Here is a 144,179-nt window from a genome sequence, read left to right on the forward strand (position 1 = left end):
AGTGCTGCCCAGATGGTTTTGATAACATTACTTAATCGATAAACATATTGGTTGCACAAAACAATCCCGAGTTGGTACATATTAAGTAAACATAACCTAAAAAATAATATAAATCAAATAATTATATATTCACATTGTCGAAAATTATAATCTAATAGTTTGTAGTGGAACTTTAGATTTAAAAATAATTATTTCAAAAAATATTATTAATATTATTTATATCATCTAATTATATTTTTTATATTAAAAAAATGCATGTATTCTTAATATTGAAATTGAATTTCACCGATGTTAATATCATATTTTAACATTAAAGTATTGAAAAAATTTTTAATTTCGGTATACTTCTAATGTTTGTTTTTCTTTTTTTAACATTATAAAATAAGTTAACGAAATAAAAAAATTATGAATGAATCCACTTTAATTTCATACAAATTATAAAAAAAACAAGTATTTTAATTAATTATTTATAAATAACCTTAAAAAATCAATTATTAAGTGAATAATTTAACTCATATTAATTTCCTAAGATAATTTTGTAATTTGAATAAGCTTTAAAATTTGTTTTTTTTTCACATTTTTAATATTATATTTGAAATAGTGTAATAATCTAAGCTAATAAAACATTAAAAATAATATAAAAATTGTATGATTATACTAATGCTTAGTTAACTGCATAAATATATAATAATCACTCAAGGAGTCAATTCAACTGTATAAAAACTATAAAAGACATACCCTTAAAGTAAATCATTTATTTTAGTTATAACTATTTAGTCATTGCTCTTCAAATCCTTTATTACACATAATCTCCAAATTTTACATTAAAACTCAAAGCTAAGTCACCAGTAGAAGTATATATGGCATTTTAGTTACGAAAAAAGTATTGACATTTATAAAAAAGGGCATTTATCAAACTTACTAGTTGTTGTTGTGTTTTAACCCATACAAACAGATCTTTTATTTCAGTCGTGTTTCCATTTCACTGTAACACTTATCAGCTCATTAAGGCTTAGAATCACTAACAGATTTAAGCATAGGTTACAAATAAAAATATAACGATCTTAATATCTAAACTTAGCACTTAGGTTAGAAGCACAAATCATTTATATCTTAAATTTGAGTTTAAAACAATACACTTGACTAATTATATATTGTTGTTGTTGTAGCATAAACATTTTTCATATAACTGTTATGGTGAATGTTGTTTATAGTCCTTTTTTATAATAGTAAATATTGCTTTGTACCGCTTATAGCCGACTGTCGAAGTACCGATCAATAATTGCACTAACTTCTTTTTTTTAGATCTGAATAAATCAACTTGTCTGCTTAATAACACTCATTATTCAAATATATAGTATGTACATTTAAACATTTACAATTAAATAGTTATTATTGGTGCTACAACATTTGTTCCGCAAAATTGTGTCATCTGACAAACCTTGGCCGGATATAAATCTCATTCCCTTCCGTTTACATCCGGCAAATAATTGCTGTCATATCCACACTATTTAGTGAAAAATTTTTGAATAAATATTTACAACGGAGGTAGATTGTTATATGAGACATAAAACATAATCACATACACATATGTTTGTAAATTTAATAATCGGCTACCTATCCTACGTAAATTCCAGCTCTTACTACAAATCCTTTTTAAATTCTTTCACAATTTATTTGCAGAATAAAAACATGAATGAAAATGTTTAATACAATTTACCTGTAATGAAAGAGAAAATACTTTTGTTAGAAAACATGAAAACAATAAAATGCAATTGCCGCAATTACCTCAAAAATTTACTGCTTTCAAACTATGTATTCACACTAACTGGCAGCAGAACAGATGTACATATCGCAGAGCAGCTGAATTACAAAAGCATTGCACTTTTGCTGGCGGAGGGGGTGCACAAGCAATGCATGGGCGAAATTAGTGCAGCAGCCTGCATTTTTGTTATTGTTTGACGCGTTTTTCGCCGCACACATAAGCAAATGCACACACACTCACATACACAAAGCTACACATATGTTTGCATGGACATACGAACGCGAATGCCAATTTGAAAAATTTTTCATTGTACACAGCGTATACATTACCCCCCTCTACAACGAACTAGCACCGGGCAGGCCTATCGACCGGAGCAATAGCAGATTGCAAAGTCGATGCCGCTACATTAAGTACATACAAACAACAGCTAAATAAAACAATAAATGCTTGAAAACCCAACGAAAAATTTCACTTGATAATCACTTCGAACGCAATTTTCCACAAAATACACTTTATTGGATTTTTCTAGCGCAAATTTCACAATTTGTCAAACAGTGCGAGTGGAGAAAATCGTCTGCAACGATCGGCCGAGCAGAGTAGCAAGCTAGCAAATACTATATGTATGTATATTACCACCGACACCGTCACCGACAACGTCGCTTTGGCTATGAATCTTTCTTTGCGTTACTTTTCTGTAGCTAGCGCTTTTGCTATAGATTTTACAAAAGTGTATTTTTCTTTTACTTTGTTTGTCCAGTGGTATGTGAGGAATTTGAATGGAATGTAGGCAACAGCGCCATTACTATTGAGCGGCCATCGGATGCAACCAACCTGCTGTCAACGTTGGGTTTGCTTTGTGCAAGTCAGATTTGACAGTTGTCATTGTCGCTTTTGCTTTATTTCCATTCGTAATGAACATTTAAATTGGCTTATGTCTTTGCTAAAGTTTCATTCGGAAACGAGATCATTAGATGGCGCTAAGCATAAGGTTTTACAAAAGTTGGTTTACTGCAGTAAAGTTTTATAATTAAAGTTACAAATTTAAGCCCTTTAATGTGTATATTCGCCTAGAAACGAAATAATAATCTAAATAGTTGCAACATTTGAACTTTATTATTTACTAAAGTGATCCTTTGCCGACTGCCTTGCAACTCTGCGTACCAATCAGAAATTCTTGTGCACAGAGTCGCTCTGGAAATTCTCCCAATCGGAATTTTAAAAGCAGCAGCAGAGTCGACGGAGGCAGTGACAGTAAATTGTCGCTCAGTAAATAACAAAAATCACAATATACAAGTGTTAAATTCGAGAAAAGAATTTGCAAACAATTTGTAAAAGCTTAATTATATTTAAAAACACATTAAACAGTATTATTAACACATTACTTTTAAAGTTTATGCGAAAATGGTGTAAACATTGCGTTGAATAAACACAAAATTCCAGTGCACTGAGCAGAAAAATCAATTCTAAAAGCACTAAAACACCGAAGCGCTAGTTAGCAGCAGTGGCAGCGGCATCGGCAGCAAAACATCAGCACCAACGGCAGCTTACCGTGTTAATATGTGAATTTTTGTTAGTGGATTTAGCAGCGCAGTGGCTGAAGCAGCGATAGCAAAGCAAAAGAAGACATTGACACCCACGCAGTAACAGAAAATCACTTGCATGGAATTAATGATTGTCTAGTGTGTGGCGGCGTCAAATATATAATCTGGTGAAAACGTTAAAAAAAAGGGTTTGGGTGCGTCGTGTGCGTAAATCAGTTGCAAAGTCAAATTAGTTGAGGGGAAAAATTGCAAAGTGAAGCAAGAGCAAGCAGGTGTGCCGCGCGTGTAAACACATTTATAAATACGTGCTGTTGTATATGCCTTGGCCATATGCAGGTGTAAATGCAAGTGTTGGTGCAGAAGGAAAGTGTGTGAAATTCGGAAAACTCAGGCAGGTTGTCATTCATTCATACAGCCGCACACGCAGCACAAGTCGTTTAGCAGGCGGCGCAATCAACGTAGTCACAAAAAAACGCGAGTCCAGTTGAGTTGGTGCATACTTTGGCGCTGTGCCAAAACCGTAGTCTTTCAAGGTCGTCGGCATTGAAGTGGGCAATAACTAAAGCAAACGTTAGCCGTAAACTTGTAGTAAGCGTAAATCTGCAAAAGTTATTTGTGCGGCAAGTCAACGACGTCGTAAGGTTTATTGGTTTGTGGTGACAGACGTTTATATTATAACACTGTAGTATGGCTATTAGTTTTGAGAAGCACCGCGCACAAATTGTAGCTGCTTGGAACGATGTGCTAGACGATAAAAGCAGCACTAACTGGTGAGTTTGAGCTTGTTGTTTTTGATTTTTGCTTTTGCTACCGTCAAAAAAGTTTCAACTTCCAGGAAAGTACTTGAAAATTGTGAGCCAAGAAATTTGGATCAGTATGCATTTCCAGATTTACCTTTTCTTAAATGCTGTAACAGTTAAACAAACCGTTAGACATTCACTTAATTTGTAATTAAATTACGGTCCAATTTAGAGTTTCAAAGCGCTTCAACGCCTTTCACTTGTCTTTTGTTAAATCTTGCATAAATATTTACTTTGTGACGAACGCTTTTAATTGTTTAAATACTGTAAATATGTTTGTGCTGTATATGTGCTATACTTGTACGTGCATATTTGCTATACAAGTATATGGGTGTATGCATGGATATGCTACTCATTTAAAAAATATGCAAGAAAACCGGAAAGGTGTAAAAAGCAATAAACAGTCATTCATTTCAACTTGATTTTTATATTCCAGCTGGTGGTTGTAATAAAATCAACTTAAGTTTGAAATTTTTTTCATGAACATAAGCTTGCTTTAATAAAAAATAAGTACATTTGTGTTTCTGAGTATAACTTTGTCGCAAAATCCGGCACAATTCCGATTTCTTTGGCGCCGCGATTTGAAGGTACCGTTGGAAAGAGGAAGTCCTCCTGATTAAAAAATATATAGGGTTATAGGTACCGCAAACGCTTAGTTTACGAGATATTCGACCTTAAAGTTCAAAAATTCCCAAAATTCGAACATTTCAACAAGAGTAATCGGAATCGTGCCCAAAATTTTGTATACGACTTTATAGTTTTTGTGTTATTTTAAAAAAATGTAAAAACTCCTTTACTGTTTTTGAAACAATATTTTAGCTTTAGGTAGGACTGTTGTGCTCAGGAGAAGCCATAAAACCAAATTTGTTGTTAATTAAAATGATTGTATGTGCATCTGTGCTATTAGAAACAACCCTTACTTTTGGCTAGAATGTTTTCATACCCATTACAACAACAAAAAAAAACAAATTAAATTTTTTAAATTTAAATTATTTATAATAAATTTTAGTAACTTAATTAAATAATTTATTATTAAAAGGATTTCTTCCTATAGAAACTCAATACTACTCTTTGTAATTATTTCACCTAGTTTCAAACAATTTTTACATATTCATGTTGCAGCAAGTTTCCACTCCCAAACACAATATGAATCTCTTTTGGAATGTGTGAAAAAATCACTGACTAGCACTTTCTGGCAAACAGTAAAAAAACTGTTACTTATGACAATGACTACTAAATGACCCCCATGTTGCAAGTTGCAACAGCAGTAAATTCACTAACGAATAGAGTTTCGTAAAAGCGTTCGTATATATATGTATGTATGTCTCATATGTTTAGGAATACACTGTGCACTTGTTAAGACATATGTATGTACGTATATAACACCGTATGTTTTATGTAACCATTCACACAAATTCATGTACGTGTACATACATGTACATACCTATGTATGTACATATGTATTTTATGTGCATTTCTGCCATAATATGCCATGTGAAAGTCAGCCGAGTTTTAATTAACTCTCCTAACTGTTGAGTTGTGAATTTGAAATTTCCTATGCACATTTTTTCAGCGACTTCAATGCATTCTGTGCCCTCAATTTTTCATTAGTAGTTACTAACATTCACTACTACGTTGAGTTTCCTGTACTAAATGCCTAATGCCTCGTGTGTTAACTGCATTCGAGTTGCTGCACAAAAATTTAATTATGACACAATTAATGTCAACTCGGTGTATGCGATTGTATGCCTTTATGCCCTTTGAGTGGTGGTTGCTTGCCAGTGGGCACTTGGCTTAGTCGTTTAAGATAATTTTATATTTTTATTTCACTGCTTTTCCATACTTACAAATACACATTTTTATATAAAATATATACAAACATGCATACATACATATGTACATATATGTGGGTGCTCAATAATATGTGCAATTTGCTCTTCCGCAGGTCACTTTATGGCTACGAAGGTCAAACGAATGAACTGAAAGTTGTGGGCAGTGGCGAAGGTGGCGTGGAGGAGCTGTGCGAGGATCTGAATAGCGGCAAAATTATGTACGCTTTTGTGCGTATTGAAGATCCGAAGACGGGTTTAAAAAAGTTTTTACTAATCAATTGGCAGGTGAGTAATAAAACCGTTAAGAACACAGTGAAGGCATTATCTGAGCGTTATTTGTTAATACAAAAGAAAAAAATCCAAATTTTGATTGCACCGAATCTTCTCAAATAAAAAAGTTTCAAACAAGAAGTTGATTTTGATTGGTCAGTTTGAACAATTGGTTCTATCATTCTCTCAACCACATTTACGAACAGCACGAATCAGTACAGACTGGATCTTATCATCGCAGTCGATGTGCGCTGTTTTTTTCTAAAGTATAGAGCCGCTCCCCAAATCTGAATTCGCTAACCGGTAGTGCTTGGCTTGGGTACAAGATACATAGACAAAAAAGACACGACAGTAAGGTCTAAGTAACTGGAACGGACTCGGATTTTTAACCGACCAAAGGTTATTCCTTAATTACACCGATCTGAGTACGGAAGCAAATAACTTCAGACCCTTACTGTACTGTACTGTATTAATAAGCATGAAAATACTTTGTAAACAACGATGACGCCCGACATCGTGGCGATAAGCTTATCTTTTACAATAAATGTTTTATTTATTCCCTTTGCCATATCTTATCGAAACTTGAGGTTGGATTTATTGAGAATAAACACTTTAATCACTCCGTTACTTTTTTGATTAACGTATTCTTTGTTTTTTTTTGCATTGCTTGCAGGGCGAGGGCGCGCCAGTGCTGCGGAAGGGCACTTGTGCCAATCACATACACGATGTTGCTAAGTTGCTGTCCGGCGCACATTTAACGATAAATGCACGCAATGAAGACGATATCGATGTGGAGCGTTTGCTTAAGAAATTGAGCGCCGTTAGCTCTACGTATAGTTTCAAAGAGCCGCGCGGTGTGCAGGATGAGCAGAAGACTCCGGTGGGCACAAATTACACACGCGTCATACCGACAAAGGAGCTAAATCCCAGTGTGATGCAGGACTTCTGGAAGAAGGAGGAGGAAGAGGAGAAACGTCGCTTAGCGGCCGAAAAGGAAGCGAAGCGGCAGCAGCTGCTCAAGCTTGAGCAGGAACAACGCGCACGCGAAGAGAAAGAGCATTTGGAACGAGAGAAGAAAGTGATTAGCACGTCTAAGCTGCAACCGGCGCATGTGCCGATCAAAACGTAGGTCACAGCGAAACAATATTCCTTTTTGAGTTTATAATTTTCTTTTTATATACATTCCAGTTCACCACAACCACTTAGTCCCGAGAAGACTGTTGCCAGTAACTTCAATGTCGGCATAACTGAAGCAGAACGCATGCGCCAACAGCGCAATCAAGAGGCGCGAGAACTCATCGGTTCGCGCGTCATTGCCGCCAAAGCGATTTTCACACAAAACACCAGTCAAGGCCAGTTGCAAACCAAGTAATCTTTCTCTCTCAAAGACTTGAAGAAAGCTTTTATTTATTTACTGTATATCTTTGTTTTCACAGATTAAATACCGCACCACCTGCCAAACCTGCGCGCACATCCATCGCGCAACGCATTAACGCCTTCAATCAGCCACAGGCCGCTGAACCGGAGCCGCGCAAACCCTCGCCTACACCCGGTAAAGTTGCGCTGTCGAAATTCGAGGATGTCGGCGCCGTTAACAACACACAACAACCACAGCAACATGAGCAACAACAAATGCAGCAGCACCAACCTGCTGTGCACACCAGCACACAACGTGCGCTCTCACCGGCCACAGTCACCGTGCACACATCCACACTAACGCCAACACAGGTGGCAATCGCACCTGTTACCGTTGGCGCTGTGGCAGCCGCAGTGGCACCTGCATTGGCCACAAACGCACTGGAAGAGGAGCAACCTGTCAAACCAGAAATTACCGCCATTGCCAATAATGATGATGTGCCCTCGGCAGCTGACGATTATGCTGCCGAAAATGAGGAGCAATATTCCACCATAAAGCGTTCGCCGCACAGCAAATCGAATTCACTGCAATCGCCAGAGACTTCGTCGTCTAATGCGACCGATACGGCCGTCTATCAGGATCAAGATGATGAGGGTGAAGAGCTCGAGGAGGAGGAGGTTGTGCGCACAAAGGTGTCGGTGACGGTGCAACAGCCACAGTCGGTAAAGAATGGTCTGAGCAGCGCTCTGGACAGAAACGATTGTAAGCGCTTGACGTTTTAGTTAATTGCTTATGTTTAAATTTGATTACATTTACTCCCTTGCTTGCAGTGACTGATTTGGTTAACGAAGATGACTTTATTTGTCAGGAGTCACTGGGCGATGTTGGGCTGAAAGCAAGAGCTTTATACGATTATCAAGCAGGTGTGTAAATAATCTCTTTATTTAAGCTTAGAAGAGGTACAAGTTGTCGACACTAAGACAGAGGCAAACGTAAGGTAATCTCTTCCCAGTGCATGAAGGACTGAGGTTGGCAAATACCACTGGCTCTTCTGCCAAGCGAGTTTTACCAAAAGTGTAAGCTTCACTAAGAAGTGCAAGGTAACCCTTAATAATAAGGCTGAATGGAACGATTCCGCTTTCGAGCTACTGCTTAGGTATATTACAATCGAATGGTACACCGACGGCTCGAAAGCGTCGGAGGGAATTGGTGCAGGAGTCGCAGGATCACGCATACCTATGGTATTCCAAGTCTTTGCTATAAGTCGGTGCGTAGAGATAAACCTTCAACGTAACTATCGCAATGAACCTATAGTTATACTTAGCGACAGTCAAGCGGCACTAAAAGCAATCTCCGCATACGAGATCAAATCGCTATTGGTGAATGAGTGTACCTTATGGGTGGCCGGTCACAAAGGTATAGGAAATGAACTGGGCGATGAGCTCGCCCGTTCCACAGCATCTACCAACATGATAGGACCCGAATCGTTCATTGTGGTTGGTACCAATATCATAAAGGAGCTGCTGTGCAAGGTTGAAGAAGTGGGTAGGGAGGGGTAATGACAAAATCTTCATGGCATGCGCCATGCCAAGTTGCTAATGAATAGTTAAAACATCAAAAGGTTTAAATATGCAATCAACCACCCAAGGCACAAACTCAGGCTACTTGTTGCCTTCTAAACTGGCCTTTGCAAGCTCAAGAAGCACTTACAAAACATGGTTTTAGTTTCTTGTGCGAATTGCCGGTTCTGCGACATGGAACAAAGAACTCCAGAGAACCTGCTAATTGACTGCACAGCATTCTGTAGGCGCAATAGACTTGGTCGCGGTGCTATCATCGTTTATTTATCTAATCTAAAATAATCTAAGCTTAACTAAATTAAGCCTTATTAAGAACCGTTTTTAGTTTAAGCCCATTTAAATGTTTTGCTTGACCAATCCAAGTCTTGTTGAACGCGATCTCTGCAGAGAGGAAGGTCTCTTGTTAGGGTTTGAAAGCTTTCCCTTTCTATGGGACCTTTTCCTTAGGATTTTGAAGACATTGTGTATTCTGAAGTGGTCCTTTCAGACAGACAGTAAGATCTACCTTTCTGGTTTTCTTCGCTTTTTTTAGCATCAATTGCTTCCAGTATTTGGTATTAACTTTGCTTAATTTTTTTAACCCAACAGCCGACGAATCCGAAATTACTTTCGATCCGGGCGATATCATCACGCACATCGATCAGATCGATGAAGGTTGGTGGCAAGGGCTCGGACCCGATGGAACTTATGGACTGTTTCCGGCAAATTATGTCGAAATTATTAACTAAAGAAAAAGGGAATTAATTATATACATACAAACAAACAATAATTGCGTAGAAAAAACAAAAAAAAAATTGATGAACAAAAATTTACAGTTTTTCTTATACTTTTACAAATGCGAATAACAACAAATGCAACAAGAGAATTAAAAAAACAATTAAAATAAATTAAAAAACAATAAAATCTCACCAAAAATTAAAACATTTAATAACAATTAAGCAACTATAATCACCATTGCCGCGCCCTAAATACAACAACAGCAACAACATTAAGCACAGCACAATTAATGAAATTTCAACTGAAGCGGTTTAGAAACTCCTAATACTACTGAAGCAATTGAATTCTTATGCATTTTTATAGCAACATACATACAATTATATATACATCTAGTATATAGTATATATTGATGAGCGCCAACTATTGACTGCAAACAAAAATAAAAACAACAAAAAATTACAATTATCGAATTGAAGTGGAGACCAACGGCTGCGCTGCACTGCAAACACGCAAGTTTTTCCGAATCAAATTAAATAAATACTTGCATTAGTACGAAATTTTTCAAACATAAGCAAATTTTACGCACTCACACATACATACACACACCCATATATGGTATATAAAATTTTTGATGCATTTTTAAACAATTTTTCTATACTACATTAAAAAAGAATAAAAGTAATGAAAATAAAAAATATAAGCCTAGAAAAAATTCCAAAAACAAAAACTATTAAAACCAAGTATTAAAATGTTAAATATAATTTGTTCGAACTGTAAGCGAAAATTATTAAAAAAAATTTTAAAAAAATAAAAAAAAATATTATTTAAAAACAATATAAAACTATTAGTGCCAAGCTGTATAAAAACGACACACACACATACATACAGATATTGTAGACGACTGCGTTCAGTAAACGAGATTATAATATTTAAATTTTACGTGAAATACACTATGTTACGGCGCGTATTTACAGATTTCGTAAATTTGTTGCCTAAATGTTAAAAAGCGAGTAACGCATAAATTTATAAAAACATTTGTGTTTGTTGTGTTAAGCTAGAAAGACAGTTACATTTTGTTGGTGTTGTAGATTTTCTGCTTTCTTAGTAATTTTCTAATTTATTAATCAATTCAAAATCAATGTTGTATGTATTAGCATGTGTTTGTTAACAAAAAAGTTTTCAATATTTTTAATATTTGTTCATGTTACTTTAAAAACGTCTTAAAATTTTAATTTGAGCTAAGAAAATAAATTGTTTTAATATCAAACGAAATTTATAAACATGTGAATATAAGATATAAATTAAAAAATTTAATTAAAATTGAAGAAACAAAGAATTCTTAAATACAAAATTAATTAAAATAGTTTTCATATTTAAATTTAATAAAATTCTTAATTAAAATTCTAGAAACCAAAAAAATCTAAATCACGTATATTTTTTTTTGTTTACTTATTTTATGAAATTAAAAAAAATTTAAATACAAAAAGTGTAATTACTAAATGTTTTTAATTAAATTAATTTTACCAAAAAAATTCAATTAAAGTTTAGTTATTTTCTTTATAGGTATATTTTCTTAATTAAAAATGTATAACCAATTTATTAATTAATTTTTTTATTAATTTCACTTTTTTATAATTAAAATTTTGTTGATTTAAAATTCAAGAAACCAAAAAAGTTCTTTAATAATGATTATATCTTTTAGGTACATTTTTTTTTAAATTATTGAAACACAAAAATTATAATTATTAAAAATTTCTAATTAAATTAATTTATAACAAAAAAAACTGCAATAAAAGTTTAATTATTTTCTTCATATACATATTTGCTTAATTAAAAATGTATAACCAATTTATTAATTAATTTTTTTATAATTAAATGTTAATTAAAATTTTTTTGATTTCTTAAAAAAAATTAAATTAATTGAGAAAATAGAAAAATTACTTTATTACATTTTTTATTAATTAAACTCTTCTTAATTCTTATGGTTTCTTAAAAAAGTTAATTTTTTTTAAATGTGTATTAGTTTATTCGTTTATTTAAAATTGTTTTGGTTAATTCATTTTCTTTTTATTTTTTATATTACCTTTTTTTAATTTTGAAAATTAAAATTTTTTTTTAAATTAAATTTTGTAAAGAAACTAAACACCACTTATGCGCTCACACACATATATACACACTTACATACATATCCTAGTTTAAAAACTTTCCTTAAGTTTTATTATTTTTCTGTTGTAAAACAACAATGCGTCCTTATTGCGTCCTGACATGCGAAATATCAAGAAAGTCAAACCAGTTTTTTTAACTCAAAAATGTTATATTTACAATTAGCGCAACCGCATTATGTAATTATATTCATGAAACACTAAAAAACAAATTATTTGCATTAAGAATACTGCGCAACACTAAACTTTATGCTTGGAACCTTTAAAAGGTGCGGCGTCCTTCATAATTTGTCCATTTTATATACAAACATATACAGCCAACGTTTATTAGTATTACTTACGCTACTTATTTCAATACTTAATTTTTGATGTAATGAAATTTTAGAGTGTTTTTATATTGAAAATAATTATGGTAGAAGGAAAGGAGACGAAATTTATTTGAAAAACTTTGTACTTTTATTCAAAACCCTTTTGTATTCAGCAAATGTTTCCATAATTTTTAGATCTAAGTCGAGTATAAGGGAATGAAAAAATTATGTACTACGATTACTAACAATATTTATTGTAAAACAATAATAAGAATTCAATAAAAATAAAAAAGTATACATGCATGTTTCGAAAATATGAATTTCGGGTGTTTCATTTAAAAAAATCCTCATATTGGCTTGTGACTTGTAGAATTTGGTCTTTGTTCGTCGAGAGAGGACTTTACTTCTCAATTGCCTACTCAGTAAGAAGTAAGTAGCACCTGTTGGCAAGAGTTATTCTGAGTTGGTTTTTGAGGCCGACATTGTTCTTGCTGTTAATATTAGACGAAATTATCTTCGACTTCGAAGTTATGACTTTCATTAGAGACGTGGGAGCCAAGTGGCGGGTGCGACGACTGTGTGTTTGATACCGGGAGATATTTCGCCTTGCCCTCGTTCACTACCAGACCCGTTTGCTTCGTTTCTTTGTCTAGCCATGGCCAATAAAATCGATGACATCGGCGTACGTCAGCAGTTGTACACTCTTGTAGCAGATTGTACCTTCTCTATTCAGATCTGCAGCTCTTATTTTTTTCCAGGAGTAGGTTGAAGATGTCGCAGGATAGGGATCGAAAGGCTCGGAGAGGTCCTTCCCATTCTGACGGAGCTTTTGGTATTGCTAAACGTTAGCTTACACAGCCATATTAGTTTCGCGGGGATAACAAATTCAGACATAGAGACATAAAGGCAGCTCCTTTTCGTGCTGTCAAAAGCAGCTTTGAAATCGACGAAGAGGTGGTGTCTGTCGATCCTCATTTCACGGGTCTTTTCTAAGACTTGGCGAATGTTGATTGACTTTCCTGGCCTGAAGCCACACTGATAAGGTCCAATCAGTTTGTTGACGGTGGGACTAATCTTTCACACGATAGCACCTTTAATGCGATGTTGTGGAGGCTAAACTCTTCCTTTTTGTGGATTTGGCAGGGCACACTTAAATTCAAATCGTCGGGCATGCTTTCGTCCGACCATACTCTACAAAGAAAATGATGCATGCTCCTTATCAGTTCATCGATGCTGTATTTGAATAGCTCGGCCGGCAATCCATCGGCCTCCGCCGCTTTATTGTTTTTCAGACGGGTAATTGTTATTCAAACTTCTTGATGGTCCGGCAATGGAACGTATGCTCCATCGTAATCGATTGAGGATGCGGTCATCAGGCACTGGATCATCTCTGGGGGCTCTGTAAGAGTACGCTCCGGTCCTGAAACCTTCTGTTAGTATCCCCCCTGTCGGTCAGCTTGGTTTTTTTATAGTATCATGAGTCAAATCGGGATAATTGGGACTCCCATTGAATAGAATAAAAGCTAGTAGAAAGATGTTCAGTTTCGGCGAGGAAAGAATGGCCTATTTTCAATATTTTTTTCCTTCACAAAACTAGATATTTTATAAAAACTTTTTATAATTCCAAAAATACATTAAAAACTCTACGATTACGACGTGACTTTCGGTAGAAAACAGTGCCTCCGTGTTGACAACAGAACTTCTTACAGGGTCATCAAAAGTAAAAAGGAAAAATAAGCTTTAATTAAGTAATAAACTAGTTATTGGACGAAGGAAAAACAAAAATATTAAAATTGTATTATTGGTAATGACCTTGAAAAATATATTGAAATATTTTATTAAGATCGGTTAAGTAGTTCACGAGAAACCTTGAAGCCCGCTTTGAAAAACCAGTTTCGAGAAAAGAGCTTTTACATTTGACCATACATATAGCTTACCTCGAGCGCGTAACTTTTCAAAGCTGCATCTCTAAAACTTTTACATTATATTATAGACATAGAATTAAAAAATGCAATAAAAAAATAATTTTTTTGCAGCCGTGGAAGCCATTTAAGGTGTAGTCGTTCTGTGTAACGTTCTCTAAATATCCATTAATAGATTGTTTCTTCATACCTGCAAGCATCCAAAAACTTGTTACATCTCAATCATAGAACCCACCACTCATTGAACTCACTACAGTCGAGATTGTATTTATTTCATCATGGAAAGTCTTGTGCCTGAACAACGTTTACGAATCGATCAACTTTATTACGAAAATTCACGTTCTGAAAATAATGTGTTTCAGGCGCTTCGCTCAACGTAACACCATCACCCATCTTGAGACCCAGTATTCGTTATTGGACAATATTCGACCGAATAGACTAGGTCCAGCACGCAATAAAGAAAATATAGCAGCCGTACCTGAGAGTGTACAAGGCCGTTTAGAAGTCGTTCGTAACAACTCGGACTGACGTATGGAACGTGTTGGCGCATTTTACATCGAGATCTTAAATAAAAAGCGTACAAAATACAGCATGCGCAAGAGCTAAAGCCGCTCGTCCCTCCCAAGCGACATCGCTTCGCTCTATGTGCTCTTGAAAAGTTCCAAGCAGATCCCACGGTTTCGAGCCAATTTTTTTTTCAGGGGGCCATTTCTGGGTCAATGGCTATGTAAAAAAGCAAATTTGCCGCATTTGGGCTGAAGAGCAATCTGAAGAGATTCAATAGCTGCCATTTCATAAAAAAAAAACAACGGTTTTAACGTAACCGTTAATGGCGACCGTTATCGCGCCATGATAACCAACTATTTGATGCCTGAAATTGAAGCTCATGATCTCGGCGACATTTGTTTCAACAAGACGACGCCACTTCTCACACTTCGCATCAATCAATGGATTTATTGAGAGAACCCTTCGGTGAGAAGATAATTTCACGTTACCAAGATTGTGATGCCACACCGTTAAGATTTTTTCCTGTAGGGATATGTAAAGTCTAAAGTCTATGCGGACAATTCTGCTTCGATTCAGGCCTTAGAGCAAAACATCACGCGTGTCATTCGCCAGTTACCAGTCGAAAAGCTCGAACGAGTTATCGAAAATTGGACTCAACGAATTGACCATCTCAGTCGTAGCCGCGGCCAATTTGAAAGAGATAATCCACAAAAAATATATGAAAGAATATTCTTTCAAATAATAATAAACTTTCCGCATTAAATTTGAAGTTTATGTTTTTTTTTAAAGTAGGTAACCTCAAAATGGATCACCCTTTATACCTGTGATCAAATCAAATTGAAAGGTGAGGAGATGAAATTCTCCTTCAAAGTATTCCCCTCCCGATGCAATACACTTATGCCAACGCATTTTCCAGTCTTCATAGCACTTGGAAAAATCCTCCGTCGTGATGGCCATCAGAGCCTTTTTCTATTCAGCTTTTATATCCTCAATTGAGTCAAAATGGTGTCCTCGATTGTTTAAAAATGTCGAGCTCTTTGTAATATATAAGTCTTGAAGTTTATACATTAATACATCTCTGATCTTATTGTGGGATGTATGTTGTATGTCACCAGTGCAAAACCCGGATCAGAATGTCTTTCCACAAAACGGGGTGTCTTTAAAAGATTTGGACGAGATTACGACGTTCTAGTCCCATTTTATTGACGCTTAGTCAGAGTAAAATTTACACATAACCGTTAACAAACAATAATTTTAAGCCAAGTGGGAATAACGCTGTCTACTGTGTGTCTTATGCCCGGTTCATTGAACTTTAATTGGATCAAAGCATTTTGTTTACATTCGTAGAAGGTCTTGCGTGCAAATCGGCTTTAAATCGCGTTTATTGGCATGTCACAGAAGTAGTATCAAGGACAAGAATTTGCATAACTCATTCATTGATGGACACGCGGCTCGTAGAAGTGTATTCACCTGTAAATATTTTCCGGTGACACGCGCATGACATCGGCCGACTTGTTTATAAACAACATATTTGCAAAAACTAGAGAAAAGCGGAAAATAACATATTTAAAGTGCACACCCTTACATACTGAGGCAACCCTTTCGATGTAATAAATAGCCTCAGGTGGCTGAAGGAAGGTCAGCCATGGCGTTTTTGATGGGGGAGCGTCGCTCGTCCTTTTTGTTTACCTTTCGCTGTTTGAATTGTCAAGGTTCTAATTTTTCGCGCCACTTTTGCGCGGTTGAAGTAGGAGACTGTCAAAGACTGAAAGTGAAATTTAACAAGTCCTTCGAGTCTTTGTCAAAATACGCGCGGTTTGCTTAGCAACCAACCAATGGTCGACTTGCTGTTAAATCAATGGAATTTTTCAGTGAGTTTAAGTAAAGAGCAAGTTTCAGCAGAATTATAGTTCTTTAGAAAGTTTTGCTCATTAAAAACAGTTAAAATTATAAAACTAATCTCTTAAAAATATCTGTGAACTCAACCGGAGCTGCAGCTTAAAAGTTCTGCCACGATTTTTAACTACCCTCTGCTTCGAACTACAGAAAGTTTTGAAACTTAGTAGAAGACCACGTAACTTTTTTCGAGCTCACAGAAAGTTAAAGTCAATGCGCTTAAGTAAAACCTGAAATTTTCTTATAAAAGCTACCTCGGACGATGTCGTAACGTGAATGGACATACGAGTACACCTCATAAATGGTAATGTTCCCATAACTCCTGTGAATAAGGTCAGTCGCGGTACCTAACCGTGCCCGTTTCTCAACTTGGACGTTTGACTTGAGCTTGGTCCGACACCATGGGGAATACGGAGAGCAATGTAACGAGTGGCGTCAAGAAGCAAGCTGGCGTCTCCACACAAGCGCTTTACAAGTTTGTTAATCTCAAGGGCGGCGGTCTCTTGGTTGATATGATGAAACGCGCTTGTCAGACGAAACAATTCGCGGAAATCGATCACGCAATTAAAACGAAGGTTGAACCGTTTCTCTATAATAAAGGCGCAGGCCGCTACTTTCCAATCTCAAAACTGGTGCTCTTGCGTAATAAGGAACGCGCGCGTACCAAACAACTGCCTGAGATCAGAGCGCTGGAGAATCCAGATGATGACTTTAATATACACGATTACTGTACAGAGGTTTCGGAAGCCGAGTATATATCGAATCCGAGTGCCTACCGTTTTGTGTGCTGGAATTTGAATGTGAGTAGTAGTACTCTCTGTAGCCTCGCTTGCGCAAGTAAAGTGTTTTTTTTCAGGAACGCGGCGCTGTCGGCGAAACCATTTTACATCTCTGTCTGCTGAACGCCTCATCATTGCATGCGGATCTCGCTAAACGTCTGCTCAAATGGTATCCCAAACTCATACTCGATGTCTATATGTGCGATGAATATTATGGTGAGAGCGTGTTACATATCGCGATCGTTAACGAGGATCCGGCGATGGTCAAATATCTGTTAGACGCTGGCGCGGATGTACAAGAACGGTAATAGGTAATGCGAACCGTATAACTACAGCTAATATGTATCTGTGGTCTTCTTAGTTGCTGTGGCGCCTTCATGTCCGCCGAGGATCAGAAACCTTCGCGTTACGACTCGCCCGATCATGAGTATGTCGGCGTACAACCGATGACCAATTACGATGGCTATGTCTATTGGGGCGAGTACCCAATGAGCTTTGCTGCCTGTCTCTCACAAGAAGATTGTTTTCGCTTGGTGTTGGCGCGTGGCGCTGACCCCAATCTGCAGGACACCAACGGCAATACTTCGCTGCATATGTTGGTTATCTACGAAAAGATCGAAATGTTCGATGTAGCCTACGAGGTAGGCACCAATATACACTTACGCAATATGCAAAACCTAACGGCGCTTACGTTGGCCGCCAAGCTGGGACGTGTCGAGATGTTCTTCCATATATTAAGTATAGAACGTGAGATATATTGGCAGCTGGGTAGCATAACATGTGCGGCGTACCCATTGTCGATGATCGACACGATCGATGTCGAGACAGGGAATATCAATAAAGATTCGGTATTGAATTTCGTAGTTTTCGGTGTAAGTAGTTTTTGAAAACCGAGTAGATACTTGATTAAATTTACCTTTTTAAAATGTGCAGGACAAACTGGAGCACTTGGAGTTGTTAGACGGTGTAGTTATCGATTTATTGAAGACCAAATGGGAGTCGTTTGTCAAGTCGCGTTTCTACAAACAGTTTTATATGTTCTCCTTCTATTTCCTCTTCTCGTTAATAAGTTTCATCTTACGTCCCGGACCGTCTGACAAAAATGAAGACGATGATGGCGAAGAAGTTGAGAGCGACGATGTAGTAACTTTTAACCCACAAGCCATAAATACAAGTAGTACTGCTGCATTTCATGGAGGCGATAAGTGGTTACGGCGTTTGATCAAGCGCGCAATCGACAAGATGGAATATAGTGAGCTGAGTCTGAACTATTCACTAGGGGCAGAGCTAATCTTAAAAATTTTTAATTCTTCACAGAAACCTTTTGGTTGAACTTTACCGACTATTTCGACGATAATGATGTGGAACCAGTGCCATCTTGGTGGGCGAGTTATGCCGAATGTCCGCTAATGAACATGGAATCGGACTTGGCGAAGGTTGCTTATGAAGATCATATCAATGTCGCGTGTCATTAACGAAAACTTTCGTCTCTTTTAGGTACGAATTGTGGCCGAAATCATCATATTCTTTGGCTCGATTTTGTACTTATTGGCGGCCCTGAGAGAAGCACGTTTTTTGGGTTATAAAATGTTTGTCGAGAATATGGTAAGGTTCCATTATTTCATACGATGATAGCAACCTTTCTTTATTTCTTATCCATCTACAGATGACTGCACCCTCTAGGGTCATGTTTCTGTTCTCCTGTGCGCTCATGATGAGTATACCTTGGCTGAGGTTGTCCTGCATGACCGAGATCGATGATCATGTGGCTGTCTTTATTATGCTCACTACAGCGCCTTACTTTCTATTCTTTTGTCGGTAAATTCTAAACAAAATCTATGGTAATATTACTATTCCAGCAACCAAACCAACCTGATTTTTCAGTGGCTTCAAAACTGTCGGTCCTTTCGTTGTGATGATCTATCGCATGGTCATGGGTGACCTTATACGTTTCGTTTCCATCTATCTGGTCTTCGTGATGGGTTTTTCACAAGCTTACTATATTATATTTCTGACATTCGACAACCCCGCAACACCAGAGGAAATCGACGATTCCGAATCGAATCCAATGCCTTCCCCGATGGAGTCCATAGTGGCTATGTTTTTGATGTCGCTTACCAATTTTGGTGACTACTTCGGCGGCATGGGTTCCACACAGCACGAATATGAAGCGAAGACCCTTTTCTTTCTCTTCATGGTGATTGTCAGCGTGTTGTTGGTGAACATGTTGATCGCTATGATGGGTAACACCTATCAAAAGATCGCCGAGATACGCAACGAGTGGCAACGTCAGTGGGCGCGTATTGTACTGGTAGTGGAGCGTAGTGTACCGCCGGCGGAACGTCTAAAGAATTTCATGCATTACAGTCAACCGATGTCAGATGGACGACGCGCTTTGGTACTTCGGCTGAATATGAGCGTAAGTGTGACGGAAATAATTTCGGGTTCAGTGTCTTTCAAATGTTTGTTTCTAGGATGAGGACAAAGAAGAGATGAAGGAGGTGCAGGAGATGAAACGCCTACACCAGCGGTTTTCCAAGAAGCGCCAGGTTGAGCGTGAGGCCCGTGCTCGCAAGAGACAAGAGGAGTACGAAAAATTCTTCGGTTCAAAACCGCCGGGTGATAATAATAATACTTGAAGAGAGATTATTGGAAGGAAGGACCTGAATTTAATAGATGATATGTTTGTAGTATAAGTAGGTATCAAGAGTTATTGGTCGTAGCTAGGTAAAGTCTGAAAATTTCTGAACATGATATACATATCTAGTACATATTATAGATTTGTTTGGATAAATTAAAATTGAAAACAAAAATCGAAATCAAAAACCATAAGTTTGTTTTATTTTATTCTCCTTTTATTTTCGGATATCGATTTGACTATAACTTTAAAGCAGTAAATTTCCTTTTTTAGGTCGTAATTAGACGAAAAAAAATATATGCCATGAAAAAGTTTGCTTTTTTATTTAGGAAACCGCCTTAACCATATTTTTTAAAATATGTGGTTTTAATTTTTAATTGAAAATGAAATCACTTAAGAAAGTTTAACTTAAGTTTTACTATCAAAATAACTTACAAAAATAAAAAATAATTTAAAAGTGCACACTTTTAGTTTTTCTTTTATGCTCATAGGTACTATCTCTTAATAAATCCCAAATATAGTCTCCCATCATCTTTTCATTGTATTGGCCTTGATAATTCTGAATACGCTCCCATGTTGTTTTTGAATTTATCTAAATGAGCATGCATCATATGTACTTTTAATGGCATTCTGCAGCCCATGGCCTCAAAATTTTTTAGCATATTTTCAACTAGGTTTTTGTAGTTTTCGATTTTGTTATTTCCTAAGAATCCGGAAACGACAGCTTTGAAACTGTTCCAACTTGCTTTTTGAATACGATCCATCAACAAGGGAAATTTTTTTTTCGGCGAAAATCTGTCTGATTTGCGGACCAACAAAACCCCCAGCTTTAATCTTTGCTTCGGATAACTTCGGGAAAATTTTTTTTAAGTATTCAAAAGCTTCTGAGGTTTGATCCAGGTTTTTAACAAATTGTTTCATCAACCCTAATTTAATGTGCAGAGGCGGCATTAACACTTTTTCTGCTTCAACAATTGGCGAATTTTACGTTTTCTTTTCCGATACAAAGTTCTGCTATTTCAGGCTACGACCGTTGAGTATAATGCTTAGCATCCGCTCTACTATCCCATAAGCACAAATAACACGGATACTTTGTATATCCGCTTTGAAGTCCCATAAAAAATCCCACCATTTTGAAATCTCCAATTAGCTGCCAGTTATAATCGCTATACTTTACAGATTCGAGCAAAATTTTAACACTTTCATAATTTTCTTTAAGATATACTGAGTGAGCGATGGGAAGAGATGGAAATTTATTTCCATTATGTAATAAAACGGCTTTTCAGCTTTTGGTAGAACTATCGATGAATAAACGCCATACGCTAGGAACACAAAGTATGCCAATTTCTTCGAACAAACTTTTTATATCATTGCAAAAACAAAGTCCATATTCTTTTGTGAAAAATGTTGAGAATGTTTCATGCCTGGTCCGCTGATCCGTTATATTAACATCATCAAGCAAATTCGACTGTTTTAAGCGAGAGCCTAAAAGCTCTGCTTTACTTTTTGGCAAATTTAAATCTCTAATCAAATCATTAAAATCTTCTGTAGTGACGAAATGATGTTTTGGTTGTTCTGGTGTCGGTAAAAACTCCTTATCGGAATTACTTTTTTGCGATAATTTTATCGGTGCTCAGGTACAGGTCGTGTCAAATCGTCTGAAACTGGAGCAGAAAAAGATTCAAGGTCAGGATATTCGATAGGTTTTGCATTTTTACCTCTACGCATTTTACTCGGATTCACAATGCAAAAGTAGCAGTCGTTAACTTGATCTTTTGGTTCTCGCCAGATTCTTGGTATTGCAAATTTCATATACATTTTCTCACCTCGACACCAACCTAACATATAGAAATAGAAATTTATATGTCTATTATATTTAATTCACCGTTTAATGAAAATTTCTTTACCTTCTAAATATCTTTTACAATAACTACAAGCAACATGTGGAGCCCATGTCTTGTCTTGATTCCGAACAGGGCAGTCAAAATATGCTTCGTAGGCTTCACAGAGAACGTGAGATGCATTTAGTTCATATTTTACATCTCGAACTTTAATAAATTGCCCACATATAGTATATAACAAAAAAATAAACTTTAGGACAAAGAACGAAACATTTTTTTGTGTGTTCTATTTATCTTGTTTCCAATATATCTACATATGTGAATTTCGCTGTTCATTTTAGTTGGAGCATAACATTTTTTGGATCTTCCATTAAGAGAAAAATACACTTCCACCGCCAAAGTTTCTACTTTACCTTAGTTCCTATTTTTGGTCTGTCTGGACCGATGAGACTAAACTTTTTCCGTCGGAAGAAAAAAATTACATTTATCCATTCTCATGCCCGTTACCATGTGCAATCAATTTTACATCTGTGTTTTCATTAACATTCAATAAAGTTAACCCTAAAGTGTTTAGTACCTCATAAAAACTAATGTGTTTTCCTTTACCCAATTAGTGGGTGCTTATTGAACTAAAAATAAAGTGGGCATCCAAATATTCAATAGGAAGATCAAGTTGTGCTAAAATTTATAATAATAATAATAATAATACCCAACGATTACCCTCCTCCCGCCCAACCGACGCGAGGGGCGCAATCCGCGAACGAGCGGAATTAGCCGAGTCATAAAAGGCAAGAGAGTTTTAAGCGTTGCGATCTTAAGCTGCTCAGCTACAGAAACAAAAATTTCAACAGCCGAAATTAAGAATTAGATTAAAGTTTATAATTATTAAATGTTACTTGTTAAGAGTAGATAAAATAATTTTTTTAATGGTAAAGAGTGAGTCTGTTAGATCAAATGTGCTGGAATGAAAATTGAAATCATGACATATACGGCGGAATGGTTCGTTTAACTCAAAATTTGTTCTAGAAAATTTTAAAAGTAAGGGTCTAAACTGCCTGGTAGGGCGAGCGGGAACGTTAAAATTAATATCAGATAAGAGAGATGGGCTACAGACTGACCCATTCATGAGTTTTACAAGAAATATTATACCAAGCATCTCCCTACGACTAGCGAGTGTCGGGAGATTTATAAGTTTTAAACGGTTAATGTAAGGGGGAAGATTTAAACTGGAATCCCAATGCAAATGATTTAAGGCAAAAAGTAAAAAATGTTTTTGAACGGACTCTAACTTATCCGAATGGACTTGGTAACTAGGGTTCCAAACCACAGAAGCATACTCCAATATAGGCCTCACCAGAGATGTAAAAAGAATTTTTGTGGTAAGCGGATCTCTAAATTCTTTAGACCAACGTTTAACAAAACTAAGAGCACCTTTAGCTTTAAAAACCGTGGAAGATACGTGAAGATTAAAATTGAGTTTGGGGTCCATAGTTACTCCCAGATCAACAAAACTGCATACTTGCTCCAACCTAAAGTTTTGAATTACGTATGAGGTAGGGTCTACAGCTCTACGTGAAAAGCACATCGTTTTACATTTTTTAAGGTTCAATGGCATGTCATTTCTATCACACCAAGAAACTAGGTTGTTTAAGTCTGTTTGCAACTGACATCTTTCGCTGTTTGAAGTATATGTTTTAAAAAGTTTTACATCGTCAGCATATAATAAAACTTTTGAAAACTTAACAACAGATGATATGTCGTTAATAAATAACAAGAACAGAATTGGACCAAGATGGCTACCTTGAGGAACGCCTGAAGGAACATTGATTATGTCAGAAAAAGTATCTTTAAATATGACTTGTTGAATTCTATTACTAAGATAAGAAGCAACCCATTTTAGAAATATTGGTTGAAAACCAAGAAGATCAAGTTTATTCAAAAGAATTGAATGGTTTACTTTATCAAAAGCTTTACTAAAATCTGTATATATAACATCAGTATTCTTATTCTCCCTAAAGCCCGTTGTTACATGTGATACAAATTCAAGCAAATTAGTTGTGGTAGATTTTCCTTTACGAAAACCATGCTGAGAACAAGAAATTAGTGGAGAGATCCGGAAGGTTATGTCGTCTGTTATAATTGCATCAAAAAGTTTAGGTATTGCAGACAACTTTGCTATTCCCCTATAGTTTTCAATAGATGACCTAAATCCACTCTTATGCAAAGGAATTATAAATGACTTTTTCCATATGGATGGAAATAAGCCTTGCTTAAGAGATGAGTTAAATAGTTTTGTTAGGGGTTGGTATATATATTTGGCACATTTCTTAAGAAAGCATGAGGGAATCATATCTGGGCCGTAATTGTATGATTGTTCTAACATATTTAACTGATTTAAGACGTCTGCTTCGGAAATGGTAGGTGCATTAATGACAGAAATCGAACATAACTTGTGCTGATGCGGAACATTATGAAACAGTTAACTTTTGTTTTGTTCTCAGGTCCTTAGTTTGACCCCTCTGTCGATGTGTGATCTTTTGGCTTCTTTTAGTTTTCTGTTCCAAGCTAGATTATCGAGAAGGAGGTGTTGCCTATTATTTTTTTTTTTGTTTTAATGCCTTGTATACCACTAAAATCAGGAGTAATGTGAGCGCTTGATACCAATGAGTGAATGCCAAAAATCCTTCAAACAGTTTACGTAAAAATACTGGGGCTTTACAGGACTTAAGTCATATAAACTACCCAAAATTGTACACATTTTCATGCAACATTCCGGTTACTGATACTTCAACATATAAGCACCTGTTTAATCGAGGTTTAACGATGTTGAATACTAATCCAGTACAGATATCCGGAATAATGAAACTCTCAGAGCAGTGAATTATTGACATATAGTACATATATGTATGTATGTATGATATATTACCAGTATATGCGGATTCTGTTTTGCAAAGGACTGATTTGACATATGAGACGGGATGTATTCCCTGCCTTACCTGTAACTTACCGAAATGCTGTTTCATCAAGACAACACACCGTGTCATAAATCAATGAATACGATGTCAAAATTTCATGAATTTAACTTCGAATTACTTCCCCATTCACTGTATTCTACAGATCTGACCCGCAGTGGCTATACCATTTTCTTAGACTTCAAGAGAATGCTAGCTGGAAAGAAATTTAGCAACAATGAAGAGGTATTCGTAGAAACGGAGGCTTATTTTGAGGGTTAAGAAAAATGTATTTTAAAAATTGTATTGAAAAATTTTTTTACCGCTGTAATCATTGTATCGCCCTCAAATATAACTATATTGAATAAGAAAATCAAATTTCATCAAATAAAAAATGTCTATGTTAGCTTAGGAACTTTTCAACCCACCTGTACCATAGTACATAGTTATAGTTTATAACGGGGCAGGAGGAGAGCGGAAGAGGGAGCATTGCATGCCGTATGTCTAATTATGTGGTGATTCTGAAAAAAGGTCTCCGTTAGGACCTTCTAGAGGAATAAATAATATTTTCGTGTTGCGGTTCGAACGTTCTGCGAGTGCATAACGAAATATCATTTAATTTTTGTGTATAAGAAGCAGAAGATAGCAGGAAGGTAACATGATTAGACTGGAATATAAAGGGGAGACTAATTTATTTATTTCGGAAAAGGTAAAATAACTAGAAATTCTACGAAAAGATGCGGCGACTAACAGAAGGTTTCAAGACCGGAGCATACTCTTGTAGAACCCCCAAGAGGTGATCGCAGCATACTTACATTATGGAGGGAGAGAAAATAAATTGGAGAGCCTACCTCAAAATTCTACGTCTGAAGAAAAATGCGGCGACTAACAGAACGATTTCAAATACGGCGGCGAAGGACTGATAAGGAGCATGCATCAGCTTCTTTGTAGAACATGGTCGGACGAAAGCATTCCTGAAGATGGGAATACATGTATGGTCTGCCCAATCTACAAAAAGGGAGACTCCATAATCTGCGCCAACTACCGTGGGATAAGCCTCCTCTACAAACTACAAACAAACAAATTTGACCTTATCAGTGTGGCTTTGCGCCAAATCTTGGAAAAGACCAGTAAAAGCTGTTTTGACGGCATGAAAAAGAAGCTGCCTTTATACCGCTTTGTATCCCCGCAAAACTAATACGTCTGTGTAAACTGAACAAACCAGGTTTCAGACAAGGGGACTCCCTATCGTGCGACTTCTTCAATCTACTTCTGGAGAAAATAATTCTGAGCTGAATAGAGAAGGCACCATCTTCTATAAGATTGTACAGCTGCTGGCGTCCACGAAGATATTGACATCGTTGGCCCCAACAACCGCGCCATTAGTTCTGCTTTCTGCAGACTGGATAAGGAAGCTAAGGGTATGGGTTTGGTCGAGGACAAGACGAAATATCACCTGCGACTTCGCTCAAAATACCCGCCGGGGGAAGCAGAGGAAGACGAAGACCTCCACTCCGTTGGAAGGACCAGGTGGAGAAGGACCTGGTTTCGCTTGGAATATCCAATTGGCGCGAAACAGCGAAAAAGACGAACGACTGGCGCGTGTTTGTAAACTCGCGTAAGCGGTATTTACGCCAATAAAGAATAAGAAGAAGTGGATATCGTATTCAGCATTGAGGAATTCATATTTGTATTTCTGGAATGCAGACAATTTTGGAAATTGCAATGATTATTACTTGTAGAAGGTAATATTAGGAGTACTTTGAATAAACTTGCCCTTTGGAGCCAATAAAAAATAATAATGGAAAAGTGGCAAAAGAAGTGTAGTGGGCTTAAACAAGTTTTTTAACCAAAAAATCAAAGGCACACTAAATGTTAAATTTTGTGATAAATTATATTATTTATTTACAAACAATCTAGATTTCGTTTTTTTACGAAGTCAGTGTTTCGCTTATTTCAAACTTTATTGCGAGTTTTTCGCAAAAGTGTACTTTGATGAAGCTAAAACATGATTATATAAAATTTTTTGTATCTTTTAAAACTTCTTGCACAAATTTTGTGATTTTTTAGTATTTTATGTAACCTTTTCGCCAAATCTTTTAATAAAAATTGGTTTTTGTTTTTTTTTATGATAATTTCCTTTATATTAAATTGAGGTAAGCTTTATTACACCTTTCTTATGTAATTGTTTAGGCACCGTGTGTTAAGGTTTGCTGTCTAATAAAGTAATTTTCGATTTAATTTTTGATTTCATTATTTTCATTTCACTGTTTTTAATTTTTAGTATTAAGATTAGTATTTTTAGTGCAAGAATACTCGTTAGATATTTCTTTTCGTTATATTAGCAACAAAGATAGTATTTTCTAATGATTACATGCTAGAATAACGGTACTTAGTATTAAATTTTCTACCAAAAAATAATTCAGATATTTATTTTTATGTTGCTTATGCGGAACAACCAGTTGACAAGAAGTGTCTTTCGAAGTTTATAACTGAAAAAGGAGATATCATTTCTACTTCCCACACAGGCAATGTATGTATGTATATCATCATGATGATATATGTGTATATAAATCTTTTAATTCGCTATTCAAAATTACGATTAAAGGTAAATACAAAAGATGCTGACGATCTTTCGGACATGCAACTTAGGCATTAAATTTAATGGTGGACTGGCCGTTGTATAAGATATCATACCTGTATATCATGAAAGAAACCTAAAGAACTGTTAAGACAATCCAGTAATTATTAGTGAAATCGAAAAAATTGAAGCTATTGAAAATCTTGCTATGCTATTTGAAAGCTCTAACTCCACAGAGGGTTTCATAAAAACAAATTACTACATCTGAGCATAGAAATGGCTGGGGAATAATTTCTACCATCAAAATTCAACGAATATCCAATTTGATATATGTATATGTGTATATTAGCTTTTTCAGAATTTGTAAACAATTTTTGATAATATATCAAATTTCAATATACTCGTAAATTGAAAGGAAAATAAACTTTGTGTAATATCTGTTGTATGCAAAGTTTACTTTGAACTTTGGTCTTAAAATCCAATGGTCAGTTAGGATTACTACTTGTATATGCTATTGGATTAATTGATCATAATATATATAACCATATATATTCGTGATCTGGAGAGTCTCCTCTATCCGACCAAACCCATTTTATTCCCGAAATCCTGGGACGGTATACTAAAGCCGACCCTAATTGATCTCTGTTGTCAACGTTTTATGCTATATGGTAAGTAAGCACTAGGTTTAACTAAAATGGACATTAGATTAGATTTATTGATGAGGAATGCACCGCGACCTTAGGTGTATTGTGCCCTCTCCTAAATCACAAGGACTCACTTAGCCCCAGCACATTGATGAAGTCCAATAAAAATGGACATATGTCGGATGATTCCACTGAACTTATGTACTAAGGCTGTCGGGCCACGAAAATACCTTTCAACAAACTAATTGTTGAATATGTTAGCTACGACCACAGAAACGGAAACCGAAGAGCCCGCAATATAGAAATCAAGACCCGGATTCCAAAGCTTCTATCCAACCAGCTGGTACCTGAACTAGCACGGAACGAAAAAGGTGTATAAAGGTGTACTCTTAACAGATCTCAATGGAAGAGGCGAACTAAGCGACTTACAATGAAGTAAAGCCCTCTCCACTGCTGATTTTCTGCGGAGTAAAAATTGCAATAATCCTAGGTAAAATAGGGCCTGGCTCGATCGTCGCTTTACAATTTCGACTCCGATTGCAAGAATATGATGATCTGAGATATTGTTTAAGCATATATTTTTTCGATTTCTTTCTATAAATTTATTTTGGATTTTATAATACAGTGGTCTAAGCTTTAAAACTTTTTAAAATAATCGATAATTGTCTATGTATTGATTTCATCGGTTTTTGCTCATAAATTAATTTCTGAGCATAACTGTTATATCGCTCATTTGCTGCAAGACCGGCATAAATCAAAAAACGTGATTTTTGAGTTAATGATGCAGAATTGTTCGTTATATCATACTTCATGTTGAGTGAAAAATTCATATGAATACCTCTTATATGCTCCGCTTGAGAAGAGAATATGATTCCTCTTTTCCGTGGAAGGTTGGAGTCAGTTGAAAACTTTTAACGCGTTTTCTGGCAAATCGATTTTTTTGACTTATGCCGGTCTTGCAGCAAATGAGCGATATATTTTTTTTCGCCACAAAAATCTCTTCAATGAAAAAATCTATATATTTCTAAAAATATTCCTTTTATATTGAAAGTGGCGTTATAAAACTTTCATTTATTAGGATTTGTGGGATTTACAAAATATCGATTGTAATTAATTGTCTCAAAACCGTTTTGTAATATATTTGATCGATATATTTCTTACATTTCGATTAGAAAAAAATAATAAATATCAAACTAGAATTATTATGTTTTGATCGTCATCACCAGAAAAAATCGAATAATTTGTATAGCCAAAAATTAAATACGAACAGCAACTTTCGATAACAAAAAATCGTATGACCGAAATCAAATCACAAAAAATATGTTTTTTACTTTAGGACCTTAATTTAACTCTTAGATTATATCATAACCTGAATAATGTGAGAAACAAAAAGAACATATATTTGAAATTTAAATATTTTTATTCTTATTTATTATTATTATTTTTCGTCCAATAAACGCAGTGCTTGTCGAGTCCCTCGCCTCGGCTCCGAAACAGGACTCGTGTGGTATACTAGCGCTCGCTAAACATCTCACTTAAATTTACGAAACATATTGTTTTTTTGCCTAAAGCACTGCGCAGCATTCCTTTCAACATTTTCTAAAATAATTTGTGGCATAAAATAAAAACGTATATAAGTAAGTATATATTTTTTTCTTAATTTTCGTTAAATTTCTAACACAACGAATTTTACATTTATTTAGATGTATGAAACTAAGTTTTTTTAGGACTTTCGTTTGGTGATGCTATGTAAACGCTTTGAAAATGTGGCTGAGTAGGAAGAGGAGCTCACGGCGCCTGATGAGCTGCGCTGTTGCAATCATCATTTGCTCGACTCCGCCTCAGCTTTCGACGACACTTCGGTTGCGGCGGCTTCCGCAGCCGGGACATCGCTACTGGCCACTGCTTCCTTGCTGCTCGCCTCGGCGGCATCTGCGCTCTTCACATCACTAGCGCTTGCTGACTGTTCGACTTGCATGCCCTCTGGCGGTGGCAATGGTATGGGCGCTTGAATTTGCTTCGCATCAGCTGGTTCGGGCTCGGCCGCAGGCGTCTCTGCAGCTTCAGTTGCGACCTCTGCAACTTTCTCTTTTGAAGCGCTCTTGCGCGTCGCAGCCTCTTCGGTCTGCATTGGTTCGGCGGCGCCGCTTGACACGGACTGCTCAGCGGCTGCGCCACCTTCTGTAGCCTGTTGTGCAGCTTTAGTGTTCTCGTTTGCTTTCGCTTCGAGCACATTGATGGATGCCTGTATGCATTTGATGGCCTCCTTACGCGCTAGACGTATGCTGTCCTTGCCATTTGTATCGATTGTGTCCAACTTAAGTAGGTTACGTGTCAACATCTCGTCTAGATAGACGTACTCTTTGTCTTGACGTGTGCCCGTGAAATTCTCCACTTTCGCCATGAGATCGAGGACATCGCGTTGAATGTCTTGGATTTTGCTGATTGAGTCTAGCGTATGTGGAGTTTGTGGCGGCATGCCACCTGCGGCTGCACCCTGTTGAGGCGGCTGCTGCTGAGTATTTAGTGGAGTTGGACGGTGTTGTTGATGTTGCGGCTGTTGTTGTTGCTGTGGTTGGTACTGTTGCTGCTGTTGTTGTGGCGGCACAAATGCTCTAGCTGATGCACTAGCTGTAGCCTGTGTCTGACCGGGCGCGCTATTTTGATTTGGTATTTCCTTGTGTGCGTTAATGACCGGCTCAGAACGACCCTCCACAAAGATCGGTATAGTGCGCACATAGCTGCCACCCGGGGTTTGTGGCGGTGGTGGTGTCTGTTGTCGTTGCTGTGGATGCGGTTGTTGTTGTGGCGGATAATAGGCCTTATGGTACTGCGGTTGCTGACTAGCATTAGCGCCAGTCTGCACATGTGGACTAGTCTGTGTGCCGAATTGTGAGTGTCCGGCCTGTGGTGGCGGTGTCTGGCGCTTGCCATTCACTGGCACCTGTTGTTGTTGTTGCTCTTGTGGTGGCGCCGAATGCGCACGTATACCTTGTTCCGACTCCAGAGCTGACTTCACACCCATATCGACTGTGTTACGTAGCCCATGTTGTTGTAGATTATCAGCATAAGCTTGTGGTGCAGCACTGTCCACCTGATCGCCATCCATGCGGACAGCGGGATCTTCAGTTTGTATGGCTGCGTCGCAGAGTTTCTTCGATGGCGATTGTGGTACGCCAACGCCATTGGGTGGTGAAGCGGGCACGTATGATTGATAGTAGGCGGGTCCGCCACCCTGTACTGGCACTTGTTGTGAATGCTGAGAACTGTGTCGTCGTGGCAATGTGGCGCTTTCGTCACGTCTGTGACCAAAACCGTCCGGTATATATTGACGGAATTCCGAAGGCAGGCGATTGAAGAAGTCATCATCACGGCCCATGTGATCGGCAGCACGTCGACGACCGAGCGAGTTGAATTGGGGAAAACCAAAATCTATAGTGCCAAAAAAGAGGAAAAAGAAACTTTAATCAGGACAAATTTGACAAAAGTCGTTATTTTGTTGTGCTTACGTGAGTTGTTGAAGCCACTGAACGGGTCGTGCATGCGGCCCAAGCGACTGCGTGGAAACATGTCCATATCCATATCCATGTCCATGTCCGGTTCGAAACCAAAGCCCTGCTGAAAAAGACAAAAAAGCAGACGTAAACTTCAGTAAAATGCTGAGAGAATAAAAAAGCGCACATAAGAACAATTGAAATTAATAATTAAAATTATACGACATTACTACTGCGTCGTCGTAAAGCATGGATTTATCAGTTTACTGTATAAGTTTGCAAATTTCGGTAGTTTTGGTTAAAAAATTTAGATATTTAAGTTTTAAAATTTAAATTTTTTTTACAAAAAGGCAAAATGTATGACAAATGAAGAATAGAACTTCGAATAAAGAGATGGTGAGGTTTTCGTTTCGCCTCGGTTTCCATACAGGGTGCTGTAAGTGTTAATGTGTCAAATGAAAGGTGATGAATGAACGGATCTGGCTATGCCACTCTTTCATAATAGCAAGGAAGGTATAAGTCAGTTAAAAATCTAGAGGAAGGTAGAGAAAGCTGTTTAAGGAAGGAAAAAGGGTTTAAGTTCTTAGCAAGTCTTGACTTTTTCAAAAGAACGGGAGTAACTCAATGATTATAACTAAAAAGCAAACCTTGAATGGCATATCAGACATAAGTAGTTTCATCGAAACCTCAAAATGGTTTGAGAGAGAAGGTGAAACGTAATAGCAGATACAAGAGGTTCTACGAATAGTGGATCAAAATGGCTCATCAAGTGCTAATTGAGCCCGATAGGGCTGCACTCCTACCTACCTACATACCTACTATAATTAAAAAGTGTGAATTTTTGGGTAGCGGTTATTTCGGCCATTTATAGTAGAGATCAATTATACAGCGATTTCTGAACATATTTTTATAGAGTTCAAAAAGTTTAGCAAGGTTCGGCAGGAGACTTTTACTAATAGTAATGTTCCCGAAAAATTCGAAATTTATAAAATCAAAACTTTTCAATATAACATTTAGCAAATATGTATATTAAAATCGGGGTTTCCAATATTCCAACAATAGTAGAAATCTGAGCTTCCAATACTCTACAGAAAAAGTTCCAAAAATCAGTTATTCCATTATTCCACAGAGAAAATTAAAAAAAAATACACTTTTTATTGAAAATGCACACAAAAATAAATATAATAAATATTCGCGGTCCAAGGGGTTCAACAAATTGTCTACGACAATTAAGTCACGCATATCACGGTGACTAAAAATAAAAACAAATGTACATTTATACCCATAAAACCACATGTTCATACAGAGGCTTGTGCACTGATGAGTGCAATTTCAGAATTATTTCATTTTGGCAACAAAACAAAATATTTATTAAATCTCCTTTTATTTTTCATGTGTCAGAAGTCCACCTTCAATTTGCTTTATTGGATACACAAATAGACTAAACAACAAACAAAGAAAACGAATTTACACGAACAAAACAAATCAAAACAAGCAAATACACGACAGTGTCAATCATAATAATAACGACACCGTCGCAGAAATACAAAATGAGTCATCCCAGCCAACGCCAATGAAAAAGAAAAAGTAATTCGAGTTAATGAAAAAATCGCCAACAATACGCTAAAGAGGTGTACAAGCAGAAATATCGTGTGTACATAGGCAAAAACAGCAACAACACGACGTATATTGAAGTGTTTACCAGCACGTCAAACACTTACGACTCAAATTACATGGCAAAAACAACAAGTACATATGTATCAGTCATCATAATTTAGCGCAAAAAACAATATTTTCTTCATTCAAACACACTAAATATTGAAAACAGTAAGGCGTGACGTCATTTGGCAGTGAAATAAATCAGAAGAGAGTAATTTAAGACTTGCGAAGGCAGCTCTGAGGCTGATGCGAGCAAAGACGAAAGCAAACAACAAGCTAGCGAACTGGATTAATGAGTTTTGTATGCAAAACTAATATGCACATATGTATGTATATTATATTTATATATGTACACAGTATATCTATGTATATTTGTATGTAAATATGATATTTTGCAATGCGATTTTTGTACTTGTGCGTCGAAGCCGAAATCGACACACTGTGGAGTGAATAAAGCGTTGAGACCTGTGTTGGCCAGCGCGCGACCGGCATGCATAACCGCACAACACGCCACTACCGGCATGACGTCATTGCCAGCTGAAACCCCGCATACGCAGATACAAATGTATACAAGTTTATGTATGTATGTATATTTCGCGGCTTAAGTGCCGGAATTTCAGGGGAACATCCGAAAAAAATAAAAATTAAACAATCGAACACAATTTTTTTGACAATTTTTCTGTTTATGTGTGGGTGTGTTTTACGCAATTATTTGCAAAAAATTCGCGAATTTTAAAGCGCCATTGTTGCGGTTTTAATTTATTTAGAGTGGGCTTTATGCCCAGTAACCATTTGGGAAGTAAATAAGTTTTTTTTTACATGTTTTTCGCAATTTCTATAGCAAATTTCAATTTCGGGCGCATAATAACACATTTAATAAAAAATATTCAAAAAACTTTCATTTGTATCATATCTTGTGCACGCCTCATTGATATTGCTGTAAAGCTATACAATGAGGCGTTTTGTGGTGAATGAATCTGAGCACAATTGCTTTAATGGGTTCATAAAGACGAGCTGCATATAAGTTAGATTGTGGTTTCAAAACCAATCAAAAAAAGTATACATAAAAAAATTAACAAATAATAAAACAAAATATAAAAAATAAAATAAAAAATAGAAAATATTTCTTAAAAAAAGAAATCATTAAATATTTTAGTTATTTTTTCAAAAAAAAAAATTAATTTATTTTAACCGCATACTTTTTAAAAATAAATAAATAAGTCTTTAAAAATTCCAAAATTAAAAAAAATAAAGACAAAAAAACATACATTTTCTAAAGAGTTATATTCTAACTCCAAAACTATATTTGTATGTATGTATGTATGTAAATATATGTATAAAACATAAAAAAATATTTGAATATAATAACAAAAACTACAATAAAATTATAAATTAATAGTTTGCCGTAAAATAAAGCATAAAAAATTACAAAAGATGCTAAAAATTTTATAAATTGAATTATAAATATATATATTATATTATTTGAAAGATTATCTGAAATTAAAATTTCTTTTTGAAAAGACAAAAAATAAAATTATAGTAATTCCAAGTAAGTAAAAAAAGATAAATAAAAAGTACCAAATATTAAATAAAAATGTGATTAAAAAACTGGAAAATATTACTTGAATAAGAAATCATTGAATATTTTAGTTATTTTTCGAAAAAAAAAAATATATATTATTTTCACCACATATTTTTTAGATTAAAAATAAATATTTTTTTTTAAATTATGACATCAACATTTTTTTTAGCAATTTCCATAACAATAATTTATTATGTAAAATGATTTTTATACAAAAAATTGTTGAAAAGATTAAAATAAAGTAAGTAATTAAAATTAAAAATTTATGTTTGTGATAAATAAAATTTATTGTCGCATAAGAAGCACTGAGAGGATTCGAAATTGTTATCCTGAAGTCCAAAAAATTGTTTAGGAAAATGCATTGCTTTTTTTGGAAATAGATCGATTAGACTGACAAAAACAAGTGAAAAGAAAAGTAAGAACAGCGATTGTGAAGCCCGAGTGATGATGGTATAACAAACTTCGATTTAAAAATTATTTCAGCTTAAAAATTGTTAACTTGCCCCCACCACTAAACTTTGCGACAATTTTGAGAACCGCAGTCACAAAGAAAAAAATTATAGATAGATTAAATCTGTTTAATGTCTGTAATCAAAGCAAATTCATAAAAAAAATGTATAAAATCACTCAGTGTAATGTTAAGCCATTAGTTTATTTATAACATTATTTTTATTATCTCTTCGAGCATTCCTGCCTTGGCATCTAGCTGCCACAAAAAATATTATTATTTTTTATTTACTCAGTTAAATTTAGTAAATTGCTAATTTTAAATTCTCGACGCGCCAATTATTTTGTAATCAAGCTGAAAATAAGTTTTCAAAAAATAAAAGAATCGCAGACGAAATTTCTTATCGAAAGCTTTTTTCACGGGATGATTCATGGAACACAATTTACTAAATTAAAAATCGAAAATAAAAAATTTAACATTAAGTAATTATAAATTTAAATTAAAATGAAATAAGAATAAAATAAAATTAAAAAGCATAGTAAAATGAAAAATGTACAAAAATATATAACCAGGCTGAAAAAAACTTAAATTTGTTGACGAAATCTACAAGTATTAACGAAAACTTTTTTTCAGAGGTTGTTTCCTTGAGCACAACGTAGTAAATTAAAAATCGATAATAAAAATGAAAAAAAAAATGTAAAGAATGGAATTAAAAACAAAAATGTTGTATTTAGATTATTCAGATTTTAAATTTACACAAATGAGCAGAACTAAACATAGATATTTAAAAAATTGAAAACAAATCAGTTCTAGTTCCACGCCACTTTTTGATAAGTAGAACAATTTATTTATTTTTGTGATTTTTATTGATTTTTATTCACTATGCAATTTACTAACATTTTCAAACCATTTATATTATTATTAAAAATGTAGCTGCTATATAAAATTAAATTCAAATAATTTTTCATTATGTAATATTTCTGGAAAGCTCCAGGTGCTTCCAAAATACCATTTTATGTATGAAATTATATATGTACATATGTATGTATTTGTAACTGTAACCAAATTTGGTTAGCACAAAAAGCCGTTTTAACTTGGCTTATTTTGGCAGCTTTAAGTTTTCCTTTTTAGCCGTTTCGCCGCTTGCTTTGTTCAGCAATTTTAGTTAATGCCAAAAAAGTCCACAAAATGCGCAGCTCTCAACATATTTGTTGTTATTGTTGTTAATTTTTTCTCATGCTCAAATAAAGTCACTAAAATTGCACTATTTATTTCGCTATGTTTGCTGGTTTAGTATAAAATTTATATAAATACATATATTTACTTGCACACTTGTTGTTCTACTGCACTGCTTTGTTGTTGCCTTTTCTATATATTTCGAAAGTCTTTACTTTGTTGCAATTGAATTCACTTAAAATAAGATTTATAGTATAATACTGATCGCTTCACAAATTTTTGCTTTGCTTTACACTTTTCACACTTTTTAATAAATAATTTCTTTTTCTTCTCGTTTTTCTCTTCGCAAATTGATGTGTTCCGCACACGTTCGCGTCTCAATTTCAACTGTTTGCGCTGTCACTAATTGGCATTGCTTTTATAGAGACGCCCTCGCTTAGTTGCACTGCTTGGCAAGTACTACATACCCATAAGCACACAAACCTACACATACATACATACAATGACTTAGAGTAGCAGTAGCTTTGAGTGCGGACACTCTCAATCGTATTTGGTTTGATTGGTTGTGCGCGTTGGCGTATATAAGCATGTATGTATATACATATGTATGTGTGTATGTGTCGTACGACTTTTCCCGATGTTCTGCGTAGCTTCTACGCTCTTCTCGAAGGCGCAGGCAACAATTGGCGCACTCACTCATTGCTGGGGGGCGCTATTGATTTTCTGATTTTCCTTAGCGATTTTCCACAAGCAAGCACTTACACATTTACATATATGTATATAATATATATGTATACACATACAGACTCACATAATATTTTATGCAAGAATTTACACTCTTTTTTGCAAAAAGAATTTTTTGGCTTTTCTTTATCCATTAGCACATGACTTTTCCGAGTTGTTTGTTTTTGCCTTTTGTTTTTCTTAAGACAATTTTATTTTTTTGTTGGTGAGTAAAGCGGTTTTCCATAACAATTACGCAAAAATTTTTTTTAATAAAAAGATTGGCACACACTTACGTAAGTACGTAATAATTGTATCTAATTGTTGTTGTATAAGTGCAAAAAATATAATTTTGCTGTTATTTTACTTCTCCCTTATGCTCTTTTCTTCTATTGTAGTCATGTATTGGTTATCATTTCGTTCAATATTTTTTGCTTGAATAAATAAACTTTTAAATTGTTGAAACCTTTTCTCTCACGTAGTATGTATGTATGTATGTGTAGCCATAGATTGATTATGCACACACACATTCATAAAAATAATCTTATCAATGAATTTCTTGTACATCTTTCTATTGCATTCGTCCTTGCTTACTCAAGTTTCACATTTTCAGCCCATTATGGAATCATCTAGATTCTAAGCACTTCTTACACGCTTATAAAAATACCATAAAGTTGCATACATATGTACATATGTACATACTTGTATATTGCTAAATTGGGAGGAGAGGAAAAAGCAAGATTATGTCTATATATGTAACTATATAAAACTTCATAATCACTGAAACACTACGTGCGACTTAAGCACACACACATTTAGTTACAAAATATACAATCTTAGCGTGAATAGGAAAAAAGATTATGTAGAGAGAACTTTTTGGAAACAATTGTTCTTCTTTTTCACTGCATTGTTATTATTGCAACCCTTTTTGGAAACAATTGTTCTTCTTTATGGCGTAGACACCGCTTACGCGGCTATAGCCGACAATTACATTTCTTATAAAGCGAGAACATCCCCTCCCAGGGTTTTTCTTTTCATTACTCGCAGAATAAATTGTCAGAGTGAGACCTGTTTTTGGTGTTCTAGGCCCGCAGTGAAATTAACTGTCTAACAGGAATTGCAAGCCCAAATAATAAACCAATTACATATGTTTTTTCTATACCCATGGAACTTGTTTCCATATAAATATCCCGATAAAAGATTCCAACACACAGCGTTTCTTCAAAAACATGTGGAATATTTTTTTCTAATTTAAACAGAAACTCTTGAACTTATTCGTTTTTAGTGTCGAGGTATTTTCGTACACCCGTTTTGGGTTTTAGACCATTTTTGGTATCTCCTTATTAACTTTTTTGGATCATATTCAGTTCTTAAAGCAAGAAGCATGTATCAAACATTTAGATTATGATTTCTTTCTTTTCCAGCACAATACCCTGGCTTTGCGCGAGGTTTGTTCAAAAAGTATCGCGACTTTTGTATTTCTTTAGAAAGTGTTAATTTTGTTAAGAATATCTATTGTGACTCCTTCAAAGTAATTCCCAGATATATTGCGCTTATGCCAGCGTTTTTTGAATAATCAAAACACTTTAAAAAGTAATTTTTTGTTATCTTAACTCCTACTTCGATGCAGTTTTCATGTATAAAATCGTAGCGTGGCATCGCCTTTCCATAATCCTCATTAATTTTGGGAACGAAAAAAGTCAAAAAATAGAGAGAGAGGAGAAATAGTCAAGCATGAGCAGAGTTGTTATTATGGTTCAAAAGTCAAATTTTTGTTCTTCCACAAATATTCTTTACTAACCGTACGACCCGTTGGCACTTTTTCTTTTGGTGATTCGACGATTGGCCAATACTATTTTCTTCACTTAATTAATGTTTTCGTCTTTTCATGTTGTGCTCGACCGTCCGTTCCATCAATAAACGTTTACTACTCGTATACCCTGTACAGGGAATATTAAGTTTGCCACGAAGTTTGTAACACCCAGAACTAAGCGTCGGAAACCCTATAAAGCGTATATATTAATGATCAGTATGTTGAGCTGAGTCGATTTAGCTATGTCCGTCTGTCTGTCTGTCTGTCTGTCTGTCTGTATATATACGAACTACCCTCAGTTTTAAGATATCGTTTTAAATTTTGCAAACGTCATTTTCTCTTCAAGAAGCTGCTCATTTGTCGGAACTGCCGTTATCGGACCACTATAACATATAGCTGCCATACAAACTGAACGATCGGAATCAAGTTCTTGTATGGAAAACTTTCACATTTGACAATGTATCTTCACATAAGTTGGCACGGGTTATTTTCTAAGATAATAATGAAATATACGAAGAAAATGTTCAGATCGGTTGACTATAGCATATAGCTGCCATACAAACTGAACACATAGTTACTGAAAGAAATGCACCTGTGAAGGGTATATTAGCTTCGGTGCAGCCGAAGTTAACGTTTTTTTATTTTATGTAAGGTAACCAATGAGTATGAGTTCGAGTACCAACTTAACGCAACAAAACACGAAATCGAAATTCGCGTAGCCCGCGTAAATTCAAATTCGCGATACTTTTTGTGCAAACTTCGTATGTGAGAGAGCAGTGAGCTTATAGGTAGCTACAGTCCCTATCCAAAAAAATATCTTCCAGAAATGGACTTGACTCTATTTATTAACAAAAGTGTATCGTGGCTTATTTGGAGCTTTTTAAACTTAAGACTAACCCATTTTGTGGAGCTTTCAGAACATTACTGGGATTGTCCAATACATTTTCGATGAATAAATATATTTTATTGAATACTAGATTCTCGCGGGGAAATAGCAAGCTAAGATTTTCAGTCATAGGGTGGTTTCGGAAACGAGTTTTTTAACTAAGGCCGTTAGCGCGCTTCCAACGATGAATTTGCCAGTTTTTGATCGATATGTCCGATAATTCCAAAGTTCTCTTAAAGTAGATGTTGCAATAAATCATAAAAGAAATGTGTATGCCTACATTGCCGGAATTGTCTGTTTATTTTTTCCAAAACTTTTGCTCCAATTTATGCCATTTTATGACTAACGCAAAATATGCATAAATAAAAAAATGTTCTACTTATAAAGACGGTTCTTTCAAAGCTTTAAGTGGCAGTCTTTCATATTCATGTTTGTTTGTGCTTGATTTTGCACAAATACTCGTATATCTAATAATCAATGGATTCAGTCCAAAGAGTGTCTGTAAAGCCTCACTATAAATTCGCGTTGCTACAACTCGTTGCACTTATGGTAATATCCATAGCAAATGATATACACACACATAAACCTATAGGCGGACAGTTGTACTGCCTCTCCGCCAGTTGGCAGTAATAATGCAAATGTTTTGGAAAATAGTAGGCCACAGCCGACAGACGCCTTCGTCTAGCGCGCTATAGAAATATGCGGTTTTCCGACATCTACATACACACACACACAAATTATTGAGGCATGTAAATATTTATGGCTACTGTATATAGGCTTTATACTACAATATATAAAGTGCAGTGCAGTGCACAATTTTCCTGGAAGCAGCGTAATTTCAAACAAATGAGCTACTCAGAACACGAGAGTAATTGAAATAACACGAAGTAATCAGATAATTGTGTAACTGGACAACATATTCATTTTTCCAATACTTAGACGTTAATATAGATCGTGCATATACCCGGTTGGATCGTAAATCATTCACATTTTTATCGCACTGATGAAAATGCACGTATTCATTAGGGTGGTCCTAAAAACTTGTGAATAAATTTTTTTTTTCTGCATATACACTTTAATTGATAGTAACGGCAGCCAAAAAACGCCTATTTAAATTTATTTCTGTTCTGAATCTACTATTAAGGTGTGTCACTTGTGACTTATCTTCTATGATAATCTATTAATGATATGTATATTAGATTTATATTTATATATAATAAAAAAATATACTTCTGTACCCATTTAAATTGTATTGTAATTGTAATAGTATAAAATTTATATAAATACATATATTTACTTGCACACTTGTTGTTCTACTGCACTGCTTTGTTGTTGCCTTTTCTATATATTTCGAAAGTCTTTACTTTGTTGCAATTGAATTCACTTAAAATAAGATTTATAGTATAATACTGTTCGCTTCACAAATTTTTGCTTTGCTTTACACTTTACACTTTTTAATAAATAATTTCTTTTTCTTCTCGTTTTTCTCTTCGCAAATTGATGTGTTCCGCACACGTTCGCGTCTCAATTTCAACTGTTTGCGCTGTCACTAATTGGCATTGCTTTTATAGAGACGCCCTCGCTTAGTTGCACTGCTTGGCAAGTACTACATACCCATAAGCACACAAACCTACACATACATACATACAATGACTTAGAGTAGCAGTAGCTTTGAGTGCGGACACTCTCAATCGTATTTGGTTTGATTGGTTGTGCGCGTTGGCGTATATAAGCAAGTATGTATATACATATGTATGTGTGTATGTGTCGTATGACTTTTCCCGATGTTCTGCGTAGCTTCTACGCTCTTCTCGAAGGCGCAGGCAACAATTGGCGCACTCACTCATTGCTGGGGGGCGCTATTGATTTTCTGATTTTCCTTAGCGATTTTCCACAAGCAAGCACTTACACATTTACATATATGTATATATACATATGTATGTACACATACAGACTCGCATAATATTTTATGCAAGAATTTACACTCTTTTTTGCAAAAAGAATTTTTTGGCTTTTCTTTATCCATTAGCACATGACTTTTCCGAGTTGTTTGTTTTTGCCTTTTGTTTTTCTTAAGACAATTTTATTTTTTTGTTGGTGAGTAAAGCGGTTTTCCATAACAATTACGCAAAATTTTTTTAATAATAAGATTGGCACACACTTACGTAAGTACGTAGTAATTGTATCTCATTGTTGTTGTATAAGTGCAAAAAATATAATTTTGCTGTTGTTTTACTTCTCCCTTATGCTCTTTTCTTCTATTGTAGTCATGTATTGGTTATCATTTCATTCAATATTTTTTTGCTTGAATAAATAAACTTTTAAATTGTTGAAACCTTTTCTCTCACATAGTATGTACATATGTACATATGTATGTATGTGTAGCCATAGATTGATTATGCACACACACATTTATAAAAATAATCTTATCAATGAATTTCTTGTACATCTTTCTATTGCATTCGTCCTTGCTTACGCAAATTTCACATTTTCAGTCCATTATGGAATAATCTAGATTCTAAGCACTTCTAACACGCTTATAAAAAAAACATAAAGTTACATACATACTTGTATATTGCTAAATTGGGAGGAGAGGGAAAAGCAAGATTATGTCTATATAACTATATAAAACCTCATAATCAGTGAAACACTATGAGCGACTTTTTTGTTATTATTGCAACCTTTTTGGAAACAATTGTTCTTCTTTATTGGCGTAGACACCGCCATTCACTTGGGAGTGGCCAGAAACGATTTTTTTACATATGACTCAAGCAGCTCACGACTCTTTGACCAAGCAGCTCATACGCGGCTATAGCCGACAATTACATTTCTTATAAAGCGAGAACTTCCCTTTTTCTTTTCATTACTCGCAGAATAAATTGTCAGAGTGAGACCTGTTTTTGGTGTTCTAGGCCCGCAGTGAAATTAACTGTCTAACAGGAATTGCAAGCCCAAATAATAAACCAATTACATATGTTTTTTCTATACCCATGGAACTTGTTTCGATATAAATATCCCGATAAAAGATTCCAACACACAGCGTTTCTTTAAAAACATGTGGAATATTTTTTTCTAATTTAAACAGAAACTCTTGAACCTATTCGTTTTTAGTGTCGAGGTATTTTCGTACATCCGTTTTGGGTTTTAGACCATTTTTGGTTTCTCTTTATTAACTTTTTTGGATCATATTCAGTTCATAAAGCAAGAAGCATGTATCAAACATTTAGATTATGATTTCTTTCTTTTCCAGCACAATACCCTGGCTTTGCGCGAGGTTTGTTCAAAAAGTATCGCGACTTTTGTATTTCTTTAGAAAGTGTTAATTTTTTAAGAATATCTATTGTGTCTCCTTCAAAGTAATTCCCAGATATATTGCGCTTATGCCAGCGTTTTTTGAATAATCAAAACACTTTAAAAAGTAATTTTTTGTTATCTTAACTCCTACTTCGATGCAGTTTTCATGTATAAAATCGTAGCGTGGCATCGCCTTTCCATAATCCTCATTAATTTTGGGAACGAAAAAAGTCAAAAAATAGAGAGAGAGGAGAAATAGTCAAGCATGAGCAGAGTTGTTATTATGGTTCAAAAGTCAAATTTTTGTTCTTCCACAAATATTCTTTACTAACCGTACGACCCGTTGGCACTTTTTCTTTTGGTGATTCGACGATTGGCCAATACTATTTTCTTCACTTAATTAATGTTTTCGTCTTTTCATGTTGTGCTCGACCGTCCGTTCCATCAATAAACGTTTACTACTCGTATACCCTGTACAGGGAATATTAAGTTTGCCACGAAGTTTGTAACACCCACAATTAAGCGTAGGAGACCCTATAAAGTGTATATATAAATGATCAGTATGTTGAGCTGAGTCGATTTAGCTATGTCCGTCTGTCTGTCTGTTTGTCTGTCTGTCTGTATATATACGAACTACCCTCAGTTTTAAGATATCGTTTTAAATTTTGCAAACGTCATTTTCTCTTCAAGAAGCTGCTCATTTGTCGGAACTGCCGTTATCGGACCACTACGGCTGCCATACAAACTGAACGATCGGAATCAAGTTCTTGTATGGAAAACTTTCACATTTGACAATGTATCTTCACATAAGTTGGCACGGGTTATTTTCTAAGATAATAATGAAATATACGAAGAAAATGTTCAGATCGGTTCACTATAGCATATAGCTGCCATACAAACTGAACACATAGTTACTGAAAGAAATGCACCTGTGAAGGGAATATTAGCTTCTGTGCAGCCGAAGTTAACGTTTTTTCTTGTTTTATCTAAGGTAACCAATGAGTATGAGTTCGAGTACCAACTTAACGCAACAAAACACGAAATCGAAATTCGCGTAGCCCGCGTAAATTCAAATTCGCGATACTTTTTGTGCAAACTTCGTATGTGAGAGAGCAGTGAGCTTATAGGTAGCTACAGACCCTATCCAAAAAAATATCTTCCAGAAATGAATTTGACTCAATTTATTGACAAAAGTGTATCGTGGCTTATTTGGAGCTTTTTAAACTTAAGACTAACCCATTTTGTGTAGCTTTCAGAACATTACTGGGACTGTCCAATAAATTTTCGATGAATAAATATATTTTATTGAACACTAGATTCTCTCGAAGAAATAGCAAGCTAAGATTTTCAGTCATAGGGTGGTTTCGGAAACGAGTTTTTTAATTAAGGACGTTAGCGCGCTTCCAACGATGAATTTGTCAGTTTTTGATCGATATGTCCGATAATTCCAAAGTTCTCTTAAAGTAGATGTTGCAATAAATCATAAAAGAAATGTGTATGCCTACATTGCCGGAATTGTCTGTTTATTTTTTCCAAAACTTTTGCTCCAATTTATGCCATTTTATGACTAACGCAAAATATGCATAAATAAAAAAATGTTCTACTTATAAAGACGGTTCTTTCAAAGCTTTAAGTGGCAGTCTTTCATATTCATGTTTGTTTGTGCTTGATTTTGCACAAATACTCGTATATCTAATAATCAATGGATTCAGTCCAAAGAGTGTCTGTAAAGCCTCACTATAAATTCGCGTTGCTACAACTCGTTGCACTTATGGTAATATCCATAGCAAATGATATACACACACATAAACCTATAGGCGGACAGTTGTACTGCCTCTCCGCCAGTTGGCAGTAATAATGCAAATGTTTTGGAAAATAGTAGGCCACAGCCGACAGACGCCTTCGTCTAGCGCGCTATAGAAATATGCGGTTTTCCGACATCTACATACACACACACACAAATTATTGAGGCATGTAAATATTTATGGCATAGGCTTTATACTACAATATATAAAGTGCAGTGCAGTGCACAATTTTCCTGGAAGCAGCGTAATTTCAAACAAATGAGCTACTCAGAACACGAGAGTAATTGAAATAACACGAAGTAATCAGATAATTGTGTAACTGGACAACATATTCATTTTTCCAATACTTAGACGTTAATATAGATCGTGCATATACCCGGTTGGATCGTAAATCATTCACATTTTTATCGCACTGATGAAAATGCACGTATTCATTAGGGTGGTCCTAAAAACTTGTGAATAAATTTTTTTTTTCTGCATATACACTTTAATTGATAGTAACGGCAGCCAAAAAACGCCTATTTAAATTTATTTCTGTTCTGAATCTACTATTAAGGTGTGTCACTTGTGACTTATCTTCTATGATAATCTATTAATGATATATTAGATTTATATTTTCATATAATAAAAAAATATACTTCTGTACCCATTTAAATTGTAGATATGGAATGGAAAAGTTAGGGAGTGTCACTTGACATTTTCTTAAATTTAATCGCTAAGAAACTTCATATATGACAAATTCGAAAAAGTTTATATTGGATTAAGTAAATATACAACTATATTTTGTGTTTTTTGGGCTGATCTGCGTCTCAAACACTGTGAACTACGCCCTAAATATCACAAATCGCGACCGCAATTTATTAAAACAAATATGGCAGATAAGCATTTCCGTTCCGGAAAATTTTTCTGGTGTTTAAGCGCACCACTACTACATGTATGTATGTGTTTTAATGTTTAAGAAGTGAGATAAACATTTTTCTTTCGGTATTTAATTACCACCCTAATACTTATGTATATGTACATACATATGTGTTATATAAATAATGTATGCCTATAATAGCATCATCATAAGCTGGAAATTTTATTTGAAAATTTTCTTCCGATATTTAAACCCCACCCTAATGTTTACCACAGCACATCGCTCTTCAAGTGCCATAAGTGCGCTCCCCCCAAACAGCGAATTGGTATCACCATTCAAAGTCTATTCAACCCATTAGTGCCTGAGGGCAGCTGCTTTCCATTTTATTCACTCTCCTCGCATAAATTTCGGTATTTTTTCTCCATTTGCCGAAATTTCTTTGTTTATTTTCAACATTCATTTCAATATTTTGCGTTCTTCAAGTGGTCAACGCGTTGCTCGCGGTCTCATTCAATTTGACATGATTTGAAAAGCAAAAGTCGTCTGTGCTGCTCTGGCCAATTTTACACACACAAAATACACTCATACACAAGCATTTTTGTATTTAAAAATTTTTGTTATGAAGTGTGGGGTATAAAGAAAATTAATTTTGTTTTTTCCACGAACGCTTCACATTTGCAATTGTGCAATTTCTCTCGAGGCAATCACTACGCACCAATCTTAAATACTTGGAAAGCTACCCAGTGTTGTATTTGGTGTGTGTATAAATATTTCACTTAAGCATTTCACTCATTTTCTAACCTCAAATTTCATAATGTTGGCAGATACACTAATTGTTTGTGCTTTTGCTTCAATTTTATATTTTTTTGAAAAGACGCCTTGGAATCACTTTTATTTTTAAATGATGCTCGCTTTCTGTTCAATGAGCAGCTCCACACTGACATACACAGATATACATATTTGTATATTTATTTTTCTCTTGGCATGCGACTTTTTGACGATTTCAATTGCTTTACAGTTATTAAATAGCATTTTCTTATTTTATTCCGACATGCTTGCCTCTCTATCCGTCTGTCCGTCTGTCTGTCCACTCGCTGCGCCATTTTTTGTTACTTTTATTGCTCACATCGCTGGCCCAATGCTTTTTGTTTTCATTTCCTTGGCTTGGTGACAGTTGCAGCTGCCAAATTGTTATTATACGGTCAAGGTGAGTCGAAAATTGTTCGTGTCGTCCACCATAAAATTCCATAGAGCCCACCCATGAGTGTATGTGAGATGTTGGGTTGTGAGCGTTTACGCAAGTGCATTCGTGTAATTTTAACAATTCTCCTTGATTCGTAAATTTTCGTAATTTTTGTTTTTGAAGGTGAGAATATTTTCGGATTTTTTTATTCGGGTGAATTTTTTTTGATTTATGTCTTAGTAATTATTTTTTAATTCTTTTAAAATTTTCATCAAGTATTTTATTTTGTTGTTACTTTCTAAAAAGCATTTTTAAATAATCAATTTTATTTCAGTAAATAGTCATTTACTTAATAAAAATTTGAAATAAAACTTTAAAAAAGTGTTTTTTATTTTTTTTTATTTTTTGTATTTTAACATAAGTACAGGTTTAAAAAGTAAACTAGTTGCCATATATGAGCATTTTTTTGTAATTTTCTTTGTTACTAACTTTTTCAGATTTTGAGTAGCATATTATCACTCATGTACTCATCACTTAATAAAATCGGAACTGCAGCGATATAGTGGCTATTCAGCATCAGGCATGATCACTTAGAGGCACTTTTCACATAAAAACCCTAAAATGTAAACTATAATCGAGAATATAACCTTCAGAGGAAAGTGAGAGAACAAGACGCTCTGGACAAAGGGACAGCTGGAGACGTTTACGTAAAGAAAGTCTGGAAAAATTATTATTTTTTTTTATAATTTTGGCTAAGAATGTATGGGAATGTAAAAAGACGTATTTGGCATATTTTGCCAAATTTAAGAATTACCAGATGATAGTATTAGATTCCTTTTGCAATGTAATGTAAGTTAAATTTAAAAAAGTAATAAAAAAGACAATCGAGAAATGAATAATACCATCGGGTAAATAATACTATCATAATTTATTTTGTTTTTCATTTCACTTTTCTAAAATATTTGTTCGATTTCAGTTCCAAACTTGTTCTGGAGCATAGGTCGAACAAATTATTAAAGCATTATCTCTTTAGATTAATTACAATTTTCTGTTTTATTACATATTTAATGTTTTCTAACATATTAATAATTTCAAAGCTTCAACATTTTTTCAATTTGCCTTCAGATATTTTTATTTCCCGAACGGGGTTAAAATTGCCACGAAGTTTGTGACGCTCAGAAGGAAAATATATAAATGATATGGGTCGATTTGGACATGTTTGTCTATCTGCTTATATGCGAACTAATCCCTCAGTTCGATCTGAAATGTTTCACATGTTTGGTCAAGAAATATTGCCCAAGACACCGGTACAAATTGTACAGATCGTTTCACTATGGCATAAATTATGATAAAAAAGTACTCCGAAATTGTTACTTAAATTCGCCGGGTAAATGATATTAAAAATAAAATGTATTTTGCTGTTATAAATATTAAAAAGGTGAGAGATATGGTGCTTGAAAATCGTCAGGCAAGTGTTAGAGATATGGCAAGAGAGCTAAGCATCTCTCGCGAGTCCGTTCGAATGATTTTGGTTGATATTTTGGTTATGAAACGAATTATTCTTCGAATCGTCCCGATAAAGCTGAATTTTTTTCAAAAATAGTACCGTAAACAGTTCTTTTTGAACAAGCTTGATCGTGCGAATTCCGATACCACATTCACTGAGAGCATTATAACAGCCGATAAGACAAGAGTTTATGAGTTTGACATGCAGGCAAGTCAAAAATCACAGTTTTCAGTCGATCGAAGCGATAAAACAAATTTCGCTAAAAGAGCTGAAGGCCATCCCATAAAGTGCTTATGAAAAGTGTTTGGAAGACTGAAAGATTGGTGGGGATTACTTTGAAGGCGACAAAAAAATATTGATAAATAATTAGATATTTATTTACAATTTCAGGGATTTTTGTCCCAATGTATACATATGTATGTATGTATACATATATGATCAAAATTAAGTTCTTATATGAGAAGTTTTTTTTTTATTTTTGAAGCATATTCGAATTTAACGTTTGTTATTGTTTATTTAATTCAATTTTATTTTGCTTCATATCTTTCATTACATTTGACGTTATTTTTTTTAATATAATATTTTTAATTTTGTTTTAATTTATTATTTTTGTTTTTGCTTTAATTTAATTTCATTTAATTATAATTTATAATAATTTAAGTCAATTAATTTGCTCATTTAAATTTATTTTCATTTTTTTAATTCACTTTATCACATTTAACATTTATTATATTTACTTTTGAAATATTTAAATTGTGATCACCATTTCGAATCTTAATATTTTATTTTAATTATGCCTCACAAATTTAATTGATTTATGTCTGTCTCGTTGATTCAAATAATGACAACAGCAAGGAAAATTAACAAAATAAAATAAGAGTAAGTAATTAGCGCTGCCTATAAATTATGCACACACACACCTATGTACATATGTATGCACATATTATACTACCGAAGTATGCATGAGATCGTCGCGTCGAACAAAGTAAACTAGTGAAATTCGCGCTTACACTCGATGCTATTTTTAAGCTATTACCGGTTGACGAGTTGCCCAGTTGCCCAGTTGCCGGCAGCAAACAAGAGGCGAACGGATCACGTAGCTTCGTAAACATATCTACCGATATTTGTTTGCATTAATTTACAATACATCTGTGTAGGTGTGCTTAGTGTGTGTGTGTATGTAGGGATGTGTGTTCCATATTCAAAATAGCCCATTGCGAATTCATAGCTTTTTTGCGGCTTGAACGCGTTGTTTGAACTTTTGTTTACATTTCAAATTCACGCATGAAATGTGCGAAACGAGAGGAAATGAATGACATGCAAATAAAGGAAGAATGTAAACAGTGGGAAATGCGAATAAACAAAATTAAAGTCATTTTTAGCATTTCGCAAAATAATTATTGCCAATAATGATTAATTTTCTGTATTTACAGGGAAATATGTATGTATATGTATATACAAATGTATGTAAATATATACCTTTGCAAATAATTTATTACATATTCAAATCAATTGCAAATTTTAAGATACTTGCTTTTGCAAAAAATGAAAATATATATAAAACCACCGTGTATAATCCAAATGACGTCATTACTTGCCTTTTTTGCGTAATTATTTATTATTTTTATTTGGAAAAAAATACACTTTTAAGTTCCATTAAAATTATTCGTGATACTTAGCACATTTCGTGACAGTTGAGGCGTTAAAATTAATAGAGAAAATGTGGTAACGACAAACCAATTAAATAAGAACAGCGCCATGCATTGAATAAATTTCACAAAAGTTATAAAAATCAACTTAATTTAAAATCACTTTATAAGCTAAAGTTTACAGCGTGCAATTTGACACATCAACTAACTGCATATCTATTGCGCCTTAAATTAATAAACCGTTGCTTTAAGGGGGTATTCTGGTCTAGGATTTTGAAAAAAATCGGTTTTTTTTTGCATATTTTGAAAGTTTAGACTTTGACCTTGGAAGGATTTTTCAAAATTTGACTTATTTTCGGAGATACAGCCGATTTTTTGACATGGCGTCCGTGTTTACTAGAATTGTCTCCTAAACTTTAAACGCGTTTTTCTCGAAACTACTTTTTTTTGAGGTGATAGACATGATATCTCAAGTTCAACCGATTCCTTAAAAAATTTTGTGTATTTTTTCTTTATACAATGCTCTATCGTGTCTGCCTTGGATTTCCAAATATTTTGATTTGAAGTATTTTTAAAAAATTCGAAAAGGTGGAAAAAATCGGATCAAAAAAAAATTTTTTTTTCAAGTCGACGCCATTTTGTTATTTTTGTTTTTGAAAATGGTCAAACCGATAACGACATCCTTACTAATGAAGAATATTCTTGTTTTTTGAGTTTTAGATCTCTACAAGGGTTGAAATCACGTCAACCAAGACGCACCGTTTGTTTTGAAGCCCCCACTCCACCGGCCCGTATCTCGACGAGTTTTGGTTTTTTTTTCTTGCAATTTTTTTTATATTATTAAAATGTCAATAAAAAACATATAAAGAATGGATAGTAAAAATGTTTTTAATTTTTTTATCTTAGTTTAAAAAATGCCTAAAATTCATGCGTCTAGACCAGAATACCCTCTTAAATCTTATATTCCCTACTTCCCGTATAGCATAATTATGAATTCCAATTGATTCTTTCACTTTCTGGTGTACAAATCAAGATCAAATTAATATAACGGTAAAAAGCTTCGCATGAATAATGCCTTTAAAGTATACCAACTTATGACTAAAAATTGTCAAAATTCAACAAAAAGTGTTGAAGCCCCTAGGTACCGAATATGTGAATCCCACTACCTATAGTTGACTTTTGATCGAAATTATCAAAATATGGAAAATACAATTCAAATTCAAAGAGAATTTTTTCCTAATAATATCAATAACTATATGTATATCAAAACTGGGTTGAATCAGGTCTATACTTCTCTGAGCCCCCATTACCTAATATAAAGATTTTCGAACTTCCGGGTGACATTCTACCGATATATCGTTCAATATGTGAGTTATCCCAATGAAAATAAGAGGGCGTGTTTTACTCATAACAGTGTATCTTTGTGGCTAAAATGGGTAAAATTGGGTGAAAACCTGACCTAGCCCCCATATAATTAATGTCACGATTTTCGAACATCCCTCTGATTTTACTCCATATGATTGGTAATTGTATGTGAGGTAGTTTATGAAACCCCGGGAACATGTTTTTAGTATGTAGCATGTTAATAAGTAGTATGTGGTATTGGCAAAAATAGATAAAATCGGGTTAATGCTACCCCCATCTTCCATATACTACATTGTTTTCTAACAAACCTTTTGTCGAATATGTTGGCCAGTGTATGAGTTATATACTATAAAACGCAAAATGTCAAACTCCGAACCTCTGTCATTTTGCACCTTCACCTGTGGACTTATTTTTAGTGCTTCTAGAGATATGTACATATGTACAGATATTCCTAGCATTCACGAAGTATTTGAAATAACTAAATTTATAGGAAAGGTTCCATGCTTAAGTCCAAATAAGAACAAATTTCTATAAATTTGATGAAAAATGTACAGCTAAAAACTTTAATCCTTTAAATTGCCATTGATTGCTCCTTAATATAATTCAATTCTCGACTCAACAAATACTGTTAGTCCTCCGAAGCCTTCCTATATACTGCTAAGCATTGTATTAGAAACTTTCTTGTAGTTATAGTAATAGAAGTTTCGCCAAATAGTTCAGGCCTAAAAGTGGCGGAGTATCAAGTATGATGATACCGACTCGTCAAGTATGTGTTGCTTAAAATCTTAATGAAGAGGAAATGGGATTATACTCAAAACCAATAATTGCTGAGAGTAGGCAATACTTCGGAATATAAGAATCGATGGCTGAGAAAGAGATTTGATTCGAATTTAAGTGGAATCACTGCAGAAATTTATATTTTTGGTTTTCGAGAAAATATACTTGTCTGTTTTAAGATAAAAAATGACTAGAGTATTTTGTAAAATGACTAGAGTTATTTTTGTATTTCCATTTTTACAAAGAGGTCACTAATTTTTTAAAGTTCTCCGGTACCTGAGTATTTTTATCCAAGCAGAAAATATGTGATTTTATATGTTAGAGAGTATTGCACAAAAAAAGTTGAAGGTAGAGTCTGAAGTTAAGATAAAAACTTGGAAAAAAAAATTTTCGAAAAATAAAAAAAAATCGAAAAATAAAAAAAATGTTGGAAAAATAAATATCAGAAGACAGTCCAAGTATTTTGTAGAAATAGTAAAATTTAGACAATTAATAGATAATTAAAAATGAAATAAATAAATATGTGGGTAGTGAAAGAACTTAGAAAACTAAACAGACAATAAAAATTGCGAGCAAACAGATACCATGAAAATTGTTAGATAAAATCAAAACGAGGCCAGGAAATATACTGATGTATACTCGTAGTATAGTATGTACACTATAGAAAAAATAAAAAGAGAACTAAATATGTAAATATGTATAACTCTATAAATTATAAATACACAATATATGCCCACACAAGTGTTATGCCTTCGTTCGACCAGCCCACAACAAAATCAGCAAGATCATAGCGAAATAGTCAGACGTAAACTCCCACACGAAAACAGTTAAGAAATGAAAAAAATACATATATTATTTATGCTCGTAGCAACGTCATTAAATGCCAGAAGTGAGCAGCGCAGTGGGAGCGGAGCTGACACAAACGCTGACGTTGTACGTTTGTGAACCGCTGACGTCTCAAGTGAGAACGGAAGTGCGAGAGCATAACGAAGTGAGTGGGTTGACGGAGAGAGAGAGAGAGAGAGAGAGCAAAATAGATTTTTAATTTGAGCGCATAAATCTTTAGCGATCGACAAGTGATCATGACGCACCACAAAACTACAATTTATTTGCACGCGAGTGTGTATGAGCGGTAGAAGGCAGCGCTTGCTATAAAATTATGAAGTCGATTGAGTTATGCATAGAATTGATTTCTCGTATATTTTTTATGTTGCAGTGCACTTGTGGCGGCGCCTACTCATAACAATTACAATTCAAAATTCAATTTTTTTGCTCTCTTTATTTTTGCAGCAAACTACAAGCAGTCATTACTTCCAAGAAAATACAAAATATTTTTCTTCTTCATACTGTTTAGACGCCACAAATATCAGACACTTGACGTTGTATAAATCATAGAAATGAGCGTTTGGCATAAAAATAAAAATAACAAAAACAACTTTGCAAACAATGAAAAATGCTTAAGATGAAAAGCGCTCTTTGCTGGCGCTGTGGGTTTCGCAAGCATTGCAAAAATAGTGTAGATGACTCACAGCCTTAGAGCTGCGAAATGCCACTGTGTCAATTAGTCAACACACACACGGATTCTCACACTCGCTCTCATACTAATACCCACTAATTCACCCGAGCGAGCGTGTGTGGAGGCAACAAAAACTTGTCCAATAGTAAATGCCGCTTCTGCATTAGCGCTAGCAACTAGATTCTAGTAATAATAAAAATACTGGTTCGTAGCATTTGTGTGGTGGCATCCACATGCGCTGATATCTTAATTGAGAATCGCATAAAATCGTGGCGAATTAAATTACTTCAAAGTAAGTGACTTGAAATGTTTTGCTTGTGCTCGTTTTGAGTACTTCCGTCGCCGCTTGATAATCTATTTGGCGATTTTTAATAGACACCCATAACTTACTGCAGCACTTGAAGATGTGTGGATATTATATACAGATACTAGGGTGGACTCAACTCTGGAAGGCATATTTCAAGAATCTGTAAATCTGATAACTTTACTTCAAGTTAAGACCGTCCTCATTTCGAACAATGAGAACCCAGTAAGCTAATGAAGAAAGATAACTACATTTGGAACCACTAAGAACCGAGAGGTCTGATAGATCAATTTAATTCGATGTAACCGGGATGGGATTGAAACTAAGCCAACTAAACTAAAGTAATCTGACTTAATGTAGAAAGAAATATGACTCTTGTAAGGCTCCAACCCTACCCTGTGAGTAGATGATGAAGCATTCTGTAAACAAATCTAATAGTCTAGTCCAGAGGTCTAAAACGAGCGTCATATAAGAGATACCACTCTTACTCACTCAGTAGCTTGATGACAAGAATACCGATCGCGATTTAGTTACTGGACTCGTTGGACTTGTCTTGATCTTACGGATATTAAGATGAATAGAGAGATGAGACCATTCGGACATTACGAATTTTCGAGAGAAATATTCTGCGGAAGATTTATAATCCTCTGCGCATTGGCAAACGTGAATACCACAGTCGATGCAACTATGAGCTTTACGAGATATTCGACGACATTGACATAGTTCAGCGAATTAAGAGACAGCGGCTGTGCTGGCTAGGTCATGTCTTTTGAATGGATGAAAACACTCCAGATCTGAGAGTATTCGACGCAGTACCCGCCGGGAGAAACAGCGGAAAAGAAAACCTCCCTCCTTTGGAAAGACCAGGATGAGGAGCACCTGGCTACACTTCGAATCTCCAATTGGTGGCAAACAACGAAATGGAAGAACGGCTGGCGCGTTGTTGTAAACTCGGCTATAACCGCGTAAGCGTTATTCATACCAAAAAAAAGAAGAAGATAGGCAGACATTGTACGTTTTCGTTTCCACACAAAATTATTCAGAGTCTCCTTAGTAAGTAAGTAAAGTCTGATATTTTATCGTTTCTAAGGCAATTCAGGTATCTAAATTTTATTTCAGGATCAGTTCAACCGAATTAAATAAAATGAAATGAGAGACGTCATGTGCTCCTCGTTAATATCTAAAATCCCACTAACCGAAGTGTAACCAGAAGCGATCCAACCAAATCCTCGACTTTGATCAGTGCAGATAATGTTGGAGAGAGCATCGAGGCGTACCGCAGCGAAGAAAATTGAATGAAGGCGTTTTTTCATGCGACGCTGTTTAATGATCCGTCGGCACCATTCTAATGTGCACTCACACACCCTCCAACGTATATACATTAGCAGTTCTCTACCGTATTCGCACGCTTCGGTAGCTTCAATGCGCTAAATCTTCAATATATTGTTCATATTTGGATTTAATGGCGCACTTGAGTTCACTATGTCATCGTTGTTGTGTTTGCTGTTGTTTTTGTAAGTGTTGTTGTTTGTGTAGTTGCTGTTGCCCATAGTTAAGTAACTTCAGTGTTATATCTGTTGCAAATGCAATTAACGTTATGCAATACGAGCACCTCACACACACACACACACACACATACATCAAACAAATTAACGGCACTCCCATTTATCCATTCACCCATTTTCTATGCATTCCACTCGACAAAGTTGTGCTTTGTGCGACCGCCGCATTACCACCCCCACGCTCGCCCCACCCCAATTCTTTTGTTCCACCTTCGGCTGCCGTTAGACTTTGGACTCACTTCTGTTATACATGCACAAAGACCTTTATGGTATACGTTCATACATATGTGTGCTTGCTCACGTTTTGCACTATTTCTCCAGCTAATTTATTGATTCTATTGAGTAAGTGGCGCATTTATCGCATTCGCTTTGTTGGTTCGGTTCGACTGCAAACTCGGTTAATTTCACTTAAACAGCAATTAACTAAATTGACTTGAGCTGAGTTCAGTCCGCTAAAGTTTTCGCAATTACCTTGCAAGGTAATCGACTAACGGTTAATTAGGTTAGTTTTCATTAACCGTGAATCGGGGTTACGAAGGTCAGCTAACTACTTATCACGGCTAAGTTGCAAAGAAAGAAGAATTCCGTATCGATCAAATAGATTACCAAAAGATAGCTCAGAACAAAGAGCGTGTGAGTGTGGTGGGTAACAATAATATAATTTTCTGGTATTACGATATCATTGTTTTCTAAACAGTAATATTGATTTGAATATTTGGCGGTATTAAGAATGCTCATGATCTGTCTAACGTGGTTCTGTATACGACCCGCGTCAATGTCGGACTTAACCTACTGCTCCAAGAGGTATTGTGTTTATCACAGTCGAGGCATAATTTACACGCTTATTTGACAGACAATGTCACACCTCTAAGCGTGTTTTTTACATAAATTTTTTTGGACAACTTATGTACAAATTAGCTTAGGAAAGATATCCATATAAAATCAAAATAGTGCGTTGTTATCATCTTTCAGCAAAAGTCTGGTTCAAGCTTTTTGGACTTCAACTTTACTTTTAAAGAAATGATCGGACTTACAAGGACTGTCGCAAAAGAAACAGGAATGTTAAAAAAACATCAAAAAATTAATATTTTTCAAAAGTTATATTTTTTATTCAAAGTAGTTTACTTGTGCTTCGATACTGCGTTTAGCCCGGTCAATTAGCATTTCAAATGAGTGTTTAAGGTCATTTTTCGGAATGCTCTTGAGAATATCGGTCGTCGCCTTTTGGATAGCTTAAATGTCCTGAAACCAGTGTCCTTTCATGGGCAAATGAAGTTTTCCAAATAGGTAAAAATCACAGGGTGCCAGATCAGGTTAGTAGGGTGAGTGATTAATGGTTAATATGGAGTTTTTGTCAAAAAATCAGTGACAAGCGTCGACCGATGACACGGCGCATTATCGTGCAACAAGCGCCAGGACCCTGCCTCACGGTATTGTAGTCGAGCACGACGAATGCGTGACAAAAGACGCTTCATAACACCAAGGTAAAACACAGCATTAATCGTTTGGCCAGGTGGGACGAACTCTCGGTGTACAATACCCTCGGAATCATAAAAACAAATCAACATTGCCTTTATTTTTGACTTCTGAAGACGACCGACTTCTGATCGTCACAGAGGTCCTCACGACCTTCCTGGAATCGCTTAAACCACTCATGCACATTACTACGGGATAGGAACTGATCACCATAAACTTTTTTCATCATTTGAAATGTATCAGTAAACGTTTTCCCAAGTTTAAAACAAAATTTAATATTTGCTCTTTGTTCATAATGCATTTTACGACCGATGACCAAAAGCTGCTGTCACTTTTTGATCGATAACATCGATTGTAGTTATCCAATTGTCTTAATTTTTTTAAAATGTCAAGAGATCAAACTTTTATTTCATATACCCACCAATAGGTGGCGCCACCAGAAACAGTTATATTTAAAAAGTTCTGTTTCTTTTGCGACAGACCTTGTATATCGAGACGTCCGATGAGATCCACCAAAATTCTTGATGAAGTTGCACCAACGTAAGAGGGTATGGTGTCTCTAATATCACGATCACGAAGATTTCTGTAATACAGAAAAGTTTTATCTGGGGGCCTATTCTGTAACTCGATTCGAAAAAAGTCTACTCGAATTCGGATTTTCAAGCCAATTTTCGAATAAAATATTCGTTAGCTTTTGAGTTGCAGAAAGCAAAAACGAATATTGTACGTATTTATTCTGGCACAGGGTGGTCCAACTTTCGCATAATTATAAAGTAGATCCGAATTTCGAATAGAATACATTTACAAATCGAGATACAGAATACAGAAATACAGAATCGCGGTTGAGAATGAAACTCGGAAACGTCTTGCTGTGTTTAATATGAAAGGGACAGTAAGTACGCAGTACAAAGAGGTTGAAGATGTATTGAAACAAGCCAATAAAACATCCATTCTGTGAGCATTGACAACTACTGCATTGAACTTTTAGTTAAAAGTTAGTGGTAAAACAGGTTTTCGACTAAACTTGCAATAAAGCTCCATGAATACGCCGACTTTTCAATTCTTTCTCGTACATAAAAAAAGAAGATTGATATGAACTAATCTATGTTCCATACAAGGTAAATAACCACATACACAAGTGTCTGAACTTCATTGTCAACAATAAAGTTAATATCTTAAACTAACATTCAAGTCATGCCCATTTATCTTATCTAGCTGGTTGATATCAAAACCCGAGCAAATGGGGTTGAATATTTCACTTTTAATGTTAATGTTTTATTACCAATTAAATATTTGTAGAATCTTCTCGTATATGTACTACATTGTTTTATCTGGTTATCACAATAAAGAGTCAACAAAGAAGACAACTAAGAAGTAACTTATCAACACTATAACAAGTCGAGATATGCATCAAAGATTACTTCAGACTAAGTTATGGTTTTCAACAAAGTTGCTAAGGAGAGTATTATAGTTTTGTTCGCATAACGGTTGTTTGTAAGTCCTAAAACTAAAAGAGTCAGATATAGGGTTATATATACCAAAGTGATCAGGGTGATGAGTAGAGTTGAAATCCGGATGTCTGTCTGTCCGTCCGTCCGTCTGTCCGTCTATCCGTGCAAGCTGTCACTTGAGTAAAAATTGAGATATCATGATGAAACTTGGTACACGTATTCCTTGGCTCCATAAGGAGGTTGAGTTCGAAGATAGGCAAAATCGGCCCATTGCCACGCCCACAAAAAGGCGAAAATCCGAAAACCTATAAAGTGTCATAACTAAGCCATAAATAAAGGTATTGAAGTGAAATTTGGCACAAAGGATCGCATTAGGGAGGGGCATATTTGGACGTAATTTTTTTTTTTGGAAAAGTGGGCGTGGCCCCGCCCCCTACTAAGTTTTTTGTACGTATCTCGGAAACTACTATAGCTATGTCAACCAAATTCTATAGAGTCGTTTCCTTCAGGCATTTCCATATACAGTTCAAAAATGGAAGAAATCGGATAATAACCTCGCCCACCTCCCATACAAAGGTTATGTTGAAAATCACTAAAAGTGCGTTAACCGACTAACAACAACGTCAGAAACACTAAATTTTACGGGAGAAATGGCAGAAGGAAGCTGCATCCAGGCTTTTTTTAAAAATTAAAAATGGGCGTGGCGTCGCCCACTTATGGACCAAACACCATATCTCAGGAACTACTAATCTAATTAATTTTACAACAAAATAAAAAAATATGTAAATGACGGATAATGAAATCTCGATTATCACTTTATCATGCGAGAGTATAAATTGTTCCGTGACACCCGAACTTAGCCCTGCCTTACTTGTTTTTCTTTCTCTTTATCTCTTTAAATAAATAGTTTATCAAAATTGCTTTGACGGCTGGCATAACTCACTTTCTTTATGATTGGCAAGTGAAAATAATACTCCTAGCGTCTGATGAGTCGACGCTACGAGTTTTCGAAAGAAGAGTTCTGCTGAAGATTATGGTCCTTTGCGCATTGGCAACGTCGAATATTGGATTCGATGGAACGATGAGCTGTACGAGATATGGAACGGCATTGACATAGTTCAACGTATTAAGAGAAAGCGGCTACGCTGGCTAGGTCATATCGTCCGAATGGATGAAAACATTGTAATAGGGTATCCAAAATTTTTAATACACTGTTCAAGGCATAAACATTGTTTTGAGGGAAGTACACAAGGCCATACCGAAAGAGTTAGAGAATTGGAACAAAATGTTTGGCATAAGCAGTGTTAGAGTTAGAAAAAGGAAGCGAACACAACTTATGAAGACGACACCAAAAGGGTTACCACTGCAGAGACCGAACAAAATAGAAAAATCAGCAAAGAGAAGGGTGAAAAGTTCTTCTGTCTTTGGCCATCATATCTTATTTGGAAAAATAGTTGTTGAATACACCTAGTATATAGGTTATATATGTACATATGTATATACGTATTTATTTTTATGTATTTCTTGCATGCTGTTAAATAAATTAAATTAATTAACAATAAATAAATAAATTTTCAATATGGACTTCCCAAATGTATTACAGTATTCTATATAACACCAGAACTAAATTGTTGTTCGATTGCATTTGCCGAAAGAAGTCATAAAAAATTTACATGTACGTTGGGATTACATAAATAAAAGTGCACACATACGTAGACACATTCATACTACATAAACTATATACCCCATATTTCCATGTTTCACCTCCAACTGCGTGCGATTGCACAATTCTCTCACATTAACCATGAATATAACGAGCCCATCGATTATGTGCGGCAGAAAACAATTTCAACTACAAAAACAAATACGAAAAAATAAATATACAAAAGTGAAATGAAAAAGGGAAGCGGCCATAAAAAGTACCGAAATGACCTTGCCGCGCTGACGCCCAATTTTTGAAGCTTGTCGCTTTCCGAAAGGCGGCAGCGGCACAAAAACCAACGAGACGTAACGAGAGAGTGACAGCAATTAAATTATATGCGTGACCTTGGGCGCACACAGAACACGCAATGGCAGCGGTGCACACACCAATGCACGCAAATGCTCCACCAAAAACAAGAAAAAATCAAAAGAGAACAACAAAAAAGCAATGGAATTTTGGGCCACTTCCAGGTATGCACACACATATGAACATATGATACATTTGGGTTTGTAATTGTTGTTGTGATTATTGTTTGCGTTATACACTTGTGTACCAACCTGAAAGTGTTGCGGCATTTGCTGGTGTGGATGCTGTTGTTGTTGCGCCGCTTGTGGCTGATGATGGTACGACTGTTGTTGCGGCGATTGTTGCTGCTGCTGGCGCGGTGAACCGTACGCACCGGCATTGGCGTCCGCGTAGTAGCCGGCGGCTTGCGGGTGTGCGCCACCGCTGCCGGCGACGTTGCCGTAGTCGTGGTGTATGGGTATGTTGACGCCGTTGCTGTTGGTGTTGCCGGCAACACCGCCGCCGCCACCGCCAACACCCGCCGCCGCGTTGGCATTCGCAGTCGACAATACGGTTGGGCGCATTGTTGTTACTTTTGTTGCACTTGCCGCGCGCTGCAGTTAAAGCGTTCTTGTTCTTTTTTGTTTTTTGTTTTAGTTATTTTCTGACACTTAATTGACTGGCCTGTAGTCGCTGCGTTTATTTCGTTGTTGTTGTTTACGTTTTTTTTGATTTTTTTTACTTTCGATTTTTTGCGTAAATTTTGGTGTTAAACGAGTGTTGTTGCTCTTGTTGTTCCAAAGCTTTGTGTTGTTGTTGTTTGTTCACTTTTTTGTTTGGTTTTTTGTGTTGCTTCTTTTTCTTGTTTTCTTAGAATAAATTATATTTTTGCACTTTACTGTAATTTAATGTTATTTAATATATTAAATGATTTTTAGAATTAGAGCTGAGAGTATAAAACAAAAAACTATATCTAACATTAGTATGTTAAAAATTTTTGAGTAGAAGTTGTTGTTTTCAAAAATTTAATAAAAATAAGTTCGTAAAGTTGAAAGATTTTTTTAATTTCAAATTTTTGTTTTTCTTTGTGTTTGTTTTTTTTTTTTTGAAGAACCGTGTTGTCGTGTGCGTGGTTGCCAGTTTATTAAAGTTTTTGAAACTAAGTGAGGTGAGTTTCTGTGCTTTTGTCCTGTGTTCATACTTAATATTTGTGAATTGATAAAAATGGTTAAATTTTAGAAAAAAGTTAGGGAAACTTTTAGAATGACAAATCGCATTGAAATGAATACGTGTGGAGTGGAGTGGCCCCGCCCTCTAACAAAATGAATATATCTATGTATATCTCTAAAACCACTCAAGCTACAATAACCAAATTCGGTGAGTGCAAATCTTATAAGAACTTCTACCGAAAGTGTTTAAATGGATGAATTCGAAGGATGATCCCGCTCACTCTCCATATAGCGGTACTGTTAAAAACTACTAAAAGCGCGATAAATCAATAACTAAATACGCCAGAGACATTCAATTTTACCATCCAGATGATATAAGACAGCTTTATGGGAGACGGTGTAAAAATTGGACGATGGGCGTGGCACCGCCCATTTTTTGGTGAAATCCCATATCTCGGAACCCGACCAAAATTGAATACGTGGCATTCGCTTTACATTCTTATGTCACAGTGCGAAAATTGACGAAATCAGACAACAACCACGCCTTCTTCTCATATATACTCGTATAACACAATTTTAAATTCCACTTCATTGATTCAGTTTACAGTACACAAATCAAGAAGCGATTAATCAGAGATAAAGAGATCCCCAACTCGCCTGTCACTGAAAATGTGAGAACCGCTCACCTACCGAACTTTGACAGTTGACTGGATTGGATAGGTTTTGACGTTTTGCAATTGGAATGACTGGAACGGCCAGATTGAAATTATACCAAAAATATATGTGAACGGAGGAAATTGTTGCCGCTGTTCAAGATCGCAAATAAAAAGTAAAAAAAAAAAATGAAAATCAAAGAAAATGCGAAATTTAAATATGTTTCATGAAACGTTTTGCTATTTGATGTATAGAATAATTAATTTTTCAATTACAAATGATTAAAAACGTTTATTAATTGAGAACTAACAGGCTTAATTCACCTTATTAAGTATTGAAAGATCAAAAGTCAGTTGTTTTAATATATCATAAAATCATAAAAAAGGATTTAAGTAGTTTCGCCATATATTAAAAGTCCAATATATAATAAATTGCAATCGTAATAAATGTTGGGTGTTTTAATTTAAATGCCCAAAAATTCTTATTTTGTTCGATGTGGCCACAATGGAAAATGTTATAAAAAACGCTTATTTTGAGGCGCTCTCACGCTGGAACAAGTTGGGCATCCCATTATCCCTGCAATTAATATAACGGGATAAAACTTTGCACGAATAATGTTTTTAGCGTGTGGCACTTTATGACAAAAAATTGTTTAAATCAAATAAAACTATTCAAGTCCCTAGGTATCGAATATTTAGACCCCGGTACCTAGAGTTGACTTTTGATCGAAAATGTCAGTCAACGTGTGATATATATAACTAAATTGAAGGGAAAATGAAATGAATGAAATGAGGAATCCTTCTCTTACAATGGTATATCTGTATGTCAAAAAAGGATTGAATCGGAACAATACTCCCCTTAGCCCCCATTTACTTAAAATAAAGATTTTCGAACTTCCAAGTGAGTGTGAGTTATCCCAATGAGAATAAGAAAGTGTCTTTTATTCATAGAAGTTTATCTTTGTGCCTAAAATAACTAAAATTAGGCGAAAACTTGATGATAACTAATCTGACAATTTTCGAACATCCGGCTGACTTTACTCTATATGATTGGTTTTACACCTTAAAGTATTTCTCTGGCTTTGATTCTTGCAAGTTGCAAAAGAATAAAATGTTTGGTTGCACCCGAACTTAGCTCTTCCTTACTGGCTTGTTATAATATTAATTATTATTATTTTAATTTTAGAAATGTATAGTGTGACTGCTTTTTTCATTTTTTAACTAATTATTTGTAAATGTTAATTGCTATAAAAATTTGGTGAATTTAATTTGTTTATAATATAAAAAGGCAAATTTTGAATTTAATGGCAACGTTGTTTGTTTATATCATTTGATGATTTTAGAAAAATATTTGAATACTAATTTTGCAAGGGTTTGTAATATATGTACATATATTTTCATATACATATGTACATATATGTAAGTAATAATTATTGTTTTATTTGTAATTTAAATGGATAATATTTATAAATTAAATATCGTTTTTTAGTGCTTTTAATTAAACTACACATACAAACATATGTATGTACGCATCTGTGTGTACTTCCCTCGCAGACTACAAAATTTTCCACAAATTTTCCGCCGCTCACCGTGTGGCTTCTACCCTCACCTCTACTTACTTCGGTGTAAGGAATTTCGCAATTTCATTTCAACAATTTGTTTAAAGTTCGTGACAATACCGTTAATTGTTGTTGCATGCTGCCTTCACCCAGCTGTTGCGTCGCTTATGCCTTTCGCGTTGCGTTGCTGTGGGTGGCGTATGAGCAACCAAGAATGCGAGCGTTAATCTGCTTGGTCGCTGCTTTCAATCACTACCACTAAACAAACAACAACAACTACATATACATATGTATACATATATTTTGCGCGGCGGCGACTACTCAGGTCGTTCGTATGTAGCTTTTGCTCGCCTGAAATGCGACTAGCTTTGCTTAACACACAATGCACAACTGCCTGACTACCCGCTGAAGAGCTACAAACTACATACTTGTATGTATGTACATATAGTACTCGTATATCATTCCACCAGCCGCGCTGCAGCCTCGTCCACAAGCTGTTTTGCTTTGTTGGGGTGGCGAGTGGCGCTCGTTTTTCTCGCGAAGGTAGGGCTGTTGCTGACCACACGCTCGTTCTAGCGTTTTGGCTATTGCTATTGCTGTTTGTTGTTGTTGTCACTAAAATGTGCCAGCTGCTGGCTTTCGGTGGTGGAAAATGCTTTTTCGATGTTTCTAGTAGCTTTTGGACTTTAGCGGAAAATTTGTGAAAATTTTCACAGCAGCGCGAGTATTCACACACACGTACACACTAATTTGATTTGAAGTTAGTATTTAATTTTTTTGTTATATTATTTTATGTTTTTTTTTTTTAATTTAGGTTCAAATTTAATGTAGTATAATGAGGGCAAAACCGGCATTTATGGTGCACAATTATCGATTTTTAGAAACAAGCAGCTTTTTTGTGTGGCTTTTTATTGTTGTTGTTTTATTTTCTGCCCTGCAAAGCGTACGCATTTCACCTTGTGGCGCAACAAGACGCAGTAAATTAACCTAAAAGCACTTGCAACGCTGGCAAATGGCGCTGTGACACGCGAATGCGGCGCAAATTCAGCAAAACACGGTATTTTTGGGAGTTTTTGCCAAAAAAATTTAATTCCGCAATGCAGCGTTTTGGAAAATAGCACACTTATGACGCCACCATGCGCAGATTTGCGCTGCTGCTGGCCGTTAAACTGTTTTTATTGTTGTTGTTTTAAGAAAATTCCTTTTCCCACTGTTGTTGCAATTGTTGTTTCAATTTTTTAAGTAAATTAGTTTCACAGTGTTGTTGCAATTGTCGTGCTGCGTGTAACTCATGCGGCCGCACAGCTGAAAGCCGCGTGTTCTTCACGCACACTCGCACACATACATACATACACATATGCACCAGCTTATCGCGCACACATTCCACAACACGAAAAAAGTAGAATTAGGAAAAAAGAAGATTAAAATAATTAAACTTCGCCTCCGTAGCGATCACATACGAAATTTAAAAAAGAGTAATTTAAAAAAAAAGAGCGCACACACATACATTGGCAACAAAGGTGCATTTAGTAACTTTGCATTTTTTCTAGCTTTCTTTATTGCTTTTGTTGTTATTTTTTTAATTTTTTATTGTTGCTTTTTGCACGTATTTCTTTTTTATTCACGTTTTCCTTACGATTTTTTGCCTTGTTGCTTTGGCGCCGTCTGCTATAAGCTTCTTTACAAAATGACAACAACAATATAAATATGTATTTAAACTTTTGTTTTTGCTTCCGCCGTACTTAATCGCTTCGTTGTTACTTTTAGACTGTTCGCATCGCAGATGCTCAACTGCTACCTTATGGCCAGCTAGTCGCTAACAATGTCAAAACTCACGCTTCTGCCAACAGCACTCACGCTCCGCTCGCACTCATCCCCAATGTGCTCCCCCTAGGCTTTGAACGTGCGCGTGTGTATATGTGTTACTCCGCTCTCTCTCTTTCTCACTGTTACCGTAATGTACACTTTCTCCCCATTAAATATTTTATTTGCGTGTTTGCGCCAAGTTGATAGGGAGCTTGGTATAGAGCGCGTTGAGGTTGTGTTGTGAGAGCGACAGTATTGGGTAGAGAGTAGAATTGAGCACAGTTTGCGTGCCGTTACAGTTGCACTGTGGAATGTTAACTGGAAATGTGAAAGAATTTCGACTGATAGTTGTAGAACACTGGTGAATAGCACATCGGGAATAGGAATAAGTTTCGACATAACCTCCCGGCCCCGATTTCATTTAGAATTTGAGTTCAGACATGACTTTGTTGTGGCTTAAAAGTCAAGTTCCGCTTTTTGATATTAATTTAGTCAACTGACCGATTTCTGGCCGGTTTGTAAATTCTCAGCTGATGGCCCAGTCGAGGTTAAGTTTACTAAATTCTCGAGTTTAGTCAGAGACAAGCTTAGAATGCAAATGTACTAAAGAGATGTAAACGGTAATACTATTTCAGACACCCATACACTCAATCTCAAGAATCACATTTCCACATCCAGCGAATCCCTTCGTGTTCGTAAGGTAAACCTTCAATTTTGCAATGTTATACGATACCCAGAGGTGGCCTACAGAGAGCGAAATAAAAATGAAAGCACTTGGCGATAGAGCTCTAATCCTTAAGGCTTAACTTGGAGTCACATGCGATTATTTCGACAGTTTATCGGAGATATGTATAGTGCGGCAGGAAGTCTAGTGTGTCTTTATTGAATCTATATCGAAATTTCATAATATTTTTCGACGCTACCGTAGTCTTGTAAATTTTGGAGCTCTTTCTGCCGACCATATACGTAATGAACGAAGCTAAAAGTAGGAAAATGGAGATCTTACTGAAATTGTAAAGGCCTTTGAAGTTCATTCATTGGCTTGTGCTTATGAATAAACAACAACTGATGGCAGAATGGGTTTAGTAAACACCTAACCTTCACGTGGACGGTAATTCAACATTTGTAAAAAGTGAAGAGAATTACAACAAAAACTAAGTACATCGCTAGTTTCCCGACAGCCGACAGCCGACATATTCTGCTAACGGATCGCGCAACTGTTGTTTGCAGTACATGAGGCTGCACCGCCGTCAGCCGTTCAGAGATTGAAACGGACGGAACAACTGAATTGACGTTTTCGCATTAAAATTATTTGTTTGTTTGTATGTAGTGAATTGTTTTTGTGCAAGCATTTGAAATGTTGACCACATTACTCGTAGCGAAGCTACACACATCAGATTTATAAATAGATTCGAACGTGGGTTCCGATGGGTGGCGATGAGAGCACAACACGAAAAAGCCGAACAGACTAAATATTTAAACGTCAAATGGCAAATTGGCGAAAACGGCTAACGACGAAAGTTCACACACAGAAATACACATACAAACACATTTACAACAAAAAAGTGTAAAAATAAACAACAACAAAAGGCACTTATTGTTGTTTTGCGCTCATCATGCTGACGATCATATGAGCACATAACACTAACAACAATAGGCGATTTGTTTGCGATTTTAGCCATTACGTGGTGTCGGAGGCACCACAAATATACACACCGAGAGATACATGTATATATATGTATGTGCAATATATTTATATAGTTATGGGAAAATACTGACAACTAAGTTAGCTCAAGTTGGACAACAAGACGTTTTAGTGAGCGCGCGAGGTGTTCGTTCCGTATTTTACACAATTTTCAATCGTGCTGCGAGAGCAAGAGAGCGCGATTTAATGAAGCTTAGTAAATCAGCTGGCAGCTCGATTTTTCGTGCAAATGGGGGATATTTAATTAAAAGTTGCGGCGCTTCAAAATAACTAAAGCCTTCTTGCTTTTAAGATTGAGTTAGAGCAGTTAATTGCATGCCATTACAAAAGCACTGATCAGTATATCTACTCAGTATATGCTTCGAGAATTCACTCTCACCGCTCTTTGACCAAAATTTAGTTTAGACACTACAAAGCTACATAAACTGTATTGAAAACATACAACAACAACAGACATTTTCACAGATTATTCTCGAATAAAAGCTAATAGCATTTGGACCGTATAAATAAAGACATCAATTTTAGTAGGCGGCAAAGAGCAACAATCATCTTTCATTGCTTGTAAAATATTCAAATTTGTTGTTTGGGCGAGCGCATATGGAATGTTTAGTAGTACATACATACATACATATGTATGTAGGTATGTTCGTATGTGCGTATGCCTGAAAGTACTAAAATATTTAATGGAATTTTGTTTATCGTTGATCGCTGGTATTTAAGAAATTTATTCTTTGTTTTAAATTACATCCGTATCCATTAATATGTAACGACGTAGATTATTTAGTGATTGTTCTATGCATTTTTCTTCTAATTTCGTTTCAAAAAGTAAGGTTAGGTTGGAATATATGATGTAACAAGAGGTACGCTGTCATCTATGTTCTATTCTATTGTGTTCTCTCGCCTTATAATACTTTGTTCAGCCCCAGGGCACTTATACATACATACATATGAATATTAAAAAAGTTCTGCTTGGAACAGTTACAGGTTAGTGATTGAATCCAAATCGGGAAATCAATGCGTGAATACGAAGTGCTTGACAAGCCGGATGAAGCGGGTGATGCTCGAAAATTCTACAAAACGATGCGGCGACTAACAAAAGGTTTCAAGATCAGAGCATTCTCTTGTAGAACCGTCACAGGTGGGAACACTTCTCCAGCCTGCTGAATGGCTGAAAAGCTTAACACCAGGAGATGGTGAATCCGATTTCCTAATCGATGACGATGTAGCAAACGTTCAATTGCCCGACCCGTCTAAAGAACAACAAAGCGGCAGGGACCGGTGGATTGCTGGCCGGCGAAGAACAGATTAGTTCAGCTTTATTGTAGAATATGGTCGGACGAAAGCATGTCCGACGGTTGGAATAAGTGTGCACGGCCCAATTCACAAAAAGGATGACTCCACAATCTGCGCCAATTACCGTGGGATAAGCCTCCTCAACATTGCATATGAGTTTATATCGAGCACATTGTGTGAAAGATTAAAGCCCACCCTCAAAAAACCTTTATCGGTGTGGCTTCAAGACTGGAAAATCAACAATTGAAGACCCGTGAAAAGAGGATCGACACACACTACCTCTTCGTCGATTTTAAATCTGCTTTCGACAACACGAAAAGGAGCTGCCTTTATACGGCTATGTCTGAATTTGGTATCCATATCACTGGTCAAGCAAAGCAAATGGATCTGGTTGTGAACGAGGGCAAGACGAAATATCTTCAGTCAGCAAACAAACAGTCTTCGTATTCGCGACTTGGTTCTTATGTCACTGCTGACAGTCATAACTTCGAAGTCGTAGATAATTTCGTCTATCTTCGAAACAGTATTAACACCAACAACAATGTCAGCCTTGAAATCAAACACAGAGTAACTATTGCCAACAGGTGATACTTCGCACTAAGGAGGCAATTGAGAAGTAAAGTCCTCACTCGACGAACAAAGACCAAACTCTACAAGCACTCATCATCGTCGTCTTGCTATATGATGCAGAAGCATGAACGATGACATCATCTGATGAGTCGGCGTTACTAGTTTTCGAACGAAAGGTTCATTTGCGCATTGGTAATGGTGAATACCGCAGTCGATGGAACGATGAGCTATGCGAGATATACGACGACGTTGACATAGTTCAGCGAATTAAGAGACAGGGGCGCTAGTCGCTGGCTAGGTCATGTCATTCGAATAGATGAAAACACTCCAGATCTGAGAGTATTCGACGCAATACCCACCGGAGAAAGCAGCGGAAGAGGAAGACCTCTACTCCGTTAGAAAGACTAGATGGAGAAAGACTAATCATCAGTTGATGTTGATGGATGTTGGATGTCTTGGACGTGGTTCGTCGTCAACGCGTTCTCGATCCTATTTGAACAATTTGTACTAATCAAAAGCATTTCACTTCGAATTTCCAATTGAAGCGAAAAGTAAGAGCGACGAGCGCGCTGTTGTGAACTCAGCTATAACCGGTGTCTACGCCAATAAAGAAGAAGTAGAAGATAAATATTGTAATATACATACATATGTATCATGGTATGTACGAAACCTAAGCATGAATCTGCGATCGTCGCCTTTTAGTTCCCTCGATACTGTTTACAAAATACAGTGAAGTTCTTGAATTTTCGAAAAAGTATTTCTCTAAGGATAGTGTCTCTACTTCTATATGCTTGGAAGACTGATCTACACATTTAGGACCATCTCAGAATCAACATCCATTAACCAGTGGTATTGGAGATCTTAATTAAATAAAGAAAGAGAATCAGTGGACTTTTCGGGGTAGTCATACGCCAAAGACCATCAAGGTGAGTATCCTAGCTGCGAAGGTCATTGCAGTGTTGTCGATAAAAAATTAAATAGACAGACGAAAACTTTCTAAAATTCAATGATTAATAAGAAATCGCAGCAATAACGGTCTTGATGGCAAAGCTATCACTAGCACACGTTTTTATTGTATCGATAAGAATTGTACTTATCGCATAATGACTAAAAGATAAGATTTCACTTCGATTAGCCATAAAACACAGAAGACAAGAAATATGAATTTGTTGTCTATGCGGACTCTTTAAAGAAATTGAGCCTTTAACCGCACAAATTAAGCAATTAGGCGAGCGTAAAAATCAATACGAAAACAAAATGGGGCCAACACCCAACAACAAACAATAAATCGATAAAGTATGGCACAAATAAAACAAAACACTTTACATTTCTTTCCACACTTCCACTTTCCGCGTTTTGGCAAGTGACTCACATAAATTCCACAAAGGTCATTGTCTAATTGTGCGACGGGAATGTGCCGTTGTCTTAATGGGAATGGGCGTTGCAGAGTGTGAATCGAACGTGGTAATATTAGAATAGCCGCACGAGCGCACTTCCGTATTGCATGTTGAACCACAGCGTGCGCCCTTCGAACATAATTATTTCGAAAAAAAATCGACACTCAACACGCTCACGTGCTCTTCGCGTCAGGGAGCTCTCTCATTTCCCACATGCGCTCTCTTTGTGCTCAACTCAACGCCGGTTGCCCTTTATGCTCAATCTTCGAGATTCCCCCACCGGCTGTCTGCTGCCCATCAAGTACCGAAAGGAAAATACTGAAAACCGCAAAAAGAAAATCTCACACAAATCAGTATATGCTTAGCTACAGCATCTATTCTCATTGGATTGTTGTTGTACGTGTTACTGTTGTCGCTGTTGTGGCTTTCCTATTTCCGTATCGGCCACCAAATGCGTTCAATGGCGTAATTGAAGACAAGAGCCACAACAAATGTGGTCGTACATACATATATACAAGCATATATGTACATATGTATATAAAATCTAAAGAAAGAAAAACAACCACATTCATGTAAATATCGTGTGTGAAATGGATCTTTGAATGTCACCTGAGCAACAACGACGACGACATCGTGATGATGATATTTAAAATTATCTTAGGAAAGTGCGTTAGTAACAGAAACAATAATGCGTCACGTAGATATGTATACACATACGAAGTACTGTTACATTATACATTACATACATATGTATATTTATATATATGTAAATATACAAATGTCTATTCGTGGAGCCCAATATCCTCTTTTATAGCTTCTTCCGCCTTCTGTAATTCGATTATAGGTTTTAGAAGCGAAGTCGCGTATAAAATTCAAATAGCGCTTGAATATCTTTTACGATGTCGAGTGTCGAAAATTGGTTTATCCAGTTTCAAACTGGTTGGACAACGGTTTTAGTGAACCACGCCTTGGTGCTTTTGGCAGAAGTTCATGATTTTGTATTGGCAGACCGCCAATGAACCATGCAAATTATTTTTGTTCCCAAACTAAAAGAAGTTACTTGCCGATCTTTTCACCTAATATTTTCATCAGAGTGGTGGCCTTCCCCTTCCTTCCCACGGTGGGTATTGCGTCAAATACTCTCTGAGTTGGAGTGTTTTCATCCATTCGGACAACATGACTTAGCCGACTTAGCCGCTGTCTCTTAATTCGCAGAACTACATACATATGTCAACGTTCATGTCGCCGTTGCCAATACCAAAGAACCATAAATTTTCCACAGAAGCTATATCCCGAAAATTTGTAATGCCCGCTCATCAGATGTTGTCATCGCTCATGCCTCTGCACCGTGTAGCAGGATGGGGATGATGAGTGACTTATAGAATTGGATGTTTGTTCGTCGATAGAGGACTTTACTTCTCAATTGCCTACTCATTCCGAAGTAGCACCTGTTGGCAAGAGTTATTCTGCGTTGGATTTCGAGGCTGACATTGTTGGTGATGTTAATGCTGGTTCCAAGATAAACAAAATTATCTACGACTTCGAAGTTATGACTGCCAACAATTACGTGGGAGCCAAGTCGCGAGTGCGACGACTGTTTGTTTGATGACAGGAAATACTTCATCTTGCCCTCGTTTACTACCAGACCCATTTGCTTCGCTTCCTTATCCAATGATATCAATATCATCAGCTATAAACTCTTATAGATGATTGAAGAGTAGAAAATAACCTCGGATGAGAGACCCCCTTTTGAGGGCGAACTTTGATGAAGTGAAAATAATATTATACCAACCCACCAATTCGGGTTTTGTGCAAAAGATAACATTGGTAACGAAATAAGATAAGCATTTGAACCCAGATAGTACTGTTCAGCTATATTTCTAGACGTATGTAGCTCAGGCGATTGATAAAGAGTGGTATGAAGGCCTTTTATATAAGAATAAAAAAAATCTACCTTTGGAATTGTATAAAACATGGGAGTCTTATTTAAGAAAATAGAAAATTTATGGTAAAAGTGGGAGATTTCATATCTGATGAGTGACAGATATGGGCTGGTGTACCACATGGCAGTGTTTTAGGCCCAACTTTATACGTTATATATACAGCAGATGTTCCAACAGCTAATAATGTATTGGCATAAACTTTTGCAGAAGTTTTAATGAATCGTAACAAATGCCACATTATAGCATGAAGAATATTAGCGGAGAATTTAAGTTCTGGCGAAGAATGGCTAGCCAATTGGCGTATAAATGTGAGTGAACAAAAGTGTAAGAATGTGACCAAAAATATGCCCGGCAGTAGAAATGAACAATATTTTAGTACCATAAGCGAACGCAGTAACTGGGTACATAATTAGGTGTAGCTACTGTGGCTTGGTGAGGAAAATAGGTGCCCTTGCAAATTACCCCATCCGCAACTTATTATAATTGCATATAATGGGGCCGTTATTGTTAAAAGTCATTGGATTGGTTTAGTTAGTATTTTCGGTTTCACATTTTGCTTACGACTTCAAAGGAAATGATCGTGAGGTGAGAGGAGTCTTAGATCAAATGCAGATTTTTCGCCAACTCTTTTAAAACCTCAAACCACGCTTCATAAAACACCTATTTAATTGAGGAAATCCCAACTTAAAGCTGTATGAATTTCGAGTTTCGTTTTTAAATTACCAAATTACATTTGTTAATTATGCCGCACACCGCTGGCAAATGACTTTTATAATTATTTTTACAATCGCCATTTCGATCGTTTTGATTTTGGCGAACGATAAACACTTCATTACATATTTCATCTTGTTACAACAACAGCAATAAATACTACAACAAAACAAAGCTACAACTGAGTACGTGGGCACCGCCGAGGCGTCCAAGTGAACGAACTCCAGCCCAAGCAGCGCAGCCGGACCAAAGCTAAGCGCGGGTTAATGCAGCCCACGTGACGTTTTACGTTTTCTTTTGCCGATGGTTTGTTTGTTGTTTTTTGCGTGATTTCGCATTTGCATTTGCATGCTTCTGGGCAATACAGTGGCGGCAGTGCGATTGGTGTTGCTCGATGGTGAGTTCAACGCGCAGGAAGTGAGTCCAAAGAGGTGACAGCGTGTTTGACCTGAGCAACTGCTTACTCTTGGGTGTAAATATGTGCAAGTGTGTGTATATGTACATACATACATTTGTATGTATGCATGTGTGCATGAGTAATTGAGCGAGTGTGTAATTGAATTCAATTGATTATTTGCTTTGCAGACTGTGACGACACAAAAATGTGGACACTTCAAGACGCTAGTTGTTGTTCTCTTTGCTGTTCAGGTTAAAAATGTGTATGTGGTTTTGCTTTTACCGGCGCACCTTGTACGGCTGGAACTCACCAACACACACACGCACATACATATGTACATTCGCTAAGCCAAAACAAGACGTGCCATGCCAAATCGGTGACTCCAATCACTTTGCAACTTTTTCAGATTTTTTCTTTTTTTTTGATTTTCAACACTTTAATAAGCCACTTGATTGGCATAGCAATTTGCGTTATGCGAGTGTGACGAATTTTCCTTAATAAAATTACATTCCATTCATATATTGCTCAATGCAATTTCAATTGACAAGACGCGAATACCCGCACACACACACACAGACACATACAGCGAAATATATAAATTTGTTTGAATTGCAAACCGAAGCGTGATGATAATTAATTAACAAGCCGTAAACGGTAAAACTTAGGCGCACTTATGTATGTATATACAAACATATACTTATATAATATATACTTACATATATGTACATATGTTCAGACGTAAGTACCCATTGAACTCGTCGCATAACTCTGGGTGAAATTATTGTGCACACATAGTACATACATACATACATACATACATATCTGCATAATTATGTGGGTGAAGCGTTGCGAAATGATTACGAAAAATACTGCATTTATTGTTTAAAAGGAAAGTGAAATATTTTCATAAAAAGTGTGATATGTTGGGCAGAAGTAATTAATTCATTCAAAACGTGCTTTCACCAGTATGAAAGCTCCTTTACATAGACCATTATGTAACTTCTCCGCTTTAAAAACATGCTAGGCAGAGAGCTTGACAGCTTTTTAATGAAATAACGGTTGTTTATAATTCTTAAAAATGAACTGTGTCGGCTTATCTGGCCTAGAAACAACGTTAAATCTGCACCGAAGCTATAATACCCTTCACATATGCCGCTAATTAAGGCTACTTAATACGGAAAAGATCTTTCGTAAATCTTTATTTTCAACATGATCTCTATTGGGTGCAGGCCACAAAGTATTGGGTCTCCGACGTGTATTTGTGGGTGTTACAAACTTCAGGCGAACTTTATTTGTATGCTCTCTTCAGGGTAGAAATTTAAGCGATAACGTGAACAAAGGTTTGACCGGTCTAAACCTCGGTGAAGGTGACACTACTTTCATAAGTGCACAAGTAAACGGTGACCATTCGATTCGCCAATGGATCCCAGTTTCGTCGACAGCCACAAAGCGGATAGCACTTACGTTAAACAGCTTTAAATACTGCTACAAAGTGGTGTTACCATTGTTTTCCGTAGAGAATCCCATCACACGGACAGCTTTCTCAGGTTCACGATAACATGCTGGATACCACGATATCGTAAGCTTTTGTCACGTGCTACCACGTTGAAATCCTTTAAGCGTTTATATTAGGCTAAGATTTTCAATTTTTTTCCGAACTGCATATTTTTCATTTAGAGAACTATCACTTGTCTCCAATTTTTTATAAACCAATTACTGACCAATTTTTCGGTAAAAAACTAACTCTCTTCTCTACACTTCCACCAATTTTGTGATAAATCTGGAGGTAACCAGTAAGGAAGAGCTAAGGTCGGGTATATTTGAACATTTCATTTTCTTGCAACTATTCGCGGTCTAAAGTCACGCGGAAGTTTGCAAATCTTCATATTTGGTATATGAAGGCTAAGGGAATCTGATTCAACCCATGTTTAACCCACAGGCACACAGTTATTTGAGAAGTAGGCGTGGCTGTAGGCCGATATGGCCTACTTTGGCACTGTAACATAAAGATGTCAGAGGATGTCACATACCAAATTTTCCCGTAATTATGATCGTTTATACATATACATATATATTTGCATATTATATATGTACATTATATATTCATATCTATCTCAATTATTTTTGGGTGATACGTACAACCGTCAGGTGAACAAAGCTGTTATCGTTTGTAGAAACATGTAAAATAAAATCCTTATTTTTTTCCAGATATTACGAATCACCTAGAATCACCATCTCTTTTGGAGGTCTTCTTGGGCAAGGTGAGATTGACAGTTTATTTATACACTCAAATATATGCAAAAAAAACTTTTGTAGGTGGATCTATTTCGGCTTAACAAAATTTTGGCATGGTGCAATTAACAAACCTTTCTAAACCAAGTGGGTGATATGCAAGTACAGAAATTAGCGATATGCTGAAGAACTTCGCTTTGGTGCGGATTGTGGCTGGACGTTCATCCACCGTGGTGAATGCCAGGACTCGTCGACGAATCCCACACCAAATTTGTCCTTCTTCACAATTCCCACCGTGGCGCTTCTTCGACTGACATCACTGTCAGCCTTAATTCTTACGAGTACAGCAACCAGCTGGACAGCGGCGACTTCACAATTAAGAATCGGGCATTTTAGATGCACGCCCTTAAATCGTAATCCTAAACACGTTTTTAGTGGTCTTCATCAAGAGGGTATCCCTCATCCGAAGCTATTGTTCCCTTTTCATTGATAGGGTTTTTAAGTGGCGGTCCCAAAACCAGCGCACAACCCTAGGGAGGGAATGATTTGCCTTCTCACAAATCTTCCGATGTAGGATCTATCAGATGTTACACTCTGATATCAGCCATAAGGCCGAGAAGCGATATATAAATATCGGCAAAGTTAAACTATTTCTATGAAATTAAATCTAAAGTGTATGAGAATTGAAGAAACAACCAAAGAAATACAAAATGATCGTTTAGCTATGCAGCCATCTCCAAAACGATACAGTGCGGAAGGTCGCAAATCTCTACGCAGGTAACGCACCCTTACAAATTCTTGTTGTTCTATTCTATTACGTACATACATATGTATAAACATATTGAGTATTCATATTCACAATTATATGTGTACAATTTGATTATGAGTGGGTCGTAATACTTACACAGGTAACGCACCCTTACAAATTGTTTTTGTTTTCATGGGAATTAAATATTCTTTTCAGTACTTTCTGAATTTTGTTCATATATGTACATATGTACATATGTATGTACATTAGGGTGATTCAAATTTTTTTTCTTTTTTTTCAATTGGTACTCGCAAAAATAGGTTCCTAGACACCTCTAAGAAAGCCTCTCCAAATATGAGTTTTTAATTGTAACGGGAAGGTCCTCCGCCTAACGGTTTTCTATTTTTTCTTATTATCAGATAGAAAAATTTATATCTCGCTTCCAACTACTTGAAAAAATATCTTGTTAATTAGGTTTTGTAGGAAATTGAATGCCCTAAAATATGGTCTCTTATGATTTTTTCGTAAACCCAACCGTTTAAAAGATATTAACGGTTGAAATTTGACTATTTTTGGGAAAATTTTTTATTTCTTAAGTTAATTTTATAACTCAATGAAAAAAAAATTATTATGAATGATGAAACACATAGTTTTGTAGGAAATTTACTGCTCTATAAAAATGGTCTACTATGATATTTCGATTAAGTTAAGCGTTTACGAGATATTCATCGTCAAACATCAATGCATATTAGGGTGAATCAAAAAAAAAAAATTTTTTTTTTCGTTTGGTACTCTGAAAAATAGGTTTCTAGACACCTCTAAGAAAGCCCTTCCAAAAATCTATTCATAATAATTTTTTTTCATTGAGTTATAAAATTCTTAAGAAATAAAAAAATTTCCCAAAAATAGTCGAATTTCAACCGTTAATATCTTTTAAACGGTTGGGTTTACGAAAAAATCATAAGAGACCATATTTTAGAGCATTCAATTTCCTACAAAACCTAATTAACAAGATATTTTTTCAAGTAGTTGGAAGCGAGATATAAATTTTTCTATCTGATAATAAGAAAAAATAGAAAACCGTTAGGCGGAGGACCTTCCCGTTACAATTAAAAACTCATATTTGGAGAGGCTTTCTTAGAGGTGTCTAGGAACCTATTTTTGCGAGTACCAATTGAAAAAAAATTAAATTTTTTTGAATCACCCTAATGTACACAGATTCATACATGTAAGTTATAAGTAATTTAATGTTACCATTTACACACATTTTTATTAAAGAATAGTTTAATACTACTATTTTGAATTTTATCTGGAAAAAACAGCAACTCTCCAACCTCATTGGCGAGGTGCATTCCTGACAACAATACAAAAAGCTTTCCATGTTTTAAGGTTGGTATAATATTTTGCCTTTGAGAGGCATTATTGGTATGATGAGATTCATATGAAGTGAGGAAATAATTTAAATGATGACTGAATTTTGAAAATGTTGACTTCAGGGACATGTTCTGTAGCACACTACCAGTGAGTTGCAATGGAGAGATCCTGTCCCCAGAAAAAATCCTCTCTGGTGGATTATAGAACTCTCGGAAATCAACAAGGCGCGTAGGAATCGGTCAACTTACGACTAGGCGTTGTATAAAACGGGACTTGCCATATACAAGTCCGAGTTTAGAAAGGCAAATAGGACTTCATGGATGGGGATTAATACTTACCACCTTTAATAAGGTGTATTAGTGATCACCTATGGGCACATACATATGTATGTACAGATATTTAAGTTATAGATACTGATATGCCAAATATGACTATTGATTTACAAATATTTGTTTAGCAATGCTTATTTACTGCCGCATTGTTTATCGCCCAGATTCAACGTCATTCTATCGTAGAATTCTTCAAGCTTTGTAGAAATAAGCACAATGAGTAACGCCGTCCAATGAGGCGAATGATCGGCGTTGCTGTGAGTGTATGAGTAAAAGTAAATATTCATATTTTCCATATTGGTACATACTTACGTTTACATATATACAAAGTATATGCGTGTATTAGATATGCATGAGGGCGATAGATGGATATATTTTTTCTATATAATATACGAGTGCATATATTATACATACCGATCATCTGACACACATATTCATTCGTATATACTATTTATGCATACCCAACAGCCTACAACGGCTGACAGCTAATGTGTGGGCGCTTTCCGTTCCGTTCCGTGGAATTGGAAGCAGCTGCGAGCGGCAGCCGGCAGTAGAAACCAGACGTTGCCCATTTCGTACATTGCCAATTATCGCTTGCGATCGCGCTTTATTGGTTAGAGATCGCTCATCATTTGCGAATATTATATTGCCGTCTTTATAGCTATGAATGGAACGAAAATGGGATAAGCAAGATCTAGTGAATTCATCTATGGAAAATTAGAAAACCTGCTGACAGCTGAATTTCAAAGACTCTTATATTATAAGTTGGAATATAATACATATGTAGATATGTATGTATGTACATTAGGGTGGGTAAAAATCCGAATTAATATCTTTTGAATGATTGGGTTTAAGAAAAAATCGTTGTAGATCTTTTCTGAAGATCATACAATTTCCTACAAAATCCATAAAAGAAAATTTGTTTTTAAGTTGTTGGAAGCGAGCTATGAATTCTTTTATCTGATAATAAGAAACAAATAGAAAACCGTTTTGGCGGAAGACCTTCCCATGGTTATCGAAATAGTTGTATAAATTAAAAAAAAAAACAGAAAAACTCAAGATTTTAAACATTTTAAAAGAACAGTTTCACTTGTCGACTATTCTAAATATTCTGCACTGCGACGACAGCATTCGGACTTAAACAAAAGATGTTTTAAAATTTACTTAAATAATTTAAAAAATTATCTTGTACGTAATCCAAAATTGTTTTATGATTTCTTTAACTCAATACGCACAATTTCCAAATTTCTGTCCGCGATGATATACAAATCTATCATGTTATGTGACAATCGCATTATTTCCAATACGTTTGCAGAATTTTTAAGTCAAACTACCCTTCTAATTACCTTAAATTGTTTTCTTATCAGCACGTAATTGGTCCAATACTTCAATTAACGCTCCAATTATTTCTGAATAAGACATCTTACTGAATTTAAACAAGTTAAAACATATTTTAATTATGGTCCAGATATGATAGCCTCATGCTTCCTGAAAAATAGTGCCAAATAAATTTTCTTGCCTTTGACAAGAATTTTTAGTTGCTCTCTTAAACAAGGTATATTTCCTTCAATACAGTCATTGATAATCCCTTTGCATAAAAATGAATTTAGGTCATACTTTGAAAATTGTATGGATACTGCAAATCTATCAGTTATACTAAAACTTGTTGAAGCTTTCATTGGAGACCACATAACATTTTCGATGGCTCCTTTAATTTCTTCTTCTCAGCATGGATTTCGTAAAGGGAAATCTTCTCTAACAAAATGGAATTTGTAAACAATGTATTATTGGGTTTTAGGAAACACAAGCATACGGATGCTATATACACTGACTTTAGCAAAGCTTTCGATAACGTAAATCTCTCGTAAGCTCTCGTACATAAACTCGATCTTCTGGGCTTTCAACCAAGATCTCTTCTATGTGTATCTACTTATCATTATAATAGAAAACAACGAGTTTCAATTAATGTCTCTTCAGGTGTTCCGTTAGGTAGACATCTTGGCCCGATTCTGTTCTTGTTATTTATTAACGATATCTTTTCTTTCATTGATTTCTCAAATATTTCATTATATGCCGACGACGTAAAGACTTTTAAATCACATACTTCAATTTATGAAGGAAGTCTGTTGCAAACAGACTTAAGGTAGTAGTCGGTAACTTATGCCTATTTTCATGACTTCTTTGGAGGGTGGTTTTTCATAGGAAAATAAAAATTATCTTGAATATTTAGAGTGTTTTAATTTACATAGTGAAACTATAAAAAAAAAATATTTTGAAAAAATTTAATACTTTATTACTATTATTATTGTCACTCAAAGTTGGAACCTCAAAAAAGAAAAATGCACGTGGGTGGCCCAGGCGATTTTGGCTCCTGATGTTATCTGAAATCAATTATTCTTGTTTATTCTTAATCTATAGACATGTCATTCTGGTCGGAACTACTGAAGTTAAATTTCAAGGGTAAATAACAAGATTGCGGACTTTGAAAAAAAAAGTCCTTTAATTTTAGCAAAGAAAGGGTTGTAAAATAAAAAGTTAGGGGTGAAAAAAATTCTCGTTTGAACTATAAGTGTGTAGAACAGCCTGTTAAAATTTGAAAGCAATCGGTTAAGTAGAAAAAAAGTTTTGAGAAAAACGCGTTTAAAGTTCAACAACTCCGAGAGAGAGGACTCCGAGGCGCTCTAGGAAACTCGTTATAACTCCCGAAATATTTCGAATTTCTGTTTGAAATTTTCACAGTACATTCTCAAGACATGGTACTTTCAAATTGAGCAAACAAAAATTTTTCGATTTTTTGAACCCAAGTTATCAGACTACTACCTTAAACAGTTTGGTTGATTCGTGTGATAGAAATGATTTGGCATTGAATCGCAAAAATGTAAGACACTGTAATTTTCTCATAGATCTGGCAAATCTTTATGTAATAAAAGACTATTTACAAGAGCAAGTTTTTATCTTTGTTGTTTTGGGGGTTACTATAGACCCTAAGCTTAATTTTAGTCTTTATATTGATACCATTGTCTTGAAAGCAAAAGGCATTTTCAATTTTCTAAAACATTGTTCTAAAATGTTTAGCTATCCGTATGCTATTAAAACACTTTTTACAACTTTGGCTAAACCTATATTGGCATATGGTAAGGAACCCTAGTTACCAAATCTAATCTGACAAGTTAGAGTCGGTTCAAAATCAATTTTTACTTTTCGCCTTAGGGCATATTCGATATGATTTTAGGTTGAGTCTTCCTCCATATACCTGTCGTTGAAAACATATTAATCTATCTACTTTTACTAGTCGTAGAGAAATGCTTGGTGTTGCATTCTTAGCTGCTGCGGATGTGCTCCTCGCGTCGGTTGGGCGGAAAAGGATAAACGTAGGGTTATATACTTATATAACTAAGTGCTCATGCCAGGAGTGCCTTTCTTAGAGTTGTCTATCAATCAATTTATCAGAGTACGATGCAAAAAAACATTCGTTTCATTTGACTCACCCTAATGTATTTTGGTATGTATAATATTTTCATATAATAATTTACATATTTGATATAATATACATATATGTATATATATATACATACATACATATAACTTTTCGATATAAATATGTAAACATTTATTATTTAAAAATTTTATTTTTATTTTGCTCATATTTTTGGTTGAAAAATAAATAGTTTTTTTTTATTTTTTCATATCAACATTTGTTTGACGGCGGCAATATATGTATGTATGTATTATAAATGCATTGCAAAAACTGTAGATTTATTTATATTCTGTATTTCACAATTTTTAATCCTTTTTTTTTACAATGGATAAGAATATCGAACAAAGGATTTTTCTTAAATATTGTATTTCTAACAAAATTTCGTATGGGGAGTCATTGTGAATGTTGGAAAAGGCTTACGGTGATTCAGTTGTATCAAAAACACAAGCCTACGAGTAGTACAAAGCCGCCAGAGACGGTCGAGAGGTTGGTGAAGTCAATCGTCGTTGAAAATTTTCAGGAAAGAAGAGATAAAAAAAATTTGTTAGGAGAAATGGCAAGAAATGCTTATGAAAAGTGTTTCGGAGACAGGAAAAATCGTTGGCATAAGTGTAATACATCTGGTTTACTTACTTTGAAGGTTCTCCAAAATAAATTTTGATGAATTGTTGCGATAAATTTCTGAAATTTTTTGTCCCATTATATAAGACGAAGAAATTTGTTTAGTAAGAAAATTTCTGAAGGATATTTCAACGACCGTCTACATTAAAATTGTTTCGTAGTTTTAAGACTTAGACCTAGTGCTCTGAAGACAAAAGGAAAAATTCGTTGGCATAAGATATACCTCATCCAAATAAGCAGTTTGGAAACCTATATACATCTGGATATGTGAGATGTTACAATTTGTAATCGCTCACAAGTAATTTGGTCTCAGGTGCAAAATAAATTTTGATGAATAATTAAATATTTTGCGTTTTATTTACAATTTCTAGGTACTTTTTTGTCACATTATATAAGACATCTGGGTATGCATATCGAGTTGAAATTTGTTTAGTATTAGATTTTAGCATTTCTCAGTAAAATAACTAATATTTCAACATAGACTTCCCTTACATTACAAATTGTTTCGTAGTTTTACAGACTTAGACCTAGTGCTCTGAAACAAAAGCTTGTTTCAACAATTCGATATCCATTCAAGATATACCTCATCCAAATAAGCAGTTTCGAAACCTATATAGACAAAATTGCTTAAATTTGTGGGATATGTGAGATGTCTGAGCAATTTGTAATCGCTCACAAGTAGTTTGGTCTCAGGTGCTATACCCATACATGTACCTTTGGGAGAAGATGACGATCAAATTAGACCCACAGCAAAAATTTCATGAACATATTGTCCAAAAGCTGACCATAAATTCCAAGGTCCTTCCCTTTTAATTTTGTTAAAAAATATCATGATTCTATGTTCCCTCAACGATTAAAATATGTTACGATATTAAACTTTGTCAAAAATGCTTATCGCTTTTTTATATAGCATATACACCGGTCCATACCGGAAGGTTTTAGTCCTCAGAACCACAAATTTCTAGTTTTAGCTGCCGAGTTCCGAGCTCAGGAGCACTATCGCTAGCACTGTAGTCTGAACTTCGAACGGAAGTCCGTTTAAAACATCTTACTGGCGAAATCAAAGCAAAGAACGTTTTTTACCGGTCAGCGTTAACACACGTGGTGTCCCTAAATAAAAGCGGTGAGAGTGATAAAAAATCTATGATCCTGAGAATATTTTTACAGTTAATTGCTGCTGCCACTTTTATTTAAAGAACACTGTTAGACCAGAGAGTATGTTAGACTACAGATAGTGCTTCTATCACTTTTCAGAACTAGATCGTTTTAAAGGATAGGTAGATTGAGGCTACTTATTATTTGATAACTTATTATGGGTGGAAATATTTTTTCGTCGAAGAGGCGTAAGCGATATAGTCTCGCATATAATCACAAAAAATCTGTAGAAATATTTTTCAGAATACTTTTTAATATAATTAACTTCATTCTTAAAACAATAAAGTCTAAATAAATTATCGATTATTTGTACCAATGATGGCAGTCTGGTCACGTAATCTTCTTCTTTACTGTCGTAGACACCGCTTGGGGTGTTTTCTACATGAAAAACTTGCCCTATTATGATGAAGTTTATAAAACATTCGATAATTAGAAGCGAGACAAGAGGAGCATTCTTTGAATAGAAAAGACATAGCAATAATAACTTTACTTTTCTAAGCTGGGAACACCGACTAAATGGCATTAAACAAGCGCTCCATGAAGTGTGTCTAAATTTGTTGTCAATTTGTCTCACAAACTCGTGGGTTAATTCATGGAATTAATATTTCAAAGAAGCTACTTATATCTGTTTATAAATATTTTCAAACTTGAAGAATGTTATTGTTTTTCTTCTCATAGATAAGTAATAATATTAACCAATTGTTTACTACAAACTAAGTCGAATATAAACAATCCAAATATGACCCAAGAATGCCGCGCCGCTCACTTCTGAGCCGCTATATGCCGTATAACCTAGACTTGCCAGACTTATGAATAAATATTTATAGCAAAGTAATTACTTGGGAATATCGGCATGTTTACAAAAATACAGCCCACCTTCGTTTCAAACTCCTGATTCATGCCGAACAGTAGCTCAGCAGTGACACAACAACTTTTCGGCCCAAATATGGAAGCCGCCATTGCAGCGGACGCACTGCTGCTTCTTCTCCACGCGGCGTTTATTACTTAGCGCTTATGAATCACCACTATCGATTACAACAAACACCACACGGAATGAATACGTACAAAATGTAAGTTGAACTTACTTAATTGTAATTACAACAACTTTGCAAAAAATAAGTTTTCGCCATAAAATGCCAAAGCGAGCAGTTTGTGACACGCTCCCAATTCCAAAATCCAAGCTGCGAACTGCAATTCAAGCTGTGACGTTAAAGCGACGTGTAATCGTTTATTGCGTTTATTTTTGTTGTTATTGCTTGTTTTGATTGTTTATGGTTTATGGCTAAATATGGTAGGATCGCTGGAAACCAGTAGACTCGGCTTAAGTGCATTTATGTAAGTGTTTATCGTTTATTCAGGTGAATGAGAAAAACGCGAGTTGTTTTTGTTGGTTTTGTTGAAGTGGGCGAACTTGAAAACGTTCATGACTTGATTACAGGTGAGAACCAGTTGTTGTATAACACATCGTTTTATTACATAAATTCTATAAATACAAAACAACAATAACTACAAAGGGAGAGAGGGTACTGTGAAGAACAACTCAAATTTAATTCTCAAATTTAATAGGCTTGGAAGAAGCAAGTTTGTGTGAGATTTAAGGAATATTAAACATAAGAAATCAAAACTGCGGTTAACGCCAGCTTCTAAAATTTGTAGAAATATTTATTGCTAGGTGGCCCAGTTAGTAGTTTCTTTTCGAAGATTGGAACAAAAATGTTGAGAAATTATTACAAAAAAGACGCATTTAGCCGATTTTGGAACTTTTCTTTGATTGAAATTAAAATATCTGTGAAAATATTGCGACAAAACCTTCGTCCAAGTCTTTAAGAAATGTATCTTAAGGGCGTGTGTAAAATTTCATGAAGAATGGTTGAGTATTTCTCGACAAATCTTGCCAACCGACTTCAAAACCTCAGTTTCGAGAAAAACGCATTTAAATGCGGCAACTTAGCCTAGCTAACTTCGAGCGCACAAGTTCTCAAGGCTGTATCTACGAAACTATTACTAGGATCAACTTGAAAGTTTAGGGCAGTATTTTAGAATTGAGAAATAAAAAAATCGATTTTTCGAAAGACTTAAGCCCATGCAACCACATAAGTCAGTACAGCTTGAAAGGGATAAATTTCTGAAACTGAAAATAATTGAGTAAACAGGACTTAAAAAAAAAAACAGAACAAATGGGTTTTTCGGCAAAATCAATTTATTTTATTCAAAATAGTCTCCTTCTGCTTCAAAAGCATGTCGAACGAGTGTTTTAGCTCGTTGGCCGGTATGGCCGCCAGTATGCCGGTGCAAGCCTTTTGAATGGCCTCTACGTCTGCATAACGCTTCCCTTTCATGGAAAAATGCATTTTTCCGAAAAGGAAGAAGTCGCACGATGCCATATCTGGTGAATACGGGGAGTGGTTAATGGTTAAAATGTGATTTTTGGTCAAATAATCGGTCACAAGCGTCCTTCGAATGTTGGATTCTTAGCAATTTTTGGTCGTCAGTCGATTTGTGCGGAACATACCGTGCACACATCTTTCGTAAGCCCAAATGTTTGATCAAAATGCAATCAATTGATGTTTTGGAGATGTTCAATTCCATTTCCATGGATTTCAATGATGATTTCGGCTGATTTTTGATGAACTCACTCACAGTTTCGATGGAATTTCCGGTGATCACGGGTTTTGATTGGCCCACATGTTGATCGTCATTTATGTCCTCACGACCACTTTGAAAGCGTTGAAACCACTCGTGCACTCTGCTACGGGATAGGCAATCATCGCCATAAAATTGTTTCATCAATTGAAACGTTTTGGTAAAAGTTTTACCAATTTAAAAAAAAACAAAATTTAATGTTGGCTCTTTGGTCGAAGCTCATTTTCGCATCGATAACACAAACATACTGATACTTAAAACGCAATAACTTCACTTCCAATCAATAAAATGTCATGAAATGTCTCTGAACAATCGATAAAGATAGCAGATTCTAACGCACCAGTCGGCACATAGATGGCGCCACCGGGGGGCGCTAGATAAAGTCCTGTTTACTTTGGAACGCACCTTATACAACATATCTTTTAAGCGAGAACAATCAGTGAAATAAAATTCCAAGGAAGGTATTCAACAACTTAGCTGTGCAAGAAATATTTAAAGTTTCGCTTGCGAAAAAATTGGTCAACGATGGTTTATGAGTATAATGGAGCAATTTTCGATTTTGTTGAATAAGAGGCGCCGTAGCGTTGGATTTCAGCTCAGAAAAGAATTTGTTTCTGTGATTAGTGTAATTAATAGATATTCTGTAATGTGCGTTTGGTTATTTATCCTGCGCTATCATGTATAATGTATTTCACTTCTGTAAAGAATATAATATATTTTGTTCTAGTATAATTTTTTTTATACAGTAGTCCCGAAAAATCTTCTTACTCTCTCAGAGCTCCATATGAAGATGAACTTGAACGAGTACGCAAGGGTCAAGTGAAGAAGACTTCTTTTTCATACACATAAATCAAATTTAGGGGCAATGTAACACGCAGGATTCGTAGAGCCATCTTGCTTGCTTTTCGTGATTCAATGTTGTGAAAGATATGTGGATGTTGACTGACATGGAGCGGGTTTGGCGATTTCTTAAATTTGGTTAGGGAATATTCCATAAATCTAGTGTACGATACTCTAGTTCAATATATATCGATAATGTCCTTGTAGAGTTTTTGACTAGAAATAAAGTCATATCCATCATTCAAAGCCAATCTACCGAAAGCTTCACGGAAAGTCTATGCATATAACAAGAACAGGCTTTCCTAAAATCGTTGATATTGTATTTGTGACCATTCGGTGTGATCTACTATATATTTTTATACTCTCAAAGTTGCTAAGGAGAGTATTATAGTTTTGTTCACACAACGGTTGTTTGTAAGTCCTAAAACTAAAAGAGTCAGATATAGGATTATATATACCAAAGTGATCAGGGTGACGAGTAGAGTTGAAATCCGGATGTCTGTCTGTCCGTCTGTCCGTCCGTGCAAGCTGTAACTTGAGTAAAAATTGAGATATCACGATGAAACTTGGTACACGTATTTCTTGGCTCCATAAGAAGGTTAAGTTCGAAAATGGGCAAAATCGGCCCACTGCCATGCCCACAAAATGGCGAAAACCGAAAACCTATAAAGTGTCATAACTTAGCCATAAACAAAGATATTAAAGTGAAATTTGTCACAAAGGATCGCATTAGGGAGGGGCATATTTGGACGTATTTTTTTTGGAAAAGTGGGCGGGGCTCCGCCCCCTACTAAGTTGTTTGTACATATCTCGGAAACTACTATAGCTATGTCAACCAAACTCTATAGAGTCGTTTCCTTCAGGCATTTCCATATACAGTTCAAAAATGGAAGAAATCGGATAATAACCACGCCCACCTCCCATACAAAGGTTATGTTGAAAATCAACCGTTAACCGACTAACAAAAAACGTCAGAAACACTAAATTTTACGGAAGAAATGGCAGAAGGAAGCTGCATCCAGGCTTTTTTTAAAAATTGAATATGGGCGTGGCGTCGCCCACTTATGGACCAAAAACCATATCTCAGGAACTACTAATCTAATTAATTTTACAGCAAAATAAAAAAATATGTAAATGACGGATAATGAAATCTCGATTATCATGCGAGAGTATAAAATGTTCGGTGACACCCGAACTTAGCCCTTCCTTACTTGTTTAAGTATGCATATGTATGTACTTCTTAATGCATATACTTGGGATGTCTGAATTTGGCATATTTTTTATGCTTGTTTTTTTCTTTCTATCACGGCAATCACTTTTTCCAGAATTTCTTGCGAATTCATGTAAATTGTCGTTTTTGCACAATATTTACGACAGAATTGTCGGTGCGCTTGTTACGTTACTGCGTAGGCGTCCCTCGCAATTCGGACATTTGTTCGCCTGTACATGAAAAGCTTAATCGCTTAAACGCTTGGCAGCAAAACACCAAAACAAACGAATCAATTTCAAAATACAGAATTATTCGAGTTGTTACGCATTTTTACGATGGAATTGTGTGCCTGTGTGTGCCTGTGTGTGTGTGTGATTCTATCAATAAAGCATGAATAAAACACATTTTGTGTTCAAATTTTGTACCATGAAATCGGTCATAAAATTATAAAAAGTGACAAGGAAAGCAAAAACAAAAACAAAATATCAAACGAAAACATTGCGAGTGCAAATGTTTTGATATTTTTAATCCATTTTATTTTTGCTTCAACAACTCATAACAATTGCTTTTTATTTTTCGAAATTTTGATCACTTTATTTGTCATTCGTCGACAGAACCGTGATTCATCGGAACCTGGCACAGGTGAAACAATCAATGGCTGCGTGAATTACGAAAAACAGAAGACAACACGATCGCGTTTGAATAAGCCATTGAGTTTTTCATTTTGCAGTTAGTAAATTTTAATGCAACACTGTTTTTCTGAAATATCAGCTGTGGATCGATACAACAATTTCGTACAGGTTGATGCCAGATTTTCAAGCTTCATAAGGCAAAAAGAAGACCAAAAATTCATCTTCCTTACTCTACAGGGTATTTCATTGGCATAATCTATGTTACGAACAGCGTGATGTAGATCTTATCGAATTAAAAAAAAATCGCAAGCACTTGAAGGCTATAACAACTTTAACCGAGACAAATTATGAATTACTGTAAGAAAACTAGTGACTCTACTGTTTCTAATAAAAACTGTCCTATGCCTTTTTCCATTTTTTCAATTCCTTCTTTCCGTTTATTATTTTGTTATCACATCCTTTCTCATTGTAACTATGTTATGTTCTTTCGTTGTAGACTGAAAAAATTCTATTTCTTTCCTTTAGAGTGTATACAGATACTCTTATCTTTTATCATACCGTAAACAGGGTATATTGAGCTTCTTACGAAGTTTGTAACACACGGAAGGAAACATTCCTATAAAAAGCACTATATAAATAACAAACGTGTCGAGTTAAGTTGATTTAGCCTTGCCCATCTGTCTTTATATACGTCTCAGTTCTCTCAGTTTTTGAGATATCGATCTCAAAGTTTGTACGCGTTTATTTTTCCCATTATTCCCTATTGATTTCTCAGAACCACCGATATCGGAGAACTACAGAATATAGCTGCCATACGAATTGACCGATTAAGGGGGTATTCTACTCTAGAAGCATGAATTTCAGGTAATTTTTAAAGTGTCGTAAAAAAAAGGCAATTAATATATTATTTTTACTATCCAATTTTATAGTGTTTTTATTGATATCTTAAGAATACAGAAAAAAATTTTACAAAAAATGTAAAAAATTAAACAAATTTTTAGGGTTGGGGGGGGGTAGGTGTAAAAAAAATCGCGCATCCTGGTGACATTGATCCTGACTCTCCTGGTGGTCTGAAAAAAAAAATCAAAAGAAATTCTTAATCAGTAAGGATGCTGTTATAGTCCCTATTTCAGGGAACACGAAACAATTTTTTTCCTTAAAGTGGCGACTGCCTGAAAATAAAAATCATTTTTTACGCTTTTTTTTGAAATTGCTGAATTTTTTTTTCAAAATATTTATAAACAAAAATTTTGACACGATGCTTATAGGAACGATAAAGGATTATATAAAGAAGGTTCACACCAAATTTCAAGTAAATCGGTTGTATAGAACTTGAGATGATGCCGGTACCGTGTGGAAAAAAGTAGTTTCGAGAAAAACGCGTTTAAAAAATTCGATACGGCCGTAGCTCTTAAAATAATTTTAATTTTTAAAAATCCTTTGGAGGATATGTTCTTAAGGGTCGAAACTTTAAATATATGAAAAAAAATCGAATTTTTCAAAATTCTAGAGTAGAATACCCCCTTAAACTCAAATTTTTTTTGGACATCTTCGTGAAATTCGACATAAATTGGGAACCTTGGATATGGACACCGATTTCCAAACAAATTATTCAGGTTATTCAAATTAATATCTCAACACATCTGATACGGTCCTTTGAGAAACAGCAGTAAAAGTGAATAACACGAATATAATTTTTCCGAGCCTCAAATCGGTAGTACAGATTACTTGAAGCCGCTATAACCTTAGAATCGATTTGTATTTGATTATACTGTGGGTGTGATACGCGGATGGTTTAAAACAGAAGGTTACCATGTCTTAAAAAGTCTAAAAAATATTAAATAAACAATAACTAGGGATTGAAGAGGTTTAAAGCTCACAGCTGAAAATAATTGCATTGTTTTAGTGTACTGGAAGAATGATTTTCGCTTATGAATGGTCAAGTCAGGAAGAAGTCTGAACACTTTCGTATTTCGGACAACGAGTGGAAATCGTTTGTATTATGCATCTTCAATAAATCAGAAGAATAGGATAAACTGTCACCTACAAAATTATTTAGCTTTCCTAGTTGCGTGTTAGTTGGGGTGTGGTGGATATCATATCACTAGAGTTTTTTAGCAAGGGATCAAGTATTATTTTCAATTTAGCGAAAAATATGTCCCGAAATGCACTTGATTACTATATCCTAGATGAATTCAACTCGAAACGAATAAGCAACGTGACCTTTTATATTTAATTTTAATGGCCTCCGACGTTTCGAAAACTTCTATTGCGAATGCCACGATTTAGTCTTCCACTTTGTCCAAGTTTGTTAATAGTAGTATTCAAAAGATCTAGACTTAGGTATGTTTATATATAGGTATATGTGAAAAAAACCAATAATTTTACTTGCATTATCCGGTGTACGCAAGCTCAATTTGCCTACAATAGTTTCATAGTCACACAAAGCGTGTTCATTTCATGGCAAACAATTTATAGCGAAAGCATTTTGTGTTTTCCACTTTCTACCCTCCGCTAACTGTAATGTACGTAATGCTTGCCACCACAAATTTTATAAATTGCCAAACCGAAAACCAGCAATTGCCCCAATTACAACAAAAATACTTTAGCAAAATGCTGGAAATTGTTGTGGTTGAAAGTGTGAAGCGAAGCAATTAGGGTGGGTCGATATTCAATAATGGATAGTGTATGTACGTAGGTTGCCTTTTACATTTCGGGATTTGGCAACCGTAGTGTAAAGTTGTTTAAAGTTTGTAAAGTTTGGCATTTTTGATGTACTCCGAACGTTTTGCTATACGACTATTTGTTGTTTATAGAAAGTTGAAATATTCATAGCGGCCAAGTAAGGGTACTAGATATGCTATAATTAACTCTCTGCCGCATGATGGCATAGATGACATAGTGTAATCTTAAATAAGCTAACCATCAATAAATCAGACTACATTCTCCAAAAGCTGGACAATAGACACTTCCAGGTGAGGATACCATTTAGACGAGAATGGAGAAGAGACTCAATAGAGGAGGAGGATACCATCTCAGTCTATACCGACAGGGTCCAAAATGGACTGCAGAGTAGGCACGGGGGTATTCTCCGCTGATATAGGCATATCTCTCTCTATACGTCTACCGATCTCGGCTAGCATCTTCCAAGCGGAAGTACTGGGCATAGAAAAAGCCTGCGAAGTTCTATTGGAAAATCACGAGAATATACATAAAGCAACTATATTTACGGATAGCCAGGCGGCGCTCCTGGCTTTGTTTGCAAGAAAGCATAAAGCTCAATAAAAGACAAGCTCCAACTAGACTTGATCTGGGTTCCCGGTCACAGAAACATTTTCGGTAACGAAAAAGCAGACGAGTTGGCAAAAGCAGGAGCTTTCCGAGACGGAGCTAATACCAAGCCCGCTATGATCGATCAAAAGAGAGATCAATGGACAATTTCAACAAGTTGCAAATAACAGATGGAAAAACATTACAAAATGTATCATAACAAAACAATTATGGCCAACATATGACACGAAAAGAACCAACGACTTATTAAATAGGTCAAGGAAAAGTATCTACAGAGTAACAGCTACCACAACAGGGCACTGACCATTGGGGGAACATGCGGCCAAAATGGGTATGCCCTACAACAACATCTGCCGAGGCTGCGGAATAGCAGGGAACAAGGAAACAATTTTCCACTTTCTCTGTGAATGCCCAGCCCTAGCACAGATCCGACACAAAATACTTGGAATCCATCAAGCACCAAACATTGAAAGGATTTCTACTAAAAGCATATCAGACATAAGTAGTTTCTTCGAAACCTCAAAATGGTTTGAGAGAGAAGGTGAAACGTGATAGCAGATACAGATGGTTCTACGAATAGTGCATCAAAATGGCACATCAAGTGTTAATTGAGCCCGATAGACAACAGGGCTGCACTCCTACCTACCTACCTAAGGATCCTAAATATCGATCAATTCAGGGTGATTATTTTTTACTTTCGACGTGGATTAACTCAGCAACAGTCCTTCGTTGAACTTAATTAAGTTTTTGGTGCAGAATATGAATTTCGTGAAGGTCCTCTAAAAGCAGTTGCTGTTCCGGAAAATATTGATGCTGTGCGCAAACTGATATTGTAAGATCTTTATGTGACCTATAGTGAGATTGAGACAACCAGCATATATTCAATATTACATAAAAATTTCAACATTTTTTCAAGTTGGATCCAACAGAATTTGTCTTTCAAAAATAGTCTCTTGTCGATTGGTTGACAAAAATATTAAAAATTATGATAAAATTGCTTTGAAACACGATTATAACATCGTGACTAATGGATTTACGCGTATGAGCCCGAAAGTAAACGGCAGTCGGCTGTATGGATATTTCTAGATGAGACAAATCAAACAAAAGACTTTCAAGCACGAAGCATTTATTAGCAAAGGGTTGCCTTTTTTTGCGTTCCAAAGTCTTGTTTTGAAGATACCTCAATCAAAGTGGCAAAAATGTTTCGACAATTGGCTCAAATGCATGAAAAAGTATATATAACTTAATCGGAATATTTTGAGAAACAATAGAGCCATTTACGGTTTTAAACATTTCTTACCGAGCCAAAACAAACTGAACGTTCTCATATGTATAAACAGGAATATATACAATGTAGTACATATAGACATACTTGCTAACTCACTAGTAGTGTGCTAGAAAAAATGTCCCTGTAGCAAATGTAAAGCTCTGAAAGTGCTTTCATATTCTCCTTATGTAATTATATAATATTAGGTTGTCAAAAAAGTCTTGCGGTATTTTCGCTAGTTGGCGCTGAAAGCGCGTAGTTCTAGTTTTATTCGTCGCATCGGGTCATGCTATACCTTTGTGGAAAGCTCATTTCACGCGCTAACGCGTGTTTGATTGATTGTCGTTTCTTTTAAGTCTTTAATGAGTTATAGCGTCGCAAACATGGAGCAAAATAAAGAGAAAATATGGCATATTTTACAATACTAGTACTACGATAAAGGCAAAAATGCATCTCAAGCCGCCAATAAAATTTGTGCAGTTTCCATTTCCACCGCACAACGATGGTTTCAACGTTTTCGTTCTGGTGTAGAGGTGGTCGAAGATGCGCCACGCTCCGGGAGGCCTGTCGTCGAAAATTGCGATAAAATCGCTGAATTGGTCGAAAGAGACCGGCATAGTAGCAGCCGTAGCATCGGTCAAGATCTGGGCATGAGTCATCAAAAATTCATTTCAATTTCAATAAAAAAAAATTCAATAAAAATACCGCAAGACTTTTTTGACAACCTATTATAATGGTAATATAAATGGTAACAGTAACTTAAATGTATCTACTTGTACATTTATGAACAAAAATTCAGTTCTTAGATTATACGAGGACTCATAAGACTGTTTAATTCACATGAAAGCAACAATTTGTAAGGGTGCGTTACCTGCGGAGATGGCTGCATACCTGAATGATCACATGTGATTTCTTTGACCTTTGGTAGTTGCTTTAATTTTCACATACATTTATTTTGATGGAAATCACAACACACTCTACATATGAGAACACATGAACGGTGTCTTCGAACACCGTCAACTAACAAAAGGACTGGATCATCCCGCTCAACATGGTTTCTTGTTTTTTACTTCGATCGTATGAATACTGCGTGCTGCGTTCAGCATTTGATTTGACCGAGATCCTGTACGTGTTTTTTTCATACAGATACCCTCTCGTCTCGTTTTTCTTGCCCCTGTTTAAACAGTCTTGATTTCCGGTATGACATTACAAAGAACCTGTAGGTCTACTAGTATGTACGGCATGACAGAAAGGCAGTATAATCTAACACTTGGAGGTTCGCTTGATATATTCTGCAATTGGATAAAGAACTAATTGTTCTGCGGAGTAGTTGCTTCTATAAGTTTTAAATCTGGACTTAAAACCTCTAAAATCGACAAGTCAATACGTTCAAATGGTCTCAGAATAGACATTCCTTTGAAATCCCTCAAGCAGTTACCCATTACTAAAAGTATGAAAAGTGAAGCCGCGAATTAGTATTCATCAGCGAACTAGTCCAGGTCGCTAAGGTTTCATCTCATAAGGTATATTAGGTGTAAAAAAATTATCGATTTATATAATCGGGTCCATTTTTCTGCTGATCTAAAGGATTTTTACATGATGGTAAGAAGAAGAAAAAATAATTACATTTATCAATAATTATTCATAGTAGTGAAAGCTTATCTCTTCTGAACACACCCTCAGTTTCCTTTGGTCATTAAGTAGCACATAACTATTTGCTTTTATATCGTATATTATTGTTAATGATTGCCTTTACGAAAACTTTCAGGCCGAAACTCACACACCCCGCTGAATTGCTCACTCCTCTCACAACTCGAAGGTCATAATTGTTTTTTCCCTTGCGCCTCCAAACAAACAAATCAGTATTGATCAGCAGCAGCAATACCAGCAGCACCATCAAGAATATCAACAGACACTTCATCAATTACAGCAACAACAATAGTCGTACAATCGAAGCGACGAAGGGAGTGTGGGCAAGTTGTCAAGTCACCCGACAGACGGATGGTCGCACATCGGCCGTGATGGCACATCAGCGACACCCAACAAAGCCCAGCTGTGCAATCAACTCCCAAGGACGACGAGTCAATATTTTCACAGTCACTGCAAATGTGTTCGCGTATTTACTCGTTCGTTCGTTGTTATGTTTGTGTGTGCGAAACAATAAAGCTGCTGAATACAGCAATAAACTCACAATGCAAACACAGAAACATATTTACAAGTTCACTTAGAGATATGAAAATTAAATGTTCTCACTTATTGCTATATTAATGGCCAACGAGTAATCAGAGTTAATATTTATGAGCTTCTGAATGTTTTGATTGAGCTGAGGGTCTTGAGCTAAGCTGGCTTTAATCCATATTCCATAACATGTGGTATTTATTTCATGAAACGCCTAAAAGGTCAAAAATGTTTGCTTAAGCAAAGTGGACTTAATTTCTTCTCTGGAGATATCACGACTGATACAGGATGGGGTTTGTAAGGGTCAAATGTCATACTTGGTATACGTACTTGTACATATTTATAGAGGATACTCTTGTAGGTATAAACACTTATGGTGACTTTTGGTGTATCTGTTTCGATTTGTGGTGGGTTTAGTTGCATAAACCGTGTTGAAAATCTCTGGCCTATATATTTTGAAAATAGAAACAGAGGAATATGAAAAATAAGAACAACGTTGCTGTTGCCAAAAAGTAGGTTGATGGATATTGTGCGAACTCTTTGCAACGCGATAAATGTTTTGTTAATGGTTTGCTAATTCCAAATGAGCAATATTAGCATTGAAGAAGATAAGCCCAGTAGTCGTCCAAAAGAGGCTGCTACGGGCGAACGTTTCAAAATACCAGAAAGAAATATATTTTGTTTCACCGTAAAATTAAGTTTATTGAGGCAGAAGATCCGATACTCTAAGGATATTATGGGAACTTGCGGAACATATCGTTCATGAATATGTGGCTATATGTACAAAGACTCTGTAAATCGTGTTTCAGGACATGACCCAACGACTTTTTCCTGTCTTCAGAGCTGAAGAAAAAGTTCGCTAAAAGAAATTGAGGGACGATGAGGAGGCAATCCCCGAAACTGGCATTAGCTTTTTTTATGTTCTATAGAATGGTGTTGACTGACTGTTTTTTGATCTGTGCATAGTTCGATTATTGCTCTAGGACATTGTTGTTCCTGCAGGTTGGTTAAGCTTGAAACAATACTTTGCTCGTGTTATTTTTGTTGAAGCAATCCAGCAGATATTATTGATCCGAAGGCAAGATGATCCTACGGTAAAGTTAGCGAAAGCGTTCAGGGATTGTTGGGTAGAGAAGAAAGAGGTATTAAAATTAAAATGTCACTATTTTATGTGACGCTCTATGAAGACTTGATCATCTTCTTTATACTGGTACTATCATCATATTCTAGTTAAGTGGTCTGCACGAACGATTGTCTTTTAAGTTCCTAACTTTTAATGCATTGAGTTTGCAAAGAGAGAGAGAGTTAGATACTGTATTTGAAAAAGTTTCTTTGGCAGATCTGTGACGGGATTAGGATATTTCAGGATATCGGTCTCTTTGTGTGATATTCCAAAAAGGAAGTGTCCCAAAATCCTAACACAACTTAAACTCTTTTTAATGGTATCTCTTTAAGTACGGCTCTTCATAATATGGTACTAGAATATGTAATACAAATGACATGTACATACATATATAATTTAGAATAGGATATAACATACTTATATGTAAATAACTCAGAGCAAATGGTAGAGCAAATAAAGGCATGTCTCACATATGGTATGTCGCTTCTAATATTAAATGTGTGTCAATTCCATCAGAAAACATATGATTATCCGAAAAAGCTGGCTTATCGCATGATATAACGGTATTTGGTAAAATAAATGCTGTTAGTATAAACAGTATAATAGTTAAAGAGAAGAAAGATTGAGCCAGCTGGACAAAGAGTGCGATTTTCGAACTCTTTTACTCAATTACTCCTGAGTGTTATTAGCATTTTGAGCGCATAAATCAAGCAAATCCATAGCTTGGTGAAAAAATCAACTCCTGCGCTTGCTGCAGTTGTGTTATATAACCGGCATTTTCAACAGTGCAACAATCAAAAAAGTATGATGAGCAGAGCTTATTTATCACTCAGAGAGTAAGTGAGCGCTCACAGGAATGAGTGAAACCGCAAATATATCGCTTAAAAGCAAAGGTAGCATTTCAAAAACCAGCAAAAACAATGATAAGCGGCGTGGGTGTCGTATACTAGAAACTGGAGCTACACTGATTTTGTACTCTTTAAATTTTCACTATTTCAGTGAATATTTTTATTGGCATTGCGAGTCGTGGTAAGCCACTTAAGTGTCATACACCGTTTGTTAAGTAAATAACATGTTAAGCTAGATAAGAAAAAGCTGTCATTGACACAAATACCTACATATATTTTTAGTTGCTTGTTCCTTAAATATTTATACATATATATATATATATATATATTTATGTACCAATATGTACGCATGAATTCCTCGCTTGCCGCCTGGATATCCGGTTTAGCGGCAACGTGTCCTCCAACAGCTTAAGTGTTGTGGGAATTCACCATTGCGAACAGCTGTCGCTGAAGGCTGAAAGTGAATGCGAAATTGGGTTGGTGTGATTTCAGGAGCAGAGAGGAAAATGAAAAACAAAGCATTAAAAAAGCAGAAACCATTGGCTGGTGTAAACGAATTATCATAAAAAGGATACACGGACGTAATTGACAACACTTACCATAGACATGAGAAAAAAATGCAGCGTGATCAGCATTAATGAACGTTATTTTTTGGATCTTTGCAACAATTTAAAAAAATTAGCACAAATTGTCCTCGAAAGTCGGTGATCGTTGCTTTCAAAATCATTTAAATGAAATCTTTTTCCGGCGAGTCCCTTTTTGAGTCGCTGGGATTCAAAGCCAGCTATAGTATTTGATAGGAGTTGAATACGCAGCACATTGTATTGTTGAAAGAATGGTCGGTTATAGAGGTAAGATTATTACTATTAAGACCAGGAAGGATAGCGATTTATAGGACCTCGACGAATGTTCGCTATACTAGATACTCTCTTAGAGTGGATCCTTCAGTACATAATTTTATATTTCACCCATTTTTATATAATGTTGATGTCTGCTTGGTTTTGGAAGAAGCAAACGACGGTATTTTCTTTGTAGCTGTAGTTCTTTGAAAAAGTAAGGTACAAGACTTCCGAAAGATAATAGTTGAAGGACTAGCACATAGAAAACCTACCGTACCATACATGTTTTTTGCATGATTTTAATGCTTGGCGATCCAGATCTTTTGGTTCAACAAACCCTGGAACAGCGCTAATATCAAGCTTTATTTATCTACCACTTGGGAAGACTGGTGCATCTCAAACAAAAAGTTTGAACCGAATCTAATTCGAAAATACTTAGAAGAAGAAAGGAAGTGTGAAGTTCGGGAGTAACCGAACATTTCATACTCTCGTAACTGGCCAGGATCAGAGCAGGAAAAACATTTTCAAAATTTTTAAGAAAGCTTGTCCACTACTAAAACATTCAACTCAAACGTTTTATATAGGGTTTATTGGAGTCAGGAAAGCTCCGCGCTTAATGCACAAACTTTGGACATTACTCTGGGATACTTCAGAATATAATGGTTTGTCAAAAAAGTCTTGCGGTATTTTTATTGAATTTTTTTTTTTATTGAAATTGAAATGAATTTTTGATGACTCATGCCCAGCTCTTGACCGATGCTACGGCTGCTACTATGCCGGTCTCTTTCGACCAATTCAGCGATTTTATCGCAATTTTCGACGACAGGCCTTCCGGAGCGTGGCGCATCTTCGACCACCTCTACACCAGAAAAAAAAACATCGTTGTGCGGTGGAAATGGAAACTGTATCGGGTCCATAAACTGTACAAATTTTATTGGTGGCTTGAGATGCATTTTTGCCTTTATCGTAGTAGTACTGTAAAATATGCCGTATTTTCTCTTTATTTTGCTCCAAGTTTGCGACGCTATAACTCACGAACGACTTAAAAGAAACGATTATCAATCAAGCACGTGTTAAAGCGTGAAATAAGCTTTCCAAAAAGGTATAGCATGACCCGATCCGACGAATAAAACTAGAACTACGCGCTTTCAGCGCCAACTAGCGAAAATACCGCAAGACTTTTTTGACAACCTAATATTTTCAAGCGACTTTATAAGTATGTAAACAATTTATACGTTCAGTTAATTTTGCTAAGATATCTTACATATATTAACAGTTATTATTAACAGGAAAAGATGCTCTCTGCTTTTTATTAACATATCTCACATACCATCACCAATGTATAGATGTTTGAAAATCTTTATAATAGGTTTATGGAGTCTAGGGAAAGTTTTCGGTCGATTTTACTATGTTCATTTTAGGTACATCGTTATTAAATTTTTTTTTCCTAAATTCTTTCTATTTGGGGCAATATTATTTTCAGAAAAGTATTCTGTCCGAATTTTCATAATACTTACAACGAGCAAAACATAGTAAGACTTTCTTCATAATTTTGAACCTGTTAATTTATTCTTCAAAAACTATTTCATTCCCCTCGAAGTAATCCCCTTTGGCCTCAATATATTTGTGCCAACGTTTTTTCCAAATCCACGAAACTGTTTTAAAGCCAATTTCCGGAATAACCTTTAATGAGCGTAGCGCCTCTTGTTTAATGTCTTCAATTAAATCAAAACTATTATCCCGAAGTGGTCGTTTGAGTTCGCTGAATAGCCAGAAGTCACACAGAGCTAAACCTGGCGAATACGATGATTGCGGCAGGATATTGGTTGAAATTTCGACGAAAAACTCACGAAGAATCAATGCGGTATGCGACGGTGCATTATTGTGGTGCAAAAACCAAGAGTTGTCGACCCATAATTCAGCCCCTTTTTACGAATAACGGCACATAATATACACATAGTATTCCTTGTAGTCATTTCGGCCGGTCGGAAGGAGTTCGGAGTGCACCACACCTCTATAAGCGAGGTGTTTCTTCGACTTCGGCTCACCTCTGCCACATTATTATTAAAGACCCACTGCCAGTTATAAAACGTTTTATGACATCCTGGTAGTCGGAAAGCAATATTTCACAGAATTCACTATTAGCAAAGAAATTCTGAAATTTTTGGAAAAAAAAACATTTTAAACATGGTCATTGCGACGCCGGTCACTCGTCGGAAAAAAGATGCGCCATCGTTGGCAGGGTAACTCCTTACAGGATCATCTACGGTAAAAAATACGTGTTTTAGTTAAAACATAGAACTGTTTGGCAGACATTTTTACAAAAAAAAAAAAAAATTCTGTGAAAATTTCGCGCATTTTTTTTCAAATATTTGTAAGCGAAAAAAAATCTTTCGTCCAAATTTTTAAGAATTGTATTTCAAAGAGTACCCACAGTGGTATATAATTTCATATCGTGTTTTTTAGTTTTAGGCACGTTGGGTGAGCATAATTATTATACTGCAATAATAAAAAAAAGGTGCGTGGAGTCCCTACGCGCGGAAGAAGTTATACTTCTTAGTGATATTAAGAAATGCATATCATTTTGTATGAAAGAAAACTAGAAAATTTAAATTCATTATGCACATTTTATAATGCAAAGTCTAAATGAAGGAATTTTGACTCGGAAAGTAGTTCTGTCTCTTCGTTGCGGAAGGGAATATGCTGCGTAACCATCTCTCTTTTGTACTCTTCGAATTGGGTTGTCATATTATAATTTGTATATCTTATATCATGGTGTTTAGTCAATTTCTTGTATTCATTATTGGCGTTGCATTTGTATTCCGCACAAAACTGGGCCAAAGTAAAATGAATTTTCTTTTTATTTTTCTTTTTTAAACAATTTTATTATGTTGGACGCTCTTTTTAAATGATCTGCACTCGTTCTTCTTTATCTTCAACATGGCCGCAGATCGTGCTGCCACACTCCTTTATTTATAATAAGATACATAATTTACAGATTTATGATGTTACCACAATATATAATTTACATATTTATAATGCTGCCACAGTTCGACCATCCTGACATGTAATCGTCCCGATTACGCTTTCATTAGGGAGACTATGGTTTAACCAAGGCTTCATGTTTGCTACTTCCCATATTCCTTCATATGGAATTTGGCTAAGTTGAAATCCTCGACATCTCTAAGTATATACCTGTCATTAGGAAGTATTTTGCAAACTCTATAAGGACCTTTAAACTTGGGGGCAATCTTTTTACATGCACCTGGATTACTTATATAATTCTTTACCATAACATAATCTCCTTCCATATACTTTCTTTGTGTCCGATGTTTATCTTTCAGCAATTTATTATAATTTTGAGACTTTGAAATATTTTCTGCTGCCTTATCCCTAATATCTGCTAAGTTACGTTCATTATTATTCAAATCATTTTCTTCTAGTCTTTCTCTGAGAAAGTCAACGACAGTTCCCCTTTGTGAAACTCCAAAAAGTAGTTCGCTTGGAGTTGTGCCTATACTTCGATGCATCGTATTGTTTAAAGCATACTCTATGTCCGGTAAAGTTTTGTCTAAGCTGAAATTAAAGCCACCGCTGGTTAATTTTGCTATCATTGGAGCAAGACTACGATTAACGCGCTCCACCTGTCCATTGGCTTGTGGCGATCCTGTCGCAATTTTTACATGTTTTACGTTATTTGTTTTCAAAAAATTTTCAAAATCTTTTGATGTAAACGCACTGCCTCGATCAGATATCAATACCTTTGGACGACTGTAACTACTAAAATACAATTTTAAACAGCTCATGACCTCCCTGGTGCCTGCTGAACACACCGCATATAACTTAACAAATTTAGTGAACCCATCTATTACCAAAAATACATATTTTTTCTTAGAATGTTTAAATGACACTGGACCGAAGTGATCCACATGAACAGTTTCGAAAGGTACGTTTCCTTTGGGTATATTATGTAAGAGGCCCTCATGTTTCCCACTCTTCGAGGAAAAGGCAATACACTTTAGGCAGTTTGAGATATATTGTTTAATTTTTTCCTTCATTTTGGGAAACCAATATGACTTTATTATAGCACTGAAAACTTTATCACTTCCCATATGACCCATTTCATCGTGATACTTTCTCAATAAATGTTCTTCCATCTCATTTGGTATATAAAATAGTATATTTTGTCCGTTTTTTCTATAAACTAAGCCATTCCGCATTTCAAAAACACCATTTTCCTTGTTTTCCAATTCCCCCCGGATTTCAATAATTTTCCTATCTCGATTTTGGCAAATTGACAGATTTTGCTCAAACGTATTTTCTTCAAGAACTAAGATATTTGAAGTGCGACTAAGTGCGTCCACATGGAGCATTCTATTTCCATTACGGTGTTCGAGAACATATTGAAAATTTTGCAATTCGAGTGCCCACCTGGCTATTCTTGGATTTACTTCCTTCTTATTTAAAGTTAGCATGAGTGAATTGCAATCAGTGACTATCTTAAATTTCAATCCTTGAAGATATACCCGAAATCTCCGAAGTGCATAAATAATTGCAAGTGTTTCCAGCTCAAAGCTGTGGTATTTAGATTCGGGCTCGCTGCTACGTTTCGAAAAATAAAAGACTGGGTGAAATTTGTCGTCACTCTTTTTTTGTAATAATATTGCACCAAATCCCCGAGAGCTGGCATCGCAATGCAGCTCTGTATCATCTCTTGGGTCGTAAATCGCTAAGATAGGAGACCCAATTAATTTATTTTTAAGTTTCTCAAAACACTGTAACTCGTCTTCCCCAAATGTAAATTTAACATTCTTTTTTATTAGTTTGTACAGAGGCTGAGCTTCTCGCGAAAAAAAATCTTTAACGAATCTTCTAAAGTATGAGCATAAGCCCAAAAAACTGTGTACAGCTTTTGTGTTACTGGGTATAGGAAAATTCACTATAGCTTCTACATTCTTTTCATCCGGTAGAATACCTTTACTCGAAATGTTATATCCTAAATAGCGTATTTCTGACTCCATAAATCGGCATTTATCTAACCTCAATTCCAATTTGTTTTGTACTAACTTATTAAAAACTTCCTGCAAAATGTCTAAATGTTCTTCTTCATTACTTGTAGCTATCATGATATCGTCTAAATAAATAGCAATTTTCTCTGCTCGAATCAGATCATCGAAAACATGGCTAACAAACCGCTGGAATGTTGAAGGTGCATTTTTCAGACCGAAAGGCATTTTCAAAACTCGTACTGCCCCATCGGTGTTACAAAAGAAGTGTATTTAATCGAATCTTCAACCATATCTACGTGATAAAACGCACTCTTTAAATCCAATAACGAAAAAATGCATTTATTTGCTAGTCTATCTAACAGATCATCAATAAGAGGCAAGGGATAGTTATCTTTCAATGTTATCTTATTCAAACTACGAAAATCCACACATAACCTTATATCACCTGTTTTTTTTTTACTAAAACAATGGGGGAAGAATATTCTGACTTACTCGGCCTAATTATCTTGGTTTGCATTAAGTCATCTAAAACAACCCTAACTTGTTGTTTTTCACTGTATGACAGTCTTCTTGGAGGACAATTAAAAGGTTTTTCTGTACTCAACAACAGTTTCATCTCACATCTAATTTTTGGCGTATCGGGGCGCTTACAGCACATATAATAATCTTGAAATATTTGCAGAAATTTTTGTTTTGCATAGACACTTACATTATCATTTTTTATATAAACATTAGGAGTTTTTGCTTCAGTTTTCAATACTTCATTGTAATTCACAGAAAATTTAGTGTTATCAAATTCAATTTTCATTAATCTTTGACACTCTTCATCATATGTGTTATTTTCGACTTTGAAATTCGAATCTATTTCTTTACATTCTAATTTTAAATTAGATTTACTTAAAAAGTCTCTTCCTAAAATAATTGGATGAGTCATTGTTTCATTTGTTACAACTAACATCGTTAATTCAATTCTTTTATTTTTGAAAAAAATAAAACTGTTTACATTTCCGACAATAGATAATGGACTTTTGTTTATACCACTATATTTTAAAAATACATTGTTCTTTCTGTTTATTACTACATCTGGTACGAACTGTTGGCGAACAAAGCTAATGGGGCTTCCCGTATCAATTAATGATCCTAATAAAGTTTTATAAGTAAATTTAGAATTAATAAATACATAATTTAAAAACCTTACATATTCATCGCCTTCCATCAATTCTGTGACATGTTGTACAGGGCGGCTCTTCCTTTGTGGACAATTTGCTGCTAAATGGCCAACTTCAGCGCATACATGACAAGCACCAAGCTCTCGTTTGGGTTTTCGGCATACACTTGCTAAATGGCCAACGGAGTTGCAATTGTAGCATCTCACGACTCTTGTTGTTTGTTGTCCATTATTCGACTGCTCATGTTGATTGTCTGCTGTCATTTTCTTTGATATATATCGTGGCAATTGAATATTTCTAAACGCTTCTAACAATTCATATTTGTCATGAAATCGTTGCATTTTAGCTTGCGAACGTAAAGTGTTATCCGGAATACCATCAATTAGATATTCTACAAGTTCATCTTCACCAATTAGAATTCTATTTGCCAGAATTAGTTTTTCTTGGAAATATTCTCGAAACGATTCGGTAGTCAACCACTGCCTGATTTCAAACTTTTTCTTTAGCATCAAATTGCTTGTTTTTTCTTCAAACAGCGAGCTCATTTCCTTTAAGAACTTGTCGATTGGCATTAAAATCAAGTCATCTCGAGAATGTAACCACTTTAGCGCATTGCCTTTTAATTTATTTGCAATTAATGCTCTTAGGTTGTTATCATCAAGTTGGTAAACACTCTGGATATTTTTTAGTTGTGCTTGCCATAGCTTAAGGCATTCACCACTACCAGAAAATTCAGATATAAGTTCTTTAACATCTGCGAACTTTTGCTTATTGGAAATGTTTTTTGTTTGATTATCACTATTTCTCAACTGTTCTTTTTCTCTCATTAGAAGTTCATTTTCCATCTTCTTTAGTTCACACTCACGCTTCAACAATTCTAATTCGATTTTTAAAAGTCGCCACTCGTTTGCATCACACTCTTTTTGTTTCTTTTCAACACTCGTTTGATTACTTGCGTCATATTGTGGTACAATCCCATTGCTAAATTCACCACACTCCTCGGTGATGTTTATACTGCTCGCTCCTTCGTTGATTTCATCAGCTTGTTCTTTTTCCGCAATGATGGCTTGCGTACAGTCAACGTCAGCGTCAACGTCAACCACGGAGTTTCGAAAATTTCCACGAAGCTCCTCAGGAATTTTTTGTAGGCGAACAATTAGTTCGGCTTTACTACCTGTTGTTTTATGTTTGAGCGAACGCAACCATGATTTTAATTGTTCAACTGTGTATAAACTAAGCGAATCCTCGTTTGATGACATTTTGGGCGCAATACAACCACTTCTGATATTTTAAACAATTTTATTATGTTGGACGCTCTTTTTAAATGATCTGCACTCGTTCTTCTTTATCTTCAACATGGCCGCAGATCGTGCTGCCACACTCCTTTATTTATAATAAGATACATAATTTACAGATTTATGATGTTACCACAATATATAATTTACATATTTATAATGCTGCCACACTTTGCAGTTTTTCAATAAATTTAAATAAGTTTCTTAATCAATTTAAATAAGTTTTTTAATAAATTGAAGTAAATTTACATGTATTTTCATTTATATTTAATTATCAATAAATTTTTTTAAAATTATTTGCCCTAGTTGTCCATTTTATTTTCTCATGCATTTCTGTCGATTTTTGTATAGAAATTTGGCCGGCGTAGAAGCAAAATGCGAAACAATCATACATATATTATGTCGTTTGCACATTTGTCTATATGTTTGCGAAAGCAAATGTTCTACAAAAGCATATTTCTATACTTAAACAAAATTATTTGAACCATCGTATATTTCTTACATGCATAACCAAACCATACTTAAGACAACGCCACGGTAGTGTCAATGGTGGTGTTGGTGGTAAGTACATGAAAAGTCACAATGTGAACGCAGGTTCGAATCTCGACGGACTTAGTCTTTAATTTTTGCATTTTAACATCGTATACTATACTAATAAATATTTTTCTTACTAATAGAAATTAAATTTATCACAGCAATATACCTAATATACTACATATACATAATATTGCTGTGATAAATTTAATTTCTATTAGTAAGAAAAATATTTATTAGTATAGTATACGATGTTAAAAGACATACATCTTCTATCCTATCTTGTGTATCTGCACATGCTCATATGAATGTATGTATGTATACGCATGCGCGCGTTCAGGAATTCAAATAATTCGCAGAAATGAAACAGAAACGAAAGAAATAAAGTCACACAAAATAATTGAGAATTCGCAAAAATGAAAGACAAACGAAAGAAAAAATAATGTGCAAGCATACATACGCGTACTGTACTTATTGACTGCATTATTTTTGTGTAAAACCTTGGAATTTGTTCATTAAAATCACCACTCAGAAGTCGTTTTATCCGTTGTAAGTGAGCGATTTTCGAAGAAACATCAATTCTAATATGCCACAAAACAAAATTAGAAATGAAGTTCATAAACTTGACGCTTTCAAATAAAACAATATACCTCGTCATCCCGGGTCGATTTCCAAACTACAGAAATGATGCTGTGAAGTATAGTCTTAATTTTTCAAAGGCCAACGCAGAGTATTTTAAGCAAAAGTCACACAAAATAGTTGAGAATTCGCAGACATGAAAGACAAACGAAAGAAAAAGAAGTATAACTTCAATAATACAAACATACATATGCGCAGCAGCAAGGTAACAATCGGCGATCCATTGTATATTTCTTTCATGCATAACCAAACCATAATTACGACAACGCAATACAAGTGTCAATGGTGGTGCTGGTGGTAAGCGCTTGAAAAGTTACGACGACCACGTATGTTCGAATCCCAACAGAATTTATTTTTCATTGAATATGTCACCAACCAAAAATTGAAACATTGTTCTACAAAAACAACAATAGCATAAGCATGGTAACATTGTGTTGTTGGTAGAGGTTGCGCATTTATGAATTTAACGCAACCTTTTCCGAACTCGTATAAGAAGTATAACTTCAAAATGCAAATTTTCTATTAAATACATATGTATGTGTGTACATATGCGTTCACATATTTTGACATGATCTGGAGAAAATACTGTATAAAATTGTCTACCAAAATAATGAATACTTAATACAACATATTGAATGTTTATACTGAATAAAAGAAAACAACAAGGAATTGTAAGGGTGCGTTAACTGTGTATGGATTTGCGGCCATCCGTACGTTTCGTTGGGAAATGGCTGCATACCTGAATGATCACTTGTCATTTCTTTGACTTTTTGCTGTGCCTTCAATTCTCAGACACTTTACATTTATTTTCCCGGAAATAGTTTACTATTGAGTTGGTTTAGTTATCGCTTCTCGGCCTTATGGCTAAGCTCAAAGTGTAGTATTTGTTCTTATCAGCTTAACATCTGATAGATCCTCCATCGGAGGACATCAAATGTTAAACTGATTTTTGGAAATCGATGTAGTGTTTTAGGGGCTTGCTCCACCTCCATCTAGTGATGAGCGAAGTAGCGATTTTTAGTTTCAGTGAAAAGAGTGATTGCGATTTTTAATTCACTGTGATTTTTTATAGCTATTGCGATCGCCACTTTTCTTAATAAGATAGATATTTTGAGTAGTTCTAACCTGCAATTAGGCCAAAACAAAAATATTCTATCTGAAATAAAAGGAATTAATTTTAATGCAATACCTTAAATTTTCCATAAATTAAAACAGAATAATTTGTATATTCAACAAAATTCAATAAACAAGATTTTTTATTTATTAATACTGATTAATATTAATAATACTCATGAAAATAAGTGCTCAAATTAAAAAAAAAATGATACTCATTTCAAATTGCACATGTTCAGATCTAAAATAAAATAAAAATTAATTGATTTTCAAAAATAAACAGTTTTAGATTGAAAATAATATTAATATAATTCAAATTATAATATTAAGTCAAAGTAATTAAGTAAGAAAAAGTAAAAAGCTCACATACACATTAAATGTAAATTTTAAAATCACAACTTAAAAAAACTATTAACTATTAGTGATTCGCATTTAAAAAAATCAACATTTTTGTCTTTTCATCGTCCAAGCGCATTCTCCTTTCACTTAAAATAAGTCCAGCTTGAGAAAAAAGCCGTTCGCAGGGAACCGATGACGCTAAACATCCTAATTTTATCCGAGCTATGGGAGACAGATATGGATATTTATATTTGTTTTGCTGCCACCATTTGAAGGGGTCCGCATTTCGAGCAATTACTACCTCTTCCAAATAACGCTGAACCTCGATAATGGCTCTTGAATTACAAGTACCTCGCGGCTTGTTTGACGCAATATTGGAGTCTATATAGCTCCATATTGAAAACTCTGAGGTTTCTACTTGTGGTTCTTGGGGTTCATTTGCTTGGGCTTCTTGAATTATTCTACCTACATCTGCAATTATACGATTTTTAAACATGTCGGCTATTGTGGGGTCAGAAAAGGCGAAATTTTTGAAACGAGGATCCAAGAATGATGCCATGCCTAGAGTGTTGCTTCTTTCGGTATTTCATAACCTTTCATTTATTCCGTTTAGTAATTCAAAAGCCACTGCTTTTACAGGATCTACATAAGAATTGGCTTTTGTCCACTTAGTAAACACGCTTTTGAGACCATTTACAATAGGAATAACCATTGATCCGGTGCAATATTTTTGGCCGCTTATTTCTTTTGTGGTGTACTCAAAAGGTTTTAATACTGTAAGTAAATCCTTTAGCAACAACCATTCGTCAGGATTAATTCGAGGTAATTCCTTATCTATAAGAGCGACAGTACTTTTAATAGCATCTTCCACTTTTATAAAACGTTCAATCATGTAAAATGTAGAATTCCATCGAGTTTCAACGCTTTGAATTAGTTTCAAAGGTTCGGTACCAGCATTGCGTTGAAAACTCATAAATTTTTCATTTGTAGAAGTACTTTTTCTAAAATGAGCCACAATTTGTTTTACTTTTTGTAAAACTGTATTAACGTCATAGCCACTTATACTTGCTTTAACAATTAAATTTATGGTATGCGCAAAACAGCCGAAGTGGCGTAGTTTGAGCTCATTTTGTAAGGCACTCTTTATATTATTCGCGTTATCAGACACTGCAAATATTATATTATCAAATACCCCCCACTCAGTTGTGACATTTTGTATTTGCTCGGCTAAGTTTTTGGCAGTATGTGTCTCATTCATTGGACAGCAATCCAATAAAATATTGTTAAATTCGAAATTTTCACTAACAAAATGTTGTGTAAATGCTATGTAACTCACTGTATTGCGAGATGTCCAACAATCGGTTGTAATGCAGAATTTAACACCATTCGCCACTTTTAATTTCACTTTTTCGACGCATGCTTCATACAATGCCGGAATTATCGTTCTTGATACTACATGCCGACTGGGTAGTTCATATACAGGATTTAGCGCTTTAACGAATTGGACAAATCCGCTGTCCTCGACAATGCTGAAAGGTTGTAAGTCTTTAATGAAGAGCATTGGCAAAGCATCATCTATTTCCTTTTTTGCCTTTGCAGAAATCTTCATGTTACATATCCCGGCAGTTATTTTAGATTGGCGCAGAACAGGCTCTGAAACTATATTTAAATCTCTTAACTGAAATCCGAAATAAAAATGTTATGTTTTACCGCATTGTACATTTGTTTCCGTAACTTCATGCTGTGCATCTGGATTTTCCGTTTGTTTACTTCCTATTTTTTGCACCGTCGCTGCTCCTGGAAGTTCCACTGTTGGATGCCGATTTTGCATATGTTTTTTTAAATTCGTATTCGACGTTTTATATGATATATCTTTTTTACAAATTTTGCATTTTGCATGAGTATCATTTATTGCTTCGAAAAATTGCCACATTTCACTTCGTTTTTTATTTATTTTTAAAGACATTTTCACAATATTTAATAATTTTAAGAAAATTCGAATTCAAAATATTTTAATTTATGCAAAATGCTCAACGGAATTAAATAAAACGCAATACACATATATTCACAGTGAAAAAGTATTCAAAATCAAAACGTCTAACCACAAACAATCACCACATATATTCACAGTGATTAAAGAAGAATTCAAAATCATTGTAGTTTTGAATGAAAGTTAAATTAATTGATATGGACGTAAGGTAAATTGAAAATTAAAATTTTACTACATGGTAATTAAGAATTTGACAATGTTCTATACGTATTATTGTTGTTGTAGCGGTTATTTAGCTTGTCAAGAAACGTACTGTTTCGGCGCCGTCAGACTCTATAGGGAGAGGGTTGTTAGGTGCCTCTAATTTATTGGGCGTGCAAAGGTTAAAGTCTTGCGGTGACTCATTGCGCGAAGAATACATATATGTACATACATACATATGGTGGTATCTAGATTATCGGGGCAACTCGATCTCATTGTCTGCAATGTGTGGTGGTTTCACTTCAACTACGGTTTCTGCGATATTATCCCAGCAGAAACTGCTTGGAGTGGAGTGCAATGTGTTTCTTGACCGGAGGCATGTCGACCTCATTATACTTGTATAGGCGTTCGACGGGAGACATCAAGAAGCATCCAGTAATAGGACCGAGTTCAGTATTTTGGTTCGTATCAAGCTACTTCTTCTGCGTTTTATTACATCCAGGTGATCAAACCGGTGCAGCGCAGTTCATGACCAGTTGGCCGATTGATAACAAGGTTTCTTTGTCCTCCAAGACGATTTTTTTGAAGGAAATTATTTAAGCTGAGCGCAAAAGGATATTGCAAGATCGTCTCGTGACCTATCGTTAGATTTAGACAACCGTAGGCGTCAGTTTAGGTGTATAGATCTTAATTAAGAATATTCTTAAAAACAATAAATTATCCCTAATCCCGAAATATAAAATGGAACCTACTTCTGTACATAAGAATCAAGTTAACAAAATACCTGCATATAACTTTTCACAAATTCATTTGTAAAAATTGTTGAAATCAGATATAATATTTAATCACCCAGATACCGAATATGGAAGTAGACGCTTTTGCAAAAAATAATGGGTCTTAAAGTAAAATGTGGACAAAATAGAGTCAATATTTCCCTTAGGTCCAATATACCTTACTATATTAACAAATGCACGAGTATTACAGCTTCATATTTATAACGAGTTGAACTGGTTTAACTTCGAATTTTTTGATAATAATTTTAAATGTCTTCAAGTTTAATTTCAAGAGTCCTCAAAATTTAAACATCAATCCACTTCTAATGAAGCCATTGACCTATCGATTTAAAACTAAAAGAAGTAATAAACCGCTAACATTATTGCCATGAGCAATAATATTAAATGAGAGTAATTATTTTTAATGACTTATTGTAATTGCTTGCAACGTGCAACATGCGGCACGAGTTTCGCAAATATAAATAAATACAATGAAGCAAAGCAATGCCACTGTTTTTTCTCCTCGTCCCTCCTCTCACACTAATTGTGTCAAATACGTTTAATAGAAATTTACGACATCCAACACCAGCGAATTATAGTCTGCGAATTGCTACCCACCAAAAAAAATAAAAACTTTTAAAAGTTCAAGGTTAATGCCATAGTTTAGTGCGACTAACGGCTGACTGGCTCGATAGTAAAATTTTAGTTCATTTTTTGTAAGCCGAAAAACGCTTCGCGACAGGTTACATGGTCAAAGCCACACAAATATAGTTTACATTTCTAAAAGCCACAGAAAATAAGCCAAAAAACGGCATAAAGGCGCTTGCAGCTTACTATTTGCGGGCGACCCGTGGCCATGTGCGGAAAAGCAAAAGTGTCGAAGAGTGTAGCAGGACGCGCGTCGCGTCACAACAAATTCAATTTCAAGGTGATCATTGTGGAATAGTGCAGGAGTGCAGGAAGTACTAAATTTATGTCAACTGTAAACTAATCCAATCAAAGTCAACAAAAATGAACTTGTGGAACGTGTGAGTAGAGGGAAAAGTAATTTTGTCGGAAAAACTTGCTAGTGCATTGTTGCCTACATTCGGGCGAAAAGAGAAAATTTTGATGTGAGAAGATGTAACATAGTTAAATTTCACGAGACTTTTATATTTTGAGACAATCGCTCATAAAATAAATTAATATATTTGTTTAATTAGAAAGTTCTTAATTGCGCGGTATATATATTTTATTATTATATATTATATTAGAGTAGATATATATGTAGATAAATGAGAATTGCACACCCTAAAGTCTATTGTGCCCTTTCCTAAGTCACAACAACTCATTTAGCCTCAGCATATTGAGAAATTCCAATATACTGCTGGGTGCTATTGAGGCGATGTGATCCCTATTTGGAAACATGGATTCAAGGGCCTTTACCCCGCGCCTACAGATTGCAGTCAATTAGCAGGTGTTCTGGAGTTTCAGGCTCCATGCAATTTGACCCATGTTACATAAGTGCTTCTTGAGCTAGCAATGGCCTTTAGGAGGTTGGTTATATAAAAAAGTCCTTCTCAATCGACTTGAGATTAAACTAAAGATTGAAAAAATTATAAGGATTAGTGTTCAGGTATTTCAATAATTCCAGAATATATTAGTAATCAGAGCTAAAGCTTCAAATTAAAGAGATATCCTCAAGATTCGCAAGAGGCAGCATATATGCATAGTATATTTAGATTTAAGATGTTGGACTCTCTTAGTTGTTGTTATACTTTCTGAAGCTTTACAACTTTTGCCAGCTAACGTAACGTTCGAGTTATGTCTACTATGAAAACTCTGAAACAGAAATCGATTAGTAATTCTCACATGTAAAACTCGCTCTTTGTCGGATAGCATAAATTACAAACTACAAATTGGAAAGAATCATAGTCGCGGCGAAAAATCATGTGGTTGAACAAGGTTGTCAATCCGAAATCTGTTTGATATTTTTTGGTATTTACGCGAAAAGCAAATTTTGTTCCAATGTTGAATTTACTATTTTTTCCAAAAGCGAGATCAAAACCTATATCTCAGAGGTCTTTATCCAAAAGCAGCTATGTATCTTAAATATAGTATATCTTTCATCTTGATCCTGGTCCAAGTCGCTCAGCTTAAGTTAAGTAGTTGAAATCGTATTAAGGCGGATAACTAATGATAAACTTTCATAAAAATATTAGAAGCTTTTCTTATAGGACTTCAAAAGATCTACATGCCATAGTCAAATCTGAACAAGTTACTTCCTTTGCAATTATGACGTCTAAGTCTCAGCCATTAACTTCAAAGTCGTAGATAATTTCGTCTTAACTTCGAAGTCGCAGATAATTTTCGTCTATCTTGTTACCAGCATTAATACCAACAACAACGTCAGCATCGAAACGCAAAATGACTCTTGAATTGAGAAGTAAAGTCCTCTCTCGACGAACAAAGACCAGTCATCATCCGCGTCCTACTGTTCGATGCAGACACATGAACGATGGTAACATCTAAAGAGTCGGCGTTGCGGAAGATGTATGATCCTTTGCGCTTTGGCAACGGCGAATATCGCATTCAGTGGAACGATGAGTTGTACGAGATACACGATGATATTAACATAGTTCAGCGTAGCCATCATCCGAATGGATGAGAGCACTCTAACTCTGAGAGTATTCGTCGCATTACACACCGAGGGAAGCAAAGGAAAAGGAAGACCGGCACTCCGTGGGAAAGATAAGGTGAGAAAGCACCTGGTTACACTTGGAATGTCCAATTGGTGCTAAACAGCGAAAAAGAAGAACGACAAGCGCTATTATAAACCTGTCTATAACCGCATAAGCGGTGTCTACGCTAATAAAGAAGAGGATGAAGTCGCAGCCATGACGAGCTAATGCCACGAACTCATCTTTCTTTTTGTCTTTCTCTATTTCTCTCTAGCGAAAGCTCGTTAAATGCTTATTTATTTCATTAATTTATTCCATAATTTCGACTTTAAAGTGGTGTGCATTAAAATGACATATGTGCAAGTGTGTTGTTGTGTGTGTGCATACGCGTATTAATCTTCGACTCAGTATAGCTTAATTTGAAGATTGATTGTCAGTCCACAAAACGCTTGCTAAGCGTGTACACACCCACTTTTGCCACCATCTCTTTTTCCAGCGAATTTGGTAAACAAATGTTGTATTGTTGTTGTGCTCATATATTATCTTTTATAAGAAAAGGCGATGTTTCCACACCCATACCAAGCCACCTTAGAGCGCTTTGGCTGTGCAGTAATTCACAATACATAATAAAGACGCACAAGGCTGCTTCACTCTCACATAAAGCACGCACACTTGTGTATTTTTCGTTCATTCATGTTTTTGTTTTGAGTGTAAATTGAAAGGACTTTAGTGAAAGAGAAATTGCAGACAGAAAGAGTACAACTTGAGTAGACGCTTCATGCGCTTGCGTCACATTTGGAGTAAAATGTATTGAGTGAAACTCAATGGCGCTCAAAAGGCGAGTGGTTTGGAGTGCTTTTGGGTAGTAGGCATAGTTTTATTCGATTTCAACTATCAGACTGAAAGTTTTCCGAATAATATGTTATCATTTTAACGATGACTCTGAAAGATGGGCATCAAGTAGAAAATGTCTCTAGTCTCTCTGGCCCCTGTAAGAGGGAGAAATGTGTGAGGATCTGAACTACATATATTTTATGTATTGACTTTATATTCCATAAACAAGAGACCTGTGTGGAAGATCCCCATGTCTTATATGCTTCCTTCCGCGACCCTTGACGAAACATGAATCCATTGGAAAACACTGGAGTCCACGAAGCAGTTGAAACTGTAGGCTCCAACGTGGAGAACCTCCTTCGAAGAAGTCGACGGCTGATCATAAAGCTTACCAACGATTTTTGAGATTCACAGGAGTGTGGCAAAATGATCGCAGAGCTCTACTATATCGAATTATTAGGTCATATTGATGACGAATTGTAGAACAAATAGATTTATTTATTCAGAAAAAAGAGCTTTGCCATGAAAGAAATGCACCGATTTCCACTTCCGCCATCGTTCTCATCGTTTTGTTCTCAAACTTGAAAGAGTTGATCGCCGGAGCGAAATTTAGCATAAAATGAAGGGGGTTACTTTCCAGACGAAAAGAGCTAAATGACAAATTTGTTCGAGAAACGTGCAATATAAAAAAGCGTGTTTGGAAGGTTAGGATGAACTGAGAACTCTTCAGTCTGGTTGTATATTATTAGACATAATTTTACATTTACATCATATTATAGACTGCATAAAATATATGATTTTGCAACCTTAGAGTAAACTTCTTACATAAACAGTTTTTCAAGGATAGACTATATGTCGATATCGCTTTGAGTTGTAAAGCTTGACATGGGATAGTTTTGGTCATTACGAGGCACACCTCACGCTACTATTTGTGCAAAGTTTCATCCAGACAAATCGATTGGTTCTTGATTTGTATACTTATTTCTAAATTTATAACACCTTTGGTGGTTTTCAACAAAACCAGTTTATAGGGCCTGGGCGAGATTTTATCCGACTTCAACTATCTTCGCGCTTCAAAGATGCTAAAAGGATTTGTCCTGAAAAATTGGATTATTTTAGCTATAGCTAAAACCTATTAGAGAGCGAGGCCACGCTTCATTCTATTATTATTGTATTCCATCTGCAATAGTTACCAAGCAATATATGTATATATTTGGAAGATTTCATTAAAATATTTAAATATTTACTTATGTTACAGCTTGAACGGATGGACGGACGGATAGTTAGTCACTCGGAATTCAATTCGTCATTCTGGTCATTTATACATACTATATATGTACACAAGGTGCGTTCCAGAGTAAACAGGACTTAAAAAAAAAACAGAATAAATGGGTTTTTCGGCAAAATCAATTTATTTTATTCAAAATAGTCCCCTTGTGCTTCAATACAGCTTTTTGCACGGCCCAAAAGCAAGTCGAACGAGTGTTTTAGCTCGTTGGCCGGTCTGGCCGCCAGTATTCCGGTGCAAGCCTTTTGAATGGCCTCTACGTCTGCATAACGCTTTTTCATGGAAAAATGCATTTTTCCGAAAAGGAAGAAATCTCACGGTGCCATATCAAACGAATACGGGGAGGGGTTAATGGTTAAAATGTGATTTTTGGTCAAATAATCGTCTTTCGAATGTTGGATTTTGAGCAATTTTTACGGAACAAACCGTGCACACACCTTTCGTAAGCCAAATGTACGATCAAAATGCCATAAATCGATGTTTTGGAGATGTTCAACCATTTTCATGAGTTTCAATTATGATTTCAGTTGATTTTAATGAGTTTCGATGGAATTTCCAGTGATCACGGATTTTGTTTGGCCCACAAGCTGATCGTCATTTATGTCCTCACGACCATTTTGAAAACGTTGAAACCACTCGTGCACTCTGCTACGGGATAGGTAATCATCGCCATAAACTTGTTTTACAAATTTTAAAACATTTCGCATCGATAACACAAACATACTGACACTTAAAACGCAATAACTTCACTTCCTATCAATGAAATGTCATGAAAATCATGAATCACTGTACAATCGATAAATATAGCAGATTCTAAAGCACCAGTCGACATATAGATGGCGCCACCAGGGGCGCTACGTTCAAAAAGTCCTGTTTATTTTGCGTTAGATGAACAAAACTATTATACTCTGAATCATCATGTTACAAATGCATAAAAAAAAGCATAACCAAATAAATAATTAAAATTGTCTACCATAATAATGAATATGAATACTCAATGTTTTCAACGTAATCAAGTAATCGTTAAATTCATCCTAAATTAGTTTATTATTATGAAGTATAGTTCATTTTGAAATTATGTATAAAATCTACCAATCTTCATCCACATTCCTTAAATCGCGATGAAAATATTTATGTTCGTATACACATGCATACATACATACATATTACACACAAAGCTTGTTTATTCTCTCTTGCTCTTCTAATGTGGATCATTCGCAATGCGTAACCAGCTGTCAAAATTACTTAAAGAAATAATGTATATTTTTTCCTGAGCAATTACTTAAGAGCTGGTTACGGATCTTAATAGAAGAAAACAACAAGAATTTGTAAGGGTGCGTTACCTGCGTACAGATTTGCGACCTTCCGTACTGTATCGTTTGGAAGATGGCTGCATACCTGAATAATCACTTGGGATTTCTTTGAGCGTTGGTTGTTGCTTCAATTCTCATACACTTTATATTTACTTCTATAGAAATAGTTTACCATTGGAGCAATTTATTAATCGCTTCTCGGCCTTATGGCTAAGATCAAAGTATAGTACTTGATCTTAACGGCTTAACATCTGACAGATGTTTTATGGCCCAATATTGCAGTATCGCCGGTAATCCGGCTCAAACATCTGTTTGAAAGCGAACTAAAGTGATAAGGTGTATCTCCTCAAGGTTGTACACCACATTAATAACATCCAAAATAAAATAGGCAACAGAACTAGGGTGAGATACCCTTATTTTTGTTGGCGACCGTTGCAGACGTATTAAAGATTACGATTTAGGGGCATTTATCTGAAATGTCCTCTGGTTTATGTCCTCGTAAAAATAAAGCTGACATCACCGTCGGCCAAAGAATGCGATTGACTGGACTGAGAGGAGTAGGTCCGTGTTGTATTTACTACAGTAGCCATATAAAGGAGGGCAAATTTGGTGTGGGAGTCGTGATGGAACCGAGACTACGTCGTAGAGTCCTGAAATTGACCTCGCCAGATGAATGTCTAACCATAATCCACATCAAAGCGACGTTCTTCAACATATCGATGATTTGCGCCCAGGCCCAACAAAAGAGAAGGACGATGTAACCAAAAATGTTTTCTATGTGCGATTGGAGCGAACCTATGAGATAGCGAGATTAGGCTCTCCTTAAAAAACATTGAAAGCGTGCTTAGTGAAACTATACTTTACTAAAGAATACAAGTAAATAGAAAACTGATACGACAGCAATACCACATTAAATGCAAAATATTTTTGCTAGAATCTTGTTCGAAGACTAAGATCAGGAGGACATATGTGGAGCCAATATAAAGAAAGTTGTAAAACTTCAAAAATGCAAATCGCATGATAAACTGGGCATTTGTGTTTCATAAACGCTTCTGAAAGGTAGAATATTGGTCAAGCGCGCTTCCCAAAGGTTTGTTTACTAGTATTGCTCATTTTCAGCTTCCCGCTCATACAATTCATTTTTTCACTCCAATTTACACTCAGCGCTTCCACTCAATCAATGCCATTCGTGTGCAATTTCACTCAAATCCTTGTTCGGGTGCTGGCTGCGCGACTGTCTGCCTACAAGTCTGCTATGTTGACCATAAAAATTTCAGTTCGTCTTACTCAGCTCAGCTTGCTTGAACGTCGTTTTCCAACTTTGCTTTAAATTCGTTGCAAACTTTCACATTTCAAACATTTCACTTTCAAACGGCAAAACAACAACACCGAGTAGCGACCGAAAACAGCAGCAAAAAGCGAAACAAAAACAAAAACAACAAAAAGACAAAGTGAAGCGAAAAAGTTTAAAAATATAAAAACAAAATGGCTTGCAGCTTAATTTCAAGCAACAAAAGTGCGTGAAAAATTTATTAAAGCCACTTTCGTTTTCGTTGTGCAGGTGTGCGTGCAGGCGCTGGCGCCTGTGTGCGTAAAAATACTACGCGCTGCTGCTGGCTGCAAGCTGCTTTAAGCCAGTTGTTGTAGCTGTTTGCATTGTTGTTGGCGCTTCTGCTTTGGCACGCCAACAGCGACAGGCAACGCAAAGGACTTCGGTGTGCCAGTGCGGCCGACAGCAGCAGCGGTTGTAACGATAGCAGAAGGACGCACGGAAAACGGTGAAACTGGAAACGTGCGCGTCGCGTGTGGTGATATAACAACGGTATAAAGTTTTCCTCCACATCTTTTTGTGTGTGGCCTTTTTGTTGTTTGTGGAGTAGTGTGATTTTTTTAGAACCGCGTTGCGGTGCGATAAAGCGCATTTACCGTTATTTGAATAAGCACATTAAATAAATGAAAGATTTATGTTCAACGCTCGGTTCACATATGCAAAAATGTCGTGTTGTGGATAAAAGCACAAAAAATAAAGGTTAGTACACTAGGCTACAAAAATATATAGTATGTATGTATTTGCAATTACCATTATTCCAAAAATATTTAAATTTGCAATGAACTGTGAGCTATTTACTGCTGCCTTGCATAGCTTAAGACGCTTGCGACCTTTGAATGCCGGGCATAGTGTGGCGTGCTTGTGGCAAAGAGCCACGTGAGCGAAAGTCAAAGGACAAGTAAACAATTTGAGACTAACATTTGTAAACACTTGCAAGTTTACAGGCATTCGACATATCAAAATTAAAGAGATTATATTTGGGTTTAAGGAAGTTTGGAAGGAAAAATTAGTTATGTTTAAATAGAGCTGTTTTGTAGTGTCTTTAATGAAAGAATTGAGCTCTAAGCTTTTCTAATACTTTATCGCTTCAGATCGCGATTTACTAAAACAACTGGTCTGAAGATAATTTTACTTCCAGCCGGATCCTTTAATACAAAAAATCTTGCTGCACAGAGTAAGCTCTTCAGTTTTGAGAAGATCGACCAGTAACAGACGTATAGCATTAAGAATTTACGCTAATTTACACTTTAAACATAAGCCTAAAAGGTTGACCCGTTCTAAATCTTATACTTGTATTTCAAATTATAGACGGAAATGGCAGATACATCTAGACCTCGCTTGATACCAAATCGCACTCTCCATGACAACTAAGATTTATGTGAAACACAAAATCAGCGCGTTTACAATTGAAATAATTGAAGAATTGTACTTGAGGCCAAAGAGGGAATACACAATACACTCTCTGAAGTAAACCTTATACTTTTTCTCCAGAGGGTTACAAAATAGAGAAGAGGTTTTCTGCTTTTATGTTAGAGAAGAGATTGTAATCTAAATCCCATTAGCTTTGCTATCTTATTCTTCTTGATTTATACTTTTACTGTTAAATCGACTTTATTCCCAGTGCCAAATGTGGCCCATCGGTTTTTGTACCTTCCATATTGGTGTCTTTGTTAAACATCAAAGGAAACCCCCTTTCTGCAGTCATATCTAAGAAGTCTAAACGAACTCGGCCCTACATTTGGTCCAAAAATCTCATCTCAGCGTTTTTTCCTAAAGTATTTGCAAAACCTTTTACATTAAAATAATGACAGTTTCTTCGATACGTTCAGGCATATTTATATAATACATAATACAGCTGTTATCAATGATAATTATTAGATCGCTTAGGGTTTCGTTCACCACTAGACAAAAAGTCACATTTACTGGGATCAAGAAAAGCCGGCCATCTTGAGCCACTTGGTTTTTGACAGAGTATTGAAAGAGCTAATGGCTCGAAACATTTTTATTCGAACATCAACATATTATTGCACATCACAAACTTTCATTCTCCAGTCTTCTGTTACCTTTCTAGGAACTTATGGGTGATATGCATCCTATTTAGACGGTGTGAATATTACCGTTAGAAGCTTTCACTCGATTTTCGTCAGAGTTTACAATGCTTTATATCTCTCTCTTTCTATTTCAAACGCTTCTGAATCACAAATGAAATAACTAAATGGATTCAGGTTTTACAGAGAAAAATACTGCAAACCAAAAAAATATTCTAATTTCTACTCGAAACTAGGCGTTATGCTATAAGATTTAACAATGAGGTTGGTGAATAATAATATTTTTATGTTATAAAAGGAAGGATTATTATTCAGATTTCTCCAATAAATGTCTCGGCTGTAAAGTAATTTGGAAATTTTTTAGTAAGGGCAATGTTTTTCGGAAATCGTATTGCCTTAATATATAATGAATCTTTCTATGCTTTTAGAGGACTTGGAAGCTATGCCTTCTTTGCAATATTATCTTTAACTTGCAAAGCTTAGTATACATACATCTAACATAACAGTTTGTGAGCCAGTTACAGATCTTTATGGTAGAGTGCAGTCCTATTAAAACCGTTTCATTTGTTTCTGTCTGCGGTATTGTCGTTCAAAGTTGTCTGATTGATTTCCTCTGGCATAAACTTTTTTGAAGGTTTTTAAAAAGCTCCATTTCCCGATTAGAATATTTTTTAAGTGTGATTATCTTTCCAATGTCTCAGTTTTTTACAAAAGACGAGCTTCTTATGAAATCAACCACGCATCTGACTTGAACTGACTAACGTCCGTGAACTTATTACCCTGTACCGTATGCATTCCTGAAAAATTTTTTAAATTTATTTCTAAAAAATGACTATTTATACATATGAAAAAACCCCTTTCAAGGACTGCCATTAGTTCGGCGAAAGCAGTCTTTGCATGTCATTAGCCGCAGTAACAAAGATTGCGTGAGTGGCTTACTTAAGCTGAAAGGACAACAGAAAGCGAAAATGCAAGAGCTTATAGAAAGAAAGCACGAGAGAATTAAAAAATATTAAATAACTAGGGTTTCCAGGCAAAATAGCCTGTTGACTGACAAACTGGTGGCGACTGATTTGTGGCAAGTTGGCGGGCAGCTTTGTTTTCATAAAAAATATTAGCTTGTTGTTGTTTAATTCCCTCTGCACGACTGTTTGTTGAAAGAAAAAAATTAAGGCAAGGAAAGTGTAGAGAAACGATTTTTGCGTTGGGGAAATGGAATATGAACGGATTACTAAGTTTTTGTTGGGTTAGGATTTAATATCAGTTGGGTTAGTACCGCATATGACACAGCCTTGCACCAATTGATCAGTTAACTGTTATGTTAAGTTAGACTCTTGATTAGTAGAATCCGCTTTTTGTATATGTGGGAGATTAGGCAGGTGTTTCCTGAGTTGAATCGGCGTTGCCTTGGTTTTTTTTATTTATTTTTTAATAAAACTATTTAAACAGGAGTAAGTACGGTAGGAAAGACACTACTAAAGTATACTATGTTGAAAACTCAATACATATGAGTAAAATTCGAATTGTTCTGAACGAAGAATGAACTAGTTCGTGTTTGACATCTGTCTGCTTTCCTCTAAACTCTGTTCGCTGTTCATTTTCCTACTTGACTTCACTTTCGATTTGATTGGACTGTTTGCTAAAAGTATACCTTAAGATGCGCTTGAAAATGGCGGAAGAATTTTACACATATTTTTACAGGCATTATGGACATAGAATTTTTCTGTTCTTAGCATTCTCACTTGTCATTGTCCGATTAGTACCTGCAATGAGAGTAAAAACTGTTGAGATTGTTTCGCCTATACTTTAATTTCCCTCGTCTAATGTGCCGTATAACCGAATTGGTGAAATCTATTCACGATGAGAGGTTAGCCGCAACCAATCCAGCCGCTAAAACAAACGAAGACAAAGAAAACGGAAGACACCGAAAAGACAGGTAGGCCTGTGGGAAACACTGGCGATTTTAATAAATATTCCGATGATGAGTCAAACTACATTGGCAAATAAAGTGTAAAATTATTTAATTGTTTCCTGAGTATTAAGGCAAAAGTTTTCGATGAAAAAGTATGTATTTATTTACATTTATTTTTTTCAAGCATGGAGATTATCACTAGCTAAACCTCACCTACTTCCAACTCCAAACTCTTCCACCGAACCACCTGATTAAGTATTACTTCGTGGGAGTTATAAGAAATTTAAGTCTCCTCTATGGCACGGAATGGACGCCTAATCTGCTGTAGATAGCTAGGCGACATGGGGACCTGCATTTTCACCTAACCCAAATACTAATTGGACATGGGTGCTTTAGAAGCTACTTGTACAGATTCCACCACGACATTAGTCAGAATTGTCCGACATACTCACAGTGCTTTGAAGACCCAGAGCATGTATTATTTTATTGCCGTCGCTTTTTAAGCACAGTTCACTGAGAATTGGAAACCTGAAAGCGAAGCGGCAGCTTCAATCAAGACAAAATTAAAACATGGAGAAATGAATATCCGGTATCAGTTTGTGGGTTCACCGTCCTTTGAGTGAGGTTTGGCATTACTGCTGCCTCTCTCTTCGCTTTTGGCTCCTATGGACGGCTCTGATAACCTGTATGTCAATGAGCATCATACTGGCTTTTTTTCATTACATTTGCGAGTAAAAATCGTCGGCTTGAATGTACGCAGCCTTTATTTGCCATCATTCTTGATAAGACGTTTAGGATTTTATTCGTTTTATCTGCAGTGTATTTCAAATGATTATATCCTATGAGGCTATTATTACTCCACGATACTTTATTTGTGGCTGTGCATGAATCTTACTCTCCCCTATGGTGAGAGATATGTATGTATTTTGCTCAGCCAGTTCTAAACTGATTGAGGAGAACCATTGGCGCAGGCTGTTTCCCACTCATTACATTTGCTCCAGAGCCACTGCCATCACAATATGGTCGTCTGCGTATGCAATTAATTTAATGGCTTTTGGTTGGTGTCTCCTTAGCACCCCATCATACATTAAGTTCCATAGAAGGAGACCTAGAAAAGTTTATACATATACAATAATACGATTGTTTTATATCTTAATTATTTAAAAAGTTAAAATAATTCATTAATATATATTAATATATTTCAAAAAATACCATAAAGACATTATTTCTGATAACTTCATTGATGCTTGATTTGTTTACTATAAAAGTTTGTTGTATATAGTAGGCGTGGTTGTGGTCAGATTTTGTCTATTTTCACGGTGTATGATAAGAATTTTTCGATAACCTCATACGCCAAATTCGGTTGAATTTTGTCGAGCAGTTCGTGGTATATAGGATTGACCTAAAGGTGGTAGGCGCCACGCCCAATTTTTAAACTCTCCTCCGCATCATCTTGGTTGTGAAATTTAATGCTTGTGGCTCAGTTAGTTAGTGAGTTATCGCTCTTTTAGTAGCTTTCAAAATAATCGTTATATGAGGAGTCTGCGTGGTTATCTGATCTATTTCCCTGTGTTTGAAAAAATACTTTCTCTCAACTTTGAATTGCTTCAAAGGTTTGGAAGACATATCTATTTAACCATTTAGGAAGTGAGCCACGCCTACTTTTAAACCATTTTTAGCACCCTCCCAACTGGAATCTTAATATCATATTACAGTTTTGTATCTCAATTTAGCGCTTATTTATGGCATTTTATACGTTTTTGTTTAATGTCGCTTTGTGGGCGTGGCAGTGTCCGATTACGCCCATCTGGCATCCTTAAGCGCTAATTAACATGCGTAAAATGTTCCATCAATATATCACAATTTTCACGATCTGATCTTTTATATGTATGAAACTCCACTATTATATTCTATAGTAACATGTTGCGAGAGTATAAAAATAATAATGAAAGGTTACATAAGTATACATACTATGTATGTATAGTATGTAGTATGTATCTTTACTAATATTATTATTCTTTTTTGACCTGTAATATTTCTTTGGCAGCATTGAGGGGCTACGCTTGTCTGGAACCCTCAAAAAATACCAAACTTTGACAATATATTCTGAGCGTACCAACAAATGAGCTGTGGAAGGACTACTTCGCGTATATAAAGATGAATAAGTTGGCGCAGCTTGTCCCGCTGATTATTTGTAAAAGATTTAATAGTGTCTGCGATGTTTCTTTCTATTCAGGGTAAAAAAGTTGGACTCACAAAAACAAAAACGTCGAATCGAGTCAACTAGATGGATATTTTTCTGAAGCTACAATTGGATACTTGCGACAATCTCTAAGTCGTCGTCGCATTTTTTAAAAAAGTTGTTTCGAAAAACCGCCTTTAAAGTTTTGAGTGCTGAAGCAAAAGCCAAACGTTTTAACGTTACAGCGGTTTGGGGTGTGACCGCAAATAAATAAAATATATTTTGAACAGCTAAGACAGGCCTATTCGCTTAATATCAACGCAAAATGCTGCATTTTACATTTCATTTTGATATATAAATTCCTTTCGCCATATCATTGTTATTTTCTGTGGTTCACTTTGGATTAAATGTTGACGTTTTCCCCTCGATAGATAAGTCCTCTCTCTCTCTAAACAATACCGAAGTCGAATACACCACCATTTTTCACATTTCAAATCTCAAAATCCAGCCAACGACAAAAATATGTCGCACACAATGACAGTCTGCTGAACAATGTGGTCGGTCATTTATATAAACTCTTTGCAGTCCCAGGCATTTTTTCAGCCGTGATTTTAAAATATACCTTATTGCGTAATAATACACAATTCTAAGCTAGCTTAAAGCGCATTGACGCTAAAAGCTTTCATTAAATCGCCGGAGTGCATTTGCTATAAATACGCTCATATTTGTATTCCTTTTTTCATATCGACATTGTGGCAAAATCAGCGCCTGATGTCACCCACTGATTACAATTAGTGCTCCGCCGCGCAGCTCACCGCCTCTAAATATGCTCACACAGCAAGCACACACACATTAACACCTATAAAGCTATCGATTTGCGCGCACACACCCAGGCGTATACGTAACTTGAGAGCTAACACGCCTTAATAACGCGCGGTTGCTGCCGCTGTTCTTGTCGTTCTCGCTCTTGTTATTGTTGTGCTTGTTTTTGCTATAGCTAATGTTGAATTGCAACATGTGTTCCATTGCGCTGAGCCACGCTAAGCTTTATTGTAATTTGTTTACGCGCCGTGTGTGCGCCTTTTTCATTAATTCAATGCAAATCGCGAATTCTGCGAAAAAATAAATTCATAAAATTGGCATAAACAGGAAAATACTTTTATGTACAGGAATTTACATGACTGCATATGCGTGTGCTAATTTGTATTGGAAGCCATCGAGCTGTGCTGTATTATTGCAGTGTGTTCAATAAGTTAAGCACTTAATTTGCAAATTTAATTCGCATTTGTTACACATAAATAAATAAATAGTTGAGTAAATATGTGCTTGTTCTATTTGTCGACAATATTTGTGTACATTGAGTGTTGCATACTTACTTGAATGTCAAATAATCTTAAAAAAATAGTCTGAATGATATTGGAGTGTTTAAAATATGGAAGAAATGGAAAATAAAACAGGAAGTGAGAGCAACTTATGAACAATTTATAGTACCAAACAACATGAGAAAAGATAACACTAATATAACATGTTATTAATTTCACTAAGAGGGAGAACTTAAAATTTAATTTTTGAAACCAATGGTACTTTTTAGTATGAAATTTGAAGACTATTCTGTTCAATTTCCATGAAAAAATATTTAACAAGTAAGGAAGGGCTAATTCGGGCGCAACCGAACGTCCTACACTTTTGCATCTTGCATTAATCAAAGCCAGGGAAATACTTTAAGGTGTAAAATCAATCATATAGAGTAAAGTCACCCCGAAGTTCGAAAATATTTATATTAAGTATATGTGGGCTAAAGGAAGTATTGGTCCGATTCAAGCCATTTTTGATATATAGACATGCCATTATAGCAGAAGGATTATCCCTTAATTTCAGCTATATATATCACACATGGACCGACATTTTCGGTCAAAAGGTGTCTAAATACTCGCTACCTAGGGGCTTGAACAGTTTTTATTGGATTTAAACAATTTTTGTACATAATATCTCACACTGAAGACGTTATCCTGCAAAGTTTTATCCCGTTATATTAATTGCTTATTGATTTATGTACTGGAAACTGAACGAATTAGGTGGAATTGAAATTGTGCTATATGGGACGTAGGCTGGTTCTTGAGAAGATTTCGTCCATTTTCCACAATGTGACTTAAAAATGTAGGAAGGATGCCACGTAGTAATTTTAGTCGAAATGGGTTTGTCGGGTCAAAAAGTGGGCTGTGCACGTCCATTGTCCAATTTTCACACTGGCTCTCATAAAGCCCTTTTATACCATCTCTATTCTCCGATTTCATCGATTTTAACACTGTCCGTAGAAGTTCTTATAATATTTGTGCTAGGCAAATTTGGCTGTTGTAGTTTTAATGGTTTAGGAGATATGCACATCAAACATATTAGAGGGCGGGGTCAAGCCCACTTTTTCACAATGTTTTGCCCTGCGCCAAATAACTGTTTTATATCTTATTTTAGTGTTTAGTTATGGCACCTTATATGTTTTCGTTTTATAGCGATTTGTGGGCGTGGCAGTGGCCTGAATACGCTCATTTACGAACTCGTAATTTTTTTTTTGTCAATATATCTCAATCTCTACTCAAGTTAAAGCTTGCACGGACGGACGGACAGACAGACAGTCAACCGGATTTTAGCTTTTCTCGTCATTTATATATATGTAATCCTATATCTATCTCGATTAGTTTTAGGTGATAGGTAGAACCGTTAGGTGTACGAAACTATAATACTCTGTAGCAAAAGGTTGCTAGAATTCTAAAATATTCTGGCTCGTAATTTGTGTATGGAAATAGTGTTAAAGTTTTCAAAAATTTCGATGCAGTAGTTTTGACTCTATGAGGGGTATCGACTTTGAAAACGTGAGGTGAGGGGGCTAGGTGACGTATTCACGCGATTTTATTAATTTGCGGCTTAGGGATTAACTTTATCAGGAAAATAAGCCCTCAAAATTTATAGATATTTTTGATAAGGCACTAAGCTTATGGCAACAAATAGATGGAGGTCTTGAAGAATTACTATGCCATGAAGCCACTTATTGTGCAAATTTTTGTTGTGATGTCCTTGATTTACTACTATGAGCCAAAAATAGTAAGACTTTGTTCATAATTTTAAAATTCTTAATTTATTCATCAAAATCTATGTCGTCCCCTTCAAAGTAATTCCTCTTGGCCCAAATGCACTTGTGCCAATGTTTCTTTCAATCCTCGAAACAGTTTTTAAAGTCAATTTGTGGAATAGTCTTCAATGTGCATAGCGATACACGTTTAATGTCTTCAATTGACTCCGAACGGTTTTCCCGGAGACGTCGTTTGAGTTTGCTGAATAGCAAGAATACAGCCTTTGCAGCGCGATGTTGGTTGAATATTTGGCGAAAAATTCAAAAAGAATCAATGCAGTATGCGACGGTGCATTATGTATGGTGCAAAAATCGAGAGTTGTCGACCAATAAGTCCGGCCTCTTTTTACGAATAGCTTCGCGTAAACGACGCATAACACTTAAATAGTATTCCTTGTTGACAGTTCGAAAACTCGGAGTGCAACACACCTCAATAATCGAAAAACTGTCAACATAACTTTGGTTTTTAACCTGCTTTGACGTGTTTTTTCAGCTTCGGTTCACTTTTGCCACGGTATTCGATGGATTGATCGTCTGTTTCCGGGTCATAAGCATAAATACAAGACTCATCGTTAGTACCAATATGTTTTATAACATCCTGGTAGTCGGAAAAAATTTAGTGATTTTGGAACCAATCCTGCTTTCACTTTTCTTACAGCCAAATGGTCTTTCAAAATGGTTTTCACTGATCTAATAAAAACGGTAAAAACTACCAAGGCTGGAAAAAATATCAAGAACTTTGTATCTAAAGAGGGTTTGAGTAGCTTCGGGCATTTTTAGTGTCTATTTTATAAATTTGTTTATTTTGTATATATGTAAAATGCGCGATATTTCTTTGACTGGACTCCTGTAAAAAAACACCAATTAAAAAGACGAAGGCACACATAAGTAGAAAGTAAGGCAGTGGCCGTGAAGCCGAGAGCCAAATTGACCGAAGACAATTGAATTCCTACATCCATTCTATGTTACTAAATCCTGAACAGTGCCAACAAGAATCAGCCTTATTTTCGCCGCGGTGAATAAATACCGAAAGCCAAAAATGGCGAAAGAAAAATCTTACGTAAAATTAGGAAAACATATACAGTTAATTCACACGCAAATTCCATCATACTTAGCACTTTAACAACTAATGATTTTTGTAGCCTTCTTCCATCACGAGAAGAACTCATTTTATGTCGCAAATTCACTTCCGGTGGTTACAGTGCTTGTTTTGTTCCAGTTAGTCCACCTAATTTACTTAGCTTTCACTTTCAAAGTTTTGTGGTTAATTTGTCTGACTTAAGTTTCGGTCATTATATGCCTGTATGTCGGTATATATATTTAATATAAAAAGTCTACGGTAAGGTAAGTATTAAAAGCGCATTAAGTAAATTAACGGATCTGAAAGACGGAGGTGAAATTTGATTACTTTGTTTTCCTGCTTTTGCGGCTCCGGTTGCAGTACCCACACTTGGAAACTGCTTTGCTTTGACCAAAAGTAACTCACACAAAGCGTTGAAGCCGACGGTGACGTCTCTGTCGAGTGAGTCGCAAGAAATTTGTTCCCAATAAAACTACGCCATTTGAAGGCTACTATAACATTGTTGGTGCTGCTTTTTTCTTTTGCGTGAAATCATTACTTTGACCGCCGTCTGAAAGTGTTTGTAGAGTTTCTTACCGTTTAATTGGTTCTTCAAGCTCATAATTATGACTACTGCGCTGAGACTTTGAGTCGCCACTAAATTTCATAAATTTGCTTTGTCGCACTGCAATTTCCCCTCTACGAGCATGAAATTAGGAAAATAATTGGTGGATTTTAGTGAAAAGATTATTTTAATTGCAGAGGAAGTGGAACCAAATTTCTTGTGGAAAAATTCAAGAATTGCGACTTTTCTTAATTTCTTATATACATATATACACACATGTAGTCTTAAATATAGTTGTACGATTTTGTCAAAGGCATCAACGAAAAGCTCTTTGATTTCGTAGTCTCGACAAGCCTTGAAATTTTTAAATTATATAAATGTAGTCTTTCTCTCTTTCAAACTTTTTCAGATTAAGGCCTTTTTTGAAAAAATTACGTTTGGTTATAGATAGTAAGCTTTTAGTATTGATTAACTTTAAGGGGGTGTTGTAGTCTAGATTTTTTTGTATATTTCTATCGTTTAGATATTCAAAAATATCTCCATGAAAAGTTTGCTTTGAAAGTCTAAAGGCGTTTTATGATCAAAGCAACTAGACCGGTTTGTCCGTAAGTCAATTTACTTAAAATTTGACAGGAACATTATTTATTTTTTATTTAACATTTCCTTATCATATGAATCATCAAATGATTAAAATTTTCAATTTGCAATAATTAAAAAAAAAAAAAATTTAAAAAAAACGTAAAAAATGTTAACTGAAATTGGCAACTCTTATTTTTTATACTCTTGCAACATGATGCTATAGAGAATAATTGCTTTATTCACCTGACAGTTATATGTATCTCCTCAGTCGAGTTAGATATAAGGTTACATATATATTTAAAAATGATCAGGACGAGACGATCTGAAATCTGGGTGACTGTCTGTCTGTCCATCGGTCCGTGCAAGGTGTAGTTTGGGTAAATATATAGAAAACCTTTAAAATACCATAACTAAGCACTTAATTATAGAACTTTATTTGAACTACTTGGCATATCTCGTGACCTGTTCGACCGATTTGAAATTGGGCGAAATCGGATTTCAACCACGACTGTTTCCCATATAACACAATTTTAAATACCTTTTGATTTTTATACTGTAAAGTGATATTATATCAATATAACGGGATACAATTTTGCACTAATAATTCCTTTAGAGTATGCCACCTTATAACTAAAAAATTGTCCGAAACGAACTAGCTTCTCAAGCCCCTAAGTACCTATAGTTGACTTTTTACAGAAAATATCGGCCAATGTGTGAGACACATAATTGAAAATTAGAAAAAAATCTTTCCTGGTAATAGAATGTAGTACCCCTATAGTACTACACATAACTATTTTCCTTACTTCCTTCTTTACTTGTTTCAGTTTCCGTTTGTTAAAACGATACTACTTTATTGGAATCCACCTATCTTAATAGATAATCTAACTTCTTCGATACTAATTTTGGTTCCAAGGCAAAAAATTTTTTGACAACTTTTAAATTGTGTTTATTTTAGATGACCGATAATATCTTTTTTGCGATGAAATGATAAGGTTCTCTATCCAATTTAGCAATTGAGCACTCTTATTAGGCTTAGCTGGCTTCCATTCGCCAAGCTTTAGAGAATAATGAATCGAATAAACTTAACCAACAGTTCAAAAAGACTGGAAGCACTTACGATGTAACCTTGCGCTATCATGCCCATAATTAATGTAGGTACAAATCAGAGATCTGCAACTAGTATGATTAAATCAGAACAATCATTCGTGCCAAAAACACAATCAAATCAATTCAGTTCATCACAGACAACATTGTTGATCAATTCGAGTACCCGCCAGCGTCAACTGATTTGATGCAACATGAACAATCTGTTCTTCGGCAATCACGATCGAGGAAACGGTATGGCTGGCTTCGGTTCAAATCGTATCATGTCAGTTCATAGCATTGCGACGATTGTTTGAATCGATGTGAAACTGCGGGTAAGCTACGAGTAAATCTATGAGTACAGCAAACAACAACAATTTTATGCTGGATTGTTTTGAATCATGTGTAGTAAAAAATGTATCAGCTTTGAAAATGTGCGCATGTTACAAACGATGCGTAAACAATGGAAATTCCATCGCGTACGTACATACATATATACATACATTCATTTGTTGTATGTATGTACTCGATGGAATTTCCATTATACGTGTAACATATGTATATACATACATACCTATGTATGTACTTGAAATAGAACAGAAGTGTACGAGTAAATTAGTGTTTAGGGGATGATATACAAACCGAACGCTGTCGATCATTTCAATCATTGAAGCATGAGTATGCATCATTTCGGGTATTTTCTGCTAATGCGAACGTTCATAAACAAATTATGTATAAGCTTATCGCTAGTGATTCAAAGTTGTTCTCTATCGCTGATTTGAAGACAAACGGTTCGATTCGTGACATGAGAGAATCAGACAGAGTAACGGATCAATACCCGATTATGAACAAAAATTTATTACTCGTTGCAGTTCTCTGGTACACACATACTTTTCATTTGTTTCTTTTCTCCGTGCCAAACAATATTTTACCAATCTTTGATTTCGAGTAGTCTGACGTCTTCTATAAAAAAAAATATATGTATGTATATTGTAATTTAAGTCTGAACTTACCCAGCAATTAATATCTTGTATTTAGTAAAAAAACAGGAGCGTGGAGTCCCTACGCGCGGATGAAGTTATACTTCTTAGTGATATTCCAAGAAATGCATATCATTTTGTATGAAAGAAAACTAGAAAACTTAAATTCACATTTCATAAATTTATTATCTCCCCGAGCATGCCTTTGCCAACAAGTCGTCTTTTCGCGACGATGGCGAAAACTAAAAATCATAAATTGCACAATTTTCTGGTGCTTCTCGCAAAAATCTGCGTCGATATGTATTTACGATCATACGTATACATACATATTTACGCATGTTTGTAGGTGAAGCTGCTACAGCGGTAAGGGGTGACAAACGGTGGCCATTACTTTACTTATGCCATAGAAATTCTATTGCTACGAATATGGAAATGACAACGAAATAATGCAAATATGCATATTTCTAAAGGTCATTAATTTCCTTGAAGAAATTAATGATCCTGAGAAGTATAGTCTTAACTTTTCAACGGCCAACCCAGAGCATTTCAACCAAAAGGAATTCATTCATTAAAATCACCACTCAGAAGTCATTCTATCCGTTGTAAGCGAACGATTTTCGAAGAAACATTATTTCTAATATGCTACAAGACAAAATTACAAATGAACTTCTTAAACCTCACGCTGTCAGATAAAACGAAAATACTTCGTCATCGCGGGTCGATTTCCAAAAAGTGGACCAACGCAGGGTATTTCAACAAAAGGGCACATAAAATAGTTGAGAATTCGCAGAAATGAAAGGAAAGGAAAGAAAAAGCAGTATAACTTCAATAATGAACAAGTATACAAACATACATATGCGCAGCAGCAGCAGCAAGGGTGGTGGTCTAGGTGGTAAGCGCTTCAAAAGTGACGACGAGCACGTAGGTTCGAATCCCTACAGAATTGATTTTTTAATCGAATATGTCACCAACCAAAAATTGAAACATTGTTCTACAAAAACAACAACAGCATAAGCATGGCAACATTGTGTTATTGGTAGAAAAGCCGAGCTGTGCCGAAAGAAACGAACAACCGATCGCCGATTGTCACCGCTTCGCTTGCTGCTCGAACATCTTCGCAGACAAGGTTGCGTAGATTCATATTGAGCAAGGTTGCGCAACCTGAATCTATCGCATCCTTTTCCGAACTTGTATAAGAAGTATAACTTCAAAAATTGTATTATCATATTTGGCAGTTATTTCATATTTGAAATCCATTCTCAATAGCAAAAAAGTCTTCAGAAACTACTAAACAAAACTTGGTGTCGTTAGAAAACCCGTTATAACGTTTTAAAAGCTTAGATCAGTCTATGATTAAAAAAAAATATAATTTTTTGGATTAAAGTACATTTTAGGGTTCTTAGAAGATTATTCAGTTGGGAAAATATTCAAAAATATTTATTTTTATTTTGCTTTAGAAAACATGATTTTCTATAATCATTCCTATTGAAAAAAAGTTTCTTCCAAAGATTGGTCTTTAGCCGCCATTTTGATTCAAAATATATTTATAAACATTCTTTATGTACTTAAATAAATGCTTCCAAAGGCAGAAAGAGAAAAGTTCAATATTTTCCTCGATCACAGAATAAATTGTATATTATAAATTATCGAACTTCACGGAATTCGTCTTTGAGCGAGCGTCGGCCACGATTGAATTCGTTGTACCAGTTTTTCACAGTGCTATAGGACGGTGCTTCATAGCCATACAAAGATTTTAGTTCATCGATGCACTCTTGTCGTGATAATCCACGTCGAAAGTTGTGAAAAAAGATCGCACGAAAATGTTCACGAGCTAATTCCATTTTTTGGCCGAGATGAATTTTTTAATTCTCTGTAAATAAAACAATTCACGATTAAATGACAAAACGTTCTGAGTGATGTTATGCTAAAAAATGTCAAACTTTCCAATGGAAATGTCAGATTGCACCTGGCAACACTTAGTGTTGCCCTAGGCTAGAATATATATAGCAGCCTTTGTTTTGCCGAAAGCTTCCTGTGTACTTCTAAATTCGCTTAATACTGAAGATCACCGCATCCACACAATTAATTCATTTCTACCAAATTGCAATTCTCAACTGGTTTATATTCTAGCGCATTTCCTGTCTAAATCCGAACAAACTTAAGCTCTCTAACCGGTTGCTCTTTGTAGTAATCTTCATTCGCTTTCCGGGTAACACAGCATCTGAATAACTTAATTAGCAAGTAGCAAACCGCTGTGTGTACGATAAATTCGCTTATTTCAAATGCACTAATTTATTATTAACAAACAAACAGACAACCACAGCAACTCCCATTTATGAAGTGGCGCACACTAACACACACTTAAAGATAAAATATTTAAACGTGATCAGTTTCAGTTGCAATGCCGGCAATGGGCATTTTATAGTAGTTACCAAAAGAACTGGACATGAGCGCCACAGAGAGTAGAAGCACACCCAAACATACACTCACATACCCATACTGGCACTTGCACTCCTACAAAACCGAGTGCAAAACCAAACGAAAATGCAACATTGCTGCATTTTAAATTTATCCGCATCCATGGCTGTGTGTGTGGTTGTATGCCTGCCTCCAATTCGTTCAACCGAAAATTCCTCGCTTCCTTTGGCCTTTTGTGGCGGCTTGTTGGCATTTCACAGTCGTTCAGCTCAGGGCAAATAAACGCTACGATTCACTGGTAACTTGCCGCAAAGGTAACGGCATTTGCGCAAATAAAAGGTAAACAGTGTCAGTGTTGGTAAACAGTATTTGTGCGATTCTCTGTTTCTTTCGTGGCAGTCACATAGCGTTCACCCGTTGCATACTTTGTTTGTGTTCGGGCGCTGCTGCCATACTTGCCATGCCGCTCGGAATTCCCAGCACGTTTGTCACATATTTTAACGCTAATCAAAATTAGTTTATTTCATCTGTATTCGCTAGTTGGCAAAAGTACTCGCTCGACTAGTTTTCAATGCAACAAAAAATATGAGCACTTTTGCAACATTTGAGTTGGTAATCATGTGGCGGCCACCAAGGACTAGCCGTGTTGCTTTCATGCAACAAGAACGCCTTGTGTTCTATTGTGGTACATGACTTCAATGTCTTATACGCAATTCCAAATGAATATAACCTTAAAATTGCTAGCTAATTGCTAAAGATCGTTTAAATGAATGACTGCAGAATATAGATAAAGCTGGTTCTCAACTCGTAACCATTATCGGTGGCATTCTTAAGTGTTATGTTAAGAAGAAATTTCTACGAAATGGTGGGCTTGAAATGTCGAGAACCATTTTATTATCATCTAAACTGATCAATCTGTCTTCGAACTCTTTTTAACTACAATTTTATAAAACTAATCCGTGCGTCAGTGATGCTCAACCAGCCAATGTACATTCTCTAAGTTTTGACCAATGACAATCATGACCGTATGTAGCTCTGCTCTACCAATTGAGGTCGAATTTTTTACTTCATAATAGGAAATAATGTTAACGGCTCAATATAAGCGGCAAACGATCTGTGTTCAACGAAAACATTAACCAACTTGTTTCCAACTAATTTTTTTATAATATGAACTTTCAAACCGAATTATGGTTACTCTTGTTCTAAACTATTTGTTAGAAGATTATAGCATTGCATTCGGCAGTAATCCATTCCCAAAATCTTGAAAATATCTACGTAAAAAAAAATTTCCATACAAGGGCGTGAATTTGTTCGATTAGCTTCTATGGTCGTTGTATTTTATAGTGATTCGACATTGGCGATTCCGACAAAGGCGCAGTCTCTCGACTACGAAAGGTTGAGAGGAAACCTTCAGATCGATATCTATCGATTGTAAATAGGCTTAGCATAAAGATTCAATATTCTTACCTAAAATAGTTTTCCGACTTTGCCAAGTGATTTTCTATTACTATTCTTCTTCTTTGCTGGCGTAGACACCGCTTACATGGTTATAACTGACTTAACAATAGCGCGCCAGTCGTTTCTTCTTTTCGCTAGTTGGTGCCAATTCAAGATACCACATTTAGGCAAGTTCTTCTCAAATTGATTTTTCCGGAGTGGAGGTCTTCCTCTTCCTGTACTTCCTCCGGCGGATACTAAATCGAAAACTTTCAAAGCTGGAGTGTTCTCTTCCATTCACAACATGACCTAGCCAGCACATTCGCTGTCTCTTGATTCGCTTAACTATGTCAATGTTGCCGTATATATCGTACAGTTCATAGTTCCATCGACTGCGGTACCCGCCGTTGCCAATGTTCAAAGAACCAAAAATCTTCAGCTAAACTTTTTTCTCAAGCACCCCTAAATCCAACTCATCAGATGTTGTCATCGTCCATGCCTCTGCACCATATAGCAGGACGGGGATGATGAGTGACTTGAAGAGTTTGGTTTTTGTTTATCGAGTGAAGACTTTATTTCTCAATTGCCTATCCAGTCCGAAGTAGCACTTATTGGCAAGAGTTATTGTGCGTTGGATTTCGAGACTGTCGCTGTTGTTGGTGTTAATACTGATAGACGAAATTATCTATGACTTGGAAGTTACATATGATTGGCAACAGTGACATGAGAGCCATGACGAGATTGCGACGTACTTCTAGTCTGGAGAAAGCAGAGCTAACGGCACCGTTGTTGAGGCCAATTATATCAATATCATCGGCGTTCGCCAGTAGTTGTTCACTCTCGTTCGGGGCTTTGAGTGATATTTTCCGAATGACTCCACTCTTCACAGTTTCTTTTTTACCGATTTCCCTGTTCGTCATATAATTCAAGATACTTCTTAGAATCTCCTGCTGAAAAATGCGTCGAAAATACCCCAGTTATTCCTCGGGAGGAAAATTGATTTCTCATATTAATTCTAAACAATAAATACCAAATAAAGGTGTTTTCTTGACTGAATTAAAATGTACCTTTATGAAATCGTACGTACAGAATTAAATTTTATGAAAACAAAGCCTTAATTAATCATGCTCTCCTACTCCTTTTCAGCCGTCATTAAATATTTCTGCTCTTGAGATCCATTATTAAATAATTGTATAATAAATAAATTGTTTTTGCAATCGTTTGTTGAAGAAAAATGTTTTTATATGGCGATCAGTAGTTCGATTCGACCCCATTTATATTAGTCCAACCTTAGTTTTATGACATGATTCGCCAGATCAAGTTGTTTTCTGTGACCAAAAGTCGTAAGGAAACCACTTTAAAATGGTCGAAATCTTAGCTAACGCATTATGACCAGGATTTAAAATGACGCATTGTCAATAAATTGTGCACTTTCTTTAATTGCGCGGCTTTAGTCACTTGGGGCGGCATTTCAAATTCCTTATGTACAGCTGCAACCGAAGCCATTGGCTTTTGGAAAACGCAAAAGAACAGCTGGTACGACGAGGAGTGCCGTGTTGCAACCGAGAGAAAACAGACTGCCTACCTGGCAACGTTACGATCGAACACAACACGTGCGGGATGGGATAGATACCGAGAGTTGAAGAGGGAAGCGAGACGCATTTGTAGACAGAAGAAGAAAGAGGCTGAAATGCGTGAGTACGAAGAGCTTGATAAGCTGGCCGACAGGGGTAATGCTCGAAAATTCCACGGAAATCTGCGGCGGCTAACAGATGGTTTCAAGACCGGAGCATACTCTTGTAGAGCCCCCAAAGGTGATCTAGCGACCGATGCCCAAAGCATACTAAAATTATGGAGGAAATACTTCTACAGCCTACTGAATGGCAGTGAAAGTACAACGCCAGGAGAAGGCGAACCCGATTCCCCAATCGATGGCGATGGAGCAGACGTTCCATTGCCCGACCATGAAGAAGTTCGAATAGCAATTACCCGCCTGAAGAACAACAAAGCGGCGGGGGCCAATGGATTGCCGGCCAAGCTATTCAAACACGGCGGCGAAGAACTGATAAGGAGCATGCATCAGCTTCTGCCCATTGATTGGAAAATATGCAGTTGGCGCCACGTAACGAAAAGAAGAAACGACTGCCGCGCTGTTGTTAACTCGGCTATAATTGCGTAAGCGGTGTCTACGCCAATAAAGAAGAAGTCACTTGAAAGCTTTGTGAACTCGGCGATTAACTAAAATATTCAACGATTACTTTGATGGCGTGTCATTAAGCACTATTGTTCGTGAGCCTACGCATTCATTGTAGATTTGTAGAGAAAAAAGAGTGCACTAGAGTTTCTTATTGCTGTGGCATTTGCGTCGTTTGTTGTGGCGCGACCAAGTGCCGCGGGTCATTGTAACTCACGTAGAAGTGCAAGAATAAACTTGAAATTACAATTACGTTGGTATTCATTTGAATAGTTTGCGGTCACTGTAAGTTCACATATTTGCATGGAGTCACAAAAGTCTAGCGTGCCACTCATTCCCGCATCTCAAGCCACTGCCATTTGCTTTGTTCTTCTTTACACGTAGTGATTTCCTTTTACAACTGTTGTGCGTGGATTTCTTTCTTTATTTGTTTATTGACTTGCATGAATTAACCCGGAGTTGGAGTGCGTGAGGAAAAGTGGCAACCCGGTGGGTTAAATGCGTCACAAACGAAAGAAGCTACATTTAGAGAATTTTTATAAGCATACTGCCAAATGTTACTGCGTAATAAAGTAAATGTGGTATACCATATATATACCAATAAAGTTTTACTTATATACTATAAATACTTTAATGTCGAAATTTTTCGGTTCTTTGCACTGAAATAGTCAATAAAACCACAAAATTTAGTTTTTCCTTTTTATGGTTTAAAATTCACATTTTAACAACGTTCTCTCAAATCAAAGAACAGGCTTATTATGTATTTTTATATACTGTATACATTTCTAATTATAACTAAAAAAAAAGTAAGGAAGGGCTAAGTTCGGGTGTCACCGAACATTTTATACTCTCGCACAATAAAGTGATAATCGAGATTTCATTATCAGTCATTTACATATTTTTCAAATACCGTATTTGTGTAAAGTTTTATTCCGCTATCATCATTGGTTCCTGATGTATATACTCGTATTATACAGAAAAGGCATCAGATGGAATTCAAAATAGCGTTATATTGGAAGAAGGCGTGGTTGTGAACCGATTTCACCCATATTTCGTACTTGTCATCAGGGTGTTAAGAAAATATTACATACCAAATTTCATTGAAATCGGTAGAGTAGTTCCTGAGATATGGTTTTTGGTCCATAAGTGGACGAGGCCACGCCCATTTTCAATTTTTAAAAAAAGCCTGGGTGCAGCTTCCTTCTGCCATTTTTTCCGTAAAATTTAGTGTTTCTGGCATTTTTTGTTAGTCGGTTAACGCACTTTTAGTGATTTTCAACATAACCTTTGAATGGGAGGTGGGCGTGGTTATTATCCGATTTCTTCCATTTTTGAACTGTATATGGAAATGCTTGAAGGAAACGACTCTATAGAGTTTGGTTAACATAGCTATAGTAGTTTCCGAGATATGTACAAAAAACTTAGTAGGGGGCGGGGCCACGCCCACTTTTCCAAAAAAATTGCGTCCAAATATGCCCCTCACTAATGCGATTCTTTGTGCCAAATTTCACTTTAATATCTTTATTTATGGCTTAGTTATGACACTTAATAGGTTTTCGGTTTCCGCCATTTTGTGGGCGTGGCAGTTAGCCGATTTTGCCCATCTTCGAACTTAACCTTCTTATGAAGCCAATAAATACGTGTACCAAGTTTCATCACGATATCTCAATTTTTACTCAAGTTACAGCTTGCACGGACGGACACGGACGGACGGACAGACATCCGGATTTCAACTCTACTCGCCCCCCTGATCACTTTGGTATATATAACCCTATATCTGACTCTTTTAGTTTTAGGACTTACAAACAACCGTTATGTGAACAAAACTATAATACTCTCCTTAGCAACATTGTTGCGAGAGTATAAAAAGTTGCGGTCGGCTTGTGTGGCAGCTACAAGGTGCGTAAACAGGTCTTTTTGAATCTAGCGCCCTCTGGTGGCGCCATCTATATGTCGGCTGGTGCGTTAGAGAGAATTTCATGACATTTCATTGATTGGAAGTGAAGTTATTGCGTTTTAAGTGTCAGTATGTTTGTGTTATCGGTGCGAAAATGAGCTTCGAACAAAGAGCCAACATTAAATTTTGTCTAAAAATTGGTAAAACTTTTACCGAAACGTCATTATTAGGTCTATGTTTAATTTTTTAAATTCCATCATGCTGAAATAATAAAAAAAATTCACGAGTCTTACCACCTCTAAATGAATAAACCCCTGAAAAAATCTTTCCATGCTGACTATAAGCATATAAATATAAGATATAAGCAGCACTAATACAAGATAATAAAGATAAAGAAATTATAGTAACTCAAGATCAACTTACAATTCTATTTAATAAAGAAATTTCTCCCAATAAATTTAAGAAGGAGGAGCAGCCATATTACAAGCTCTTAATAAAAATCATCATAAAGTTATTGGAGGCATAAAATTTAATAAACCCTTATTGATTTATAAGCTTCGGCTTCAATTGATGAAACAAGTTTATGGCGATGATTGCCTATACCGTAGCAGAGTGCACGAGTGGTTTCAACGTTTTCAAAGTGGTCGTGAGGACATAAATGACGATCAAGATGTGGGCCAATCAAAATACGTGATCACCGGAAATTCCATCGAAACTGTGCTTGAATTCATCAAAAATCAGCCGAAATCATCATTGAAATTCATGGAAATGGAATTGAACATCTCCAAAACATCGATTTATTGCATTTTGACCGAACATTTGGGCTTACAAAAGGTGCTCGACCCGACTATTGCTAAGATGAAAGTTGGAGTTTGTTGCACGATAATGCGCCGCCTCATCGATCGACGCTTATGCCCGATTATTTGACCAAAAAACACATTTTAACCATTAACCACTCCCCGTATTCACCTGATATGGCACCGTGCGACTTCTTCCTTTTCGGAAAAATGCATTTGCCCATGAAAGGAAAGCGTTATGCAGACGTAGAGGCCATTCAAAAGGCTTGCACAGGCATACTGGAGCTAAAACACTCGTTCGATATGCTTTTGGACCGTGCAAAAAACTGTATTGAAACAGAAGGAGACTATTTTGAATAAAATAAATTGATTTTGCCGAAAAATCATTTGTTCTGTTTTTTTTTAAGTCCTGTTTACTGTGAAACGTACCTTGTATATGCAATAGCGGTCCGATCTGAATAATTTATCCGGATATGGTAGTATTGCTTTATAAAAAGTGATGCCAAGTTTTGTGAAGTTATATATTCAAATATCGTAAAAAAGTTTTGTATATATGAGCTTGATTTTGATTGTTCAGTTTGTAGGGCAGCTATATACCATAGTAGCCCGATATTAGTGATTTCAATTAATGATTAGCTCCATGGGGTGATAGAGATATGTATGTGGAAAAATTAAGAACAATATCTCAAAGACTAATTCGAGTATACGTATACAGACAGACAGTCGGACAGACAGACGAACGGACATGGCTAAATCAACTCAGCTCGTCACGCTAATCGAATATGTATGTATGTTTCCTTTAGGGTGTTACAAACTTCGTAGCAAACTTCATATACCCTGTTCAGATGGAAAAAGTGTATGGAGATGTTTTTATAGGTCTTAGTCAAGTTTATAGTGGTTTCCACGATGTAAAATTGTGCGGAATTGGTGTAAAAAGTCCGTGAAATAATTGGGTATTGAGGCAAATTTTACTAGGAGCATTTTAGCTGAGGGTTTATAGACGAGAAAAAATACTATTTAGAGAATTTTAACTGAAAATTTAGGTTATGAACTAAATGAAGACCAAAAAAGTGAACGAGTTTTTGCTGGAAAAACTGATTTCTCCCATCAACCACTCCCTGTATTTTTGTCATTTATCACTTCCATTTCCAAAACTGAAAACAACTTGAGAGGAGCCTGTATCCCACTCATTCAAGCAGATGTAACCAAAGTGATGAAGAACACTCCCACAAATGACTTAAAAAATCTATGCATGTGCTGGATGTTGGTTCAAAACGCTGTGTTGAGTCTAAAGAAATCCATTTTGAAGAAATGAAAGGTTAATGTATTGTGGATTGTGTATTCAATATCCAAACGGTTCGGTTAATTTTGGAGTTTAAATCTGTCAAGCAACGAATATAGTATATTTTGTGCATTAATATGACGAGTAAAAATATTTATTTTTATTGGATCCCATATAATTTACAGAATACGTGCCCAAAATAAGCTCTTGATCAAGGCTGTATGAAAATTCATCAAGGCAATGCCTATTGGAACCGAAGTATAGTAGAGGTATCTGACCCATTATAAAATCGATTCAATAGATTGATCATCAGACAAATATTTTGAAGCCAACAAAAAACAAAAGCTCAATCGTGATAAAAATAACTGTTTTTACCATCTTCAGTACAGATCATGCCGTTTAATCAACATTAAAGATAGTGAACAATCATAAGAGTTCATTTATTTTTTCAACCATCTTGAGGGGATGAAGGAAGTTTTCGAAGGGACTAACTAAGAACAAGTTCCGTATTTTTGAAGACCGAAGATAAAAATCGATAACTTACTCTAGGACAAAGTCCCGATGTCCAAAATCAGAAACTTCAAGTACTAATAGACGAAAAGGTTGTTGAAAGTAACACTATAACATGTTCCCTAGAACACACTCTTTTATGATAAGTCAATACATAAGGTTAAATTTCTTCGTAATCATTTTAATTACCACCACCAGCAATGCAGCAAGAAGATGCGGGAGACCTTCTTGATATTATTATTCATTTATTTCAAAATGAGATCATACCGTTACTTTCAGCTATTTGTTACATAGATTCCGAACGAGGACAAAAAAAACCTGTCTCAAGACTCAATCAGAATTTGCAGAATAATAAAAATGCTAGGTTGAGGTTTTAAATCGGAACAATGTGTTGGTTTGAGCTTTCAAAAAACACCATGACAACAAAACTAAACTCTTGCAATACTAAAACATTAGTTCCCTTACCTAACTTTGAAAATACTGAATTCAATCGAAAATTTCGTGAGCATGTCATATCGCTAACACTCGAAAATACTCGCTCGTCCCCCACACGCGCACATATGTAGCCCACTTTCAGGCACACGCCATTCCGGTTCATTGACCAACTTTGATTGATACCCATTTCGTGGGGCACGAGTAACAGTAGTCAAAGCAATAAAATTTGTGACAGCACAACAATATGTTGCCACATGCCAACGGCCAGCAAAAGAAAGCAACCCTGTGTTTATACAGCTATTTGTTGACCAGTTTTTTATTGACCGGGTTTGTCATAAATTCACTCGCTTTTCACAAGCAACCTTTAATGATCACATTTAGTGTAAATAAACTGATATACACACCGAGCTACACATATGGATTTTATACGTATTTATATATATATATGCATATATGACTCTTTTGTGGCCATTTTTATTACTATTTGTTGCTTTCTCTCTTTATATTTTGTCGTGTATGTGTGTGTTTGCTTTGTGTTTATCCTTTTCGTGTCATTTAGTGGCCCGCATTG

At 35.7% G+C, this 144,179-nt stretch overlaps 5 protein-coding genes, 1 non-coding gene and 3 pseudogenes across 16 annotated transcripts in view; 5 read left to right on the forward strand and 4 right to left on the reverse strand.

The window, feature by feature from the left end:
* The first annotated feature begins 2,998 nt into the window (after nt 1-2,998).
* LOC126762688 (drebrin-like protein) lies at nt 2,999-10,471 on the forward strand. The gene is made up of 7 exons (XM_050479621.1): nt 2,999-4,076; nt 6,052-6,223; nt 6,882-7,333; nt 7,397-7,576; nt 7,645-8,327; nt 8,396-8,488; nt 9,734-10,471. Exons 1-7 carry the CDS (start codon nt 3,994-3,996, stop codon nt 9,871-9,873), a joined length of 1,803 nt encoding a protein of 600 aa, XP_050335578.1. The 5' UTR covers nt 2,999-3,993; the 3' UTR covers nt 9,874-10,471.
* Nucleotides 10,472-16,648: 6,177 nt separating this feature from the next.
* On the forward strand, nt 16,649-20,329 carry LOC126762679 (transient receptor potential cation channel subfamily V member 5). Its single transcript, XM_050479598.1, has 9 exons — nt 16,649-17,457; nt 17,514-17,740; nt 17,798-18,308; nt 18,370-18,688; nt 18,754-18,872; nt 18,934-19,041; nt 19,103-19,254; nt 19,321-19,855; nt 19,911-20,329. Exons 1-9 carry the CDS (start codon nt 17,059-17,061, stop codon nt 20,073-20,075), a joined length of 2,535 nt encoding a protein of 844 aa, XP_050335555.1. The 5' UTR covers nt 16,649-17,058; the 3' UTR covers nt 20,076-20,329.
* Nucleotides 20,330-26,741: 6,412 nt separating this feature from the next.
* Nucleotides 26,742-65,756, reverse strand: LOC126762682 (BAG domain-containing protein Samui). Of its 10 annotated transcripts, none has more exons than XM_050479605.1 (4): nt 65,625-65,756; nt 60,880-61,476; nt 31,601-31,709; nt 26,742-31,523 (listed from the first exon to the last, which is right to left on the reverse strand). In XM_050479605.1, the coding sequence occupies exons 2-4, from the start codon at nt 61,189-61,191 to the stop codon at nt 29,914-29,916; spliced, it is 2,031 nt and encodes a 676-aa protein (XP_050335562.1). In that variant the 5' UTR covers nt 61,192-61,476; nt 65,625-65,756; the 3' UTR covers nt 26,742-29,913. The 10 variants fall into 10 exon arrangements, with proteins under 10 accessions (XP_050335562.1, XP_050335563.1, XP_050335559.1 ...); XM_050479606.1 differs by having other exon boundaries at nt 31,601-31,706; nt 60,880-61,505; XM_050479602.1 differs by having other exon boundaries at nt 60,880-61,505.
* A 38,913-nt stretch (nt 65,757-104,669) lies between these two features.
* On the reverse strand, nt 104,670-106,257 carry LOC126762700 (uncharacterized). Its single transcript, XM_050479645.1, has 2 exons — nt 104,826-106,257; nt 104,670-104,767 (listed from the first exon to the last, which is right to left on the reverse strand). The coding sequence occupies exons 1-2, from the start codon at nt 106,053-106,055 to the stop codon at nt 104,759-104,761; spliced, it is 1,239 nt and encodes a 412-aa protein (XP_050335602.1). The 5' UTR covers nt 106,056-106,257; the 3' UTR covers nt 104,670-104,758.
* An 891-nt stretch (nt 106,258-107,148) lies between these two features.
* LOC126763821 (small nucleolar RNA U3) lies at nt 107,149-107,332 on the reverse strand (annotated as a pseudogene).
* Nucleotides 107,333-108,108: 776 nt separating this feature from the next.
* On the forward strand, nt 108,109-108,301 carry LOC126763815 (U2 spliceosomal RNA). Its single transcript, XR_007667680.1, has one exon. It is a non-coding gene; the product is annotated as a U2 spliceosomal RNA (small nuclear RNA).
* A 9,664-nt stretch (nt 108,302-117,965) lies between these two features.
* On the forward strand, nt 117,966-118,122 carry LOC126763816 (U2 spliceosomal RNA; annotated as a pseudogene).
* A 944-nt stretch (nt 118,123-119,066) lies between these two features.
* Nucleotides 119,067-144,179, forward strand: part of LOC126762690 (dual specificity protein phosphatase 15) — a 105,967-nt gene continuing 80,854 nt past the window's right edge. Inside the window, exon 1 of one of the 2 annotated variants that reach the window (XM_050479626.1) lies at nt 119,067-119,808. The gene's annotated coding sequence lies outside the window, so the exon portion shown is untranslated. The remainder of the gene's footprint in view (nt 119,809-144,179) is intronic. The other variant, XM_050479623.1, reaches the window with a different exon arrangement.
* LOC126763824 (small nucleolar RNA U3) lies at nt 133,215-133,357 on the reverse strand (annotated as a pseudogene).

The sequence above is a fragment of the Bactrocera neohumeralis genome, chromosome 6 (genome assembly GCF_024586455.1).
Source record: "Bactrocera neohumeralis isolate Rockhampton chromosome 6, APGP_CSIRO_Bneo_wtdbg2-racon-allhic-juicebox.fasta_v2, whole genome shotgun sequence".
Taxonomy (NCBI): domain Eukaryota; kingdom Metazoa; phylum Arthropoda; class Insecta; order Diptera; family Tephritidae; genus Bactrocera; species Bactrocera neohumeralis.

Excerpts from the sequence above, each read along its gene's own strand:
- LOC126762688 (XM_050479621.1), top strand. The coding sequence starts at position 3,994 with ATGGCTATTAGTTTTGAGAAGCACCGCGCACAAATTGTAGCTGCTTGG. Across the intron at positions 6,224-6,881 it reads TTTTACTAATCAATTGGCAG|GGCGAGGGCGCGCCAGTGCT; the intron begins GTGAGTAATAAA and ends CATTGCTTGCAG. Across the intron at positions 7,334-7,396 it reads GCGCATGTGCCGATCAAAAC|TTCACCACAACCACTTAGTC; the intron begins GTAGGTCACAGC and ends TATACATTCCAG.
- LOC126762679 (XM_050479598.1), top strand. The coding sequence starts at position 17,059 with ATGGGGAATACGGAGAGCAATGTAACGAGTGGCGTCAAGAAGCAAGCT. Across the intron at positions 17,741-17,797 it reads GGCGCGGATGTACAAGAACG|TTGCTGTGGCGCCTTCATGT; the intron begins GTAATAGGTAAT and ends TGGTCTTCTTAG. Across the intron at positions 19,255-19,320 it reads TACTTTCTATTCTTTTGTCG|TGGCTTCAAAACTGTCGGTC; the intron begins GTAAATTCTAAA and ends CTGATTTTTCAG.
- LOC126762682 (XM_050479605.1), bottom strand. The coding sequence starts at position 61,191 with ATGCGCCCAACCGTATTGTCGACTGCGAATGCCAACGCGGCGGCGGGT. Across the intron at positions 31,710-60,879 it reads AAATGCCGCAACACTTTCAG|CAGGGCTTTGGTTTCGAACC; the intron begins GTTGGTACACAA and ends TGTCTTTTTCAG. Across the intron at positions 31,524-31,600 it reads CAGTGGCTTCAACAACTCAC|ATTTTGGTTTTCCCCAATTC; the intron begins GTAAGCACAACA and ends TTGGCACTATAG.
- LOC126762700 (XM_050479645.1), bottom strand. The coding sequence starts at position 106,055 with ATGTCATCAAACGAGGATTCGCTTAGTTTATACACAGTTGAACAATTA.